Source organism: Orcinus orca, chromosome 6 (assembly GCF_937001465.1).
Source record: "Orcinus orca chromosome 6, mOrcOrc1.1, whole genome shotgun sequence".
Taxonomy (NCBI): Eukaryota; Metazoa; Chordata; class Mammalia; order Artiodactyla; family Delphinidae; genus Orcinus; species Orcinus orca.
Window position 1 is genome coordinate 84,272,865 of NC_064564.1, and position 121,896 is coordinate 84,394,760.

At 40.5% G+C, this 121,896-nt stretch overlaps 4 protein-coding genes and 1 non-coding gene across 9 annotated transcripts in view; 3 read left to right on the forward strand and 2 right to left on the reverse strand.

Moving 5' to 3' along the window:
• Window positions 1-942, reverse strand: part of LOC101280653 (olfactory receptor 2S2) — a 1,815-nt gene extending 873 nt beyond the window's left edge. Inside the window, 1 exon segment of the mRNA XM_049710839.1 lies at window positions 1-942. This exon segment is cut by the window's left edge and continues 52 nt beyond it. Within this exon segment, the coding sequence (XP_049566796.1) occupies window positions 1-572 (572 nt within the window). The 5' untranslated portion in view covers window positions 573-942.
• Window positions 943-14,084: 13,142 nt separating this feature from the next.
• Window positions 14,085-15,045, reverse strand: LOC101274429 (olfactory receptor 13C7-like). Its single transcript, XM_033431255.2, is given in 2 exon segments — window positions 14,085-14,234; window positions 14,236-15,045. Coding segments are annotated over 2 exon segments (960 nt in total).
• A 4,262-nt stretch (window positions 15,046-19,307) lies between these two features.
• Window positions 19,308-19,413, forward strand: LOC117201939 (U6 spliceosomal RNA). The gene has a single exon (XR_004484083.1). It is a non-coding gene; the product is annotated as a U6 spliceosomal RNA (small nuclear RNA).
• Window positions 19,414-37,104: 17,691 nt separating this feature from the next.
• On the forward strand, window positions 37,105-39,103 carry LOC101280903 (olfactory receptor 13C7-like). Its single transcript, XM_004271525.3, has one exon. It carries the CDS (start codon window positions 37,821-37,823, stop codon window positions 38,793-38,795), a length of 975 nt encoding a protein of 324 aa, XP_004271573.1. The 5' UTR covers window positions 37,105-37,820; the 3' UTR covers window positions 38,796-39,103.
• Window positions 39,104-48,974: 9,871 nt separating this feature from the next.
• RECK (reversion inducing cysteine rich protein with kazal motifs) lies at window positions 48,975-121,547 on the forward strand. 5 transcript variants are annotated; one of them, XM_033431102.2, is made up of 22 exons: window positions 48,975-49,143; window positions 58,836-58,894; window positions 60,062-60,136; window positions 61,057-61,093; window positions 63,873-63,958; window positions 65,527-65,574; window positions 79,597-79,630; window positions 81,378-81,467; window positions 81,826-82,023; window positions 91,350-91,617; window positions 94,460-94,639; window positions 98,863-99,075; window positions 100,740-100,876; window positions 103,651-103,791; window positions 104,949-105,137; window positions 106,649-106,771; window positions 108,823-108,994; window positions 114,685-114,877; window positions 116,138-116,348; window positions 117,544-117,617; window positions 118,687-118,842; window positions 119,674-121,547. In XM_033431102.2, exons 1-22 carry the CDS (start codon window positions 49,044-49,046, stop codon window positions 119,893-119,895), a joined length of 3,006 nt encoding a protein of 1,001 aa, XP_033286993.1. In that variant the 5' UTR covers window positions 48,975-49,043; the 3' UTR covers window positions 119,896-121,547. The 5 variants fall into 5 exon arrangements, with proteins under 5 accessions (XP_033286993.1, XP_004271471.1, XP_033286996.1 ...); XM_004271423.3 differs by lacking the exon at window positions 81,378-81,467; XM_033431105.2 differs by lacking the exons at window positions 48,975-49,143; window positions 58,836-58,894; window positions 60,062-60,136; ... (1 more) ...; window positions 63,873-63,958; window positions 81,378-81,467 and adding an exon at window positions 66,755-66,856 and having other exon boundaries at window positions 65,558-65,574.
• Window positions 121,548-121,896: the final 349 nt, after the last annotated feature.

The following is a 121,896-nucleotide window of genomic DNA, read 5'->3' on the forward strand; positions in this document are numbered from 1 at the left end:
GCACAGGCCAACTTCAGGACAGCCAAGATCTCACAGGTGAAGTGGTTGATGATGTTGTCCCCACAGAGGGCCAACTGAATTGCCAAGGATGTGTGTACCAGAGAAGCAACACCACCAATAGCCCAGAAGCTGGCAGCCATGGGCACATAGGCAGCCTTGCTCATGACCCCAGGGTATCTAAGGGGGTTGCATATGGCCACGTAGCGATCAAACGCCATCATGCTCAGGAGCACACACTCTGTCCCTGCCATGGCAAAGGAGAGGAACATCTGCACGGCACAGGTGGAGAAAGAGATGGTTTCCTGGGGGGCCAGGAAGCCATCCAGGACCAGAGAGACTGAGGAGGTTGTGTAGCAGATGTCCAGGAAGGAGAGGTTCCTCAGGAAGAAGTACATGGGCTTGTGTAGGCGGGAGTCCAGGATGGTCACCAGGATGAGGACCTCGTTGCCCAGCAGGGTCACCAGGTACATGAGCAGGATGAGCACAAAGAATGTTTCCTCCAGCCTTGGGTGGGCTGAGAGGCCCAGGAGAATGAACCCCACCAGGGGGGAGGTCTGATTAGCTTTTTCCATGTGATATCCCCTCTGTCATCAGCAAATTACAAAAGTAGCATATCAGGCTTTCTTGAAAAGAGTCCCAGGCATCTGGTATGTGGTCATTACTGCTGTGTAATAGGAGAGCATATGTGTGTTAGAGAAAAACAACTGAAAGAGACAGCAGGGTGTCCTCAGCTCTTACATGAGAGAAGGTCAGAGTTGGAGCAGAGCTTACAACGGGCCAGCATTGGGCGAGGGCCTCAAGTAGTCTAGGTGTGTGAGGGGTGTTTCCGAAGTTGCTACATCCTCTCATTGTCCATAAAAGCAACTGAGACCTCGAGAGGGAAGTGACCTGTCTGAGCCTTCTAAGTTGGTGACAGAGATAGGATTTGACCCCAGCGGACCTGATCCCCAGTCAAGGAGAGATTTTCCTCCGCATTATGACTAGTGGCTGGAAAATCCTATGAATGATTTCTCTTTAATGTAAATGTATAGACATTTCATTTAATCTGAGTTTTCTTAGATTCTCAGGGAGGAAAATCCCCAAGCTGATCCAATTCTTAGAACCAGTAAATTTTAAAGCCTCTTTAAATTTTGACTACAAAACTTGTATAAAATGTCAATCCACTTCCAGACAGAGACAAGCCCAGGTAAAGACTCAACCACACGGAGGATGACTTCTCCAGTCTGCCTACCATAAATGACACAAACTTGACGTTGTCAGCATTGGAATCTGCCTAGTTTAATACAGATTGATAGCAATATATGGGGAGCTTCCTATATGGGGAGGAACTTTATGAAGTCAACACAAGGATTGATTGGAGTGATTGAACACACACTCTGGGCTGACAACTGTGCAGCTTACTAACCAGTTAACTCAGTGATCAATAACCATATAGACTACACGTACCAGATAGTAGGCTGTACAGCATTAATTTCTAAACTCATCTCCCTGGAATATTGGTGAACTTCTTAGCCAGAGTTAACTAAGAAATGTTTTTCCTTTGTCCTTTTATGCTATATTTTATTCTTGTGTAATATTCTGGCTTTCTGACCCCATCCTTGGGTTCCGTACAAGCAACTAGCTTATAGGGAGACCTATATGCCTTTGTGTAGAGGATTTCTAGTCTCTTAGTTGCAATAGCTCAGACTCTAAATTCAGAATCCTCATTGATAATATTTCTCTAGCTCCTTTTTTTTTTTTTTAAAGAAGATGTTGGGGGTAGGGGTTTATTAATTAATTAATTAATTTTTGCCGTGTTGCGTCTTCGTTTCTGTGCAAGGGCTTTCTCTAGTTGTGGCAAGCGGGGGCCACTCTTCATTGCGGTGTGCGGGCCTCTCACTATCGCGGCCTCTCTTGTTGCGGAGCACAGGCTCCAGACACGCAGGCTCAGTAGTTGTGGCTCACGGGCCTAGTTGCTCAGCGGCATGTGGGATCCTCCCAGATCAGGGCTCGAACCCATGTCCCCTGCATTAGCAGGCAGATTCTCAACCACTGCGCCACCAGGGAAGCCCTCTAGCTCCTTCTTAATTGCAGCGGGTGTGTGTGTAGGAGTGGGGGTGTGGTGGAAGATGAGTGGTAAACATTAAGGAGCATCTACTCTGTGCCACACTGTTTGAAACACCCCAAGAAGAAGATACTGTCATTCAAGGTTTATAGATGAAGTAACCAAAGCTCAGAGGAGTGGAAGATTTTCTCTCTGGGGTTGAATGACAGATTGGGGTTGAATGATTTTCGCTCTGGGGTTGGATTGCAGGCTCCAATTCTGAGTTCTTTCCACCAAATAGTTGCCTTGATGTCTTAGTGCACAGATTTTTGAAAGCTCCTGTCTCTCCAATACCAGCTCTATATATTCTCTGATCCCTCTCTTTGTTCAGCATGCCTTTGCTTCACTCATGGTGGAAGAGTTTATGTCAGATATGTTGTCAGGCGGTTCAGCTCCTGCCCGGAATTGAATCCAGTGTTTCTCAACCTCAGCACTATTGACATTTGGGGCTGGATAATTCTTTGTTGTGAGGGGCTGTCCTGTGCATTGTAGGATGTTTAGCAGTAGCATCCCTGGCCTCCACCCACCAGTTGCTAGTAGCACCTACTCCCTGAGTTGTAACAGCTAAAAATGTCTCCAGACATTGCTAAATGTTTCTGGGAGGAGAGGGGTGTGCAGAGTTGCACCGGCAGAGAGCCATTGACCTAATCCAGGAGACGCTCCCCCATTATGCAATCACGGGTTTCATTGTATTTCCTGTGCAAGCCTATTACCGTCCCCCCGAGTCCCTCAGCACATGAGGCTGTTTCTGTTTGCTCGAGGCAGGTCCACTCTGTGTGCCCCGCCATGAACTTCTGCCCCAACTTATCCCACATTCCTCCCAGTGTCTCTCCCAGCTCTTCCAGGAAATGAAAAGTAAACATTATGGTCAGTGTCACAAACAAAATTTGATAGTGACAAGGACATGCTGTGCTGGCAGAAGCCAAGGAAAGTGGCTTCTGTTAGAGAAGCCGTCGTGTCCACTCCCAGCAGACAAATCTGTGCACACAGAAAGTCCTGCCCATGAACGATGCGGTGTGGGCGTGAGTGATACACAGGATTTGACCTTCGTGAGAGCTGCATCCATGGAAATCTTAGTGCCTGTCACATGGGAGATGCTGAATAAAAGTTGATTCAATCGGGATGAACTGAACAGCTAGGAAGACCTTGCACACCGAGACTGGAGCTGTGGGACCCGCCCCTGCCCATGACATGGGTATTCTCTGTGGCTTGAGCAAGTCCCTTCTCCTCCTGAGGTCTCAGTTTCCCCATGTGCATCCTGAGAAGGCTGAATCAGGTGCTTCCCTGGGCATCCCAACTCTGTTGTGGACTATCCCATGCTGGGAGCAGTCTTTGGTAAAGGTGGCTGCCCACTCCTTTGGGTGTGGTGTGTGCGTGTGTGTGTGTGTGTGTGTGTGTAGGGGAGATAAAGTAGGGCTGTGTCAGGCTTTGGAGGGGACTCAGGATGGAAGAAAAGAAAGAGCTCTGACTCATACAGCCCAGTGAGAGGAGGGAGATGAGGCCAGCCGGGAGAGCAGGGAGAGGAATGGAAGCTTTCACCTTTGTGGGGCTGTACGTGCAGGTGTGGCTCCTTGGCTTGTCCCGAGGACCTGGCCTGGCTAGTGGTCCCACCTCTACCTGTCTCTGGAGCCAGCAGGTAGCTGAGGAGTGGAGGTAGCTCAGTGTAGTCAAAAAGCCCCTTACACGTTCATACAGCCTTTCTGAGGAGCTGTTTGCCTAGAAAAAGTAAAAACCTGAAAAACCTGCATACCCATCACCTTAGCAATTCCACCTCTAGGAAATAATTCTACAGAATCAATGAGAGTAGAGGGCCAATGTCTCACAGTAAAGGCTTTTACGTAGCAATATTTGCAAGTGAAAATAGGAAACAAAATAACTGTCCATCAAGAAATGCCCAAGTAGGGCTTCCCCGGTGGCGCAGTGGTTGAGAGTCCGCCTGCCAATGCAGGGGACACGGGTTCGTGCCCCGGTCTGGGAAGATCCCACATGCCGCGGAGCGGCTGGGCCCGTGAGCCATGGCCGCTGAGCCTGCGCGTCCGGAGCCCGTGCTCCGCAACGGGAGAGGCCACAACAGTGAGAGGCCCACGTACTGCCAAAAAAAAAAAAAAAAAAGAAATGCCTAAGTAAATTATGCCACTTCATATAATGGAACATAACTTATATATATATATATATATATATATATTTAATATATAATTAAAGTTATATTTGTGATTTTTTACACCAGAATATTATTCCACTATAATGGTAAATGAAAAGGGAGAATACAAAATTTTACACACTGTTATGATCTCAATTAGGTAAATGATATGTGTGGATTAAAGTTACTGGAAGGAAATTATAGCAAAATCAGTAGGGGAGGGATTCCTCTTTGTACCTCTTCAGTATTACCCCATTTTCTATTAATACAGTGGGCACAAGTTACTTGGTATTCAGGGGGAAAAAATCTTAGCAATTATGAAAGGAAAGTGAGAAAAACAGAAAGAACTAGCCATAGACTGGAAACCAGTTGGACCAGGCTTGGGTCTGCTGACCCGCTGACCCTCTGACCCTGAGGAAGACCATTCTTCTGAGAAATCTCTGCAGGAGGGGGATGACAGGAATCCTATGGGCCTCCCTCCCTGGGTTCCTGTGAGGAGGGAGCAGCAAGGGCAGGGCAGGGGCTTGGAAAGTGGTGAGCCCTGGAGAGCAGGATGGACTGCCTAGCACTGCCTCTCAGCTGCTCCTCCCTGCTCCAGCATCAGCTGCGGGAAGGTTTCTCAGAGCAGAGGCAGGGGAGTGGAAAGTACATCTTTGGGAAATGCTCTGCAGAAGGCATGGCCAACCACCTCTGTCCCCGTCACAGCCCAGCTCTCCCCACCTGTGTCCTGCTTGTGGCCGCCTCTCTGAGTCTCCTGATCCCAGACACAATTCTCAACTCCTCACTGCACCCCAGGACCAGACCCTATATGCCAGGGAAAGACCCAGACACTCCCCTGCCTGACTTCCTTTACCTCTGAGACCCTCTTTCTTCTTTTTCCCCCTGAATCCTTGTGGGAACTTTAGCCTCTGGTGGGTGTTTCTCTCACGTCCTTCCTCCCAGCTGTGTTGGCTGAGCCCTGGGTATTTCAGTTACAGACTCTTCCTGTACAGGACCTGTCATCCTTGTCTGAGGCTGAGGAATCCCAAGGGTCCATTTTCCCCAGCAGTGAAGGGAGTCCTGAAGCTGTAGCCGTGGACTCCTACAAGGACACTGCTAGTCCCAGAAGCAATTTAAACTTTGGAATGTCGAGTGTGCACAGGGTGCTGGGGCTCAGCATACCTGGGGACTCCAGCGTACTCAGGGGCTCCACATCCCCGCCGTCCGTTGCAGTTAGAGGCAGTGACTGGGATATGGCCAACTGGAGATGGAGAGGCGGGCACAGCAGATGCCAGCTTCCTCCTGAGCCTTCCCCAGGGTCTCAGAGAAGCCAGTGCTCGCTTTAGGGGCCAAGCACCTTGTCCGCAAGGTGAAGGCCTAGACACCCAGGATGGGGAGGCAGACAGATATCTAACAGTAGCAGCGACTGCAGAATTAACTACGTTCATTGAGCTCCCCCATGTGCCCGTCACTGTGACAAACATTTTACACACATTATGTAAATACAGTAAAATCCAGCAATGCACGTATGTTAAGTATCTACTTCCAGTCTTCCCTGGGAGGTTGTATTTATTATCGCCCTATTTTTTTATTTGAGGGAACAGACTTTAAAAAGTTAAGCGATTTACCAAAGACCACATCTTGTGAACAGCAGAGCTGGGATTTCAATCTCAGTACATCTAATTCTCTTTATGATTATTGATATCACCATCATCATCATCATCATCATCATCATGATTATCATCACTGTTATTTAGTAGGTATTACTTGTACTTGGAACAAAATTTATAAGGTATAGGAGGTATAATAAAATTAAGCCTCTGTCTCCAGTCACCCAGTTCTTCTCCCTCGAGGCAAACAATATTAGCAATTTCTTGTATGCTTTTTCTTCAGTGGTGTTCTATGCATATTGTTAAGTAAGAAAGGCAAGATAGTAAGACATTGTGTATTTGTGCTAAATTTGTCTCCAAAATAAAGTTAGCACAAATACATACTGTCTTGCTTTTCCTCACTTAGCATATACCTTGGAGATATATACCTTGAAGAAAACATATGTAGTACTGCTTCATTCTTTTAAATGTCTGCATATATTCCATTGTAAATATAGATAATCATTTAATTAACCAGTCTGATATTGAAGGACATTTACATTTTTCAGTCCTTTCCAGTCTTATGCTATTACAATCAGTGCTACAACAAACATCCTTGCATATTTATAATTTAGCACATGTGGTAAAAATATATGTTTTATGTACATTTGTAATTTTTATGGATATTGCCAAATTTACAAGGTCTTATCAGTATATGAGAATGTCTGTTTTCTCATACGCTGTCAACATAATATGTTGGTCTTGAGACTTTTTGGTCTTTGCCAAACTGATAGTTGAGAAGTGACATCTCATTGCAGTATTTAAAACTTTTGGTATTTAAAATAATTAAAAAATGTGAAATATAGCACATATATGTAAATGCATATGAAAGTATATAAAACACATATTTTAAATTTAAAGAATAATAAAGCAATTGCCACCTAATTTAAGGAGTAGAACATTGCCACATTGCCAGCACCTTGAAATCTTCCTGGGTATTCCTTCCCACTCCCAGCCCTCTCTCTCTCTCTCTCTCTCCTCCCAGAGATAATCACACTCGTTACTTTTGTTATGATCATTTCCTTGCTTTTCTTGAATTTTATCACCCATGGATACATCTTTAAACAATGTAGTTTAGGTTTTCCTCTTTCTGAACTCTAAAAATCAAATCACTTGTAGGTGTTCTTTTTGACTTGTTTCTTCATTCAATATTATGTTTGCGAGATTCATTCATATTTATAAGTGTAGATAAATTCATTACTTTGTATTGCTACATTCCATTCTATGACCGTAGCACAGCTTATTTATACGTTCTATTTTGATGGATAATTGGGTTGCTTCCCAACTGAATGCTGCTATAAATATTTTATACTTTTCTCCTGGTACACATATGTCTTCCCAATTGTCCTAGTTGTGTTTATAGCCCATCCTTTCTCCACCAGTCTGCAGTACCATCTCTGTCGTATATCAAGTCTCCCAACATAAATGGATCTGCTTCTGGGATCTCTACTCTTTTCCATTGGTTCGTCTATTCCTGTGTCAATGCTGCACCGCCCTAATAAATATTGCTTTATTGTATGTTTTGATTTCTTGTAGGGTAAACCCCTTTATTCCCCCCCTCCAGTACTTCTAATACCTCATGCCTGTTCTTGGTCTTTTGTTCTTTCATATAAATTATTGAACCAGCTTCTTAAATTCTGGGGATTAAAATTTGGGATTACACTGAATATATAGAGATCAATTTGGGGAGAATTAACATCTCTATAATACTGAATTTTCCTACCCATGAATGAGAAGTATTTCTCTCTTTAATATCATTCAAAACATTTTATAATTTATAATTGTATGCATAAAAGTCTTGGAGCTGTTTTACTAGATTTACCCCTGTATGGTGGTATTTATATCTTAATATATAAATATCTATATTTATATTTCTCGATATCTTTAAAAATATTTCATAATCTGCTGCTGGAATATAGAAATGCAATTGGGTTTTTTTTAACATTGATTTTGTCTAGGAACCTTGCTAAACTCTCTTTTAAATACTTATATCTCTAAATTATTTTAGATTTCCTATATAGTAGGTAATAATATCTGTGAATGATGACAGTTTCTTTTTCTTCCTTCAAAAACGTTAGACTTGCAGTCTTTTTTTCTTGTCCTGCCTCCCTGGCTGGGGCTTCCAGTTCAGTGCTGAAAGTTTTTATCATGAATGAGTGTTGTTTTTTCAAAAGCTTCTTCTGTTTCACTTGGTATAATCATGTGATTTTATTCCTATTTAGCCTGTAAATATGGTAGATGCATTGACTGATCTTTGAATATTGAACCAGCCTTGTATTCCTGGGAGGAGGGGATCCTCCTTACTGCTGGGTGGGGAGTGGGAATTTCAGCTCCCTGCTAGGGCTCTGCTGATTCCCTTCTGCCTGGCAGAGGCAGGAGTGCCTAGTACTACTCCCACGACCTCCACTGACACTGTGGGAAGGGGTGGCCTCATTAGCACAGGCACAAGTCCTGACCCTTCTTTAGGCCCCCTCTGATACCACCCAAGTGGGAAGGAGAAGGAGCTTCCCATGTGGTCTCCACTGACACTGTGGGTTGGGGTGGGGACTTGTTACTGCCCAGCAGATATAAACATCCCACCTCCCTATCCAGCCTCCTCTGATACCACATTGACAGGGTAGCGGTTGGGTTGCCTTGTCATAGCCTGGTAAGAATGGAAGTCTAGGCTGTCTGCTCAACCTTTGCTGGTGGGGTAAGGGTGTTGTTTTTTTTTTTCCTGAGGTGTCTGGCTGGAGTAGAGTGGTTATTGTCAAGACATTGAATTTTTTTAAATTAATTAATTTTTGGCTGTGTTAGGTCTTGGTTGCTGCGCGTGGGCTTTCTCTAGTTGCGGCGAGTGGCGAGCAGGGGCTACTCTTTGTTGCGGTGCACGGGCTGTAGGCGCGAGGGCTTCAGTAGTTGTGGTGCATGGGCTCAGTAGTTGTGGTGCACGGGCTTAGTTGCTCTGAGGCATGTGGGATCTTCCCGGACCAGGCCTCGAACCCGTGTCCCCTGCATTGGCAGGCGGATTCTTAACCACTGAGCCACCAGGGAAGTCCCAGGACATGGAGTTTTATCAAACACTTTCTACATCTATTGAGATGATCATTTGGTTTTTCTTCTTTAATTTATTAATGTGGTAAAATTTTAATGTTCACCCTATCCATGCTTTTTTGGGATGAATGCAACTTTCTCACAGTGTATTATCTTCTAAGTATATTACTATATTTGTTTTATTGATTTTTTGTATTTTAGCATTTTGGCATCAATGTTCAGGGGGAGTGCAGGCCTGAAAAGAGTTTATTCCTTCTGTTTTATTTGAAAAAGAGCCTGGAATTTGACCAAGACTAGTTTGCAGTTTTTTGTATCTCAATTGGGAATTATCTACCATGTAAGATAAATATAGGATTGCAGTTGGAGTATGCAGTGGTCAGCAAGAGAGGGTGACTTTGTAAAGATGCTTTTGCTTTGGGCTTTGTAATTGTCAGGACTTTGTAAGTTTCTAGATAGAAAACTTACTCCAACCAGCATAATCCCAATACAAACTTTAATGCTCATACAACTGAGAAGTTCAAGGGTGGATTCAGTCTCAGGCACAGCTGGAATTAGGGACTCACCGTGTCATTAGGACTCTCTGTCTCTTCATATGGTTCTTATCTCTACTTGTCTTTTCCTGGCTTCATTTTTAGCAGACTTTCTCACGTGCTAGGGAAGAGAGCTGTCAGCAGCCTAATCCACATTTTTCTATTTGAGTCTCCAGATGAGAACTGAGCCCTGGCCAACACCTTAGACTGCAGCCTTGCAGAGGACTTGCTTGAATTCCTAACTCACAGAAATGGCAGGATTATAAATGTGTATTGTCTGAAGCTACTAAGTGGTGATCTGCTATGCAGCATAGAAAGCTAATACAGGACCCCTTTCTTCTTGCTCCAGTTGAAATATGCTGGGGAATGGTTCTGATTAGTTTGACCTAGGTCATATGCTTTCCCTTAGACTGATCGCTGTGGCCAAGCGTTGGTGTAGTACAATTGGCAGCCCCACTAGAATCACATGATAAGAGTGAGAGGGCAGTTTCCTCCCCAAACAATAGATGCACAGTGAAGATGTAAGTGACCTCTGTGACGGCATCAGTAGGAACTCCAACAATACTGTGATTTACATGTGCTTCTAGCAGAGGTCGTAAATTGCAACCCATAGCCAAAAATGGTTGAGGAACAAATTTTGTTTGGTCCTCATAATACTTATACTGTTGAAGAATTATGGGAAGCACTCAACTCTGCAAACACCAGAGATAAATGTGGAGCCTGCAGCAAAGGGAGCAGCTCTTTGCATTCCCTCCCCACCCCCTTTCTGCATTCCTGCCTGGCAGCAGTTGGCTGGAGCTGAGGAGGAAGAGGCAGTTAGCTCCTGCTTTCCCACCTGGTCCTTCCACCAGGACCTGGTCCTGGTCCTTTCCCACCTGGTCGTGTCCACAGGGGACACGTTCCCCGTCCGGCATCTGAAATGCTCTGATTCCTTAAATGCTCTGATTCCTTAAATGCAGTTTGGGTGATTATGTTCTAGACACGTTGTCTGTGATCATCTGTGATGTTTGATTAGGTCGTATTTTGTGATAACCTTCATTAGATACTATACTCTCTTGAAGATTTTAAGGATCATCCTATATTGAGAGAAATGGTCACCAGTAGTAATCAGGTAGAAATTAATTTGCACGTACGCAGAGCTCTGAAAGACTCCATTTGTCAGTGGTCTGGTTTAAACTCTTTGGTTATCTTCAAAACAAGGGCTGGAGTAGAGACTGGTTTTCTTTGCTTCTGAGAACCTTTGATGAGTGAGCCTTTGTGTTTGCCTCCAAGCCCAGGGCTTGGACCTTTTCCCAACAAATAGGATGGACCTGCTCTAGGGATGGGAAAATGGATGGAGCATGGGTCATCCCAACCTGTTAGAAAGGGGGAAAAAGGCTTTGAATGAGGGTACTTGGAGGATACTCTAGACTGCCCTGAAGTTTACATTCAGGGCTTTTCCTCCCTCCAAAATGAAAACATCTTTTTTTTTTTTTTTTTGCGGTACGCGGGCCTCTCACTGTTGTGGCCTCTCCTGCCCTGGAACACAGGCTCCGGATGAGCAGGCCCAGCGGCCATGGCTCACGGGCCCAGCCGCTCCGCGGCATGTGGGATCCTCCCGGACCGGGGCATGAACCCGTGTCCCCTGTATCGGCAGGCGGACTCTCAACCACTGCACCACCAGGGAAGCCCGAAACATCTTTTTAAAATATCTTCTGTTAATGCATGACCATTGTAAATATATGATGTACTCAAACTCCTTTATGTATTTTCCCTAGGTGTTTTAAAGTTGTGACTGGTGTGAATTATATACAACCCCCCTACTGTACTTTCTTACTAGTTGTAGTAGTTTTGCACTTGATTAAACTTTTTTCCTCAGTAAACAACATCTGTTTACTTACTGAATAGTTTTCTTCTTTTCTATATTTTGTTCCTTATTTGTTTTTCTGATCTGGTTTAATTAGCTAGAATGATGCAGACATCGAGAGCAGAGGTCCTAATCCAGACATGCATCGTAGGCATGTCGTTGGTATTCTGCCGTCAAGTATGCTGTTTGCTGTTGTTCTTCACGAAGGATGGTTTCTTCTATTCAAGTCCACTACTTTAAAAAGTCAGAAATAGATGCTAGATTTTACCAAATGACTTCTCAACATTTGTGGATGGGATTACTTTTTCTTATTTAATCTGTTAACAAAATGGTTGCAGTAATTGATCTCCTAATGTTCCTAATGTTAGAAACCTTGAAATTCCTAAAAAAAAAACCCACTGGGTAATGTGTATTATTTGTTTACTGTACAATGATTTAAATCTACTTAGGTTCAATAAATGAGTTTTTTCATTTGATGAACTTTCTTTGTTCTTTCATAATCCTCGGATTCTTTCAAAGAAAGAATTCTAATACTTGTCTACTGGTATTGACTCGTAAATTTTCAACAAGCATGTTAAGACTTTTGTTGCATTTCAGTATCAATGCAATGGATTATATTTATAAGAATCCCTTCCCACCATATCCTTTGTAAGATGAAGCCTTCAGTGGCCTTTGCTTCTCTTTCTCCATTTCCCAGCTTGATGAAGTCATCTAGAATTGTAACTGGAGCTCCATCATTGCTTTCTTGTTACTGTTTACCTCGACATGATTGCTACTAATTCCTTCATAGATTTGTCTTTGCAAATTTGGTATAAGAATTGACTAAACTTCATTGGTCTTATGCATTTCATCATTCTCCACTGTCTCTTCTATGGCATATCCATCACATCCTTTCATTTATTTATTTTTAACTGTTTGTTGGGAGAATGTTCTAAATAAATTTTTTTTCAGGAAGGGATTGCAGGGGTATGTGCTTTCTGTGTTTACACATGACAGCAAGTGTCTTTTTAACCCTCGTATCTGTGCAATGATGAGGGGTATGTAGAACTCGGGACTCACAGCCCATTTCCCTCACAACTTAGTAAACCTTGTTCCACTGATGTCTACATTTAGGGCTGCAGAACAGCTGGCCAATGGCAGTCAGATTCTCATTCCTTCTTAGGAAATATGCTTTTCTTCTGTGTAAAAGTCTATAGAACTATTTTGGTATATATAGGCATCAAAAGTTATCCTTGAATAGTTATCCTAGGTAGGTGTGTCTTTTGCTACAATTCTTATCTGGTGATTGATGAACATTTTATGAACAAAATATCTAAAACTTCTATTCAGTGAAATGTGTTTTTTTCTCTTTAGTTATTATTTGTCTTTTGTCTGCTCTGTTTTCTCTTCATGTTTTCATGATGGATCCCCCTGGTCTATCTCCCATGCCTCTCATCTTTTCTCAAATAACTTAAATCTCTTTGTTTTTCTCTGTGAAGTCTAGGAGAGGAATTTAAGTTATTTTTAATTTTAAAGTTCATTTTAAAAAATTGTGCCATCTACTTTTAAATACTTTCTACTGAATTTTCTTTGATCCAGTAAGTGGAATCTTTCCCCTAAGAAAAAGTTCTTATTTCCCAGTTATCTTTTCTCCTAGCTTCTTTTTTTATAGACTTCTCTTGTTTTATTGATTCACTACCCTCTTGAATTCTGCTGAGAAAACCACTGAGAATTTTCTTTAATGCTTTCACCATCTTCCTGCAATGACTCTGTTTCAGCAAAGGCTGATCGTTTCGATTGTTAGTTTCCTCTCTATTGGATTAAAAATTGATATCAACTGTCAGAGGTTTTCTATTCTACTCATTCTTTAACTAGATGTCTAGATTAATTACTCTAGGGAGCTGCCTTGGAATTCCTCACCAGTCATGTAGGTGATTCTTAGATGTCTCCTCCTCCCTCTGAGCATCACCTCCTCTCCCTCTGACTACTGTGTGGCTTTGGGGTTTCTTAGGTAGAAAAGCAAGCGATGGTCACCCCCTGGCTGCACACTCGGTCAAGCCAGGTCAGGTGGTTAATAGAATTCATTTGATTCTCCTCGGTACCTCTCAGTTTTGACATTACTCTGATGACCCTTGGAGGCCAAGGATATCTAGGGAAAGAAGCCAGGGATGAATAACATTTTCAAAAAAGGGAAAAGAAAAAAGGCCTGAACCTTTGACCTTTGCATCAGTTTCGCCACACCTTGCTCTCCTCTCTGCTCCAAAGATATAAATGATTTTCTGGTGGGGGACTTGGTTAAGAACAAGAGAAAGGTTAATTTTGAAGACACAGGAAGAGAATGATTCAAGAAACAGTTTTAATAATTTAAATGACAATAAGGAGAAAGAGGCAATGAGGATAAGGATAAAAATATTACTGTTATTTAATAATGGAGTAGGAAGAGTTGACATAGGTCACATAAAAATAAGAACCCTTTCATATATGTTCAAAGGGCGAGCCAAGGAGTAATTGAATTATGGCCCTACAGACTTGAGCTTTTCATGAGTTAAACAATAAATCTTGAAGGGTTACTTTTCCTTGTTATCAATTTGTTTACTATGCATCACAGATATAGAGAACTGTAAGGCTTGATCAACACAAATATACTTTTGTAGAATCGCCTATAGAATGAGGGGAAAATTCATATTAAATGCTTTCTGTTCACACAAAGCTCTTGGGTGTAATGAGATTCCGTGTAATTAGATTTACCTACGTAAACTTGCATGAAGTTAGCCCTTCATCTTATCCTCCGAGACCCTCAGGTAAGAGAAACCAGGGAACAGGAACCATCAGGACCCCTCCAGCATCACTGGGTGAAGCGTTTCCGAGTTACCAGGTTCCTCACAGCGGCCTTCGCCTCCTTATTCCTCAGGCTGTAGATGATGGGGTTGAGCAAGGGGGTCACCACTCCATAGAAGAGGGAGGTGAGCTTGTCTGCAAGGTCCTGTTTGTCTGCCTCCCAGGGGGTCCTTGGATTTAGGCTTCCCATACATGAAGAGGATGGTCCTATAGAAGATGACTACAGCTGTTTGGTGGGCAGAGCAGGTGCAGAAGGTCTTTTTCCTCCTCTCAGCTGAGGGGATCTTCAAAATGGTAGCGATGATGAACACGTAGGAGAAAAAGATGAACAGAACTGGGATGCCCAGGAAGATCACATTGGCCACAACCATACTGATTATATTGATGGAGATGTCAGCACAGGCCAACTTCAGGACAGCCAGGATCTCACAGGTGAAGTTGTTGATGACATTGTCCCCACAGAAGGGTAGTTGCATTGCTAGGGATGTCTGCATCATGACAGTGGTGCTTCCAGCTGCCCAGGAGCTGGCAGCCATGGGTGCATAGGCAGCCTTGCTCATGACCTCAGGGGACCTCAGGGGGTTGCAGATGGCCATATGGCGATCAAACGCCATCATGCCCAGAAGCACACACTCCGTGGCCCCCATGGCAAAGGAGAGGAACATCTGCACAGCACATGCTGAGAAGGGGATGGTTTTCCTGGGGGTCAGGAAGCTGTCAAGGATGAGGGGGACTGAGGAGGTTGTGTAGCAGATGTCCAGGAAGGAGAGGTTCCTCAGGAAGAAGTACATGGGCTTGTGTAGGCAGGAGTCCAGGATGGTCACCAGGATGAGGACCCCGTTGCCCAGCAGGATCACCAGGTACATGGACAGGATGAGCACAAAGAACGTTTTCTCCAGCCTTGGGTGGGCTGAGAGGCCCAGGAGAATGAACTCTGTCACAGAGGCTGTCTGGTTGGTACTTTCCATGGTCTGTCTCGTCTTTCAACTAAATAAAATACTCAGTGATCCAAACTCAACATCCTTTGTCTCATGTAGATCCAGGGCATCTGGTCTGGAGTTCCAGTCTGGCTGAGTGATTGAAAAACCATTGTGAAAGTCCACAGTCTCTATTTGTTTCCAAGAAAAAGGAGAAATAAAATTAGAAATTACTTTGGGGTCATAGAATATCAAATTTACAGTGTTTAAAGTGAAGATTCTGATTATTTAATGCATTCAATCAGAGACAAGATACATAACATATTCATTTTAGTGGTTCTGTGTCCTATATGGCAGTTCATCTCATTAAACTTGGCCAGAAAAGTGACTTTAAGTTTGCTCTGCGTTCTCCCACTTTGTGCTAGGTACTAGGGAAATCATTAGTTGTGAATACTCACTCTGTTTCTCCAGATCATTTTCACAGAAAACATACTCCTGTTGTTCCCAAGATCTCTTTTCTCATGAGCAATGCTAGCTCCAGGGCTTTCCATTCATCTGTCTGTCCAGCCACCTGTCTTGTCCGTTTGTGCATCCATCCCTCCATCCCTCCATCCCTCCATCCATCCATCCCTCCATCAATCTATTTGTCTGTGTCTGAATATCCATCCATCCATCCATCAAAACACTTGTTGATCACCCAGTGTATGGGTGTGAGAATTCCCATGAGGAACAGGGGTGACCCATGGCCCAGGCTTAAATGGGCACACAACCTGTCAGGGAGGGGAAGCAGAAGGATTCAGGAGAGGCCAGAACATCCAAAAGGACATGCATGTTGATAGAACAGGGGTCATGAAATGCTTCTTAAGTGATGTAGAATCTAGCTGGGCTTTTAAGGACAAAAGGACACTGGACATGGAGAGATACCTTGGGGAGGTCTCCAAGGTAATTTTGTGATCTGGAAATGCTGATATGTTCCTAATAGTTTGAATCTGATGTTTTATGAAGATAGACAGAGGACTGTCTCCAAAAATCCACAGTGGGTCACAGCTTCTGGAAATCTAGTTCTCTTAGATAACTAAAAGCAGTGCTTTTTTCTTTTTTTTCGGTCTTGAATATATTTGACATAAAACATGTAAATTTAAGGTGTACAATGTGTTACTTTGATACATTTACATATTGTAATATGATTGCTGTTGTGATATTTATTACATAATTATGGTACAATATTGCTGTCTATATTCACTGAACTGTGCATTAGATCACTGGGTTATTTACTACTTGTCACAAGTTTGTACTCTTAAACAACATCTATATTATGTTATGTTATTTTATTTTTTTGTTATCATTCCCTCTTGGTGAATGTCCACACAGGAATCAGTAGACATTAATAGTCCTTGAATATTTTGGCTAAGCTTCTAGGTATGTTACACAGAATTATATCATGATTATGCTTCCCCAAATAATCTAGTCCAACTCTGTCTCCCATTGTAGATCTTTTTCTGCACCACAGTGATGCATGGCTTTTCAGTTTCAGCTTGATTTCCTCTAATGATGAAGAGCCCACTACATTCCCAAACGACCTACTCCATATTTGCAGAGCTCTAGAGTATTAGAAAATTCTTTTTCACGAGAGAGAGGCATGGACATATATACACTACCAAACGTAAAGTAGATAGCTAGTGGGAAGCAGCCGCATGGCACAGGGATATCGGCTCCATGCTTTGTGACCGCCTGGAGGGGTGGGATAGGGAGGGTGGGAGGGAGGGAGACGCAAGAGGGAAGAGATATGGGAACATATGTATATGTATAACTGATTCACTTTGTTATAAAGCAGAAACTAACACACCATTGTAAAGCAATTATACCCTAATTAAAAAAAAAAAAGCACAAGAGGGCTTCCCTGGTGGCGCAGTGGTTGAGAGTCCGCCTGCCGTTGCAGGGGACCACGGGTTCATGCCCCGGTCCAGGAAGATCCCACATGCCGCAGAGCGGCTGGGCCCGTGAGCCATGGCCGCTGAGCCTGCGCATCAGGAGCCTGTGCTCCGCAACGGGAGAGGCCACAACGGTGAGAGGCCCGGGTACCGCCAAAAAAAAAAAAAAAACCCACAAGAGTTCTCATATCACATTCTTGCCAGCGTTTGGCGTTGTCAGTCTAAAATTTTACCCACTCTGGTGATGTGTAGTTGTATCTCATTGTGGTTTTCATCTGCATCATTTTCCTGATAACAAGTAACCTTGAGCACTTTTTCATGATCATTGATCATTCCTGTGTCTTTCTTTGTGAATTATCTGTTGAAACATTTTGTCCATTATTATAGTTTTCTGTTGTTTTTTTAAAAAAATATTGAGTTGTAGGAAGTTCTTATATATTTTAGATACAAGTCCTTTGTCAGATATGTGTACTGTGAATATTCTACCAGTTTGTGCCTTGCATGTTCATTTTCTTGATAGTGTCTTCTGCTGAGCAGATGTTTTAAATTTTGATGAACTCTATCATTAAAACATTTTTTTGGTTATTACTTTCCATATCCTCTCTAAGAAAATTTTGCCTACCCCCCAATCACAAAGATGTTTTTCTATGTTCTATAATAAAAGCTTTATAGTTTCTTTCAGCTTTTATGTTTAGGTCTATGGTCCATAGCGAATTAATTTTTGACTTTTTTTTGTCTAGTTCTATCAATTACTGAGAAGAGGATATGAAAATCTCCAATTCTGACTGTGGCTCTATTTCTCCCTTTAAATATGTCTGTTTTTCATTCATATTATTTTGAGGCTTGGTTACTAGGTGAATATACATTCATGATTTTATGTCTTCCTGATTATTTGACACCTTATCCTTATGAAATGTCCCTCTTTATTCTGGTAATATGCTTTGTCTTCAAATCTACTTTATCTGATACTAATATAACTCTCCAGCTGTTTGCTTGATATATTTTTCCATCCTTTTACCTTCAACCTGTATGTGTCTTTATTTTTTAAATGCTTCTTTTAGACAGAATACAGTTGAGACTTGCTTTTTTACCCAGTCTGACAGTCTCTGTATTTTAATTAGTAAGTTTGATCCATTTCTCTTTAATGTAATCACTGAATAGTTGGGTTTAGTTTACTATTTGTTGTTGTTTTCTATTGATCACATCTACTTTTTGTTCATCTGTTCCTATTTTCCTCCAGTCTCTTAGGTTAATTGAATAATTCTTAGAACTAATTCCATTTTAATTTATGTATTGGCTTTTTAGCTGTAGCTCTTCGCCTTATTTTTCTAGTGGTTGCTCTAGGGATTACTATGTACATCTGAATATTTTAGCTGTCTCAAAATTCTTGCTCAAACAAGGATACAGATATCAATTAGGCAAATGAATGAATCAGCCCCAGTGCCAGACTAATTCTACCAGAATATCCTAGGTACTTGCTACTCAAAGTGTGATCTAACACCAGCAACATCACTTGAGATCTTGTTAGAACTGCAGAATCTCCAGTCCCATTCCAGATTTACTGAACTGTAATCTGCATTTTCACAAAATTCTCAGGCGATTTATATGCATGTTAAAGTTTGAGAAGTAGTTTTCAATAATTAATTGAAATTCTAGAATTATACAGAGCAAATTTTAGACACATTAGAATCCCAACTTTGCAGTGTCCATCACGTCTTGGAATTCACCACACCATGCTCTTCTTGGGTCAACTTGGGTAGTCTTGTTTGCTCCACAGTTGTGAGCACTACTTCTAAACCAACCACAATCCCACAGCTGCCTTTTGTTGTACTATTAGTTTGTACAGATTCTTGGCTTCCTGCATTATTCTGAAACCTGATGCTCACACCTAGCCCCCTCAAAGTGGAAAATGCACAATGCCTTTTCTCCATGCAATGCCACATTCTTGTGTGTGTGTGTGTGTGTGTGTGTGTGTGTGTGTGTGTGTGAAATGCTGTCGTCTTTCTACCTCTACAGCTGTGTTCTTCTTGAAATGGAATAACTTCTGGGCTGAAATGGTGGCTCTCTTGAAAATCAGACAACCTGCTTCTGAAGCTCTGTGATATGGTCCTATTGTTAAAAACAGTGGTCATTGTTTGGGTTTCCTAGGTAATAGACTCTAAGGGATTCAGCATATGAATTTTGGTGGGACACAAAAATTCAGCCCATAATAGCCCTCCTGTTGTAAAAGCAGCCCTATCTCCTCCTCTTGAGCAGGATCAGTTATATGCCACTAGGATAGTGACTCCTTTCCTTGCCTGCTGGTCTCTTGACATAAATGTTCAACATGACTGGGGATAGCCATAGTTTAAAGTTAGCAGATATAACAGAATAGAAAGTCCAGTGCTCACTTCAGCAGCACATATACAAAAATTGGAACTATACAGAGAAGATTAGCATGGCCCCGTGCAAGGATGACACACAAATTCATGAAGCATTCCATGTTTTTTTTTTTTTTTTGGATGATATGATCCCATTTTTGTTAAAAAAAAAAAAAAACCACCACACAGGTGGGAAAATGCATAATATATAAATGAGAAAAGGCTTAAATGGTAAATGCCAAATTGGGTATGAGTACTGGGAGTTTCTACATCTTTGTAGTGTTTGATTTGTTTGTTTGTTCATTTTACAATGAATACATATTACTTTTTTCACTTAAGCATTTATTCCATCCTTCCCTCAGACAGAGAGGGATCTTTCTTGTTTTCTTTTTTTTAAAGTAATATATGTATATATAATTTATTTATTTTTGGCTACGTTGGGTCTTTGTTGCTGCGCACAGGCTTTCTCTGGTTGCAGCAAGCAGGGACTACTCTTCATTGCGGTGCATGGACTTCTCATTGGGGTAGCTTCTCTTGTTGCGGAGCATGGGCTCTAGGCGCGTGGGCTTCAGTACTTGTGGCACAAGGGCTCAGTAGTTGTGGCTCACAGGCTCTAGAGGGCAGGCTCAGTAGTTGTGGCTCACAGGCTCTAGAGGGCAGGCTCAGTAGTTGTGGTGCACGGGCTTAGTTGCTCTGCGGCATGTGGGATCTTCCCGAGCCAGGGCTCGAACCCGTGTCCCCTGCATTGGCAGGTGGATTCTTAACCACTGCGCCACCACAGAAGGCTTTACTTTTTTTTTTTTTAAAGTAGATTTAGAGCAGTGTTGTCAGTTTCTTTGACTATCTATTCCAGTGTCTCATAACTATTTCCCTTATGCTGCTGTTTTAAGCCAAGTTTCTCAGTAGAAAGCTCACCATCATGTACATGAAGGTGCATGCTTAATAATAATAGCTGTTATTTATTCGAGCAATCATTACGTCCCAGATCATCTTCTAAGCACTTAATATGTATTAACCCATGTAATTTTTAATAACCGTATTAGTAGCTGCAGTTTACAAATGGAGAAAAGAAGCATAGCGTTTAAGAAACTTTCCTAACTTGCAGACTGTACGCACATACACTTCATATAAAGAATCCTCCCTGCACTTGAGAAATACTCTTTTTTAAAAAAAAAAAAAATTATTTATTTTTTGGCTGTGTTGGGTCTTTGTTGCTGTGCGTGGGCTTTCTCTAGTTGTGGCAAGCGGGGGCTACTCTTCATTGCAGTGCGCGGGCTTCTCATTGTCGTGGCTTCTCTTGTTGCAGAGCACAGGCTCTAGGCATGCGGGCTTCAGTAGCTGTGGCACATGGGCTCAGTAGTTGTGACTTGTGGGCTCTAGAGCCTTAGCTACAAAATAGTGCCATTTTCTCTAGTCGATTTCTTTCTGTCTCTGGTTTTGTGTTTGTTTTGTTCATCATGCTTTCTAGATCCTCACACTACACTCACTACTTGAAGGCACCCTGTAAATGTCAGTTAGGAAGCCTGAAACTTTTGTTGCTTCATCAGTAGGCAGGATAAGCTTCCTGCTGCCCAGTGCTGGGGAGCTGCCAATATGACTTTAAATCTTGAAGTCTGGGAAAGTGCACATTCCATGTTTTTAAGATGACAAAAAAAAAAGGAAGTCCAGAATTTAGTCCTTATATCTCTGATCTGTTGGCTTTTAAGAAAGTTACCAAAGGGGGCTTCCCTGGTGGCGCAGTGGTTGAGAGTCCGCCTGCCGATGCAGGGGACACGGGTTCGTGCTCCGGTCTGGGAGGATCCCACATGCCGCGGAGTGGCTGGGCCCGTGAGCCATGGCTGCTGAGCCTGCGCGTCCGGAGCCTGTGCTCTGCGGTGGGAGAGGCCACAATAGTGAGAGGCCCGCGTACCGCAAAAAAAAAAAAAAAAAAGTTACCAAAGCAATCCAAAGGGGGAAAAGATAGTCTTTTCAACAGATGGTGCTGAAACAGTTGGATATTCATAAGTAAAAAATTAATGCGAACCTTGCCTCACCCATACAAAAAATTAACTCAGAATGGATCACAGACCTAAATGTAAAACCTAAAATCATACATCTTCTAGAAGAAAACATAGGAGAAAATATTTGTGACCTTGGGTTAAGTAAAGATTTCTTAAATAAGACACCAAACTTTTAAATATACTACAAAATTTAAAACTTTTGCTTTTTAAATGACACCATAAAAAATGAAGACAAAGAAAAAGGACTGAAAGTACTTGCAAATTATATATATGATAAAGGTCTTATATCTAGGCTACATAAAAGAACTCTTACATATGACATAATAAAAAGACAACCCAATTAAAATATCTTCACCAAAAGGTATGTCAGTGGCTAAAAAGCACATGAAAAGATGCTCAATATCAGTAGCCATCAGGGAAATGCAAATTAAAACTACAATGACATACTATTGTACAACCACTAGAAGAGCTGTATTGGAAAGACTAATAACACCAAGTGTTGGTGATGATGTGGAGAAATTGGAACTGTCATACATTGCTTCGTGGGTATTTAAAATGTTACAATCACTTTGGAAAAACAGTTTAGCAGTTTCTTAGAGTTAAACACATCTGTATCATATGACCCACCAATTCCACACAAAGTTGTGTATATAAATGTTAAATAGCAGCATTACCCGTAATAGCCGAAAACTGGGAACAATCCAAATGTTGATCAATGGGTGAATAGATAAGCACAATGTGGTACAACTATACAATGGAATACTATTCTATAATAAAAAGAAGCAAACTACTGATACATTTTACAACCAATGAACCTCAAAAGCATGCCAAGAGGACCTTCAAGATGGTGGAGGAGTAATACGTGGAGATCACCTTCCTCCCCACAAATACATCAAAAATACATCTACATGTGGAACAACTCCTACAGAACACCTACTCAACACTGGCAGAAGACCTCAGACTTCCCAAAAGCTGTGTGGCTGTCAGGGTCTTGGTGCTCCAGCTGGGTGTCAGACCTGAGCCTCTGAGGTGGGAGAGCCAAGTTCAGGACATTCGACCACCAGAGACATCCCAGCCCCACGTAATAGAGCTCTCAGTTGGCAAAAGCACTCCCAGAGATCTCCATCTCAATGCTAAGACCCAGCTCCACTCAACGACCAGCAAGCTCCAGTGCTGGACACCCCATGCCAAACAACTAGCAAGACAGGAACACAACCCCACCCATTAGCAGAGAGGCTGCCTAAAATCATAATAAGTTCACACACACCCCAAAACACACCACCGGGCATGGTCCTGCCCACCATAAGGACAAGATCCAGCCTCATCCACCAGAACACAGGCACCAGTCCCCTCCACCAGAAGGCCTACACAACCCACAGAACCAACCTTACCCGCTGGGGGGAGACACCAAAAACAACAGGAACTACGAACCTGCAGCCTGCGAAAAGGAGACCCCAAACACAGTAAGTTAAGCAAAATGAGAAGACAGAGAAATACACAGTAGATGAAGGAGCAAGGTAAAAAACCACCAGGCCAAACAAGTGAAGAGGAAATAGGCAGTCTACCTGAAAAAGAATTCAGAGTAATGATAGTAAAGATCCAAAATCTTGGAAATAGAATGGAGAAAATACAAGAAACGTTTAACAAGGACCTAGAAGAACTAAAGAGCAAACAATAATGAACAACACAATAAATGAAATTAAAAATTCTCTAGAAGGAATCAATAGCAGAATAACTGAGGCAGAAGAACAGATAAGTGACCTAGAAGATAAAATAGTGGAAATAACTACCACAGAGCAGAATAAAGAAAAAAGAATGAAAAGAGTTGAGGACAGTCTCAGAGACCTCTGGGACAATGTTAAGCACACCAACATTCAAATTATAGGGGTGCCAGAAGAAGAGAAAAAGAAAGGGTCTGAGAAAATATTTGAAGAGATTATAGTTGAAAACTTCCCTAATATGGGAAAGGAAATAGTCAATCAAGTCCAGGAAGCACAGAGAGTCCTATACAGGATAATGCCAAGACACATATTAATCAAAATATCAAAAATTAAATACAAAGAAAAATATTAAAAACAGCAAGGGAAAAGCAACAAATAACATACAAGAGAATCCCCATAAGGTTAACAACTGATCTCTCAGCAGAAACTCTGCAAGCCAGAAGGAAGTAGCAGGATATACTTAAAGTGATGAAAAGGAAAAACCTACAACCAAGATTACTCTACCCAGCAAGGATATCATTCAGATTCGACAGAAGAATTAAAATCTTTACAGACAAACAAAAGCTAAGAGAATTCAGCACCACCAAACCAGCTTTACAACAAATGCTAAAGGAACTTCTCCAGGCAGGAAACACAAGAGAAGGAAAAGACGTACAGTAACAAACCCAAAACAATTAAGAAAATGGTAATAGGAATATACATATTGATAATTACCTTAAATGTAAATGGATTAAATGCTCCAACCAAAAAACATAGACTGGCTATATGGATGCAAAAACAAGACCCGTATATGTGCTGTCTACAAGAGACCCACCTCAGACCTAGAGACACCTACAGACTGAAAGTGAGAGGATGGAAAAAGATACTCCATTCAAATGGAAATCAAAAGAAAGTTGGAGTAGCAATTCTAATATCAGACAAAATAGACTTTAAAATAAAGACTATTACAAGAGACAAAGAAGGACACTACATAATGATCAAGGGGTCAATCCAAGAAGAAGATATAACAATTGAAAATATTTATGCACACAACATAGGAGCACCTCAATACATAAGGCAAATGCTAACAGCCATAAAAGGGGAAATCGACAGTTACACAATAATACTAGGGGAATTTAACACCCCACTTTCACCAATGGACAGATCATCCAAAATGAAAATAAATAAGGAAACACAAGCTTTAAATGACAGATTAAACAAGATGGACTTAATTGATATTTATAAGACATTCCATCCAAAAACAACAGAATACACTTCTCAAGTGCTCATGGAACATTCTCTAGGATAGATCGTATCTTGGGTCACAAATCAAGCCTTGGTAAATTTAAGAAAATTGAAATTGTATCAAGTATCTTTTCTGATCACAACGCTATGAGACTAGATAACAATCACAGTAAAAAAAACTGTAAAAAATAGAAATACATGGAGGCTAAACAATACGCTACTAAATAATGAAGAGATCACTGAAGAAATCAAAGAGGAAATCAAAAAATACCTAGAAACAAATGACAATGAAAACACGATGACCCAAACCTATGGGATGCAACAAAAACAGTTCTAAGAGGGAAGTTTATAGCAATACAATCCTACCTCAAGAAACATGAAAAATCTCAAATAAACAACCTAACCTTACACCTAAAGCAATTAGAGAAAGAAGAACAAAAAAAACCCAAAGTTAGCAGAAGGAAAGAATCATAAAGATCAGATCAGAAATAAATGAATAAGAAATGAAGGAAACAATAACAAAGATCGATAAAACTAAAAGCTGGTTCTTTGAGAAGATAAACAAAATTGATAAACCATTAGCCAGACTCATCAAGAAAAAAAGGGAGAAGACTCAAATCAACAGAATTAGAAATGAAAAAGGAGAAGTAAAAACTGACACTGCAGAAATACAAAGGATCATGAGAGATTATTACAAGCAACTATATGCCAATAAAATGGACAACCTGGAAGAAATGGACAAATTCTTAGAAAAGCACAACCTTCTGAGACTGAACCAGGAAGAAATAGAAAATATTAACAGACCAATCACAAGCAGTGAAACTGAAACTGTGATTGAAAATCTTCCAACAAGCAAAAGCCCAGGACCAGATGGCTTCACAGGTGAATTCTGTCAAACATTTAGAGAAGAGCTAACACCTATCCTTCTCAAACTCTTCCAAAATATAGCAGAGGGAGGAACACTCCCCAACTCATTCTACGAGGCCACCATCACCCTGATACCAAAAGCAAAGATGTCACAAAGAAAGAAAACTACAGGCCAGTATCACTGATGAACATAGATGCAAAAGTCCTCAACAGAATACTAGCAAACAGAATCCAACAGCACATTAAAAGGATCATACACCATGATCAAGTGGGGTTTATCCCAGGAATGCAAGGATTCTTCAATATACAAAAATCAATCAATGTGATACACCATATTAACAAACTGAAGGAGAAAAACCATATGATAATCTCAATAGATGCAGAAAAAACCTTTGACAGAATTCAACAGCCATTTATGATAAAAACTCTCCAGAAGGTAGGCATAGAGGGAACTTACCTCAACATAATAAAGGCCAGATATGACAAACCCACAGCCAACATTGTTCTCAATAGTGAAAAACTGAAACCATTTCCTCTAAGATTAGGAATAAGACAAGGTTGTCCACTCTCACCACTGTTATTCAACATAGTTTTGGAAGTTTTAGCCACAGCAATCAGAGAAGAAAAAGAAAAGGAATCCAAATCGGAAAAGAAGAAGTAAAACTGTCACTTTGCAGATGACATGATACTATACATAGAGAATCCTAAAGATGCTACCTGAAAACTACTAGAGCTAATCAATGAATTTGGTAGAGTAGCAGGATACAAAATTAATGCACAGGAATCTCTTGCATTCCTATACATTAATGATTAAAAATCTGAAAGAGAAATTAAGGGAACTGCCATTTAACAGTAACAAAAATAATAAAATACCTAGGAATAAACCTACCTAAGGAGACAAAAGACCTGTATGCAGAAAGCTATAAGACACTGATGAAAGAAATTAAAGATGATACAAACAGATGGAGAGATTCCATGTTCTTGGATTGGAGGAATCAACATTGTGAAAATGACTATACTCCCCAAAGCAATCTACAGATTCAGTGCAATCTCTATCAAACTACCAATGGCATTTTTCACTTAACTAGAACAAAAAATTTCACAATTTGTATGGAAACACAAAAGACCCCGAATAGCCAAAGCAATCTTGAGAAAGAGAAACAGAGCTGGAGGAATCAGGCTCCTGGGCTTCAGACTAAACTACAAAGCTACAGTAATCAAGACAGTATGGTACTGGCACAAAGACAGAAATATAGATTAACGGAACAGGATAGAAAGCCCAGAAATAAACCCACACACATATGGTCACCTTATTTTTGATAAAGGAGGCAAGAATATACAATGGAGAAAAGACAGCTTCTTCAATAAGTGGTGCTGGGAAAACTGGACAGCTACATGTAAAAGAATGAAATTAGAACACTCCCTAACACCATACACAAAAATAAACTCAAAATGGATTAAAAACCTAAATGTAAGGCCATACACTATAAAACTCTTAGAGGAAAACATGGGCAGAACACTCTATGACATAAATCACAGCAAGATCCTTTTTGACCCACCTCCTAGAGAAATGGAGATAAAACAAAATAAACAAATGGGACCTAATGAAACTTAAAAGCTTTTGCACAGCAAAGGAAACCATAAACAAGCCGAAAAGACAACCATCAGAATGGGAGAAAATATTTGCAAATGAAGCAGCTGACAAAGGATTAATCTGCAGAATTTACAAGCAGCTTGTGCAGCTCAATATCAGAAAAACAAACAACCCAATCCAAAAATGGGCAGAAGACCTAAACAGACATTTCTCCAAAGAAGATATACAGGTTGCCAACAAACACGTGAAAGGATGCTCAACATGACTAATCATTAGAGAAATGCAAATCACAACTACAATGAGGTATCTCCTCACACCAGTCAGAATGACCATGATCAAAAAGTCTACAAATAATAAATGCCAGAGAGGGTGTGGAGGAAAGGGAACCCTCCTACACTGTTGGTGGGAATGTAACTTGGTACAGCCACTATGGAGAACAGTATGGAGATTCCTTAAAAAACTACAAATAGAGTTGCTATATGATCCAGTAATCTCACTCCTGGGCATAAATATGGAAAAGATGAAAACTGTAATTTGAAAAGATTCATGCACCCCAGTGTTAATAGGAGCATTATTTACAATAGCCAAGACATGGAAGCAACCCAGGTGTTCATCAACAGATGAATGGGTAAAGAAGATGTGGTACATATATAGAATGGAATATTACTCAGCCATAAAAAAGAATGAAGTATTGCCATTTGCAACAACATGGATGGACCTAGAGATTTTCATACTAAGTGAAGTATGTCAGACAGAGAAAAACAAATATTATATGATATCACTTATATGTGGAATCTAAAAATAATACAAATGAACTTATTTACAAAACAGAAACAGACTCACAGACATAGAAAACAAATTTATGGTTACCAAAGGGGAAAAGTGGGGGAGGGGGAGCGATAGATTAGGAATATGAGATTAACAGATATATACTACTATATATAAAACAGATAAATAACAAGGATTTACTTTATAGCACAGGGAACTATATTCAGTATCTTGTAATAATCTGTAACAGTAAAGAATCTGAAAAAGAATATATATATATACACATACACACATATATATTCATAGACATATATATACATATATATATATATATCTGAATCACTTTTCTATACACCTGAAACTAACACAATATTGTAAATCTATAGTTCAGTAAAAAAAAAAAAAAGAAAAAGGAGAAAAAGAATTAGAGGAAGAAATTGTAAACCAAAAAAATTGAAAATATAGTGTAAGAAAATGAAAAAAAGTTCAGATTGCTGGGTCCTACCTTTGCAGATGGTCTTAAAGATCAGTGTTTTGGTTTTCTCTTTTAAATAAATGCTCTCCGTGTACCTCTGATGTACACCAGTCTTGGGAATCACTGATGCCATTAAACCATCTCTGGTTTAAAGGTAGAGAAACTGAGGCCAAGAGAGGTTTGTGAATTGCACGTGGACCTGAAGAAGGGGTGCTTCTTTTCTACTTGGTAATGATACAGTGTCCAAAAGAGGTTATCTCAGGATGTCAGGAATTAAGGGACGCAGAATCAATTTTAGAGAAAGGTTGCTTTACTGTCAGGGAGTACAGAATTTAAAGCTTGGCAGAATCTTCAGATATTAAACCCATCAGGTCCTCTTCTCTAACCCACCTGTTGTTACAGGGGTCCTGTCTTCAGGAGGTGATTTCTTGGCTTCTGTTTGAACATTTTGAATAATGGTGGGAGTGCTCACAGCCTCCAGTGTTGTTGTCGGGAAGTCTGGGCTGTTAATTAGAGTTCTTCAGGGACCTGATATGTGCCCTTTTCTAACTTATCCCTTCCTCCACTGGTCCTAAATCAGCCTCCTGGGCTCATGCAAAACACATCTGCTCCCTTGCTACAACAGCAACCTTCAGAGCTTTTGGAAACAGTTGCCTTGTTCCCTCACCCCTCCTCCCTGCCTCCTCTATGCTCAGCCCTCTTTGCATCAGACTCTTTTTTCCTCCCAGCTGGTGAAGAACTAGCTGTAGAGGTCACCCGGCGGTACCCAGGGTCCCATATAGGCTGGGTCTGTTGCTTGCCAGTTTACCAGGGGCCAGGAGAAGTGACTGTCTTCTGGGTGTAGAGGGCTCCAAAGTGCAGCCACAGCTTGCAGTGCACAGAAGCTACAGCTACTCACAGTGTCCTTGCCTGCCCTTGGGGCTCAATGAGACAAGGAAGCGAGGGCTGACTCTCAAGGCTGAGACTCAGCCCGGTACCCCAGCCCGGAGGAGATGGCGCTGCAGGGTGGGCGGGCAAGCCTTGCCCAAGCCCTGGGCCAGTACCCCCTTCTCTGTGCTCCATACTGCTCTCCAGAAGGTCCCACGATGACTCTCTCAGGAGTTTAGAGCTGGGTTGCTTTGGGGCCAGGCCCTATCCCAGAAGCAATTTAAAGTTTGGTGAGAGGCTCAGAATTTAGACTTCACCTCATAGATCCAATTAGACAATGTTGTGAAGTCTACCCAAAACTCCCCTCTCACTAGGAATGGAAACCTCAGCTTAGAATGTTCTCTAGCCAGATAATCAGAGTTCTCCCAGGCTTTGATCACAATTGGTCCAAGAGCCAACAGTTGGCTCTGTCATTGGCCCTAAAAAGAGCCTCGAAGGGAAAAAGAGCTGGGCCTCAGTGAATTCAAACATTCCTGGGAACTTTGGACAGATTCCTGGCCACCTAGGCATCTCCTCCCCTCCACTGGGTGACCCAGGGTGCGCTCTCGCTCTCTCTCTCTCTCTCTCTCTCTCTCTTTCTCTCTCTTTCTTCCCCCCGCCTCCCTCACCCTCTCTCTCCCCCAACAGCCTGCCCTCCACTCTGAACAATCCCTATGCTACAAACATGTCATGTGTGCCAGGCCTTGTGCCAGGTACCAAAGGGTAGGGGTGAGTGGGCGACACGATGGCCAGAAGTGAGTCTTTGCCTTCAGAGAATGTCCAGCAGAGTGGGAACATCCAGAGACTGAGGCAAGACTGAGAATGTCACAAAGCTGTCCAGGGGGCTGGTCACGGGAGGAGCAGGCAGAACTAGCCCAGGGTGACAATAACAGGGATGGAGGAGAGAGTGGCCTTGGGAGATGTTTAGGAGGAAGAAATGATAGGATTTAGAGATAGATCTGGGGTGGGACATGCAGAAGACAGGAAAATGAACAATGGGTAAATTCCCAGATCTTGTGAACGGGAAGAAAAACCTGGAGGAAGTTAGGAGGAGAGCCTGTCTGGGCTGGTGGAGGTAGGGTGGCTACAGCGTTGTCTCTGACATTTCTGTGTACAGTTTCCCTACATCTTTGTGCCCAGCTCCAGGCTGGTTACTAGAAATAGAGATATGACTAAGAGACAGTTTCTGTGATTGAGGGAGTTTACGGCCAGTTTGATTTGTTGTATTTGAGATAATGGTGAGGTATTAATATTAATATGGGTTGCCATTAATTTACAACTGTTTTCTTAATCTTATCTAATGCTCCCCAAGCCCCATGAAGTAGGTATGAGGGATACTTGGATGTAAGCGGGTGGAAGGACCCTCCTTCGCTGGGCTGCAGTGACTCGTATTTGGGATGTCTAGCATCTTTGACCTCTGCTCTCTAAATGCCAGGAGCCTCCCCCTCCTTCACGCTTGGGCTTCCTCAAGGCTTAGGGGATGTCTTGGGGTTCATGGGGGACAGTGGCACAGTCGGGCCTCATGGTTGAACAGGCACTGGACTGTCAATCAGGATCTGAGTGGCTCCTGCTGGTCCCTCTGTGGCAGAACTCTCTGTCCCCCAACTCCAGGGGGGACTGCCCCGGGTGTGTCACAGGGACTGTCCCTGTGACTCAGCTTCAGCTCCCACAGGCCAGGCCTCTCCTCACTACCCGCTTTCTTTGTGTTACTCTGGTTTCTCCTTCCTGTTCTTCCTTCCTTACACCAGCTGCTGACTCTGTCCTGGTGTTTTGAGTTCAAGCTCGTAAGAGACAGAACTAAGGGGTTTGGTTACTCATCATCCAGTATCAGCCACCAGACAGCCCATATGCTGACTGCCCCTGGGACAGGGGTCCACTGGTCAGTCAGGTGAGTCCTGTGGCCAGGGCGCCTCGTGGTACAGAGCATGGAAACAATGTAAGGGACCTCAGAAAGAGACTGTGATGCTTCCTGGAACGAAGCAGCGAATCAGGCAAATACTGTCTAGACGATCCAGCGTTCAGACATGAGAAATTATACACTTACCTCTCCCCTGAGTGCTTGCTGCATGAGTGGGCTCCCCTCCATGAAGGGGCAGTGCTTTGGTCCCTCTCCCTTCCACCCCTTCCCTTCTCCCTCTTCAGGGAAGTTCTGTCTCTCTGACCTTTATAGCACCTGATTCCAGCCCTGGTATTATCTCAAAATGGTGGTGGTTCTTTTCCACCTTTACAGAGAATGTGCTGTTACTCATGACTCCCAACAGAATCTCAAAGTGTTTTGATCAGGGATCTGGTTACAGACCTTATGAATCTCGTGGGGTGTCACGTCCACATTTGTCCTTAGAAAGCCACAATAAACAGATGCCTCCCAGGAAATGCTGGGGTTGGTGGAGTTCAGACTACCCCTTTGGTCCAATTATCTATGGCAAACTCACATTTACACACATACACACAAACACACTCGTAGAAAGGAGATTTCTGACACACAAAGCTTTCTCTTGGCCGATTAAAACCCAGTATTCCCTTGGCTGGTCTGTCCGAGCCTTCCCTAGACAATGAGGAATAATGAGGAGAAGCATCTTCTGCAATACCTCAAATTTCAATGCCCTGAGACCCTACACACTGAGTTAGTAAGAAGCCTAACCCTGGGCTACTCAGTGTGACAGAGGGCAGCGTCGGCATCACCTGGGAACTTGTTAATGCAGATTCCTGGGCCTTTCCCGGGACCTACTAAATCAATCTCTGTGGGTGGGGCCCAGCAGCCTGCACATGCACCTATATGTGTGTGCGTGTGTGCCTATGTGTCTTCAGTCTGTGTTTTAACAATTCCTCTAGGTGATTCTGATGCATGCTACTGTCTGAGAAGCACTGGTCTATCTAGACTTTTCCTAGGATTGGGGTCCCAGTTATTCCTTCTAAGGAATCCAGGAGGAAGGAGGGTGTTTTTTTATGCAGGATCAGAACAGCTGCCTGTAATTCCTCTGCTCTGGAGACAACTGCTCTTCCAGTCCTTGCTTTCCCCTAACTCTTGACTTTTGACCCTTGACTGTCCACACCCCTGCTGACCTCCTCTGGGTCACTGGTCTCTGTGGCCTTACTCTCTCCTCTGCAAGCAGCGAACCTGGTTCCTATCCTCAGAATCCACTTGCTCAGAGGGTTCTCACGACAGAGTGGGTGGGTCCCTAGTGACCCAGAGGTCAAGGAAACCATGTAGATGTTATGAATTTGCATTTCAGGGGGCCCCCAACAATCTTCCGTGGCAGTACAGTTAGACTTGTATCTACAGACAGCAGAGCAGTGCTAGCATCTGCAGGGTTCCAGCCACTCTCCCTAAGTGATGGATAAGTTGATGAGTCTCCAGCTCAGACATCTCCCCCATCTCTAGCTGGAAGTTCCTCACACACACTGTACTCCAAAATGAATTCATCTTCTCCCCAAAAACCAAAAACTTGGTTGATATTCTCCACTTTGGTGGTGTCACCATCACCCAGCCATCACTTGAGCTAGAAATATTGATTCTATCCTCTTTCCCCCCTGCTATATCCAACCAAAATCTACTATTATATTTTGTACTTACCAAACCTTTCTTGAATCTCCCCATCTTCACCACGCAGTCACTCCCCAGTCAATGTTCTTATCTTTGTTTGCCTGAAGTGCTTCCCTGTCTTTTTAGACCTTGTCCTCCTGCCCCCAGTCTTGCCTCGACATTGTGCCCAGAAGGATCGATCTAAGATGCAAATTTCATCATGTCGGACCTTTACTTAAAATTTCTAAGTGCCTTCTCATCCCCTACAGGAGAAAGTCCTAACTCCTCAGGATGTCCCAAAAGATCAACTTGGGTCCAGCCCTGCCTTCCTCCCCATCAGCAGCCCCTTTGTGCTCCAGCAACACTGCACTGCTGGTCACTCCTCACTCCTGGGGCTCTTTCTCATTTGTGTCTTTGGTTATGCAGCCCCCTCTGCCTGGGATGATTACCCACTCCCCTTCATTGGGCAGATTGACATTCCTCCATTCCAGTGGTGTGCTGGTGAATATTTAATGACTGCCATCTCCAAGTCAAAAAAAGCCCTGATCTGGAGCATTTGATGATTTCTGTGATATAAACACTCCCAGGATGGCCCATTTCTTTTTTTTTTTTAACATCTTTATTGGGATATAATTGTTTTACAATGGTGTGTTAGTTTCTGCTTTATAACAAAGTGAATCAGTTATACATATGCATATGTTCCCATATCTCTTCCCTCTTGCATCTCCCTCCCTCCCACCCTCCCTATCCCACCCCTCCAGGCGGTCACAAAGCATGGAGCCGATATCCCTGTGCCATGCGGCTGCTTCCCACTAGCTATCTACCTTACATTTGTTAGTGTATATATGTCCATGCCTCTCTCTCGCCCTGTCACAGCTCAACCTTCCCCCTCCCCATATCCTCAAGTCCGTTCTCCAGTAGGTCTGTGTCTTTATTCCTGTCTTACCCCTAGGTTCTTCATGACATTTTTTTTCTTAAATTCCATATATATGTGTTAGCATACGATATTTGTCTTTTTCTTTCTGACTTACTTCACTCTGTATGACAGACTCTAGGTCTATCCACCTCATTACAAATAGCTCAATTTTGTTTCTTTTTATGGCTGAGTAATATTCCATTGTATATATGTGCCACATCTTCTTTATCCATTCATCCAATGATGGGCACTTAGGTTGTTTCCATCTCCAGGCTATTGTAAATAGAGCTGCAATGAACATTTTGGTACATGACTCTTTTTGAATTTTGGTTTTCTCAGGGTATATGCCCAGTAGTGGGATTGCTGGGTCATATGGTAGTTCTATTTGTAGTTTTTTAAGGAACCTCCATACTTTTCTCCATAGTGGCTGAACCAATTCACATTCCCACCAATAGTGCAAGAGTGTTCCCTTTTCTTCACACCCTCTCCAGCATTTATTGTTTCTAGATTTTTTGATGATGGCAGGATGGCCCATTTCAAGCTACCAACAAAGTCACTGAATCGGAGTTGGGAAGAGATGTGCACAATTGCGAGCCAGCGCCAGCACACCACGGACCTTGGCTCACCTCCTCCAGGAGGTCTGGCCCCTGCCTCCTCTGGGCTGCCACATCAGCGTGGGCATTCTCCCTGGCCTGCACTTCCTTCCTTGTTTGGTAGCTTTCTTTTCACATTCCTGTCTCTAGATCTTGGTTCTCGGCACATTTCTGCCTTCTACGTAGTACACACTTAATAATCGTTTGCTGGATAAAGGAGGGTGCCCATTTTCTGGACCCATCCCTGTTCTGGGTCACATTCTGTCCGTGACTACCGTAAGGTCTGGGAGCACGTGTGCAGATGATAGGTTGCTGAAAGGACAGTGACTTAGATGGATGCCAAGTGAGGATTCAGGAAGAACACGGCAGGTTATTTCAAGGGCCCTAATCCAACAAGTTGAAAATCCAGAGGAGAATATAGACCCCTAAAAACCACTGCGTAAGCACAGACTTGGGGTAATGAGGCTTGACTACAGCACAGGAGAAAAGACTTGGCGTCTGAGTGAGTCATGTTCTGACCAGCAGGCTGCTGGACTCTGTTAATGGGATTATGATGTTCAGAGAGAAAGAAGGGAGGGAGGGAGAAAAGGAGGGAGGGAGAAAGGAAGCAGGCAGTAAACTTCCTCCAGTGCCTTCAACACAATTGGATCTTGGAGATGCAATCCCAGAAGGATACAAAGTTTCTAAACTGAGTCAACTCACTTTCCAAACTTTAAATGACTTCAGGGACTAAAATGGTCCTGAAGAACAGACTGAAATTTAAATGATCTTCTAAGGGCGATGGCCAGTTCTTTGGAGATTGCACCCTGAACACAGGAGACAGGTGGAGGGCAGAGGACTGGCTGGACCCTTCACCTGTCACACATTCCGAGCCCTCACCCTGATGTTTCCCACTTGGTATCGCTATTTCTGACATGTGACCTCTTCCCAACTCTTAGGAAGCAGATCCTTCTTGCTCACCATGTCTCTTATAAAGGTAAGCACAGGATTTGATCACACCAAAAGTTTCGTTCATGCAGCTGCATTTTGGCCGTCAGACTTGATTGTAATGGAATGGAGTTGAAAAGGGGAGGTGGAAAGCCCTTTCACTGATATGATGTTATTCTCACAGAGTCAGATAGACCCATCAAACCTCAAATGTCTCTGAGGTCCTCTGCCCTCACCCCACTTTGTGCCGAGGGGAAAGGTCTTGCCTGGGACCCCGCAGTCCTAACCTTCTTCTCACACAGTTGTCTCTTCTTGATTGAGACTGGTGTGTGGGGTGGTGCTGTTTCTTGTTTTGTGGTTAAGAATCCAAAGTCCAGCGACAATAACGAGCCACGATTCTGGATCTCGTGGTGATGACATGGCGGGAATATCTTCTTCACAGGATCCAGGTTTTGGGGAGAGGTTGGAGGGCTGGCTGACGTAGAGTGAAACCCCAGCCTGGGACTCATTTACTGCGCCAGCACACACATCCACCTAGCAGGGCGGCATGTGAGCCATCCTCAAGCTGGGGGCCGTTGTCAGTGCTGACCAGCCTTTGTAGTCAGTTCCTGGCTGGCACATTTGCCCGTGTGAGAGATATATCTGTTTTAAGGCCCTGGGAGGAAAAGGGAGATGGACTCTTGTTTATCTTCATGCTGAAGCCAAGCTATTTCTAGACACTTGGAGGGCTGTCTGTGGAAGAGGGATTAATGTTGCAAAGGAGCAGATTTTGGCTCAGTATCAAAGGGGAACTACTTCAAAGTGCAGTGAGCCTTGCCAGGAAGTACAGCACCCCACGTCATTCAGGGAGCCAAATGCAGGCCAGAGGACTGTGAGGAATGCAGCAAGGGGCTTTGCACATTGGAAAGAGAGCAGATTGTGAAATAGATCCTAAGGCCTGTTGTCAGTAGCATCAGAGCGATCGTTTGGGTTGATAAGGATGAGGATGATATAATCACTTGTGTGTGTGACCATTTGCATGACTGTTTCCTCTACTAGATTTTGAGCTCTTTGAGGTTACGGGCTGTGACTGTCTTTGCTGTGATCCCAGCACCTAGAATTATGCCTGGCTCAGCACAGATGCTCAATAAATATGTCCACCTGAATTGAATTATTGTGGCACTGACTTGGTCACAACTACAGTGCTGAGCACTGCCAGAGGAGTGTCTCAGAGCTCCCCAGGCAGGAAGTGCCCCCGTATAGTTGAGGCAGGGGCTGGATGACTGAGAGCAGTTGAACAGATGGAGATCTGGGAAGTTCATGAATATTTTCGATACAGAGCAAATAAAACCAAATGCCCAACATCCTCAGTGTCACCTACAGTTTTTCACTGGTCCAGAATACATCCTAGTTTGGGGAGCTCTTAGAAGTCTGAGGAGAGATTCAAGCTTCCCAGAAAGAAGGCCTGACCGAGCAGGACTCAGGGCTCTGTGAACAGTCTTAGGGAGAAGCCAGGGCCTCTGGTGAGGCAGATGGAGAATGAAGAAAAGAAGGGACATTCAGTCAAACTCTCCCTCAACTTGGCCACAGTGCACAAGAGGCTCACTTGAACCCCAAATGTACAAAAGGATCAACCGGAGGTTAAGACCTTGGCGCTGTGTCTGGGTTAATTCTCTCAACAGGCAACACCAGGGAAGAGGAACTGCAGGCTCCCACCTCCCCCTAAGAGAAGAGGCTTGATTTTCTTTTTTTTCCTCTTGGTTTTCATTTATGTCATCTTGTCTCCTGTGTGCCTTATTCTTTTTCAATGTGTGCCGGATGTTGTATTTGCAAAATTACTTGTAGACATGATTTAGAGACTGGGTGATATTGCCTTCCTTCAAGGTAGATTTATGTTTGCTTCTGTCAGGTATTTGGGAGCATCAAAAATTTGGGACCATCTCAATCCAATTTCAGGGCTTGATTTGAAGCTGAGCTACAGCACTTGTAAATGCATGTTTCTTTCTGATTCACTCATTCCTGTGGTGCTGCCCTTTGGGTTCCCTACCAAAGGGAGGAGGTTTAGTTAGGAGCCATTCACAGTGGGCCTTGCACTTCAAAACCTGTTCCCACCTCCAGGAGGCTATGCGTAGTGCTTCTTGGCCTTTCAGTGGCCACCTCCAGAAGCTGCAAATGCCCTAGTTGAAACATAGCCTCAAATGCTGGATATACTTCTTTGAATTCCTTTTTTCCCCCAGAGTTATGACCCTATGATTCTTTGTTGTATTATTTACCTCACTAGTGCTTTACACAGATTTTTTTTTTTTTTTTTTTTTTTTGCGCGGTACGCGGGCCTCTCACCGTTGTGGCCTCTCCCACCGCAGAGCACAGGCTCCGGACGCGCAGGCTCAGCGGCCATGGCTCACGCGCCCAGCCGCTTCGCGGCACGTGGGATCTTCCCGGACCAGGGCACGAACCCGAGTCCCCTGCATCGGCAGGTGGACTCTCAACCACTGCGCCACCAGGGAAGCCCTACACAGATATTTTAAATCATTTGCCTGGTTTTCTGTGCTCTAGAGCCTGTGAGCCACAACTTCTGAGCCCGTGTGCCACAACTACTGAAGCCCACGCACCTAAAGCCCATGCTTCGCAAAAAGAGAAGCCACTGCAATGAGAAGCCCGTGCACCACAACAAAGAGTAACCCCCACTCGCTGCAACCAGAGGAAGCCTGCGTGCAGCAACGAAGACCCAAGGCAGCCAAAAAAAATTAAAATAAATAAATAAATAAATTTATTTTAAAAAAATCATTTGCCCAGTTTTAAAAATTGTCACCTGCAGATGAGTTAATCCACATTAACTCTTCATTCTTACTGAAAACAAGTTAAATACTGATCTCTACTATATTTTTTCTAGAACCCCTTAGACATGACAGAATTGTCAGAGCTCTTCTCCAGTTGCTCAGCAGGGTGAAGATTTTTGCCCTGCTGCCCAGGCACTTTGGGAGTCAGAGAGTGCTGAGATTGACCTCAGAGACTTCCTTCAGGTGATAGATTGGAGGCACCATGGAGAGGTCCAGTCAGACCTCCCCCCTGGTGGGGTTCATTCTCCTGGGCCTCTCAGCCCACCCAAGGCTGGAGAAAACGTTCTTTGTGCTCATCCTGCTCATGTACCTGGTGACCCTGCTGGGCAACGGGGTCCTCATCCTGGTGACCATCCTGGACTCCCGCCTACACAAGCCCATGTACTTCTTCGTGAGGAACCTCTCCTTCCTGGACATCTGCTACACAACCTCCTCAGTCCCCCTCATCCTTGACAGCTTCCTGACCCCCAGGAAAACCATCTCCTTCTCAGCTTGTTTTGGGCAAATGTTTCTCTCCTTTGCCATTGGGGCCACAGAGTGTGTGCTTCTGGGCATGACGGCGTTTGATCGCTCCGTGGCCATCTGCAACCCCCTGAGGTACTCTGTGGTCATGAGCAAGGCTGCCTACGTGCCCATGGCTGCTGGCTCCTGGGCAGCTGGTATCACCAACTCTGTAGTTCAGACATCCCAGGCTGTGAAGCTGCCCTTCTGTGGGGACAATGTCATCAACCACTTCACCTGTGAGATCCTGGCTGTCCTGAAGTTGGCCTGTGCTGACATCTCCATCAATGTGACCAGTCTGAGGATAACAGTTATTATCTTCCTGGGCATCCCAGTTCTGTTCATCTTTTTCTCCTATGTCTTCATCATTGCTACCATCCTAAGGATCCCCTCAGCAGAGGGGAGGAAAAAGACCTTCTCCACCTGCTCTGCCCACCTCACAGTTGTGATCATATTCTATGGGACCATTGTCTTTATGTATGCCAAGCCCAAGTCTAAGGACCCACTGGGGACAGATAAACAGGACCTTTCAGGCAAGCTCATCTGCCTCTTCTATGGGGTGGTGACTGCCATGCTCAACCCCATCATCTACAGCCTAAGGAACAAAGATGTAAAGGCTTCTGTGAAGACCTTTGTATGTCAGAAACACCTGAGTAATGTTGCCTTGTATATCTAGAAAAATAGTATAGATGATCTTATTTGCAAAGCAGAAATAGAGACACAGATGTAGAGAACAAACGTATGGATACCAAGGGGGAAAGGGGGGAAGGTGGGCTGAATTGGGCGATTGGGATTGACATATATACACTATTGATACCATGTATAAAATAGATAACTAATGAGAACCTACTGTATAGCACAGGGAACTCTATTCAGTGTTCTGCGGTGACCTAAATGGGAAAGAAACCCAAAAAAGAGTGGATATATGTATATGTATAGCTGATTCACTTTGCTGTACAGAAGAAACTAACACAACATTGTAAAGCAACTATACTCCAATAAAAATTAATTTTTTAAAAGAAATTTAAATTAAAAAAAAAAGAAAGAAACACCTATCTGAGTGACTGTCATGGAATTCCACGCTGCCAGAACACATGATCTCCAAACTCCTCAGTCCTCCTGGGGAAGTGGGAACCCAGTGTAGAGAAGGGAGTCTCCCAAGATTCATGTTGTGTACCATGTGAGTAAGACTAAGAAGTAAACTGGCCCTCCTCCCCTTGTTACATAGGCAATGGAATCTTCTATCTAAGAATCTAGAAGGAAAGAGCTTTGCATTTCTAGAAATGCTGGCTAGTTGTTGGCTTTGTGCATAACCACGGTGACGTCACATCATAGCTACTTTATGCCAATGAAATCTAAGATCCTCTGCAACCAGAAGCTGACACTTTGTTCTTATAACTAAAAAAACAAAACTAAATGGGTTGGGATGAAAGTTCATTTAAGAGTCAGTGGCTCATAGCTGGTCCTGGCCATAGACTCAGGGACCATCAAGATTCCCAGGGCAACCGTCTGGGGACCATGGCTTGTCCTGTTTGTTCCCAATTAAGTCTGATGCTTTGTTCCCCTGGGGGTTAAGTCCAGAACCCTCAGTATTGGGAAAAGCCCATTAACATTCCAAATTATTGTATTATTACAACAGCTGCTTCTATCACTCCCAGAGAAAACATGAGAGCTGTTCAAAGAGCAACTGGGTGGGAGAGGGCAGGGAAGGATCAGCCAGGTCAGCATAGACTGGGGCTGAACCATCCTGCCCTGTCCATCTAGAGGTGCTCTCAGCCCAGGCCAGGCAGCCAGAAACCTGCCTTCCAATTCCACCTCCAACACCATTTGCCACTGCTGAGCGCTTGGCTAAGTTTCTTTCCCTCTCTGGACCTTAATTCCTTTGTAAAGTAAGAGCTTATGGCCCATCCCTCTCACTAGACAATGAGTGTAAAAACACCTTGGGGAAAGCCCAGAGAGGAGTAGTTCATGGCTCACACCCCACAAACTGCCGCTCATTGATTAGGGATCTCCTCTGGGTTCTCTCCCCATCCTTCACAGATCATGAGCAATGGCTCCAAATTTCTAAGGCCACTTAGGGCACTATTTGAAGGAGACTTGGGTGGGCTGATTGTGGCTCTGGATACCTGTGCCTGCTGCAAACCCGCCATCTGGTGGACATTTCTGCAAACTCCTGAGATCAGTGCTTCTGGAACTTTAACGTGCTCCTGATTCACCTGGGAATGTTGTGAAAATGCCAATTCGGATTCATTGAGTCTGAGGTGAGGTTGGAGATTCTGCGTCTCTGACAAGTTCCCAGGTGATGCCATCTATGCTGCTGCCCTTCGGACCACACTTTGAGTAGCAGGCTCTGCAAGATGTGCGACTAGGGCCAAGGGTCTGAAGGGAGAGTCAGGGAAGCAACTCCGGCGTGTGCCAGGTCCTCCAGCATCGGCAACCGAGGCTGCTCTCTCCACTCTGGGGGCAGCAGTTTGCCCTGTGACCTCTCTTCTCTTACAGGTCTAAGAAGAATTTTTGGTTTATCAGTTTGTTCAGCTTTTCACTTGTTAGTACAGAGTGGTGTCTTCCAAGCTTCTTCCATGCTAGACCAGAAACCAGCCGTTCCCACTTCAAATAGCTCTCAAAGTGCAGTCAAGTGCAAGTGCAAATAGATACAACAGTGTTAAGTGCAAAATTAGAGGCATAAATATAACAGAGAAAGAAACGGATGTAAAATTTTGTGGAAAACAAAATTGTATTTCTAAAAATTAACCAGAAAAATATTATCAGTAATATGAGTTCAGAAAAGTTAAGGAGACAGAAATAACTTCTCAAAAATCAATTGTGTTCCTACATACCATCAGTATAGAACAAAACAGAAATAATTTCCTATTTGCAGTAGTAACGAGTACCGAATAATTGGGAAAAAACATAATTCCAGACATGACAGACTGTGTCAAGGAAAAAATGATGCATGTTGTTGGAGTATAAAGGAAGGCGGAGTGACTGACCAGGGGCTTGAGAGTATAAATACAAAACAATGGCCTTAATTTCTAAGGGGGAAGCTCTCAACTTGTAACAAATAGAACTTCTTTCATATGCATATTCCTGGTCTCTACCCCCCACCACAATGATTCAAATTTCACTGTGTCTGCGGTAAGGCCAATAGGAAACCTGGGCTTAGAAACAAAGTTATTTAGTGTTTTAAATTCCCCAGAAGCCAGGACTTCCTTGGTGGTCCAGTGGGTAAGACTCCGTGCTGCAACGCAGGGGGCCTGGGTTTGGTTAGGGGAACTAGGTCCCGCATGCATGCCACAACTAAAAAGTCCACATGCTGCAACTAAAGATCCCAAGTGCCGCAACGATGATCACACATGCTGAAAGACCCGGCACAGCCAAAATAAACAAACAAACAAACAATAAATAAATTCCCCAGAAGACTGTACTCAACTACATAAATTGCTAGTGAAGAATAATTGAACGGGACTTCCCTGGTGGTGCAGTGGTTAAGAACCTGCCTGCCAATGCAGGGGACTCAGGTTCGAGCCCTGGTCTGGGAAGATCCCACATGCCGTGGAGCAACTAAGCCCGTGCGCCACAACTACTGAGCCTGCACTCTAGAGCCTGCGAGCCACAACTACTGAAGCCCGCGTGCCTAGAGCCTGTGCTCCACAACAAGAGAAGCCACCGCAATGAGAAGCCTGTGCACCGCAACGGAGAGTAGCCCCTGCTCACCGCAACTAGAAAGACCGCGTGCAGCAACGAAGACCCAACGCAGCCAAAAATAATTTTGAAAATAATGATGTTAGAGTCTTCCTGCCAGATTTGAACTTATTACAAAGTAACAATTACTGAATGTTTTTAAAAGTGGCTATTTTTAAAAGTTTTGTAAAATCAGTGGTTATCAGAGATACCAGAAAATTAATTCCAACTATAAGAATCTAATACATACGTCAGGTCAAAATTAATAGCATGAAGAAGGAAGCACTTTTTAATAAATAGTGGGACAGCAGCAACATTCAATTGAATGAAGGTTTGCCTTTGATCCATACGTCACACCACACGCTACCATAAACTTAGGATGGATTAGAATTAAACATAAGACACCATCATGATTACACAAAACAAAAAGAGAACAGCATGACATATTTATTCCAGCTGGGGAAGAGGGCATGATTCACTATTCTGGAAGAGAAAGGGGGTTATCAGAATTAAAAGAGACATATTCGAACATACATCGCACAAAACTCTTGAATAATATGGTCTGATCAAACAAGAATCAAACTTCTCCCACATGGAGGTTTGTTGGGTTCTGCAAGTATTTGATTTGAGTTTCTTTTATATATATGTATATATATTCTAAATGACTTTTAATATGTAGTAAGACCATGGACACATGCAAACTTACGTTTTGAGTTTTGGCACACAAGAGGCCACTACCACAATAGCATGTGTATTGTTGAGTTGACTCCTTTGCATAGACCTCAGAATAAATCTTTTCCTGCCATCTCTTCATATTTATTTTATCTTCTTTAAATGTGTCAATTAGAAAAAGTGTAATTCTGCACTGATCTTTTCCCTAATCCAAGCCTATGCTCAACTGCTCATTTATAATTGTACCAGGGAGTACAGATGTGCACTGTTCCCAATTAAGTGTTGGGCAAGGCTCAGAATCATCTGCTTGGTACATGTTCTCATCATGGTGTCATAGCCAATTGCACAATAACAAGGGAACATGTAACTGGTCACACAGTAATAATGTCACATTATAAATAGTATTGGGATTAACCATACATTTGGGGTGTTACTTCTGACTACATTTATGATAAGGAATTTGAGCAGTTATCCAAACTTATTAGTAAATCAATATTTTTTCTTATTTTTAATGTCTAACGGGCATTTAAAAAATCAATACAGTTTGTTTTTTAGAGCAGTTTTATGTTCACAGCAAAACTGATCAGGAAGTACAGAGAGTTCCCATATACCCAGTCCCCACACACACACAACCTCTCCGACTATCAACATCCAGCAGCAGAAAGGTATCTTTGTTACAATCAGTGAATCTACATTGACACATCATCACCCAGAGTTCATAGTTTAGAGTTCACTCAGTGTACATTCTGTGGATTTGGACAAATGTGTAATGACATGTGTCCAGCATTATAGTTTTGTACAGAATGCTTTAACTGCTCTGAAAATCCTCTGTGCTCTGCCTCTTCATCCCTCCCTCCCCCTCTAACCCCTGGCAACCCCTAATCTTTTTACTGTCTCCATAATTTTGCCTTTTCCAGAATGTCACAGAGTTGGAATCATTTAGTATGTAGCCTTTTCAGATTGGCTTCTTTCACTTAGTAACATGCTTTTAAGTTTCCTCCATGTCTTTTTGTAGCTTAATAGCTCATTTCTTTTTATTGCTGAATAATCTTCCATTGTATGGATGTACCACAGTTTATTTAACCACTTACCTATTAAAGGACATCTTGGTTGCTTCCAAGTTTTGGCAGTTATGAACAAAGCTGTTATAAATATCCGTGTGCAGGTTTTGGTATGGACATGAGTGTTCATTAGTCAATATTGAAATTAAAATCTCTCAGTACTTCATTTTCAAGGTACCATCTTAATTTGAACAAAGAGTAGTCTGAGATTGCAAGGTGGGCTAGTTCAAAAACCATGACCCTTTGCAAACTACTCATCTGTATCAATCAGGATTTTCTCTTACAGCAGGCAACCAAAACAAAATACAGAAATGGAAGCCCAAACTGTGACTGCAATTATCATACATAATTCCAGATTTCAAGTTTTTGTGTTCATCAAAGTCTCATTTATCATCTTTGAATTCTCATTTATTATCTTGGAACCAGTTAATTATTATTAATTATTATAAATTTGAACTTAGAAAATAAATGTAGCACTAAAACACAGCTTTTTTCTATTCTGTATGGCAGGACTCTAAGATTTTGTTGGAAAAAGGATTCCACTGCTAAAAAATAAAAATAATATTTTTTAAGTTTGAAAATTAATGAAATAAGCAGGCAAGAAAAGTAGAGAATGGGGACAATTTCATACTCACAAGCTCATATCTTCAGAGGGCTCACTGGAGGCTGGCAGGATATTGTACCAGTATCACAGACTAAGGTCACAATGCTAAATTGTATAACGTGTTGGTGTTGGATGCCTTGGCATTAGGGCTTCTCTCCCTCCTGTGAGATCTCAATATAGGGGTCAACGGGGCTTTCAGATACACCAATTCTGCTCCAGGTCATGGGATCCTTTGTTTTCCAAGGCCATATTCACAGTTAGTAAATCAACAGAGAACACGATGGCACTTAGAAAATGTTTGCTCTGGCTGGGCAGTTGCTTCCAAGCGACAATTTCTAGAAGGGCTGCACAAATCTTTGATGGACAGCTACTTGTCTCTGCGAGTCCCCTTCCTGCTGAATGACTAAAACTTAATCTCAGTCAATTCAGTAGGATCTCAGCTTAGTCAAGGCCTCTCCCCAACCCCCTCCTGAGTTTTGAGAGGAAAATACAGAATCAAACCCACCAACTGGGACTGAGGAAGAAAGCAGGACATCTGGTCCTCAGTTGTCATCATCAATCCCTGTTGACACCTGCATTCTCACCTGGTGTCCAGTGTATAGACCATGCAAATACCAGCTACAGCCTCCTCATTCTGATCTTGAGGCGTCTTCAGGCTCTCAGCTCCTGCCTTGCCCCTCTCAAAGGGCATAGGAAACACTCAGCTCCTCTTCTGTGTCACTTTAGGTGGGGAGCGAGGAACAGTACATACCTGCAGCCATTTCTCCTCTACACTCCCATCATGCTCAGTGCAGTGGAACTTTATGAGGTGTGTCACTTCCCTGAGCTCCATGGGAAACGAGGCTCAGATCCCCTCTTATCTCACATTCTCAAGCCTTTCTGGGGTTCTGTGTCCCAGCCCACAGTAGCCTCCCTTCTCCAGTGGCTCTCCTCCTCCCCCATCAGAGGGAGTCAAGTTGTTGGGGAATGATGGGGGTGGAGGGATTGTATTGACTGACCACGGTATTCTCACAAGTCCATTGTTCAGAAAAATATTTTATACCCTCAGCCTTTTGGGCTAGGTTCTGATATCTCAAAAGCTTTTACTCTTAAAACCACTGTCTCTGGGAATTTCAGATGTCTTGTTTTTAAAACCAAAAAGCTAGGAATTATCTTCTTTGTCTACTTCTCTACTCTAATAATCATCCCTGAGGAAATGAATGCCTTGCTCTCATGTCTAGTTTTAGTAAAGAAATTACTGGGAATATACTTAAAATATATTAATATTTCAAAAAATTGGCCCACCATATATATATATATGTGTGTGTGTGTATACATATATGTATGTGTATACATATATACGTGTGTGTATACATATATATGTGTGTGTATACATATATGTGTGTATACATATATACGTGTGTGTATACATATATACGTGTGTGTATACATATATATGTGTGTGTATACATATATACGTGTGTGTATGTGTGTGTGTGTGTGTGTGTGTGTGTGTGTATATATATATATATGACTTTATAAAGTCTTAAAGAATTCAAAATGGACCTATCCCTTATCAAGATAGGTCAATTTGTGATAAGAAAATGTGTTTAGGCTAAATAAACCCAGAAAAATTATTTCCATTAAAGATTAACTTCAGGAATTTACTATGCATAAATTCCCAAAACCAATGTATGGGGTCCTAGTTAATTAAAATCAGCAAAACTTGCCATGTTCTTAATAAAAATGTTTCTCTTCCTCTAGATACTAGAGAGAAATTTTGAGCTACATAAAGGAATGAAGAGCATTAGAAATGCTTAACATGTGGGTAAATATAAAACACATTGTTGGGACTTCCCTGGTGGTGCAGTGGTTAAGAATCCACCTGCCAATGCAGGGGACATGGGTTTGAGCCCTGGTCTGGGAAGATCCCACATGTTGTGGAGCAACTAAGCCCAAGAGTCACAACTACTGAGCCCACGTGCTGCAACTACTGAAACCCACGTGCCTAGAGCCTGTGCTCCGCAACAAGAGAAGCCACTGCAATGAGAAGCCCATGCACCACAACGAAGAGTAGCCCCCGCTCGCCACAACTAGAGAGAGCTCGCGCGCAGCAACAAAGACCCAACACAGCCAATAAATAAATTTAAAACACATTGTTTCTCATTTTATAATCTCTTATTTAAATAATTGACTATTTAAAGCAAAATAATAACTGTGTGGAAGCAAAATGTATGATAACATTAGCACAAAAGATGGGAGGGGAAAATGGAAGTATATTGGTGTCACGTTCTTACATTTGACATGAAGTATTATTATTATTTTTTTTTTTTTTCCGGTACGTGAGCCTCTCACTGTTGTGGCCTCTCCCGTTGCAGAGCACAGGCTCCGGACGCGCAGGCTCACCGGCCATGGCTCACGGGCCTAGCCGCTCTGCGGCATGTGGGATCTTCCCAGACCGGGGCACGAACCCGCGTCTCCTGCATCAGCAGGCGGACTCTCAACCACTGCGCCACCAGGGAAACCCAGTGATTATTATTTGAAGGTGGAGTGTAATAAGTTAAACTGTATACTATAAACCCCAGCGCACCTACTGAAAAATAAAGCAAAGAAGTAGAGCTGATAAGCCAATAGAGGAGATAAAATGAAATCATAAAAACAACACTCCAAACACTTTATTATTATAAAAGAAGGTAGGAAAAGTGGAAAAAAGGAAAAAGGAACAAATGGAGAAAATAGAAAACAAATTGCAAGATAGATTTAAACTCACCCATATCAATAGTTGTATTAAATCAAAAGGATCTAAACATTCCAATTAAAAGACAAATTGTCAGATTAAATTAAAAAGAAAAAAAGCAACCAACTATATGATTTCTACAGGAAACTTACTTTAAATATAAAACAAATTAAAAGTAAAATGATGGGGAAATTATACTACACAAAGATGAATCAAAAGATTTGATGGGGTTTATTTATCTAAAAGATGTTTTTGAGCTCAGGACAAAATCATTGGCCAGTAACATTTTTTTAAAGTTCCATTTTAAAGATGACCTCTAAGCATTAACCTTTGTTTAGAATGAAAGATAATTACACCAGCACTGTACAACAGAACTATGTAAACGCCAGAGTGAACCACATATGTAAGTTTTCTAAAAGGCACATTAAAAAAGTAAAAAGAATAATGGTGGCTACATGTTGTTATACGTTTGTCCAAACCCACAGAATGTGTTAACACCAAGAATGAACCCTAAGGTAAATTATGGACTTTGGGTGATAATGCTGTGTCAATGCAGGTTGATCAGTTGCAACAAACGTACCACTGTGGTGTGGGATGTTGATAGTGGAGGAGTCTGTGTATATGTTGTTATGCTGAGAAAGGGGGTGTATGGGAAATCTCTGTACCTTCTGCTTAGTTTTTCTGTGAACCTAAATCTGCTCTAAAAAATAAAGCCTATGTAAAACAAAAACAAGTTAAAAAAAAAGGTGAAATTAATGTTAGTAACATTTTACATTATTGTTTTCATACTAAGTCTTCCAAATCTGGTTCCAGCACATGTCAACTTGGACTTGCCACATCTTAAGTACTCAACAGCCACATGTGGCTAGTGGCTACCATATTAGTGCAACTCTAGGATTTTTGACTCTTCTCTCCTGGGGAGGAGTGGGGAGTAAGGTGGGATGAAGTGATAAAGGTGACTGGGTCTAAATGCTGAGAACCTCTGACACCACGTCGAATAACTGTACATCATTCTATCTTGTAAGTAAAGAGGCGGCCTCTCAGAGGAGCAAGAGAATTGTTGCCACAGCAAATGTTTTAGAAAGATTATTGTAACTTATTCATGTTTTCCTTTTGTAAACCTAAAAGAGAGGGAATAGATACCTAAAAGACATACAAACCAATTTCAGTATATGGACATTGGTTGGAACTTGAAAAACTGTAAAAGGAAATTATGAGACAATAACGAAAATGTAAACTTACTGGATATTTAACATTAGGTATTTTAAAATGTAACTGTGGTTATGTTTTTTTTAAAAGGAAGGGGAATGGAAAAAGGTATTAACATAATTCACAAACGGAAAAGAGAGGGAGAGGAGGAGGGAGAGAGGGACCAGGGTGGAAAACGATTTGATAGCAAGTGAATCCTCTCAAACATACCCCACAGGAGCTGTGGGGGTAAGGGGTGGAGTGGGGACCCACCTCCAAATTGTCTTTTAAAAGTCGAAACCCAACCTGACATTCAAGGCTCTCCATATTTAGATACACAAGCATTTCTCTCCCCACATTTTCCTGATAGGAATAGGTACCTAGAACATCAAAGACACATTGAGGCTACACATGCCAAAGAGCTTTGGTGGCGAATTCGGGCCTCGGGCCCTTGTCAGGGGACCGTGTCCGCGGCAGATTCCCTCCAATTTCAGGAGTTGTCCCAGGTGGCACGCCTTCTTTGGGTGTGAGGCAGCGTCTGGCAGAAAGGATTTTAAGACCATTGAAGGTACGTGAAAGGGACAAGTCCTTTTGGTTCAGCCTTGGCTTATGCCCCAGTTCTCAGGCGAACTTGCAGTGTGACCTGGAGCAGATGGTCTCTTCTCTGAGCGTCAGTGACCACATCTGCAAACCTCGGGAGGACCAGGCGTTCCAAGGGCGGTTCCAGCTCTTACATCCTCCGACTCCCCTCTTGGAGAACGCTGGCTGCGGTACTCCGCGGCAGAAGCCGACACACAGCTGGGCCTTAACAAAGAGCCCGGGTCTCGGGCAGGTTCCCGCCCCCAGCAGGTTTTGGAAAGTCTGTGCGGCCGAGGGGCGGGGCTTCAGCACGCCGCAGCCAATCACCAAGGGCTCAGGCCGCCGGGGCGGGGCCTCCGCGAGCTGCGGCGGCGGGCAGGCTGGGTCCGAGCATCCCGCGGCTCCGGACCCCCCGGCCCGGACATGGCGACCGTCCGGGCCTCCCCGCGTGGCGCGCTACTGCTTCTCCTGGCCGTGGCAGGGGTCGCGGAGGTGGCAGGGGGCCTGGACCCGGGCAGTGCGGGTGAGTAACTGCTGGAGCAGCGGTTCGGGGCGGTTCGGAGCGGCCGCCTCAGCGCTCCAAGATGGCGCGGGGCAGGGGGCGGGGGTGCCGGCGACCCCCAGACCCGGCCCAAGTCCGGTGACCCGGGGTCTGGAGGTCCCAGCAGGCTGCAGGAGGAGCTGAGGCGGGACGAGCAGGACCCCTCTCCACGCTCGCTCTCCCCTCCCCGATCTGCTGAACTGGGAGCGGTGACCCGGGTTCGAGGCCTTATTCTGTCACCCATCGAGCAGGGGCCCCCAGCTCAGCCCTTATCCCCTCACCCGGTTCGGGTCACTGTACGAAGAGAGTGAATGCCTTTGCCCAGGATCGTCGCGAGGGTCGGATAGGATTTATGAGGTGCCGCCGCCTTACCCCCGCCCTGGCCAGTTATTGTTGCTTGTTCCTTGACCCGCGGTTCAGAAAGGCCGACCTCGGGCAGCGAGCATTGATGGGCCCTGCAGCCTGCCTGACTTCTGAAGTCTCAGAAGAGAATAGATCCAAGCCTCCTAAATCCGATTCTGCTGCCGTTCGCTGTGGGTATGCTGTGTGTCCAAGACAGCGCTGGGCTCTGGCAGGAGACAGATTAAAATTCAGTAAACTGACTCTTTGGGGGCTTACTGGCTTGAGGAAAGTTTAGTTCTTGCTCTAGAGGAATTAGACCACTAGTGGATAGCAAGCTGTTCAGTGCTTATTGAGTGTCTCTCACGTGCTGGGCTTTTAGGAGTTGTTGCCATCTCCTGCTCTCCAGCAGCTCTGGCTAGGAGGTGGGGTGCAACAAGACATGAGCAGCTCGAATTCAAGGCAGAAGGGTCCAGAGGAGATGAAGGGCTGTGAGTGCACAGAGGGAGAGAGATGATGGATGATGTCCACCTAGGGCAGGAAGAAAATTGAGTGATGCCCCAACTGCACTAGATATTAAAAGATGGCTGGGATTTATACATGCAAAAGTGGTGGAGAAGTGCATTGCTTACAGGGAGACACACCTAGAAAGAGCAAAATCAGTCTCAAGGTTATAAGGTAGCTTACAATGTTAAAGGTTTTTTTTGTTTTTTTTAAGTCAAGAGTATTTGAAGAAAGGAGAGGATTGTCAGGAACCTGGGGTTAGATAGTTAATTATAATTGGATTCTAACAAGCTGTTAATTAGACAAATCAAAGGAGAGAGAGAGAGAATGCTGTGTATTCGTGGCTAAATCAGCTTACCTTTCTGGGTCCCATTTTTCTCATTAAGTTAAAGAAATTGAACTAAAGCACTTTCAAAGTTATGGTTCATTAGAAAATTAGTCGTCCATTCTTATTCTACAACTAGTCAATTCTGTGGGAGATAGCAGGGTAGAACATAGTTAAGAATATTTGAACAAATTAGTTAGCTTTAGTCTCTTTGTGCTTTAGTATCCACATTTATTGTATACAGAAATTCTCATAGATTTTATTGTGAGAATTGAGGTAATACGTGTATAGCATTTAGAATAGCATATAGTAAGCACTGAAATGTTAGCTCTTAAGGTTGGGAAACACTGTACGCTGTACCCCTCTCTTATAAATTCACAAACACGTTAGATTCATAATAATTCGCAAGTATTCCTGTAGTAAAGAAACTTGTTGCTGGGAGAATAGAGAAATGGGGAACTGACTGCTGATGGGTATGGGGTTTCTTTTAGGGTGATGAAAATGTTCAGAATTGGAAAGTGGTGAGCACAGTTCTGTAAATGTACTAAAAACAACTGAATTGTGCACTTCAAAAGGATGAATTTTGTGGTATATGATTGTTAAAAGATAAACTGAGGCATATTAAAATGTTAAGAGTTTGAGCAAAAATTGATTTGAATTGGGCAGTGCCAAATGGGAAGTAACAGGAGCTAGGGGATTATGAAATAGGTGGAAACAAAGCAAGGAAATATTCGATTGGTTATAGCTTGAGCAGGTGCCTTATTTGGGAAAGTCCAGGTGGCTGTTTGCGATTGATTGTCCTTAGAGTTCTGATTTCTTAACCTTGGGGCACTATAGGCTTAGGTTTTGGCTTGCTTAGGTAGGCTACTGAGGCATTGAAGCTGCCTCAGTCTGATGGCCTCCTTGTTTTATTAATTTAACATGATTTATATCTCAATAAAATTATTATGCAAAGAAAGAAAGAAACTTGTTTGCTTAAAGAACTCTTTTTTTCTTCATAACACCTAATGCACACTTTAGAAAATTCTGGGCTAGATGATTTCTAAAGGCCCTACCAATTCAAAAAGTCCATGACAATATAGAGTTTGCATTGTTTGGTAAGAAGAAAAATTCCAAGTTTGATGTAAAAGTGAGATTTGTCCCTTGTACTAAATTCTTAGGCATATATTGCCTGGTTCCTTACATAAAGGACGTTGAGTAATACAATGGACAAAGGCTTCCACTGTGGATTTGTATAAACTGTGGAAAACGTTCTTCAATCCTAAACAAAAATTAAGAACACAATATTAAATTGTATTTCATTGAAGGCCTGACCTATATTCCTGCTCAGACAGTCTTCTTTCCCATCTCCTTACCCCATCCAAAGTTGGGTACTCCTGTCTCCTCAGGTATAAAGCGTTACACAAGTCTCATCCGTTCTGACTTGGAGATTTTTGTTCCTGTTGGGGGAGAGGGGGTGAGGGAAGGAATCATTTGACTTGCTCAATTATTATTTTCTCCTGTGAAGTTTGGCCACACCCTCCTCATTGGAGTAATGCCACACTTCCTATCCTGTGTACTTTCTGGTCTCCTCAACACCCCCAGCTCTCCTCCCCAGCACCTCTAGTGTTCCCTTTGGAGGATGAGATGGAACCCTATGCTGCAGTCTCAGGATCTGTGTGTCGTGGCACCTGATATTAGCTCTGTTTCTATTTAAGATATTTTCTAATAGTACAAAAGAGAGAAAGATGTAACATTAAGGGCTAGGTTTCAATAAGTTGACATTTAAGAAATTATGTAATAGCCTAGAATCCTGAAAAAGAATGTAATGAATTTTAAGTTAGAAAAAGCAACCGCCTATCTGGAGGAATGTAATAAGAAGCAGATTCTCTTCCCTAAGAACTATCTTGGCCCACACTGTACAAAGAGCTACAGTTGGTGATAGACCAGATATGACAGTTTATTCTGGTGTGCTACTAAAAGTTTCTATCTTATATCCATAGATTTAAACAGTCTTTCATTAACCATACTTTTCACCATATGCCACTTCTGGAAGAAAGTGGGACAATATCAAGGAGGTGGTTTTTATTTATTATAAATGTGTTTTTTTAAAAGAGCAAAACAGATACTACAGGGGTTTGTTTATTCAAAAAATATTTGCATGCTCAGTATATGCCAGGCACTGTTCTATATGCAGGGTTGCTGCTCTCAAGGGGCTTACTCTAGCAGAGGGGAGACAGACAATAAACAGTTAAATAAAATGATTTCTGGTAGGGTTAAATATGCTGTGAAGGAAATACATAGATGGTAGCGTAGAGCAACAGTCCCCAACCTTTTTGGCACCAGGGACCGGTTTCGTGGAAGACAGTTTTTCCACGGGGTGGGGGGCGGGGGGAGGGGGATGGTTGATTCGGTAATGCTAGCAGTGGGGGAGCAGCAGCTGAAGCTTCACTCGCTCACGCTCCACTCACCTCCTGCTGTGCGGCCCAGTTCCTAACGGGGCCGTTACTAACAGACCATGGGCTACCAGTCCATGGCCAGGGGTTGGGGACCCCTGGCGTAGAGGGGAGTGGTTCTTAACATAGTGATGACAAGAATGGCTTCTTTGAGAAGTTAAGGTTCTGAACTGAAATCTGAAGACCGAAGGTGCTGTCCTTAGAAAAGGCCCGGGTGGAGACCAGGAAGTACATAGGCCCTAAGGCAAGAAAGAACAGTAGGTCAGTATGGTTGCAACATAGTGAGCAGGAGAGTAAACCAGGGCTAGATGGTGCTGGGCCTTGCAAAAAGCCACGTAAGGACTGTGGATTTTATTCTATATGCAAATAAAAACCAATGGACTTTTAAGTAAGAGATAAGTGCTTTGATTTCTATTTTAGATCACGTGGGCTGCTGAATGAAAAAAAGTGATCGTAATAGGGTAGGAGTAAAAGCAGAGCTACTAGAAGCCCATTTAGTAGTCGAAGCAGGAGATAATGTCTTACCGTAGAGTGGTGGTGGAGATAGAAGAGGAGAGAGTCAAGATATATTGCTGTTGGATTGGATGCGGGAAGTGAGCGAAGGAGGCAGTAAAGATTATTTATAGATTTTTACCTTGAGCAACTTAGTGAAAAGTAATGCTATTTACTGAGGTTGAGAAGATGGGGAGGACCAAGTTGGAGGGTTGGCAGGTGAGTCAGGAAAAGAATCAAAATTTCCGTTTTTGTATGTGTTTAAGATGGATATTAGGAATAACTCCCCTTGGTCCATTGCTTTCTAAACTTAATTTCATGCCTGTAAGTATTCCATTCAGCAGATATTTGTTAAGGAGTTAATAGTGCCAGACACTGATAGGCACTAGGTATATAATGTGGTAAGCAAAAACAGACATGGTCTCTGCTTTCGCGGGGTTTAAGGTTTAGTGAGAACATCAGACATTAAATATCACCAAAAAGTGTATAATATCTACACTGCTAATATTTATGTGGTTATATTAGTACATATCCATTTATATTCTAAATCTGAATGTATTTGAGGAAAAATGTGATTTAGTCAAGTAACGGGTGCCGTAGAGCACATAGATTACATGAAGAAGACTTCAAGAAAAGTATTAAGAGAAACATTTTGACCATGGACTATACCATTGGGAGCCAGACATTAATGTTTTCAGATCCCTTGTTTTACAGGTGGGTGTCCTATGGCATAGAATGGGGAAGGGAATTATCTGAGAGTACTGGGTATTAGCATCTGCAGGGAGGATCTGAGGAGTCATTTGCTTTAGTTGTTTCATAATTATGAATGATAATGTGTTAAGGCTCTTCTGACCCCCAAAAGAACAGAAACCAAGGTTGCTCAGGATTAGGGAGCTAGTTATATAGCATCTAACAGGGAACATATGGAAATCCAAGCATAGGAAATTGAGCACAGCTCAACCTCAGGAACTGCTGTGGGAACTGGAAAGCTGCCAGCAACCAAGACTACTTTTAGAGACAGTCTCTCTCTACCTCTCATAGAGTCTGTCTGTACATCTCTTGCATTTCACACTCTCCACCAACCAGCTTCCTCATTTTACTCATGGTTTCTGCACACCATAAAACTTCCTCAGCCCCAGCTCATCTTGACCTTATAGTTGCAGAGCCCACCACCAACTGGCTGTATACCTCTGTGCCTGTGCATATGATTGGGTCCAGCTTATCTTCTGACCTGGGTCAAAAACTCATATGATGTTTGCTAAATCATGGCTTGGTCACCGTGTGAAATATGGTATGGCAGTGGTATAGTGGGAGAAATAAACTTTTTGTACTTTATTTTCTGATTAAAAAGGCATTGTATAAATAGGAAATTATTACTTATTAACCAATGAATAAATACAAATTTTCAAGCTGAGCACTGTGCTAAATGGGTACAAGAAGTTTCTGTTCAATCTGGAGATACCATTAGTACACACATGAAATTATTAGAGTTAAGTGTTAAAGCTTCCAGTTCTGACTGGAATCGTAAGACATTAAATAACCAAAAAACCAACATAGCCTGGAGTTGTTGGAGAAGAAAGGCTTACTAAGAGTTGAGATGAGATTTCAGCCTTGAAAGATGTTTAGGATTTATGTCAGCAGGAAAGAGGGCACTAAGCACTTCAGGCAGAAGGCTGTGTTCAAGGTAAATGTAGGCTTTCCTTGTTAAAAAGTAATAGAAGATCAGGGAAGGGGAGGTAAGAAGACGACTTGGAAAATTTAGAACTGGAATAGCAGGAAGCCACTGTAGGCCCTTAGATTAGAAGAGTGACATCATGAAAGGTCTATTTAAAAAATTAATCTGGCACTCATTGATAATAGAAGAGAATGAGCATAATTGGCTGTTGTAGCAGTGCAGTATGAGGCAAGCAATGGAGAAGGATATCCATCTGTCTAGATAAATAAAGCGGTATGACAAGATGTTAGCAGTGTTGAATCCAGGTGGTGGGTATATAAATAATCAGTTTATTGTTTGGCTCTTCCTTGGCTGATGATATATTTTATGTATATACACAAACATATATATCATTGAAGGGATAAATGTGACAATTGTAAGAATGCATTTATAAGTTAAAGTTGCAGTTGTCATTTAAATGTTTTTAAAGTGATTGTCAATTTCCAGGCCGTTATAGAAAAAAACATTTGATTAAAAGTAAGATGAGATTTTTAAAATTAATGTATCTTTTTTATTTGAAATGACTGTCTTTTTTATTTGAAATGACTGTTTTCCGCTATCAACTTGGATTTAGTTTTTTCCCCTTCAATAGTGCAGGATATATATATTCTGTTCTAGTAATTCTCTAGGAATACATTAATTAGAAGGAATCTTTATTTTCTTTAGAAAAGAAAACAAGACTGGCTTTTCATTAACCAAATTGAATTACAGCTTTTGGGAGGCTTCTGTGGCAAAATCTCTTTTAACTTCAAAAATCCTATAATTCTGTGAATATTTTAGCTTTAGATTAGGGTGTGTATTTGTTTTTTTTAAATGCTGGTTGGTCTTAGAAGTTGCATTTTTCCCTTGTGGCTGGAGCATGTGCTTCCTGCTTACTTGCCTATCTTTAGTAGACATGTGGTCCAAACCAGCAGACAAACCTTGATGTTTCTAATTATTGGATGATTCTACTCGCATATTTCTAGGTTACATTAATACCTTCTTAAACCCAATATACATGGCCTTTAGTAATCAGTTTTTGGTTTTTATTAATTTTATAATTACAGACTTTTGGAATAAGAATGCAAAATATGACGCTCTTCCTTATGTCTCTAATAAGGATAACACCTGTGCTATTTATTTTCATCCTGTCAATATCAAGTGTTATTTTGAACTAATTTACCTTTATCTGCTCAGTTCCATTTTATGAAAATAACCAGAGTTTTAAACTATTCTTGAAGAGCTAGAAACTAGGTTAGAATTAAATTATAAAAACAAAACATTTCTAGAATTCACAATGTCTTCTCTTGTATAAACCATTAGGCTTTGGAGAGTTTTTTTGCACTCTAATAGTTCAGTGACCCAATTAATCCATTTTAAAAGCTCTAAAAAAGACAGAGACCTTTAATTGCCACATTACTTGCGTTTGAATCCTCTGCCCTCATTCTTAATGAAGGCATATGACTTGATATCTATTTGTAGATATTTATTTCTTAAAAAATATGCAGTGTTTAAGCTTCTAGTAAGTTTTTGTTGTTTCAAAGAAAGAAAAATGTAACGATGACTAAGGTTAAAAATAAAGTGTGGAAAATGTGATGGAGTGTAGGTCCCCTAGCCTGTTCTAGGAGGGTGGCAGTCCTCTCAAGGGAGGAAATGCACTATTACAGAGGAATGCTTGGTTGGGAGGGGAAAGGGCATTATTACCAGAAGACTTCAGGCTGTTCTCTTTAATCCCATTTTGTCAGAAATTTCAGAAGACTTTTGGAAAGACTAGAAGGAAATATGTCAAAATGTCAACACACGTTCTGGCAGGACAGTGGGAATATTAGGTCATTTTTCTTCTTATTTTCCAAATTTTGGGGTTTCTTAATGAAAAAATGAATTATTTTAAAATTGTAACTTTGGTGGTCACTCCACTATAAATTTGACCTTCACCATTAAATAGGAAAAAAACAGGCCTTTATATTTTTAATAAAACCTTTCATTGTTATTGGAGTTTTAATTATGACATGTTTTATGTTTCTGTTCTAAATAGACCTTTGCTCCAAGAAACTTTTTTCCAAAAATCCTTAGGCCCAAGTCAGACTCTTGTCTGCCTGACTGTTTACTTCTTGCTAAGCCTGTGCTTATTGGGACCATATGTTATCCTGAGCTATCTTTGCTCTTGATCAGCTGGATTTTCTGCCCTCCTGTGACCTTTGTTGTTGGAGGATAGTAGAAAGTGGCAACAACTTGAGCACTTCAAAAGAGCACATCAGTATCACACAGGAGACTCGCCCCCTTTTTTTCCTGCCTGTCTTCTCCATTCTAATGAGGCTGGGGACATAACAGAATCTTAGAAGAGGGGGTTGGCATGGTGTGGCATGGCAGGGGAGAAGGGGTGTTGTGAGAAAGTCTCATGAGTGATTGCGCCCTCCCTCGAGTTAGTAGCTTCTAAGAAAGCAACTACAGCCTATAAACAAGGAATTTTTAAAATTTCTGAAACTTAATGGAATTTCTATATGTTTTTCAGAATTTTAAAGTCAAATGTTTAGAACTTTAAGACAGCTTTTCCCACATAGTATTAGAAAGCCAGCCCCACAATAGTCTTTTATGAAACTAAACTATAGTGATATAATGTCACTATAATATCACTATATATCACAGTAATATCATATACCCTGTCATTGTTTTATGGATTAACAGTGATTGGTTTTGAACTTAAAGGAGTTGGTAAGAGCTAAAGAGGACCTTTTTTATTCATTCATTTCTCCCCAATACTAATCCTACCTTCAATCAAAAAAGCTCTGCTTTCACGTATACTGAAATTATATAGATTTCATTTAAAGAGATTATGTTGCATATATATATATATAAAACCATTGTATTGATCTAGCTGCCTGAAATATAATATTTTTATGTCCTTGTCTCTTTTGACTTAGCAGTCTAAACAGTCACTGATCAATGTAGTATCTTTTTTTTCCAGTCAGCATCACTCTAGAATAGTAACATGCCCCTGCTGATTATCTCTATCACCAATTTGTTAATTTCTCTGGGCCCATAATACTGCTTGGCAAATGTTTCCTTTTCTCTGATATTTCTCAAATTGGCATTCTGAAATGTTAATACGTGGCATGAAAAAAAGTATTCTGTGCTCTGAGAAATCTGTCTACTTAGATCCCTTTTTAGGAGATTAATGATGCATATTAACATATTAAAGCCTACATAAAATCCTACAGAAAAGAATTCTCTTTAATTTTTTAATCCTTTGTTTCCCAATTTATTTGAACATGAAACATTTTCTCTTGAGGGATAGATATTAACAATTCATGAAACAGTGTTTCATAGAACAGAAGTTTGAGAAACATTTATAGTTGCCTTCTTTATTCTCTACGATGGCTGTTCCAGACCTCTACAACCTCACCTCAAGCCCAACGCCATCTCAATCCTTTTTGTTTTCAGACCTAATCTCTACTTCACTGAGATAATGGAGGCTTACATGTAACATGTCCAAAACAAAATTCACTATCTTTTTATCATTTAACCTTACATTATAGGTATAATAATAGAATATAGCCCATAGGGTAATAATGAGGGTTGAATGAGATAATACATAAAGCAAGCAGTAAAATTCTGGCATGTAGAAAGTACACAGTACCTAGTAACTGCTATTACAAAATGACAGTCTCCCCTATTAGGTTGTAAGCTTCTTGAAGGCAAAAACCACATTCTCCAACACAGCACCGTCCTTGACTTGAAATAGGTACTCAGCAAAGGTTTGTTGAGTTAAAATGGATAGTAATAGTAATAATTGTTGAATAAATGGTTTGTGTAACCATCTGGCTTAGCTTAATCATCATGTTTATTTAACAGTAGGCAACATCAGGTGTTTATTTTTTCTCCCTAGGTGCGCTGTGTTGTAATCATTCAAAGGATAACCAAATGTGCCGCGATGTATGTGAGCAGGTAAGCTTACATAATAATTGTAGAAGGTATTATTTAGTATAATTGTTTTGGAGAAATCTGCTGGGCAGCACTTAAAACAAGTGTTCAGAGTTCACATCACCAATAATGGAACAAATTAACGTGTGTCTGCTGACATGATGGAGCACAGTATCTTAAGTAGGATTCTTGCCCAAAATACATAACCAGAATCATGAGGAAACAATAGGGCAAACCCAGATTGAGGGATATTCCTCAAAACAACTGCCTGTACCCTTCAGAGGTATCAGTGTTATAAAAACAAAGGCTGGGCTTCCCTGGTGGCGCAGTGGTTGAGAGTCCACCTGCCGATGCAGGGGACACAGGTTCGTGCCCCGGTCCGGGAAGATCCCACATGCCGTGGAGCGGCTGGGCCTGTGAGCCATGGCTGCTGAGCCTGCACGTCCGGAGCCTGTGCTCCGCAACGGGAGAGGCCACAACAGTGAGAGGCCCGTGTATCGCAAAAAAAAAAAAAAAGAGAAAGAAAAACTAACTGGAGATAAATCCTTTTTCATTGTCGTTAGCATTCATAGACTTTACAATCTTGACTATTTGCAGGTAATAATATATGTAATGATTTAAATTTACAGAGACATCAAATTACAGTTGCATTAATTAAAGTTGTAGTTGGAAGTGAGCCAACTAGCCTGATGAGTGAACTTGTCAACCCCTCAGCAGCTTTATTTAAAAGATGGCTTTGTCTCTATTTTATGGAATTCTGTGGATAAGTTTTTGCTACAGTGCTATTCACAAAGTTGTTCTTCACCAATATAAAGGGTATGGCATAGTCTATTTTTCATTGTGGTCAGTTGACTAAAAGCAGTTTATAGGACAGTTTAGAATAGATTTATTGTTTTTTCTTTTCTGTTTTTTTTTTTTTTCTCCCCTGTACCCTAACAGGTTAACAGCTGGTTTTCTCCATTTTTGATCGTTAGACTTGCCGTATTTAGACTTTGTTGATTATTTGCCAAGCTAACCAACCTTCCAAGAAATATTACCTCACCTTAATTTAGATCTTTCCAAAGGTTTTCCGTTTATAAAGGGAAATTGGAAAATATTCTAGACAATTCATAAATCTAGAGGATAAGTTTACCTCCTCTATTTTCTTATTGAAAAAATGCCACAAAACTTTTTTTTTTTTTTGTCAAATAGATATTCTCCTCAAAAAGTGAATCCCGACTAAAACATCTGTTGCAGCGAGCCCCAGATTATTGCCCTGAAACAATGGTAGGTCTTATTTAACTGAACTATGGAAGCTTTTGTCTAATGAAGCACTCTAATGAGTTACTTTAGATTTAGCAAATCTTTCAGTGTGATTGGGGTTTGTGGTCAAAGTAAAATGTTAGATTTAACTAGGTACTTTAAAAAGATCTTCACACAAATTGCTAGATAGAATATTGTTTTTCATTGTTTATTTTATACCTATGATGTAGGTATATGACATATTCCAGTCTTTAAATTTCATTATAATAGTTTATCTGGAATTGGGAATTTTACTTATTATCATATTTTGACAATTTTATGAAAACCATAATAACTAAGTCTTACATATATTTTGATTTTTAAAAAGTTGGATTTGGGGTAAGGGAAAATGTGTGACTTCTCATTACTTCTGTCTTCCCATTTTCTGGTATATTATAGATACATTGCATGCCTGTCTGAATGTATTGCATGCATGTAACTTAAAATGCCTCTAATGCATGGGCCATCCTCAGCGTTTGGGATACTCATGAGCCAGGCTAAGAAAGTCTGAGCTGGCATGAGGGAGCCTCCTTAGATAAGGTAGCTTGGGTTAAATGGGGGGGAAGGTTGATGATCAAACAGTTCTGACTGACGTATTTTCCTTTAGTCACTCAACAGGCACTTTTATCTCTGTGCTTGGAAACAGTTATCCTAGTAAGCATCCTGAGTAACCATATTTGTCCTTAGTACTCTCAGATGGAAAGATGGGAAAGCAGCAAGCAGCATTTTTACATCTCAGTTCTGTTTTTTCTTCCCTGAATAGCTGGTTGATAGTCATATAGTTCTAGATCATTGATTGTGTAGACACAAACATAATCAAATTAGCTATACATAATTTCTGTAGAAATTTTCATATTTAGGAACTGGTTATCTACATAAAAGTCTTTTGGTGATTACAATTTTAGGTTGAAATTTGGAGTTGTATGAATTCATCTTTGCCAGGTAAGCAATAGAACTGCAACATTTAGCGCTTTATTTTTTGAAACTTATTTTGTGATTGTAAAATCTGTGTCATAGTCCTGAAACCTAATGTTTACCCTTGAATTTCTATCCTCTCCTTCCTGTAGGCACCCAAATTTTCAAATGTATAATTAATTCTCATTCACTCAGTCCTTAATGGTACTCTTGTCTCCACTACTACCATTCTATTGAAACTGGTCTTTGAAAGATCACCAGGATCTCTTGGTTCCTAGATCTTATGGCTTTTTCTCAGTACTTATTCTCTTTGACTTCCCTGTGACACTTGATATGATTGACCACTCCCTCCTTGTGACCTCACCTTGGCCTTGTGACTTTGCCCTCTCTTATCCCCACCTCCCCCACACACCGTCCCCCCCATAACTACCACAGTTATTTCTGTGTGTGGTCCTCTTCCCTTCTCTCTCCACATTCACCCTGGTAACCACATTCCTTCCCAGAACTGTTACCTAATCAGCTCTGGGAAGATAACTTTCAAATCCAAGTCATTGTTCATGACCTCTACACGTCTTTACCTGGATCTATGCATCCAGGTGGCATCTGAAGTGCCAATTCAAAACCAAACTCATCTTATAACTGCTTTCTCTTGTGAATGACACTCTAGACTGGAAGCCCTCAAGTCATTATCTCTGATAGCTTTTTCTTTTTAGCTCATTGACTCTCTTCTTGTAAAATCTTGCATCTGTCCTCACTATTCCTAGTTCAAGCCTTTATGATTACACCTTTGGGGTAGATTATTGCAATAACCTTGTAACTGGTGTTTCAATACACCATAGCTGTCCTCTCCACCCCCTTCAAAAAAAATCCCTCCGGGGATATCCACTTCCATCGGAATAAAGGTCAAACTCCCTAGCCTGGTATTCATGGTCTCCTAGGATTAAAGCTCATTTTCCAGTCCTGGTTAAAGCCAGTGCCTTGAAAAAAAGGGACTATATCTTATGTTTCTCTGAATTCTGAAGGCTCTCACACTGTGTGAAGTTTTCATTTCAAACAAAGTGGACTATTTGCTTCCTAGAATTGCCCACATCCTTGCTTGTTCTCCCAGTTATCCCTCTCCCTAGTGTCTGCAATTATATATGTGTGTATTGTTCCTATCAAATTGTAATCTCCATAAAGGGATAAATCATATATTTTATCTATCTCATAGCCCACAAAATACCTAATAGAGTGCCTTGTACATAATAGGGGTTCAGTGAATGTAAACGCTTGTTGAATAATTTAATATTTTCTAAGAGGCACTGGATATGTGAAAATAGCAGTAAAATGCATTATGGTGTAAAAGTTCACAGAGTTTATGACCTACATTGATTCCATTCAAAATTCTTTCTAAAATATGAGTGATTCTGAATAGCAAGCAGCAAAGATTGAGAGGAAGCTAACTATACTAGGCAATGGGACTAGATGGGAGTCTGTTGCCCTTTATACCATTAAAACATGTAGGGTGGGCTTCCCTGGTGGCACAGTGGTTGAGAGTCCACCTGCCGATGCAGGGGACACGGGTTCGTGCCCTGGTCCAGGAGGATCCCACATGCCGCAGAGCGGCTAGGCCCATAAGCCATGGCCGCTGGGCCAGCATGTCCGGAGCCTGTGCTCCGCAACGAGAGAGGCCACGACAGTGAGAAGCCCACATAACGCAAAAAAAAAAAAAAAAAAAAAACATGTAGGGTTATAGAAGCTTATGATATGCAGGATTTTTAGCCAGTTTTAACAATTGGGATGGTTTTATGATTATATTTTGAGAGCTTTGTCTGTCCATGGGCCATTTGTTTGCTTTGGTTTGTTTTTTAGCAGAATACTTCTATTTGTTATATTAGGTCTTAGTTTCGTGTAGAGAACTATGTTACATATTGCCTTGAATCCCTGACATTTTTAAAAAATGGAAATAATAATCTAATGTACATGTGGATTTGCAGATCTATGTATTATATGGAAGCAGCATAAAGCATTTCTTAAAAGAGATAAGAAGGAATTTGCAGGATTCCTACAAGTGAATCTTTTCTTTTTTCATAATTATTACTTATATCTCCTAATTTTATCCTAGGAGTTATTCATTGACATTTATGATTGCAAAAAGGGATCTGAAAATTGCATTAGAACACTTTGTAATTTTATCACCTTTTGGTATCACTGTAATTTGGTTGGAGAAATAGAGCTATGCATAAATTGAACCAGAATAGTCATTTTGCCCCACAATAAAGTATACCCATCAAAGTCAGTCATGGCTCACAGGAGATGTTCCTGTCTGTTTACTAAGTATCAGTTTTTAAACAGCATCATGTGTTTTATGATATTCTAGGTATTTAATATTTTGAATGTTGGAATACAATAATACTCATGCCCTTTTTTGTTTGTTGGCTTATTAAGTTAAATTGGAATCCTTTCCTCTTCTGGTTCATAGTCCAAAGGTGAAGAAAGCCTCTCATTGCTTTCCTTAGCCTGTATGTCCTCTAGAGATTCTGTTTACCTAAGAGTGAGAATGAGCTAAAGAGAGTTTAGGGTGGGCAGGGAGAAGAGGGAAAAAAACAAAGGACCTGGTAATTATGCTGTGAGGGACCCTGAGAAGACTGATAGCATTGAGAGTAAGGGTGGGAGGAGGGGCTTCATACTTTGAGACCCTGCTATCTAAGCTAGCTTTCTTATGGACACCTGCTTTGACTTGTAGTGGTATCCATGAACCAGTTTGGCACTCTATTTGTGTTTGTCACTACTTATGACCAAAACATTTGAACATTTTCTTTTTAAGGTGTGTTTAAGAAGTCTGATGGCTGGGTTGGCTTAGGCTGCTGTGAACTGGCTATTACCTTGGAGTGTCGACAGGCATGCAAGCAGGTAACACTTGGCAATCAGGCTCTTAAGCAGCGTGGAGTAAAGTTTCAGTTTCGGCTGTGTCTTGGACCTAGCCTACCTCATATCTTTGGAGAGGTGACCCATAAAAGCTGCAAATTTAGCATTTCTTACATGGACCATTTCCTTTTAGACATGCTGCCTTTTCAGTTATGGCTGCTGCATGTAAGACCCTCAGCCTTCTCTTATTCTTTCTTAACTTCTATCTGCCACACAAAGAAAGAATATGATAGGAATCAAGGCCTTTTGTATTCTGCCTATGGTCATGCTTAGTCAGTGCTGAATGACTCCAAATGGTCGTGTAAATTTCAGGCATGCTTGGATGAGAGCAGTTGACACAGTTGGCTTATTTTGCTTTCATCTTCCCTCTGTTGTTCATCATGGGTTTACTCTGAGTATGTTCTTTTATACATTCTCTGCCCCTAAGGTGAGCCTGACTCCTACAGTGAATTATGACTTCTCTTTGATTTGATATATCTCAGGTCCAATTCAAGTTAGGCCCCTGAACTCTTCCTCACTGTATATTTTTCATAGTGGTTCCTCAGAGTGCTGTGGGAAAACTGGTCTCCTGGCTCCTCATACTCCAAATGGTGGGAGTATGGAAAACTGGGAAATTTAAGTGTCCCTAAAACTAAACGGGAAAGCCTTCTCTTATTTTCTCCTTCTAGTGACTGGTCTCTAGACAGGAGTATATGAGACATGGTGATGCCTTCACTTTCATACAGACCACTGAGCCACACTCTTTGGGCAGCACATAGCCTAGCTATCTGCTGTTCTCCTCCAGGCATTGAGATGAAACTGAGTTGTAGAACATTTGAGCTATAGTACATCTAGTGGGCCACAGAATAGTTGCCAGTCCATTCTGCTTCTTGCTTTCCCTGTCCTCATCAGCTGGTCTATTCAGAATTGCATGAGCCTAGGTGATAGAACGGGAGGAAATAGAACAAGGAACCAGAGTCCATGGCTCTGGAACTCCGTCTCTAAATGAGGATTATCATCATGTGGAAGAACAGCCACCCCTCAGCAGATTTGTTTTGGCTTGTTTTTTATAGAAAGTGTATACTTAAATGTAGTAAATAACTTTCTATGTTTCTGTCTGTCAGTTTCCTCATCTGTAGAAGGAATAATATCTTCTACATAAACTTGTTAAGAAAATTACATAAAAATAACTTATTAATTGCCTGGCATTGCCTTTCACTCTTTAGTTGTCTCCTCTGTTACATATGGATCTTGGCTCATATGGGAACTTAAAACATGAAGGGTTAAAGAAAAAGCAAACTATAAATGCCCTAGCAAAGCTTCACAAGAAAATTCACTGCAGCAGAGCTTCAGAGCTTCACAAGAATATTTGCTACAGAATGGAATTCAGCTTAAAAAAAAGTTCTCTGATTTACATTTCCTTCAAAGTTATCTAGTTTCTGAAATAACAAAAGGACTGTGTCATTATGTGAGATTAAAGCCATAAAAGTGAGAGTGAAATTCTAGCATATCTGGAGCTAATGTTTGTTTAATGTGGATTAAATAAATTAATGCAGAAATTTGTTATTTTTTAGGCATCTTCAAAAAATGATATTTCCAGAGTTTGCAGAAAAGAATATGAGGTATGCATTTTATTTAACAAATTTGGATAGACTAATTAGATGTTATCAGAATTGATAAAATCACTCAAATTTTAAAAATGAATTCATCGTTAAATAAATTGCCTTTTACTTTACAGAAAATATGGCGTTGAGAAAAATGTCATTTACCTTTTTTTAGAAATGTTATAATTTTAATTAACTTGTTGAAATTAAACGTTAATTTGAAAGAAATGCCTAAATCACATATACAGAGGATTTAACCTATAATGTTTTCATAATAAAGCAACTGGTTGTATCCAAGGTTGTAAAATAGTTTTTCTTAGGTTCCATATCCTCTTTTGCCCCTTTTCCTATACCTTGATCCATCCAGGTATCCACTTTTATCAACTACCTCTAATTGGAAGAAACAAAATCACATTGCTAGTGTGAGTAGCTTCAGACTTTCCTAGCATCTTACATTTGGGGGGGAAAGGTACATACCAAATTACAAAGGCTATTAAATCTGAAGGACTCTTGTCTCCCAATGGTGGTGTTTCAAGCACTGTGGTATCTAGATTGGGTGTGGGGGGGAACAGGTTGAGGAGGGGCAGAGGTAGAGGAGGTATTTCACATCAGACAAATATGTACAAAAGATTGTCCCTAATGTGATAGAGCTCCTCACTGGGACTACTTTGTTCAGTTCCTAGAACTTCATTGTTAAGTATGACAATATTATTTTTTATAGTGTAAGACCGTGTAATTACGAATACTTAAGCACATATGCCTCATTCATCATTTGTATGTATAAACATTGAGATTCCTATTGCTTTTAATAGTCTGTATTCTCTTGGAGAAGAAAGATAGAACAACTCTCTTAACTGCTTCTAGATTATAGTTCTAATTTTTTTTTCTTTTCTCAAAGCCTGTAATTATAGCTCTCGATTAATATTTTGGAATTGGAAAAATCTTATTTATCCTTTGTTCCTTTGTACTATTGCTAAGTTATATCTGTTTCTCTGAAGACAAATTTCCAAATTAACTGCAACTCTTTTCTGTTCTTATTGAAAAGAGCCTTTCTACAAAGAAGTAAAAGATCTTTCTTTTTTTTCTTATCTCTCTACCTTTGAAATAACTAGTTTTAGTTTCTCTTGAACAAAGTGGCTAACTGTGATAATTCCTTCTTTTCTCCCACATGATGTCTGACACTGTCCATCTCCTGTAGCCTGTCCTCCATTATTTTAGTGTGCTTCCTTCTCTTGTCTGGATTTCTGCATTGCCCTAGGAAGTCTGCCAGTATGTGTTGATGAAGGACGGGACAGGAAAGGTAAGAGAGATAAACACTGTCCTATGAGAGAAATACTAAGAGTAGTTTACCTTTTCCAGTCTATCCTCCCCTATTTGGCCTAGAATTAAGCAACTATCTTCCAAAAATATACATGCCAAGAAGGTTCTTTCGCATATATATAAACGTAAAATATATATATGTAATACATATATGTAAAGTATACATGTGTTTTATATATATGTGTGTGTTTTATATATATATAAAACTGTACAAATTATTCAAGATAATTCAAGATTCAATTTGATTTTTTATGTTATTTAGAAATAAAGAGAGAGACAAGAGCACTTTAACACAGAAAGAAGTTTCTGCATTATAAGCCCCAAATAACAGTCACTCTCACTGAATTGTTAAAGTCTAGTCTAGACATAATGGCTATTTGTTATAAAGTGAATTGGGTAACATTGGTGTAGTGCAACCTATTTTAACTGGATTAGTTGCGTATCAACATTAGAATAATTTATAAAACTAGGCTTTTGGTACCTTTTTCTTAACACTGGAGTGGTCCCTGGAAGTGAACTTCCAGATGTGTAAGCTATTCCTTTAGGCTTACAACTTTAGGAGTTAACATTTACCCTGAAGGATGGTGTTGTGCAGTTTGACTAGAGATTCAGAGAATGAGCGGTTATATTTGAAGGAGCTAATGTTTATCTTTACTGATAAGCTGCTGCAGAATCCCCTTCGAGGGGATTTCCTGAGAAATTTACTTACATGAATAAAGTTTAAAATTTTTATGCCATTTAAGATTGTTTTGTTCCAACCAAGCTAAGATAAACTAGTGAAATGTAAAGCATTTTTATGTGTGGTTTTATAGTATCTGGTTTCTTTTTAGGCAAATCAACAAATATTTATTGAATAGTGAGAGGCAGTTTTATTATATTAGAAAGAAAACAAACTTTCGGGAATTCCCTGGTGGTCCAGTGGTTAGGACTCCATGCTTCCACTGCAGGGGGCATGGGTTCGTTTCCTGGTCGGGGAGCTAAGATCCCTCATAGCTGTGCAGCATGGCCAAAAATATATAAATAAAATAAAATTATCTTAAAAAAAGAAAGAAAACAAACTTTGAAGTCAGACCTATGTTAGAATTATGGTTAAGCTACATATAGCTCAACTTCAAATACTAAAGAATTATACCTGAGTCAAGATAGTTAAAATATGTACTGAACATGCAAGAACTCGAGGAAATTGGAAAGCAGACTGAGCATGTTGGGAGTTAACAGGGAAAACTTTGCAAAAGAGAGGCCTGAAAGGATTGGTATAATTTGGGTCAGAAGGCTGGATCAACAGCATGTTAGCAAAAATGCACATGACTGAGGTGGGGGGTGAAAAAGAAGATAGGCCTATTTTGGGCTGAGAATCTGCTTGGATAGACAAAGTGGGACCAGATACTGGAAAAATGATATTTTGGGGCTCAGCCCATTATTTAGTAGAGGGAGACGATAAAGATTCTGTGATAGGAGACCAACATAACAAATAAAAGTCCAATATTTTAGAAAGCTTCAAGTGTTAGGTATGTGCAGGCTAAGTTTTAGATCCCCCAAGTTCCTCTAACTTAGCTAAAAACAAATAAGGCCCACAACTAGGATGATAGCAATAAAATCGAGTATTTGGGAATAAATCAGAGATTTGAAGGTAGAGTCCGTCATTCAGGATTTGTTATAAAGGATTGAATATAGGAGATGATGTTCAGGGAAATATAAAAAACAATTAGTGAATTGGGAGATAGGACTAAAGAAGTTATATGGAAAAGCAGCACAGGATAGGCTGAAAGAGAGTTTAAGGAACATGGAGAATAGAGGAAGTATTCTAATTGGAATACTCAAAGAAGAAGAAAGAATATGGGACAGAGGCAGTGTTTAAAGAAGCCCAAGAAATCTCCAGCGGGATTTTTTTTTAAATCCATACGTTACAGACAGACCTCATAGCCACAGGTCTTAAAAGCAGTCAGGAAAAAAGACATTGTCTTCAAAGGAGGTCAACAGCTGATTTTTCAGTAGCAATAGAGGAAGCCAGGAACAGTGGAATGATACCTAAACTGTTCTGAGAGAAAATAACTATCATATCCAGCAAAAATATTTTTCAAGAAAGAAGGCAAAATTAAGGTATTTCCATACGGCCAAAACAGAGAATTGCCAGTACTGGACCCTTGCTAGAAATCCTTCTTTAAAGGAAGTTCTAAAATATCTATAATTATTTGAGATGCAAAGGAAAATGAGAACAATAAAAATACAAAGTGACTAAGTTAAAACACACACAGGTTGTATAAAACAGTAATAATTTATTATTGAGTTTAAAAAAAAGAGAGAAAATACACAGCAAAGATAGCATATACATTGGGAAGGGATTTTAAAGAAATTGAAGTATATTGTTAGGTCTTTTTAAGTGTAAAAACCCATATCTCAGAGGTAGTTAGGAATACCAGACTAAAGATGAGGAGAGATCATGCCCAAAGTCAACCATGAAGTAACCCTTGAACGTTGAGAGTGAAAGAAAGCTTTATGAAAGAAAAAATATAGAAAAAACAGAAAGCTGATTTTGAAAATCATTTTTAGGGAATGGAAAGAGAAGGAGCCATGTACTGATCTGACATTCAATGAGAATATTAGATTGAGATATTCCAAGAAAAAGAGAAATTCTTATTAGTGAAAGTGTTCAAAGCAAAGATTTACTGGATAAATACATTGTGGAGGGGATTTCTGCAATGGACAGGAGATTTGGCTCTTCTCCCATCTTTGCAGTTCTCTTATTCTGACTCATACCTATGAAAGAGTACTTCCTTCAGAAATTGAGAATACTTCTTTCAGAATCACACACATTTGGTTAGAGCTATCAAAATCAACCAGTGGCTTGATAACTCCATCACAGATGTGTTCAAGTGTCATGGGCATGCTTGGTTCTAGGTTAGCCATGCGTTTTCACAGGCTTGGTCTTGGCCCGTCTAGAAGTATTTATCAGGCCACATGCACTCATGGATGTATGATACTAGACCAGGGATGATATTTAAAATATTAAACAACTGGAATGACCGGCACCAACAATCAGAACAAATGCTGGATATAAACTAGAGCCATACTAGTTTAGCCATACTAGGGCAAATTGGCTGATTAGAACTAAAGTAAAAACTTAATCATGTTTTCCATGAGGTGTGAGACATCTAGTGTAATACTTTTTGCATAGTCTTTGTCTATAGCTGGCTGAAAACATGTTCTTCTAGCCACCAAGATGGTGGTTAAAAACAAAAATTGGTTGTTGATAGTGATTTTCTTGAATGTCAGAATAAACATCAAGATGATATGAGGCTGGTGTATTTCCAGAGACCTGGCAGTGTCTGTAACATGATGAGACAAATTTTAGTTTCAGGTTCATAAACCCATTTCATACCTTTATGTCACACCTTACCTGCCGTTCTCTAACATAATGGCCATAAATATATATACCTTTCCATTTGCTGCATGAGCCACTGAAATACAGTGTTGCAAATTTGTCCTCAGACTTTTGTGCTTTTACTTTTTTATTCCTTCTTTCACAGATCCTTCTCTGCGCTTTTCTTTATATTGTTTTCAGAAATGTGATTTTCAATTCTCTCCTTTCTTCCTAGCTTTCTTCAGTCCTGTTATTTGATGTTATTTCATTAAGGAAGTTGAGAAACTATGAAGGAAAGGCAGTAGGAGATATTTTTGTGAGGATTTGCTTTTTTTTTTTTTCTTTTTAAGCTTAATCCATTTAAGTTTTAAACTAAACTGTTGATAAAGAAAACTAAAATAATGTTCTGTCCTGGGGCTCTGGTTCTCTGAGAATGCTGAGATAAAATTAAGACTCTGAGGATATTAAAAAGAGGCTCTAAGAACCACAAAAACAAAGATGGTCAGCCTTGTGAGTGCCAGGCTCAGTTCTGTCAGCACTATCCTATCAACACACAGCTAAATGCATAAGAGTGCAGGTATGTGTTAAATTTTATTTTTTGAATATTCACATGTTCAAAATTCAAAACAGTATACAATAAAAAGTCTCTCTCCTACCTCTTATACCACAGCCACCCAGTTCCTAAGGTCACCAGAGATATTTTATGCACATAAAAGTAAATATGTATATATAGTCCTCTTCTACCCTTCTGTACACAAATGGTAGCTTACCACACACTTTGTGGTACCCGTGGATGCCAGTGTTTGGTGCATATTTATGTATGTCTGTATGGGCTGTCCAGTGTATCCTCAGGAAATGTCGCAATAAAATGTTCTGTTTTAAAGATTTCTATGTTTTAATTTTATTTTGTTGCTTTTCTCTCAAATTAACCTTGATTCTAGATTTACTACCAGAAGCATAAAGGAAAAGGGATGAAAAAATAACCCTAAAAATTTAGACCTAGGAGGGCAGGGATGTAGGACCAGCAGGATTCTCTGGACAGCTAGAGGCCTTCTGTGCCTTGGTATGATTGGATCTGTGCCGCAGTAGTTCCAGGAATAGAGCAGACCTTCTTACATGGCAGATGACAGCCTAGGCTTTGGACAGTTGGCTTGGGGATTTTAGCAAAAAGAATCATGTGGTACTTTGCCTCAGCAGAGCCTTCAGCACCTAAATGTAAAGCTTCTTTTAGTACCAAGGAAACTCCAAGAATTGTCAGAATATGGTAAGTAGAAGACTGTGAATGGGAGGCTTTGTAAATGGTAAAATGCTGTACAGGTATGCTGTATCAGACTAGATTTGAGCCGTTACCTGCAGCTGATGAGCTCCAAAAAGAGCGAAACCTATTAGGTCCTGCAGTACTGGCTTGAGATAGTATAAAACCTTGATTACGTTCCATTTGTATGTTGTTTTGTTCTGTCATACTTTGTACTGGGGAAGGGAATAGCTCCCATTTAGTCTCCTTGAGCTAGTGTATTTCCTCTGCAGTCCATTCTTCTTATAAGTCACCTGAATGAGATCATCCCAAAAGGGAAATCTGATCAAGTCTGATTAGATTGTGACCTGGTCTGATCCAAATGGCCGGGTTTTTCTCCCTAGGCAATCTCATCTACTCCCATAGCTTTAATTGCCCCAATATGATGACAACTCCAGAATCTTCTTTGCTAACCTCTTTTTCTCCTGAATCACTGCTGGATATGTGTTCTTTTGATGTTCAACTGACATTTCAAAGCAGCCAAACTGACTGTTAACCTTCCCTACCTCTTCTTCCCTCCACCCTACTGCTACACAACACCACACATACACACATCCCCAAACAAAAACTTATCATTTTTCTTGCATTTCTTGCTTGGTTGTTTAAGTACAGTCCTCCCAGACACATAAACTAAAAGCCTAAGAGGTGTTGTCTACTCTTTCTTCTTTCTCACCACCTCCCACAGAACAAAACAAAAAATAAAAAAACTGGCTATTAAGCTCTAAAGATGTGCCTCTGGAATATGTCTTAAATTGGTCTCCTTTCCAGATCCTCAGTTACTGCCTACCTCAGGCCTTTATACCACTTTGGGGGACAACTACAATAGCTGCCCAACTAGCTTTCCTGTCTCTAATTTCTCCTCTTATTTACTATCTCCACTTCTCCTAGGGTGACCTCTTTAAAGACCAAATATGGTCGTATCACTCCCTTCCTTGAAACTCTTCAGCGGCTCACCTGTAAGATACAGTTCATGTTCCTCAGCCTGATATACTTAAGCTTTTCTCGACCTAGCCCCCGACTCTTCCCTCCTTGACGCTTCAGCAGCTTACTGCTTATAACTTCCCAGATTACCATGTGTTGTATTTGTTAGTTGTAGTTGTACCACCTGTTGCCCTCCTGGAATTCCTGTTCCCTGAATCCATCCTATCATCCCCATCCATTAGTAGGCTGGAGGCAGCTCCTACCAGCTAGGGAGAACTGGTTGTTAAATATTCAGGAATTTGGCCAGCCAGCTTTTAACTTGAAAAGCAGCTGTGATGGGGGTATTTATACCACACATATCAGCAAATATTACAAATCAGAACTCCCCTTCACCCCCACCCCACCCCAGCATGCCATAACCCCTACTGAAATTCTGGCTTAGATGGTTCCTCTTTAAAACCTTTCCTGCTCAGCCCTGTACCGTCACACACACAAAATTAGTTGCTATTTATAAACACTTGAAATGCTTTATTATAGCATTGGTCACCGTATAGTGTAAGTCTTTGTTTTCAAGTCACTTTTTAATGCTAAAGTCTTGAGTTCCTAGGACAGAGTCCATTGTCTCAATTGTCTTTGCATGCATGTCATTCATTCATTCCTTCAACATTCATTGAGTTGATACACTTAATATGTATCAGGCACTGTTCTCAGAGTACAAAGATGGAAGGATTTAGCCACTGTCTGTAAGAAGTTCATAGCCTAGTCCATGGGAAGAGAGAAATTCAAATAGTCCATTACAATACAGTGAGACAAGTACGTTGCTAGAAGTCTGTGCAAGACACGTTGAAGCCTGGAGGAAAAAACCCTTCCCAGGGTAATGGGGAAGTCGTCACAGAGCAGGTAAGACTTAAAAGATGAACAAAAATTTGTTGCCTGTAAATAGGTGCTACAGTTAATATTTTTATAGATAGAATTTTTTAATAGAAAGTTTTCCCACTCTGGACAGTACATAAGGTTCTTTGTTTCAGAGTAAATAGCAGTTTTATGTGAAAACCCTGTGTAAATGTCTATGAATCAGGCATTCTTTGAATGAACAGAGAAAGCACTGAATACTGTATCTGTATTCACAATGTTGTGTAGCAAACCATCCCAAAACTCCATAGCCTAGAATTATTATTATTTAGTAATAATTTATTATTTCTCATGCATTTAGCAGGCCTAGCTGCTTCTGGCTGGGCTTACTTGTGCATCTGCAGTCAGCTGGCAAGTCAGCCAGGATCTGGCTGGTTTAGGATGCCCTTGGCTAAGTCAGCTCAGCTCTCCTCTATGTGTCTCTCCCAGCCTTCTAGCAGGCTAGCTCAGGCAGGTTCCCATGGTGGTGGCAGGGGCTCAAGAAAAGAAGTGGAAACATGCAAGTATATGTGCAGGTCTCTACTTACCTCATGCTTGCTACTGTCCACTTAACTAAAGCAAATCACATGACTAAGTCCAGAGTTAGTGTGAGAGAAATAGATACAGGGAAATGTAAAAAATTGGGGCCATTTGCCGCAGTCAATTTGCCACAAACACATACTCTGTGTAAGCTGTGTTCTAGACCTTATGTTACTCTGCAGGTATTACTTGCCAGTGAATTTGCTTCCAGCTGGTTGGATGCTCTGGGTGATAATGAGCAAACTTCTCTGAGCAGTCTGGACCTATTAATCTTATCTCAGTTTTGGGTTTCATTTTTATCCCACTATTGAAATGACATTTATTATTTGGGAGGCTGAAGAGTCATTTGTTTAGTGATATCCATGTCCTATTAAACTCCTTTACATATTCTAGTCACTTAGATTTTTTTTACTAAAAAGCCATGGTGTCCACAACAAGGAGAAAATACCTTGTGGAGGTTTAAAAAACATGTTTTTAAAGGTCAGTTATTGGGGAATTCCCTGGCGGTCCAGTGGTTAGGACTCGGTGCTTTCACTGCCATGACCTGGGTTCCATCCCTGGTCGGGGAACTAACTAAGATCCTGCAAGCTGCACGGCGTGGCCAAAAAAAGAAAAAAAAAAGGTCAATTATTTAATCTCTCCAACTTAGCATTTTTTTTTTTTTTTTTTTTTTGCAGTACGTGGGCCTCTCACTGTTGTGGCCTCTCCCATTGCGGAGCACAGGCTCCGGACACGCAGGCCCAGAGGCCATGGCTCATGGGCCCAGCTGCTCCGCGGCACGTGGGATCTTCCCAGACTGGGGCATGGACCCATGTACCCTGCATCGGCAGGCGGACTCTCAACCACTGCGCCACCAGGGAAGCCCCAACTTAGCACTTAATAAGCTAGATTCTTCACGCAAAACTTCAAACTGGGAGAACTCTCTGTTCATCTGTGAAAAGCAAACAGATTTTATTTATTGAGACCTTAGGAACAAAGCAGCCCCTTTTAACTAGTAGCCTTGGGAATAGGAAACATTAATAACAGTTCATAGAATGTACTCTTTTGGGTCTTTGTCCAGAAGTGACTAAAATATCCAAGATTCAAACCTGGTTTTGTTTGTTTTTAATAAGATTCATGTGAAATGTTTGTTTCATTTTCGTCATCCTCATCATTGGTGAGAAAGGGAAGCTGGAGGGACCAGTAGTAGTAGAAGGGCAGTGGACAGAGAAAGTATTGAGACAAGTGGACAAATGGAGAAATGCCAGAAGGGGTCACTGAAGTAGAAAAGTGAGTGGCCAGGTCAGAAAATAAATCTGCAGAGCCAAGTTCTGAGCAAGAGGTTAGAGCCGCAGAGTCTACCTCGCAGATGGACCCCAATGGCTCTTCCCCCCAGAAGGAAGGTCAGTGTGGCATAAAGGATCACATAGGGTTCCCTTGACTTTGATTTCACTCTGTATCTTAGTTTTTCTGCTAGGTGTGCCCACAGGTGGGAGGGCTTATTGCAGTTCTCAAAAACCATTTTAGGTAGGGCAGGGAACTGGCTAATGAAAGCAGCTGCCTGAGGAGAGATTTCATGATCAAATTTTTTTAAGGGAAATAATAATACTTCAAGAAAATGATTTTTTTCACAATTTAAGATGTTGATTTAAAAAATAGACTTAAAATAGGTTACTCTATGGACATAAATTCAACCTTGCATTGGCTGCATTCAGAATAATAATCCAAAGTCTTCTCACAGGATAGTGTCATGGGAGAGCACTGGCAGAGCAATCTGGGTTCTAGACCCGCCTTTGCCCTTTGCTTACTGTGTACATCTCTATCCAGCTGTATAGTGAAGGGTTTGGGACTTGAAGGTCTCTTGCTGTCAACGCTTACATACTGACATGTTCTTTGGGTCTCTGAGGTTTTTGTAGATCCTAACCTCAGTTACACTGTAATTTTGATTTATAGAGTAAGATGAGTGGGGTGAGGGAGCTGCTATATGGAGTCACATTGAGTATTAATATTGGTGGCAGAAGATCAAAAGAGGCTTGGGGGCTTCCCTGGTGGCGCAGTGGTTGAGAGTCCACCTGCAGATGCAGGGGACACGGGTTCGTGCCCCGGTCCGGGAAGATCCCACATGCCGCGGAGCGGCTGGGCCCGTGAGCCATGGCCGCTGAGCCTGCGCGTCCCGAGCCTGTGCTCCGCCACAGGAAAAAAAAAAAGAGGCTTGGTATAAACCCAACTGAGTATAAACCCTCAGTTACTGCCTACTTTTGCCACTAGATGGCGATCAGACATTTGAAAGACTTAAGAATTGACTAGCTAAGACCCTGATGGACCATCTTAAGAAATGAAGAAACTGTCAGCCAGGGCTGTAACTCATGTGTGTCTTAAGCCCTGTCAAACTAGTCAGCAGTAGTTTTAGCAGTGAAAAGGTAGAGTTACCTATAGTTTATACCTTAGGTAGAGTTACCTAAGGTTAAGAGTCTTTTATCAAAGAGGGGGATATGATAAAATCATGATGCATGTAAAGTAAGCAACAGAGAATTGATGAATTCATCAAATACCAGTATACTTGAGTGAAGGACCATTCTTTTTTAAATTTAATTTCATTTTTTACTGAAGTATAGTTGAATTACAATGTTGTGTTACTGCTGTACAGCAAAGTGACTCAGTTATACATATATATACATTCTTTTCCATTATGGTTTATCACAGGATATTGAATATAGTTCCGTGTGCTATACAATAGAACCTTGTTGTTTATCAATTCTGTATATACCAGTTTGCATGGTATATATACCATGCAACCCCAAACTCCCAATCCAACGCTCTCCCACCCACCTCCCCCTTGGCAACCGCCAGTCTATTCCCTATAAGGACCATAGTTTGAAACCTTAAAACTGGTAAAGATAAAGAAAGAGATGTAAAAATGGTGTTAACACTAGAGGTGCTGCCACGTGGAAATATAAAAGTTTTTAGTTCAACAAGTTAGAGTAACGCTATGCATGCAAGGTCTATCAGTGAACATTAAGGGAAACGAGAAATGCTTAGAGAACATCTCTGAGCTCTGGATGTGACATCAAGAGAGACAGCTGAGCCCTTCTATATCAGCGGTTAGCAAACTTTTTCTGTGAAGGGTCAGAAAGCAAATATTTTAGGCTTACCAGCCAGTTTAGGCTTACTGTCCACTCAACTCTCCTATTATAGTGTGAGGTAACCATATACAATATGTAAATGAATGGGTGTGACTGTGTTCCAATAAAACTTTACTTACAAAAACATGCAGCGGGCAAGATTTGGCCTGGGTGCCATAGTTTGCCAACCCATTTGTGGGTGAAAGCTAGGGTCCATAACTAGTTCTCCTTTCTAGGCCTCAGACTCTGGCTTCTGTCAAACGAGTTGGATTAGCTGATCTCCGACATTTTTCAGATTTTGTGTCCTTTAGTACCTCTCTCTGAAGCTAAGTGATCCACAAGGCTGACCCAGAGTGATATTTCTTTTATTTTTAAGATCAAATTAAAAAAAAAATCAAGCTTGAACAAATTTGTAAGTTTCTAGAGCAGAATTTCTCAACCTTGACACTATTGACATTTGTGGCTGGATAATCCTTTGTTGTAGGGGAGCTGTCTTATGCATTGTAGGATGTTTAACAGCATCTGTAGACTCCTCTACCTACTAGATGTCAGTTCAGTAGAACACCCCAACCCCCCCGTGTTATGACAACCAAGAATGTCTCCAGACATTGCCATATGCCCCCTGGGAAGCAAGATTACCTCCACTTGAAAACCACAGCTCTAGAGACTTTAAGAGTAACTGGAAGAATAACAAAAATGGAAATCAGGCCATGTAACCCAGGACGGCCACCAAGATAATAAACATACTTCTTTAGGAACAAGGCCAAAAAAGCCAAAACCAAGAGGAACCAAGAGGAACAAGAGGAACAAGAGGAACAACCAGCATATTAGAAAGAGAATGGCAGGGAATTCCCTGGTGGTCCAGTGGTTAAGACTCGGTGCTTTCACTGCTGAGGGCCCTGGTTCCACCAGGAAACTAGAATCCCACAAGCCTCTCAGCTCAGCCAAAAAAAGCAAAGCAAACAAAAAAAAGAAAAGAGAAGGGCAATGAGATTTTTATTCACCCAGTTAAGAGGGGCTGGAAAGTTGGTAGCAGATGACTTTTTTTTTTTTTTGGCTGCACCAGGTCTTAGTTGCCACGTGTGGGATCTTCAGTTGCTTGCAGCATGAGGGCTCTTTTAGTTGCGTCATGCGGGATCTAGTTCCCTGACCAGTGATCGAGCCCGGACCCCCTGCATTGGGAGCTTGGAGTCTTAACCATTGGACCACCAAGGAAGTCATGGTAGCAGATGACTTTTTAATATTGATTTAGATCATTTTATTGAAAGTGTTCCTGAAACCATTGAACCAAAATAGAGGGCTACCTATAATGGGTAGCTGAAAAGTCAAACTAAAACAAAGAAACATGGATGAAGAGAAATATAAAAAAGACTACTATTAAAGAATACCAAGAATATTTACTTTTCACTATTTTATATTATTTGATGAGATCTCTAACAGAAAGAATTCATACTGGGTGAATTCATTAGCCCTTATCTATGGGTCCTGGGTATTTTGTTTTGCTTTGGATAAATCAAGTGTGGTTTATTCCTACAGTAGAATATTATTTAGTAGAGAAAATGTAGTACAGCTTTATACAACTACATAGATGGATCCTTGAAGCTAGGTTTTAAGTGTCAATAAAGCTGATCCTTTAATAAGTCTAGATCACGTAGCCAGCTTGGAAGTTAGTTGCAAATAAAAGCCAAAATCATCTCTATTCATTAATAAGGGTGTACTTGTTTTCCATCTACCTTTTATTTATGCCCATATTCTTTTAAGAATTTATTCTCTTCCAAGTGTGATATTAATCATAGTCTACAAGCCCTGATTATCCAAATAGCATTGTACAAGGAAGTTTTTGTTTGTCTTGTTTTGTTTATTTTCCTTACAATGACTTTAACACAGTGTGATATTTTCCGAACAGTGATCTAAGAGATCTAAAAACATTAATTCTAGTCTCAGATTCTACTTTTGACTTGCTCTGTGACCTGGGGCAGTCTCTCCCCTGCTAAGGAAATGGTTTCTTTATCTGTAATATGGTAGAGAGATTCCCCAACTCTGGCCCCAGGATGGCTGCATAAGAATCATCTTTGAGGCCTTGTTTTAAATTTAGATTTCTGTGCTTCATTCCCAAATTCCAATTCTGTAGTCTAGGGTAAGGCCTAGGAAGCCCAGGTGTTCTAGTGCATGGCCAGGTTTGAGAACAATTAGTGGTGATCTCCAAGGTCCTTTCAACTCTAAAATGCAGTGGTTATATGAAATATGTATTTCCCTAAATAACCTTTATTATATTATTTTCTGAAAGCTTTTTTATGTTCTACAAGAAACAATTGAGATTACTACATTGTACTTTCCCCACATACACACATTGGTACAGCTTTACATAAACTTGGTTTGCTATAATGTGGTCAGCTTATGGCTTGGGTGATAATCTTGATCCCCAAAATGTATTAGAAGATGGTTTCTCTTTTCACCAGAATGCTATATCATAGTTTCTTTGTTTTTAATCTTGGATTTAGAGAAGGATTAAATAGTTTGATATCCTGATTTCCATATAACTATAAAAGTGGAATAAAATTAGAAATTCTATGTGGTTGTTAATTTCTGTTTTTTTTTCCTTTAATTTACAGAATGCTCTTTTCAGTTGCATTAGCAGAAATGAAAGTAAGTATATTGTTGATGGTTATACAAGCAATCCAAAGAGAAAAACATGGTTTACAGAATATGATTTAGCTGTTATAAATATTGCCAAAACTCTGACATTATAACTTAGGCTGTTACTAAACCGTCTGAAGGAATGTGTACAGCAGGATTCTGATAGGCTCTTTCCTCTGGAGTGTTTGGGCCATTCATGAATTCTAACAATTCCCATGTCCTAATTACAGATTTACAAAGCAGATGTCAGTGCTGGGTGTTTTAGAGGAAGATCATGCCCCACTTGGATAAACAGGAAGTTGAGCACTCCCACGTAATATAACGTAATATAATTGCAGCACTAGCTGAGGGCTGCCTCTCAGTTCATTCAGCAGATATTCACTGACTACTTGCTCTGTGCAGGGCAGATGCACACCTGTGGGAGACACAACCTGTACACAAAGAACTCTGGGACATGGTGGGTATGGGATAGAGTTACTGATAAGGTGCCGCGGGAGTTCAGAGGAAGGAGGGATCACATCTTGCAGGGGCGCTTAGAGGTGACTTCATGGAGTTGGTAGCTGAACTGGGCCTTGAAGGATGGACATGATGTGAGCAGTAGAGATTGGAGGAAGGGAATTCCAGCTGAAGGGAACAGCGAGAGCAGTTGGAGATGGGGAAACACATGTGAGGAGTAAAGAGTTGTTAGGTGAGCTTGGCAGTGGGGTGTATTAAAGTATAAGAAACATTAGCTGTCTGTACTTTATCTTCTACTCTTTCTAACTGGGGTTTAGTTCAAGATTTTCCAGATAGCCTTTAGCACATAACCCTATATCCTCCCACACTGAGGAAGCCAGCCTAATTGGGGCATCAGAAGACAGGCATCTTTGTCCTATTCTCACTTGTCTCCTCTGTCCTCAGCATCCCTCACCCCTGCCCCCAGTTTTAGCTTCATTGAGGTTGACAATGATAAATGTAGCCATTAATGATTGTTCTTTGTGATTAAAATGAACAATTCAGCATTGAACAATGTAAGTTTGTTAGTAATTTCAAATCAGAAACTTAGCTGGCACAATAGGTATGAAACAGTTTCCTTGTCCAGGAAAGAGGCTTGTCTTACTATCAGTGTAGTCCTACTTTAGTTCATTTGTATATGATTTTATCATTATCATTATTTCTGGAAGTCGCCTGAGTTCCCTGCTCATTCCTTGGTCTGTGGAATCCACCAGAAACCTGATTCTGGTTCCTCTATAACCATCCCTAATTATTATCAGAGGTTTCCTACCTGCCATTTTCTTAACCTTTTCCAGCCATACCTCTACCCTTTTGGCTCCCTTCAGCCTCCCACAGACCCCTTAGCCTCTCCTATGAGGACCTCTTGTTCTTCATTATAAATCCCACATCTGCACCCCCAGCCACTCATCCTGCTCTTCCCAGATACCTTAAATAGTCCACCTTGATTTTTAAAAATACATACGTCCAGAATCGTTTATTCCAAATGTGGGTTTTACTTTTCAGTGTTGAAGCAAGTCATATCAGTTTTGAGGTGAGCACTTTCAATTTAGGCATAGTCTTGGAGATTTTCAAACAGTATAGAACTTTAGGGATTTTGTTTCAAGATGGACAGTTATATAATTTGCAAATTTATGAAGTGGTCCTGATATCTCTTGGTTTTTACTGGTCCTATTTTATAAATGTGAGGTATTTGGGGTTTTGTTTTATTTTGATATGTTTGATTTGGTTTGCTTTGGTTTGCTTTGTTTATGAATCTCCACAGATCCAACGTGGAAGGAAGCTGTTCCAGTGGTTCTCAACATGGGTGCTATTAGCATTTTGGGAGACAGTTTCGATTATATGAGACTTTCCTGTACGTTGCACAGCCCTGACCCCCATGTGCTAAATGCCAGCAGTCATCCTTAAGTCATCATGAAAACCAGAAACACTTCCACATGCATCCAAATTCTCCCAGGGGCTGGTACTGCTCCTGCTGAGAACCACCGCATTATAGACTATAAGTTGACAAATAATGACTTTCTCAGACCAGTGAGCACCTGAATGTCCCCATGGCCATGCTTATAGTAGTGCTGACTTTAACTACGTGTCTTCTATGGCATGGTTTTATTTCTGAAATTCAAAAAGACACATATTGTTCCATCATTATTATGATGATTTAATGTTAGCAAATAGCTGATTTCATTTCAATGTAATCTTTTTTTTTCCCCTAGTGGGCTCAGTTTGTTGCAGTTATGCAGGCCATCACACAAACTGCCGAGAATACTGTCAAGCCATTTTTCGAACAGACTCTTCTCCTGGTCCTTCTCAGATCAAAGCAGTGGAAAATTATTGTGCCTCTATTAGTCCACAATTAATACACTGTGTAAACAATTATACCCAATCTTATCCAATGAGGAACCCAACAGATAGTAAGTAAAAGCCACATATTCCTCTCATTTCAATCTTTGGTAAAATAATTTGTAAAAAAAACGAAGTAAATTCTTGAAGATATCTACAGTCTGGGTCATTTGGGAAATACCAGGCTTCCTTTGGTCTTTAGATTTGGCAGACTGGACATTATCATCACAGCTAAAAGATGCCGAGAAAGACAGGGCTGTCAAGGGTATGAAGAAACAGGCACTCTCTATTCTGAAGTGGGAAAATTCACTGGTATGGATACTTTAAGAGGGAAAATTGGGTTATGCCCATGAGACTTTCAAATAATCATACCTTTTAATCTAGCAATTCTATTTCTCAGAAATTATCCTTCACAAAAACTCACAAATTTTCAAAAATACATCTATACATATAAAGGATGTTTACTACAACATTGCTGGTATAGAGAAAAATTTAAAATGACCTAAACATCCACCAATAGGATATTGATTAAAGTTGATTAAATAAATTATATATCTGTAGAATAACTACATTATACAGTCAACATACTGGAAGATGTATTATGTAAATCAGTGAAGTTAGAACACTCCCTCACACAATACACAAAAATAAACTCAAAATGGCTTAAAGACTTAATTATATGACATGATACCATAAAACTCCTAGAAGAGAACATAGGAGAAACCTTCTCTGACATAAATTTTAGCAATATTTTCTTAGATCAGTCTCCCAAGGCAAAAGAAATAGAAGCAAAACAAACAAATGAGACCTACTCAAGCTTATAAGCTTTTGCACAGCAAAGGAAACCATAAACAAAATGAAAAGACAACCTGTGGACTGGGAGAAAATATTTATAAACAACACGACCAACAAGGACTTAATTTCCAAAATATACAAACAGCTTATACAACTCAATATCAAAAAAGTAAACAACCCAATCAAAAAATGGACAGAAGACCTAAATAGACATTTCTCCAAAGAAGACATACAGATGACCAGCAGGCACATGAAAAGATGCTCAATATTGCTAATTGTTAGAGAAATGCAAATCAAAACTACAATGAGTGAGAGGGCAGACAGCAGAAGCAAGAAGAACTACAATCCTGCAGCCTATGGAACAAAAGCCACATTCACAGTAATATAGGCAAGATGAAAAGGCAGAGGGCTATGTACCAGCTGAAGGAACAAGATAAAACCCCAGAAAAACAAGTAAATGAAGTGGAGATAGGCAACCTTCCAGAAAAAGAATTCAGAATAATGATATTGAAGATGATCCAGGACCTCGGAAAAAGAATGGAGGCAAAGATCGAGAAGATGCAAGAAATGTTTAACAAATACCAGAAGAATTAAAGAACAAACAAACAGAGATGAACAACACAATAACTGAAATGAAAAATACACTAAAAGGAATCAATAGCAGAATAACTGAGGCAGAAGAACAGATAAGTGACTTGGAAGACAGAATGGTGGAATTCACTGCTGCAGAACAGAATAAAGAAAAAAGAATGAAAAGAAATGAAGACAGCCTAAGAGACCTCTGGGACAACATTAAACGCAACAACATTTGCATTATAGGGGTCCCAGAAGGAGAAGAGAGAGAGAAAGGACCCAAGAAAATATTTGAAGAGATTATAGTCGAAAACTTCCCTAACATGGGAAAGGAAATAGCCACCCAAGTCCAGTAAGTGCAGAGAGTCTCATACAGGATAAACCCAAGGAGAAACACGCCGAGACACATAGTAATCAAATTGGCAAAAATTAAAGACAAAGAAAAATTGTTGAAAGCAGCAAGGGAAAAACGACAAATAACATACAAGGGAACTCCCATAAGGTTAACAGCTGATTTCTCAGCAGAAACTCTACTAGCCAGAAGGGAGTGGCATGATATACTTAAAGTGATGAAAGGGAAGAACCGACAACCAAGATTATTCTACCCAGCACAGATCTCATTCAGATTCGATGGAGAAATCAAAAGCTTAACAGACAAGCAAAAAGTAAGAGAATTCAGCACCACCAAACCATGTCTACAACAAATGCAAAAGGAACTTCTCTAAGTGGGAAACACAAGAGAAGAAAACGACCAACAAAAACAAACTCATAACAGTTGAGAAAATGGTCATAGGAACATACATATCGATAATTACCTTAAACATGAATGGATAAAATGCTCCAACCAAAAGACACAGGCTTGCTGAATGGATACAAAAACAAGACCCATATATATGCTGTCTACAAGAGACCCACTTCAGACCTAGGGACACATATAGACTGAAAGTGAGGGGATGGAAAAAGATACTCCATGCAAATGGAAATCAAAAGAAAGCTGGAATAGCAATACTCATATCAGATAAAATAGACTTAAAATAAAGAATGTTACAAGAGACAATGTTACTAGGAAGGACACTACATAATGATCAAGGGATCAATCCAAGAAGAAGATATAACAATTATATATAATATTGTAAATATATATGGTGCACCATAGGAGCACCTCAATACATAAGGCAACTGCTAACAGCTATAAAAGAGGAAATTGACAGTAACACAGTAATAGTGGGGGACTTTAACACCTCACCTACACCAATGGACAGACCATCCAAACAGAAAATTAATAAGGAAACACAAGCTTTAACTGACACAATAGACCAGATAGATTTAATTGATATTTATAGGACATTCCATCCGAAAACAGCAGATTACACTTTCTTCTCAAGTGCGCATGGAACATTCTCCTGAATAGATCACATCTTGGTTCACAAATCAAGCCTCAGTAAATTTAAGAAAATTGAAATTGTATCAAGCATCTTTTCTGACCACAATGCTATGAGATTAGAAATCAATTACAGGGAAAAAAACGTAAAAAACACAAACACGTGGAGGCTAAACAATACGTTACTAAATAATCAAGAGATCACTGAAGAAATCAAAAGAGGAAATCAAAAAATACCTAGAGGGCTTCCCTCGTGGCACAGTGGTTAAGAATCCGCCTGCCAATGCAGGGGAAACGGGTTCAAGCCCTAGTCTGGGAAGATCCCACATGTCATGGAACAACCAAGTCCGTGTGCCACAAGTACTGAGCCTGCGCTTTAGAGCCCGTGCTCTGCAACAAGAGAAGCCACCGCAATGAGAAGCCAGTGCACCACAGCAAATAGTAGCCCCCGCTCACCTCAACTAGAGAAAAGCCCGGGTGCAGCAACAAAGACCCAGTGCAGCCAAAAATAAAATTAATTAATTTTAAAAAAATCATTAAAAAAACCCCTAGAAACAAATGACAGTGAAAACACGACAATCCAAAACTTATGGGATGCAGCAAAAGCAGTTTTAAGAAGGAAGTTTATAGCAATACAAGCCTACCTCAATAAACAAGAAAAATCTCAAATAAACAATCTAACCTTACACCTAAAGGAACTAGAGAAAGAAGAACAAACAAAACCGAAAGTTAGTAGAAGGAAAGAAATCATAAAATCAGAGCAGAAATAAATAGAAACAAAACAATAGCAAAGATCAATAAAACTAAAAGCTGGTTCTTAGAGAAGATAAACAAAATTGATAAACCATTAGCCAGACTCATCAAGAAAAAGAGGGAGAGGACTCAAATCAATAAAATTGGAAATGAAAAAGAAGTTACAACAGACACCACAGAAATACAAAACCTCCTAAGAGACTACTACAACCAACTCTATGCCAATAAAATGGACAACCTGGAAGAATTGGACAAATTCTTAGAAATGCACAACTTGCCAAGACTGAATCAGGAAAAAATAGAAAATATGAACAGACCAATCACAAGCACTGAAATTGAAACTGTGATTAAAAATCTTCCAACAAACGAAAGTCCAGGACCAGATGGCTTCACAGGTGAATTCTATCAAACATTTAGAGAAGAGCTAACACCCATCCTTCTCAAACTCTTCCAAAAAATTGCAGAGCAAGGAACACTCCCAAACTCATTCTATGAGGCCACCATCACCCTGATACCAAAACCAGACTAAGATACTACAAAAAAAGAAAATTATAGACCAATATCACTGATGAATATAGATGCAAAAATCCTCAACAAAATACTAGCAAACAGAATCCAACAACACATTAAAGGGGTCATACACCATGATCAAGTGGGATTTATCCCAGGTATGCAAGGATTCTTCAATATATGCACATCAATCAATGTGATAACCATATTAACAAACTGAAGAATAAAAACCATATGATCATCTCAATAGATGCAGAAAAAAGCTTTTGACAAAATTCAACACCCATTTATGATAAAAACTCTCCAGCAAGTGGGCATAGAGGGAACCTACATCAACAAAATAAAGGCCATATATGACAAACCCACAGCAAACATCATTCTCAGTGTTGAAAAACTGAAAACATTTCCTCTAACGTCAGGAAGAAGACAAGGATGTCCACTCTCGCCACTTTTATTAAACATAGTTTTGGAAGTCCTAGCCACGGCAATCAGAGAAGAAGAAGAAATAAAAGAATACCAATTGGAAAAGAAGAAGTAAAGCTGTCACTGTTTGCAGATGACATGATACTATACACAGAGAATCCTAAAGATGCCACCAGAAAACTACTAGAGCTAATCAATGAATTTGGTAAAGTTTCAGGATACAAAATTAATGCACATAACTAATAAGAACCTGATATATATTTTAAAAAACTCAAAAATTCAGAAAAAAGAAAAAATGCACAGAAATCTCTTGCATTCCTGTACACTAATGATGAAAAATCTGAAAGAGAAATTAAGAAAACATTCCCATTTACCATTGCAACAAAAGGAATAAAATACCTAGGAATAAACCTACCTAGGGAGACAAAAGACCTGTATGCAGAAAACTGTAAGACACTGATGAAAGAAATTAAAGATGATACCAACAGATGGATAGATATACCATGTTCTTGGATCGGAAGAATCAATATTGTGAACATGACTATACTACCCAAAGCAATCTACAGATTCAGTGCAATCCCTATCAAATTACCAATGGCATTTTTTACAGAACTAGAACAAAAAATCTTAAAATTTGTATGGAGACACAAAAGACCCCAAATAGCCAAAGTAGTACTGAGGGAAGAAAACGGATCTGGAGGAATCAGGCTCCCTGACTTCAGACTATACTACATAGCTACAGTAATCAAGACAATATGGTACTGGGACAAAAACAGAAATATAGATCAATGGAACAGAATAGAAAGCCCAGAGATAAACCCATGCACCTGTGGTCAACTAATCTATGACAAAGGAGGCAAGGATATACAATGGAGAAAAGACAGTCTCTTCAATAAGTGGTGCTGGGAAAACTGGACAGCTACATGTGAAAGAATGAAATTAGAACACTTCCTAACACCATACACAAAAATAAACTCAAAATGGATTAGAGACCTAAATGTAAGACTGGGCACTCTAAAACTCTTAGAGGAAAACATAGGAAGAACACTCTTACATAAATCACAGGAAGATCTTTTTTGATCCACCTCCTAGAGTAATGGAAATAAAAGCAAAAATAAACAAATGGGATCTAATGAAGCTTTTGCACAAAGGAAACTACAAACAAGATCAAAAAACTCTCAGAATGGGAGAAAATATTTGCAAACAAATCAACGGACAAAGGATTAATCTCCAAAATATATAAACAGCTCATGCAGCTCAATATTAAAAAAAAACTCAATCCAAAAATGGGCTAAAAACCTAAATAGACATTTCTCCAAAGAAGACATAAAGATGGCAAGGAAGCACATGAAAAGCTGCTCAGGGGCTTCCCTGGTGGCGCAGTGGTTGAGAGTCCGCCTGCCGATGCAGGGGACACGGATTCATGCCCCAGTCTGGGAGGATTCCACATGCCGCAGAGCGGCTGGGCCCGTGAGCCATGGCTGCTGAGCCTGCGCGTCCGGAGCCTGTGCTCCGCAACGAGAGAGGCCACAACAGTGAGAGGCCCACATACCGGAAAAAAAAAAAAAGAAAAAAAAGCTGCTCAACATCACTAATTATTAGAGAAATGCAAATCAAAACTATAATGAGGTATCACCTCACACTGGTTAGAATGGGCATCATCAGAAAATCTACAAACAACAAATGCTGGAGAGGGTGTGGAGAAAAGGGAACCCTCTTGCACTGTTGGTGGGAATGTAAGTTGATACAGCCACTATGGAGAACAGTATGGAGGTTCCTTAAAAAACTAAAAATAGAATTACCATATGACCCAGCAATCGCACTACTGGTCATATACCCAGAGAAAACCTTAATTCAAAAAGACACATGCACCCCAATGTTCATTGCAGCACTATTTACAATAACAAGGTCATGGAAGCAACCTAAATGCCCATCGACAGACGAATGGATAAAGAAGATGTGGTACATATATACAATGGAATATTACTCAGCCGTAAAAAGGAATGAAATTGGGTCATTTGTAGAGACATGGAGGGATCTAGAGACTGTCATACTGAGTGAAGTAAGTCAGAAAGAGAAAAACAAATATCGTATATTAACACATGTATGTGGAACCTAGCAAAATGGTACAGAAGAACTGGTTTGCAGGGCAGAAATAGAGACACAGATGTAGAGAACAAATGTATGGACACCAAGGGGGGAAAATAGCGGGGGATGGGGGATAGTGTGATGAATTAGGAGATTGGGATTGACATACATACACTATTATGTATAAAATGGATAACTAGTAAGAACCTGCTGTATAAAGAAATAAAATTCAAAAATAAATTTTAAAAATAAAAAAAGAAAACTACAATGAGAGAAGGAAAAGAACTACACCTCACACTAGTCAGAATGGCTGTCATCAAAAAGTCTACAAATAAATGCTGAAGAGGGTGTGGAGAAAAGGGAGCCCACTGACACTGTTGGCGGGAATGTAAATTGGTACAGCCACTATGGAGAACAGTATGGAGGTTCCTTAAAAAACTACAAATAAAGTTACCATATGATCCATCAATCCCACTCTTGGGTATATTTCTGGAAAAGATGAAAACTAATTTAAAAAGATACATGCACCCCAATGTTCATAGCAGCACTGTTTACAATAACCAAGGCATGGGGCTTCCCTGGTGGCACAGTGGTTAAGAATCCGCCTGACAATGCAGGGGACACAGGTTCGAGCCCTTGTCCGGGAAGATCCCACGTGCTGCAGAGCAACTAAGCCCATGTGCCACAACTACTGAGCCTGTGCTCTAGAGCCCACGAGCCACAACTGCTGAAGCCCTCGTGGCACAACTACTGAAGCCCACACACCTAGAGCCCGTGCTCAACAACAAGAGAAGCCACCACATTGAGAAGTCCGTGTACCGCAACGAAGAGTAGCCCCTGCTTGCCGCAACTAGAGAAAGCCTATGCGCAGCAACGAAGACCAAATGCAGCCAAAAATAGTTAAATAAGATTTATTTTAAAAAAAAGTAGCCAAGGAATGGAAACAACCCAAGTGTTCATCAACAGATGAATGGATAAAGAAGATGTGACATACACACACACACACACATACTCACACACACACACAATGGAATATATTACTCAGCCATAAAAAAGAATGAAATAATACCATTTGCAGTAACATGGATGGAGTGGAGATTATCATACTAAGTGAAGTAAGTCAGACAAAGACAAATACTAAATGATATCACTTATATGTGGAATCTGAAAAATAATACAAATGAACTTTTTACAAAACAGATAGACTCACAGACATGGAAAACAAACTTATGGTTACCAAGGGGGAAGGGGGGTGGGGTGAGGGATAAATTAGAAGTATGGATTAAGATGTACACTACCATATACAAAATAGGTAAACAACAAAGATTTACTGTATAGCACAGGGAGCTATATTGAATATCTTGTAACAACATATGGAAAAGAATAAAAAAACCCCAACATATATATGTATAACCGAATTACTTTGCTGTGCATGTGAAACTAACACAATATTGTAAATCAACTATACTTCAATACAAAAAAAAAAAAGATGTATGTTTACAGAAGTCCAAGATGTAATAAGCAAAAAAAAAGCAAGTTTCAGAACTAAATGTGTATAGTAAGGTACATTTTTAGTTATATACCTATTTGTTCCACATTATATGGATATACTTTTATATATATACTTTTATAATAAAAACATCAATATAAATGAGATCCTGATACTTTTAAAAAAGTAGGGCCTCCTAATGAACTTGCATGTTATGGGGTCTTCAAAATCTCAGCTTTGGAAAGCCTATAATCCACTTTGTTCATTTAGAGATGATCAGACTTTAAGAACTGACTAATTAAGCAAAACTGGCAAGAGACTTGTAAGACTCAGAAGCCAGATGCCAATGTTTTGATTTACACTGGGATATTGAACGACTTGTTTTTGTAAACTCAAAAGCAGTGCTATGTGCCTTGTTTGGCCAGAATCTAAAGCAGAACTCTAAGGCTTATGACATTTGTGTGGTTGTGTGATGAAAATCAGAGGGTGAAGCATTTGCCATAATAACCTTCATTCATTTTAAAGGCAGATCTGTCTTCACTGACATTTAGGCTATAGAGAGGTGCTGCTGAAGCAACATTGATAGATAGCAGCTCAAAAAAAAAAAAAAAAAAGGCGGAAAAATGTTTTAAGGGTAGAACAACCATCTCAAATGTCTGTGCTAATACATAGGAAATCCGGAAAAGAAAGCTACAGACAGATAACAGATATGCCTGAATAAGCTTCTTAAGAAGTCAAACTCCTAAGAAAACTACTTCAAAGAAGCCCTCTGAATCCTATAGACTGGTTGAAAGTGTTCTCTTGCTTTCTGATTTTTTATAGAAAAGTAAAGGCAGAAGCAAACTGATATCTTGTCAGAGTTTTTAATTGTATTATTTAAATTACTACTTAGATTAATTCATTTGCACAGATTTGTAAAAGCTTTATATCCCAGAATGTAATGAAATACAGTATTTGTGGTTATTGCTATTAAAATTAGTCACCTTTCTCATTATGTCAAGAACATAATCCCTTTTAGGTAGCTGTTTCTAGCATGAAATAATTCCAGTTTGATCTACAATACCCTTTCCAGGAACATAAAATGCCTTGCATGTAAGGACCTCTTAGGTGTAAGAGGACCTTTCATTTATCTAGAAATAGTGCTGGAGATCCCATGATTGGGCACAGTGGTGAATCTGGGAATAAATACCTAGTCTACCTTTAGCTTTTCACTTATTTGCTATATTGCAAAGTAATGGAGAGAGAATTTGGTAGGCTTAGTATCCTGGAGAAATTGACATGACTCAAGAGTAGTGACAGGTTCCAGTACACCACTGGGTCCTTCTGTCTGAGCAATGCATGACATAAAACCAGCTAATTAAGCCACTTATATTCTGAAAATGTAGGTTTATATTGCTGTGACAGAGCTGAAGATCATGCTTGCCAAAATGCCTGCAAGAGAATTCTGATGTCTAAGAAAACAGAAATGGAGATTGTTGATGGCCTCATCGAGGGTTGTAAGACCCAGCCTTTGCCTCAGGATCCACTTTGGCAGTGTTTTCTTGAAAGCTCACAATCTGTTCACCCTGGAGTCACTGTACACCCTCCTCCCTCTACAGGCCTTGATGGCGCTAAATTGCACTGTTGTTCTAAAGCAAACACTTCAACGTGTAGGTCAGTACCTCATTTTCCTTTATTAAAAACAGTAGAAAATAGCATTTTAATTAATGAATTTAAGTCTAGCAAATGTGTGCTATGTTCTTGCACTGTGTAGTCTTAAGAGTCTAGAAGATATAAAATCATTCTTTCATCCAGCAGATATTTATTGAGCATGATGTATATATAGAACATTGTTTTTGTACATTGAGCTAAAAGCACTGTGTTTTGCGGTGTGGAGGTTTAGCATTGGCAGGGCAATAAATATTTAAAGATGATGCAATATGAATTCTACCCTCGAGGTTATCGTCAAGTAAGCTTACAATTTAGGAGATGTTTTGACCAGACATCTAAGGGATATTCTTTTTGTTAAATTGTGAAACTTTGAACTTAATCAACTTTTTGCATGTGTTGGTGAATAACCTGGGCTGGCACTTATATCCAAAGTTAGACAGCAGTGTATTGGCATTCATTTGGATGATACACCTAGGGATAAAAAATTGGCAATACTATTTGTGTAGGTTGGAGGAAACACAATCTAGAGATAAGAATAAATGGAGATAAGGTAAAGGTTTAACACAGGTGAAACGGAAGTTTGCTTTATTAGAGATATTTTGGGTGAAAAGTTACCACATATTACTAGAATATCCTGAAATGAATATGACGTACGAGGAGTGAAACGATCTTTCCTCTGGTTTCTAAATTGGATGGACTTTAGCAAAAACTTGTGCCTAGAATAGCTCATCAGACTTTATCAAAGATATGAAAAAATCTGGAAAACATCCAAAGAAAATTAACAGAAGGGCTAAAAGAGAAGTTAAGTTGGCCCTATAATTCAGGAAATTGTATTGCTGATAGGAATTAATAAATGTACATATGGGAGGGATGCTGAGTACTTCTTTGAATGTCTACAGAAGAGTTAATGCCCTGTAGTCACTGGAGATAGGACTGGCTGTGTCATCCCAGAAGAATTTCAGTAAGAAATGTGGCACCTCTTACCTTGATGTAAGGTTTTATGGTTTACTGAATGCTTTCACTTTCATCTTGTTTCATCCTCATGAAACCTTACAAGATGACTGGTATCATCTTATGACTGATGTCAATTTGTATAATTCTTGTATATATATAGAAAACTAACTCTGAGATGTTAAACAATCTGTCCAAGGTCATTCAGAAAGTTAGGACTAAAGAAAGGACTGATTTCCAGATCAAGGTACCTAATGGATTTTTTTTTTTTTTTTTTTTTTTTTTTTAAGGCTGCGTTGGGTCTTAGTTGCTGCGTGCAGGCTTTCTCTAGTTGTGGCAAGCAGGGCTACTCTTTGTTGCGGTGCGCGGGTTTCTCATTGCTGTGGCTTCTCTTGTTGTGGAGCACAGGCTCTAGGCACAGAGGCTCAGTAGTTGTGGCACGTGGGCTCAGTAGTTGTGGCTCACGGGCTCTAGAGCACAGGCTCAGTAGTTGTGGTGTACAGGCTTAGTTGCACCGCGGCGTGTGGGATCTTCCTGGACCAGGGCTCAAACCTGTGTCCCCTGCATTGGCAGGCAGACTCTCAACCACTGCACCTCCAGCGAAGTCCCTACCTAATGGATCTTGATATCAGCTTTCTCATCCCCATCATGTGTAAGCTCAATTGAGAGCAGGGACTTTGTCTCTTTTATTCACCACTGCATTTCCAGTGCCTTCAACAGGGCCTCACACAAAACAGGCACTCAATAAATGCTGGTAGAGTGAATGAGCAAACTTATAAAAGTAAAGATACCCTCCTCATAGGGGTAATTATGAGAGTCAAAATGTGACAGGGGTGGAGAATTTCTACTTGTGATTTTGCATATTCCGGTAGTATTAAAATTTTATATTATGTGTTACTTTTTTTGACACTTTTATTACATTTATAAATGTTAAAAATTAAACTAATGAATATGATGTGTGAAAGCACTTTGGAAATGATACTGATGTTATTTTAGCTTTATATATGCACTGAAGTTGCTTTATAATCATCGAGTACTGAAATAAAAATGCATACGTACTACAATAGTATATATATATATATATAGTATATATTACTATATACAATAGTTTATAGCAGCTTTGGAATTCATAAAGCCTTTACATGTAGGCTATCTTGGTATATCTTAAGGAATATAAGTGGCTTGGGGATACTTTTTCAGGGAGAATCCAGTGAACCCTAAGTCTATAATGCTTTTTAAAAGGAGTCTGGGGCTTCCCTGGTGGCGCAGTGGTTGAGAGTCCGCCTGCCAGTGCAGGGGACGCGGGTTCGTGCCCCGGTCCAGGAAGATCCCACGTGCCGCGGAGCGGCTGGGCCCCTGAGCCATGTCCGCTGAGCCTGCGTCCGGAGCCTGTGCTCCGCAACGGGAGAGGCCACAACAGTGAGAGGCCCACGTACCGCAAAAAAAAAAAAAAAAAAGGAGTCTGAGGATCATGTCACAGTTTTGCCTCCTGTGATTGAAGTATAAATATAGTGGACTATATCTTTGTGGAGGCAACACCATATGCTTTACCTTACTTCAAGTAAAGGTGAAAGAGAGATCAGAAATATAAAGGGGAATAATTGTGCCAAGAATAAGGATGTACAATACTATAATTAAACATTAAATTTAGCACTGAGCTTTCTAGAAACCATAGCAAAAAGGAAAGAGATGGATAATAAGGCTAACTTTTTCATATAAAAGATGACTTTTTCAGGCTCTAAATTCTAGAAGATAGATCTTAGCCTTTTGGTTTTTGTACTTTTTTTTTCATTTATGTTCTAAAGTACAGTTCATGGAGTTCACGTTTTATGCAAATCAAATATTTATTCATTTGGCTCATCTGTACGTTTCTTCATTTGTTCTTTTGTTTCAGGGAACTGTGCACTAAACTTTATAGCATGAGCTGGGGCAATACACAGAGTTGGCAAGAGTTTGATCGCTTTTGTGAATATAATCCAGTGGAAGTGTCCATGTTGACCTGTTTAGCAGATGTTCGGGAACCTTGCCAGTTGGGCTGTAGAAATCTTACTTACTGTACTAATTTTAACAACAGGTAGGAGCAAATTACTATACGTGGAATAGAAGTATTTTATCATTAATTGCCTTGTTTTTAAATAAGTGAAAAGATCATTTTACTCTGATTTTGTTCCTGCTAAGTTAAAAGGAAGTAGTATACCTTTATCATTTCATCTTTAAATGCTATATTCTATCTTGTAAATCACCCCTGGGAAAGGAAGCACTGTAACAAAGTCCCTTCTAATCTCGAGATACTTCAAACTTCTAGAACTCAAAGAGTCTCCTCTGCCTTCAGTCTACCATTCTTCCCCTCTCCCTTCTGCTGCACCACCAGTGGAAATAATTCACTGCAGAATAAAACACTGTGAGCAATTTGCTCATCCAAATGCCCTCTTACGGTCAATTTGTGGTTTTTTTGTTTTTTTGTTTTTGTTTTTGTGGTACGCGGGCCTTTCACTGTTGCGGCCTCTTCCGCTGCGGAGCACAGGCTCAGGACGCGCAGGCTCAGCGGCCATGGCTCATGGGCCCAGTCGCTCGGCGGCATGTGGGATCTTCCCGGACTGGGGCACGAACCCATGTCCCCTGCAACGGCAGGCAGACTCTCAACCACTGCGCCACCAGGGAAGCCCGGACAATTTGTTTTGAAAGACCTTCAGATTGGTTGAAGTTCCCACTCAGTGAGTCCCCTATTTCATACAAAAACTTTCTTTACAGAAGCAATTTGAATAGGTGTTTCCCTGAGATATCAGTTAAGGTATGAAAAATAAGGGCCAAGAACTGAATTAATGGCTGAAGAAGCAATGAAGAAAACAGAAAAAGGGCATCCAGAAGCATAGAGAATGCCATATCAGAGAAGCCAGAGAGGGAGAGTTTCTAAAGAAAAGGGGACTGGCTGGTTTTATGAGCTGCAGCCCAGAGATCAAGAACACAAAAAGGAAGAGAATCATTCAGTTGAGGCAGAAGGAAGTTCAGAGGATACTCACCTCAAGCTAACACACATCCGATCCTCTTAAAAGTATTCAGATTATTATTTTGAGTAAGAAAATTGAGGTATCTTTACAACTAGTGTTAGCCAATAAGGACCTGGCTTAGAGGTTGAGCAAATTTGAAGTCTATGAAATGTTTCAAGTTAAATTTGCACATAGTTCTAGCTTCTGGTAATGGTGGAGCAGTTTGTATCAGACTGCCACTCCTGTCAGTACCAATTATGAGCTCTGCACAAAATATAAAAACATAATTGTTTTGAAGCCATTTGAGAGTGACCAAAAGCAGGAGGAAGTACATCTCATGAAAGATAGAAGCCACACTGAGTGGGGGCCACATTTATCCAGTTTTTTCTTCATGGGCACTCTCAGTCCCCTGGCATGGCATATAGAATTCAAGCAAAAAGCAGCAGTCTTGGGCTGAGGAGTTAAGAGATCACAGTTTGGGGCTGCCAGAGTGGCTGGATATGAAATTGGAAAATCTCAGAAAGGAGGGAACCACAAAAGGAGATGCCCCAACAATCTGCATACAAGCTCCCCTTAAATCCTTGAATTTAACAAAGTCACAGGGTACAACTTTAACATACAAAAGCCAATTGTATTTCTGTATATTAGCAACAAACAATTAGAAAATGAAATTTATAAAAAAAAATTTACACAATTGCATCAAAAATATGAAATACTTAGAGATTAACAAAAGATGTGCAAGAACTCTACACTAGGAACCAGAAAACTTTGAAGAGAGAAGTTAAATGGAGAGAAGTACCATGTTCATGGATTAGAAGACTCAATATTGTTAAGATGTTAATTCTCCTGAAACCAATCTCTAGATTCCGTGCAATCTCAATCAAAATCCCAACCAGCTTTTTAAAATAGAAAGTGCCAGACTAATTCTAAAATTCATATGAAAAGACAAATAACCTAGAAGAACTAAAACAATTTTTTTAAGGAATAAATTTGGAGAACTTACAGTACATGATTTCAAGACTTATTATAAAGCAATAGAAATTAAGTCAATGTAGCAATTCCCTGGTGGTCCAGTGGTTAGGACTCTGTGCTTTCACTGCCGAGGGCCCAGGTTCAGTCCCTGGTCAAGGAACCTAAGATCCCACAAGACGTGTGGTGCAGCCAAAAAAGAATAATAATAAATTATATAATAATAAATAAATAAAATTTTTTTAATTTTAAAAAGAAATTAAATCAATGTAATATTGGCATAAGTTTAGACAAATAGATCAATGAGAAAATAGGCAAGAATAGACCCACACATATAAATTGATTTTCAACAAAGGCAGCAAGGCAATTCAGTGCAAAAAGAAACATCTTATCAACAAATGATGCTGGAACAACTGAATATCTGTATGAAAAAAATAAAACCTTAACCTCCATCTCACACCATCCACAAAAATTAATTCAAGATGGGTCGTAGAACTAAACATAAAAGCTAAAAATAAAAGCTTCTAGAAAAAAAAAATAGGAGACTATGTTGATAGCCTTGATATAGCCAGAGATTTTGTAGGCAGGACACAAAATACACTAATTATAAAAGAAAAAAATTAATGAACTAGAGTTCAACAGTAAACATTTTTGTTCACCAAAAGACACCATTTAAAATTTGAAAAGATAAGCCACAGTCTGAGAAAAAATATTCAATATATTACACATGTACACACACACACACGTGCATTTGACAGAGGTCCTGTATCCAGAATATATAAATAACTCCCACAGCCTCATAATAAAAAGTCAAACAACCCAATTAAAAAATGGGCAAAAAATTTTCAAGGACACTTCATCAAAGAAGACATCAAAAGAGCCACTTAGTGTATGAAAAAGTGTATTACCATTAGTTATGCAAAATGCAAATAAAAACCCCAATGAGATGCCTCCTCATACCAAATAGTTAAAATTAGAAGACTGACAAGCATGTAAACCAACTAGAAGTTTCATACATTGCTGGTGAGAGTGTAAAATGGTATGACCACTTTGGAAAACAGTTTGGCAGTTTCTTAATAAGTTATGACCCAAAAATGCCATTCATAGCCAGGGGAAAGAGACATGAAAACTAGAAACAACCTTAATGTCTATAAAACAGTGAATGAATAAACCAGCATTTCTCAAAGTGTGGTCTGCGGTCCCCAAAACCCCTTGAGATCAAAACTATTTTTATAATAATACTAAGATGTTATTTGCCTATTTCACTCACATTCTTAAAAGAGTGAAGAGTGAAGTTTTCCAGCTGCTTTAAGACATGATACAGCAACAGATTGAATGTAGGAGCAGATATGAAAATGCAGCTGTCTTCTATAAAGCCAGACATTAAATAGATTTTCAAAACTATAAAACGGATCTACCCTTCTCACTAATTTTTGCTTTAACATGTAATGGGTTTATTATCATTTTAAATGAATAAGTACTTTAAAAATCTCTCAGTTTTGATTTACAGTGTGATGGGTAGGGGTGGATATAACCCACATAAACAAAAACTTTTTGAGAACTTAATAATTTCAAGAATGTAAATGAGTCATGAGATCAAAAAGTTTGGGAACCACTGAGATAAACAAATTGTAGTACATTTATTAATGGAATACTACTGAACAATAAAAAGAACAATTTATATGTATAACAACATAAGTAAATCTCAAGAAGATTATTTAGCTAAAGACACTAGACCCAAAAGAATACATATAGTATGATTCCATTTATATGGAGTTCTACAACGGGCAGAATTAATCGATGGTGATCTAAGCACAGATGGTGGTGGCCTCTGGGGTGCAGTCAGCAGGGAGGGCATTGACTGGACAGGGACACAAAGGAACTTTCTGACATGATGGAAATGCTTCTTTATTGATTTGGATATGCCTGTGTAAAGGTACATGTTTGTTAAATCACATCAAACTAACCATAAAATCTGTAAATTTTATTTTTATAAATAATACCTCAATTTTTAAAACTTGGACTTTAATATTTATTTTGTGAAATGAAAGAAATGGTATAGTTGGAGATGATAGTCCTGTCCACAGTGTTTTAAAGTTTTTAACTGCCTCACAAAAATCCATATTATAAAGAAAAATTGCAATCAGAGTCTTAATGCTAGTGTCTATGTCTACATTGAATTTTCATATATTCAAAGCTGACAATCTTTGATAGGTTGTATGTACTTTCCTTAAAAAAAAAATCAGATTTTCCTGATGCATTGGCATGTCAAGATTTTACACATTGTTTCTCTGTAGAAAGTAATTGCCTCTTGATTCCTTCTGGACTTTTTTCTCTTCAGACCAACAGAACTTTTCAGGAGTTGCAATGCTCAGTCAGATCAAGGAGCCATGAATGACATGAAGCTGTGGGAGAAAGGAAGCATAAAGATGCCATTTATCAACATACCTGTTCTTGACATTAAAAAGTGCCAGCCAGAAATGTGGAAAGCAATAGCTTGTTCACTGCAGATTAAACCTTGTCATAGTAAATCCCGGGGAAGTATTATTTGCAAGTAAGTTTCTTTCATCATAATGACTCTCTGGTTTTGGTTCAGACCTTTCATGATCTCTACCTATAGCCTATCTTTAGTTTTCTTTCCCACCACTTCCTTTTGCCCATGACCCCCACATGTTAAATGCTTTTCCTCCTCTGCTGAAAATACTCTTCCATCTCCACTCGCCCACTGCCTGTCCTTCTTAGCCCCTCTCAAATACCAGTCATTCCTATGGAATCTTCCCAGATTTCTCCAGCTGATAGTAATTTATCCTTACTACAAATTTCTGTAGACCTTTATTTGTACTTCTCTTATGGAACTTAGTTCAAGAAACATTGCATATCTTCAATGCACAATTCTATTTGTATATTTTAATTTGTGTACTTGTTTTATATTCTGTTAGACCTTGCTCTCCTTGAGGAGTTTATTCTTCTTTGTACCTCTCTTTTCTTAATCTCCTCTCTCCTCTTTTTCTCCTCTTCAGGGATTAGCATAATCCTAATATGCAATAGGTATTCCAAAAATGTTTGATGAGTGAAAGACTTAGTAAATACAGTCATTAGGGCCTGTTCCTAAAACATTTTGTGAATGGTTTGCTTAAGATCTAGGATAAAGTACAAGGACCTACTGTATAGCACAAGGAACTATACTCAGTATTTTGTAATAACCTATAAGGGAGAAGAATCTGAAAAAGAATATATATATATATAAAGAAAAAGAATATATATATATATATATAACTGAATCACTTTGCTATACCTGAAACTGACACAACATTATAAATAAAACTATACTCCAATAAAAAATAAAATTTAAAAAAAGTAAATAGGAAGATAAAAAAAAAGGATCTAAGATAAAGATGAAAGCTGCTATGGTGGGTGAAACCAAAAGCATTAACTACATAGTAATCTGTGTCAGCTGCTCTTCAAGCATCTTTTTTTCCAAAACCAAGGTAATATCCAGCCCTTAAGGTGTTGGTATGTGGCTCAGTGCTGCTGGGCACTTGATGACTGACTGCAGATTATTTCAACCTTGAATAGGGTCCGGATCTGTTCTCTGACATGACTTGAGGGTGGCCTGAGTAGGGGAGAGATGAGGGGTAACTACTGGGTGACAAGCAAGAGGCAACAAGTGGGAAATTTATAGACGCTTAGCACAGAAATTTTATAGATGTCAAATCCCTATTGAAGACAGAAAATTTTAAAGTAGTGGATTTTCCAGTTGTTATAGGCCAAACACCTTAATGTTGATAACAAAGCAGATTTTTAAAAAGAGAACGGCAGGAAGGGAGTGATAGAAGAAGAAAGGAAGAAGCAAGCATGCATAAGGTCCTGAGACAATGTATGATTTTGCAAAGAGCAAATCAGATTAGCCTAGTTTCATTTCCTTTCAAAGACAGTGAAAAGCCACACTGATGATAGTAACAGTAAGTATGAGTGTAACATTTGAGCAAGGCCTTTGATCTCAGGTCGGAGAAAGTTAGGCATGCTTTGATATGGTAATACATTACTTACTCCTCAACTTAATAAGGTCTGCTATCACTCCTATTCTCTTTTGTCATAGTTACACCTATAAAGTGTGAAACATTGTTGAGTTATGAAAACTGAAACAGAATTGATATTGGCTAGACAACGTGAGGCAGTTCCTCAAACCCTAAATTTGTGTGTGTTTTCCTTTTCAAGATCAGATTGTGTGGAGATTCTGAAGAAATGTGGGGACCAGAACAAATTCCCTGAAGACCACACAGCTGAAAGTATTTGTGAGCTTCTGTCACCTACAGATGACCTGGAGAACTGTATACCTTTGGATACATATCTCAGTAAGTACTTTGGTTTTTTTAATTTCAAAGGCTTCTCCCTTCTGTCTCTGCCCTTGTTGTTTGCTTTGGATGAGTATCATTCTGTTAAGAACATGTGGTTTAATGATACTACCTCAACTGCAGACTCTTATTTGCTTGGCCTCTTTGGCTCAGGGAAGAATTGTCATCTTTCTCTCTTTTCTTTTTTTAGTTTTTATTGGAGTCTAGGTGATTTACAACGTTGTGTTAGTTTCAGGTGTACAGCAAAGTGAATCAGTTATACATATACATATATACACTCTTTTTTAGATTCTTTTCCCATGTAGGACATTACAGAGTATTGAGTAGAGTTCCCTGTGCTATACAATAGGTCCTTATTAGTTATCTATTTTATATATAGTAGTGTGTATATGTCAATCCCCCCCATCTTAAAATATGTACAGAGAAGCAATTATTATATCAGTCTGAGGAGGTAGTGAACTGTTATCAATCAGGAATTCTAAGTGGTGAATCAGGGGCCAGCATACTCAGATAACCAGCTCTTTATCATTGCCGTCTCCTTGCCATGATTTGACCAAGAAGTGGAATTTCCCCTAGGGATTCTTCAGCTTTCTGTCGTCAGAATATCAGTGGACCTGAGCCAGGTGTTGGCTTGGACTTATCCACCAAATAGGGGGTAAGGAATGATGGTCTGGGTTAGTTTATGAAAAATGGAATTTTTCTGTGCCAAATACTCCTGCCAAGAGCTAGAAGAATAAGTTGGTATCTTCTTGAGGGATTCTGGAGCTAAGCTTCCTGGCAGGAGGTGACTATGAGTGGTGGAAACCAGGGATTAACAAGTAGAACTCATACACACCATGTAGTTAGGGTAAGGGAAGTGTTTAGGCTGCCACCAGGGGGCATTAGTGCCATGGGCTAGCTGGAAAGGCAGTGAGTTCAGCTCCTGCTAGCTTTGTTTTCCTGTGTTAGAGAGGATTAAGTTCAACTGCAAATAACAGAACAGATAGAAGCAAAAGAAAGCCCAGAAGTAAATAGTCCAGGGCTGTTATAGTGGCTCCATCATCAGGAACCTAGCCTCCTTTTTCTTTCTCCACCATCCTTAGTGCTTGGCTTCCATCATCAAGGTTACTTCATGTATTTATCATCACAACATGACTACTGTAATTCTAGCCACCATATCCTAGTGTAAGGGAAAACCACGCCTAATTGTAAGGGAAACTGGGAGAGATGTTTTTATCTGTGGGCCCATTGCCATCCTGCTATATATAGCAGAAAATGTCTGCTATATTTTCTCAAGACAAACAAACTGTGTCCCTTAGCCTTAGTGACCAGTATAGAAAAAAAGAGAGCATTAGACTAGAATCATAGGCAGATCACTTCTCTGAGTCTCAGCTTCCCTATTTATAAAATGATTGGGCTGGATGAGATAAACTCCAAGAGCCCTCTACCTCTGTTAGCCTTAGAGGGTGAGTCTGGCCTAAAATCAAGTAGGCAAAATGAATGTATTCACAATCCTGGATGCTATTAGAGCAGTCAAATATATGTGTAGAAGGAAACTTTTTCAGTGGGAGGAAACTTAAAGAAATACTTTTGTTTAAATTTCAATACTCTTTTTAAATATCACACATATAGTTGGCCCTGCGAATCCACAGGTTCCGCATTTGCAGATTGAAAAAAAAAAAAAAGAGAAGCCACCGCAATGCGAAGCCCACACACCACAACGAAGAGTAGCCCCGCTCGCCGCAACTAGAGAAAGCCTGCACACAGCAATGAAGACCCAACACAGCCAAAAATAAATAAATTAATTAATTAAATTAAAATAAATAAATAATCTAGAGATGATTTAAACTATACAGGAGAGAGTACTTAGGTTATATGCAAATATGTATGCCTTTTTTTTTTTTAATGGTTTTATTTATTTATTTTGCGGTACGTGGGCCTCTCACTGTTGTGGCCTCTCCCGTTGCGGAGCACAGGCTCCGGATTCGCAGGCTCAGCGGCCATGGCTCACGGGCCCAGCTGCTCCACAGCATGTGGGATCCTCCCGGACCGGGGCACGAACCCGCGTCCCCTGCCTCGGCAGGCGGACTCTCAACCACTGCGCCACCAGGGAAGCCCCTGTATGCCATTTTATATAAAGGACTTGAGCATCCTCAGTTTTTGGTATCCATGGAGGTCCTGGAACCAATCCCCCACAGATACTGAGGGATGACTGTATATTAAATGAGATTCTTCCTTGGTCATTGTTTAACAAGAAATATAATCATGGTATAGGGTCCATCTTACCATAATAAATTATCATCATTTATGGTGAAATGTGCTAAATTATCCCTCTTAGACATAAGCTATTTGACTACCTTATTGAAAATATACCTGTTACTTTCCATCCCCTTACACTGCTTATTATTTATTGTTATCTGACTTTTTATTTACATAGATACACACACACACACACACATACACACACACACACAGTGTCTATTTATTGTCTATTTCCTGATCAGAATGTAAACTCTATGTTAGAGATTTGTCTATTTTGTTCACTACTGTATCTCCAGTACCTAGAACCTTGCCAGGTGTATTGTAGGCACCCAATAACATTTATTTATAACAAATGAATGAATGTATGTTTATGCTAAATGCACAAATGATCAAGGAATCTGAGTATTTTAATAGCTTACTAGAATCAGTCCTCATGAGCTGTCCATTTGTTCCAGATGTCATTAACTCAGACAATTTACAGACCTCTGTTACTCTTTTGGGTTGGTTAAACTGATCTGTTTTTGTTTTTTCAGGACCAAGTACTTTGGGTAACATTGTAGAAGAAGTGACTCATCCCTGTAACCCAAATCCTTGCCCCGCTAATGAGCTCTGTGAGGTAAACCGGAAAGGGTGTCCATCTGGTGATCCCTGCCTTCCATACTCTTGTGTTCAAGGTAAGAGGTAGATGGGTGGGGTGTGGGGTGGGTATGAGTACGTGCCTCTGCTGTTTCTTCATAGGAGTTATCTTTGGAATGAGATTATTTTCTAAATTATGTTTTTCTATAATGTTCAAGGTTTTTCCAACGTGTATTATTTATGTAAGCAGAAAAAGACAAAGACAAATGTAATTTTCAATAGTCATTTTGATTGTAACCTAATTTCAATCCAAAACCAGACTCTCATAACGAGTCATAGGGTTCTTGACAACAAAAGAAGAAAGACCCTTGGGCCGGCTTTTTGTACTTTGTCTTCTATGCTGTAATGTTTGAGAAGATGTACTGCACATTGTTCATGTTTTTTCTTTTCTCTCCTTTAAAACATGGAGAAATAGCATTCTCAATCGGATGTGTAATTATCTTCATAAATTTAATGTTGTGCTGAAATGCACATGATTTTAAGGCTGAAAAATTTTTATCCCATAGAATTTTTATGGTCTTTATCTCTCTGTGGGTCCCTTTAGAATATAGTTGCTTTCTTTTATCTATTTCCCAATTGAAAATGTTTCTTTATCATGTTAGAATCAACATTTTTAAACATGTGTGAAGTAAAAAGGAACAAAAGATTAAATAAGCATGATGTCTCAAAAGACCATGTATAATATTTGTGTAATGCTATAATATATCAGCTATAGCATCATAATAAATCTTGTTAAATTTGGAAACAAATGGGTTTTCCTTAAGTCCAATCAAGTATTCAACTTTTCTTTGAATTTAAGATGTACCTGTATTCCATCACTAAAAGTTTTCTGACCAAGATTATTCTAAAACTAGTCAGTCGCCATACTCCATTTTAAAAATATCTGTGATTTTAACATACATTTGATAAGCCTAAAGAAATAAAAAACTACATATCTGATAGCATTTTTGTACAGAACTATTGCTAACTTTGAGGTACATGTCCTTTAATCACCACCATCTCACAGCACATGGAATTTTTGTTTGAGAGGATATGTTTTTGGCCAGTGAACCAAAGCAGTTCCTTAGTTTAGTGAAAGTTCTATTACATAATCTTCAGTGGCCACACAGTACCTATAAGACTTGTGTGAAGTGTATCTAATGTCATAAAACAATATCAGAGAACAATACTCTCTCAGCTAATTTTGTCTATACAGGTTGCAAATTGGGAGAAGCATCTGATTTTATTGTCCGTCAAGGGACACTGATCCAAGTGCCATCATCTGCAGGGGAAGTTGGTTGTTATAAAATTTGCTCATGCGGGCAAAGTGGACTCTTAGAAAACTGTATAGAGATGCACTGTATAGACCTTCAGAAGTCTTGTATTGTTGGAGGAAAAAGAAAAAGTGAGTCTTGAACTGTTTTTGTTTTTAACATGAGATTAGTTATATTAATTTTGTAGGGAGAACATTGGATGGGTTCTCACCAGAAAGTAAAGTCTACAAAGCAGATATTCCAGGGAAGTATTTTTCAACTCTACAGAACATGAAGACTTCTAAGGAACCCTCTTAGAAGCCTCATCAAGAAGGGAGTAATAGCTAATAATAACTAACACTTGAACTCTTAACTGTGTGCCAAGCACTATGCTAAGTCTTGGCCTGTGTTATCTCCTTAAATCCTCCCAGTTGCTCTTTGATACGGGTGCTATTGTAAAGAAGCTGATGGTAAGAGAGGTCACCCACCTAGTAAGTGACCAAAGCAGAATTCAGTCCCAGGCCTATTCGACTCCAAAGCCCTTGCCCTCCACAGGCAAGGACACAGGTCTACCCCTCCCCACCCCTTCCTCAACAGTCTCTCTCCCCTCTGCCTCTTTCCCAGAAGTAAAACTCAGAGTTTGACGTCATGCAAAGCAAACTGGGGGATGGAAACTACACTGTTGATTCGTGGTTGCGAGAGAGCACATTAAAAGGTGCCCTGCTTTATCGCCTTCTCTAAAAGTCTAAGAGTCTTGCTTTCTCACTGTTTCCTTAACCATCTTTTGCTTATAACCCTAATAACTGTTCATATCAATATATAACCTCAAAAATTGTGAAAAAATACCACTTTTGAGAATGTGTTCCCCACTACACGTGCTCATTCTGCTACCTTACCTCTATGTCTATCCCCCTACCCATCAACCAGAGTAGTTCAGCTTTCATATGCCTCTTGCTTTACTCTTCTGGGTGAGATTTTATTTTAAGAAGAGTACTCTTGGCTAAAAAGGGCTTGCAAATTTCTGCTTAGACCAGCAAGTCAGGTATTCATTGCTTAGTCCATATCCTAAAATGTAATGTATGTACCTTGAATCACAGAAAACATCTGAAGATAGACAAGTTCATTCCTTCCATAAGCTTTCACTGATTAAATGCCTGTTCTCTACAAAATAACATACTAGTGCCTTGTGGAGCTGAAACTGGGGTGAGGGATTGAGGTCATGCTTTGCATGCTAAGAAGGGAGAGAATTTGAGCCACAAAAAGGAGCAGACCAAATGTATGTACTTTAAGGAGCTAGTCATTTCTGCCAGGGCATCAGGAGAGTCTTCAACCCAAAGATGGCATCAGGACTGGTCCTGGAAAGATGAATAAAGTTCCAGAAGGAGGAAAGGAATGAGCACTTGAGGCAAAAGAGGTAGCCAGGAGCATTCTCAGAGAATAAGGAGCAGTCTGGTGAGATGAGCACATTAGGGGTTTGGAGGGGTATGGTGGGAGGTAAATACAAAACTATAAGTATTACAAATTTAACTCCCTAGTTTGTGTACTCAGAAGTCATCTTTCAAGAATTTCTATTTTAAAGCTCTTTAAACTATTACATTTTTTAATTTATGATTTATTTATAAATGCATTACATAGATCAACATTTTATTTCTCTTTCTCTCAGGTCATGGAACTTCCTTTAATATTGACTGCAATATCTGTTCTTGTTTTGCTGGTAATTTGGTGTGTTCTACCCGCCTGTGTCTCAGTGAGCACAGCTCAGAAGATGACCGTCGTACCTTCACAGGTAACCATGGTCACCCAGAAGCTGCCCTCATCCCTTTGTACTCATGTTCCCTTCAAGGCAGCTTCTCTGGTCTTGCCTTAACTGCAAATTTTCACAGTAAAATTAATACATAACCTGAGAGCAAGGTACTTTCCTCTCTGGATCTGTTGCCTCCTCTATAAATTGAAGGCATTAAACTAAGTGGTTTCTTAGGGTCCTTTTAGAGTTCCATGAATCAAAAAGAGCAGGGCCAAAAAAAAAAAAAAAAAAAAAAAAAAAAGAGCAGGGCCAGTGATTGGGATGGTTTTAGTTAAATGTAATTTTTCTACTTGCTAAAATACCCATTTACCCCTACCATTATGGTCTAAAGTGTCCATGTATTTTCTAAATTTGCTTCTGTTTTAATGTTTTTATTACCACCTTCTTTCTTGTCCTACCTTGTCTTACTGAATTCATATAGGTAGGGACCCCTATAAACAAAGCTCTAGGTAGAAAAAATAAAGAGTGTTTCTCCCAATCTACTATATAAAATCTAGAAGTTAGATGTATCAAGTCTCGCTTGGGAGATTTCTGGAATGTTGAAGGGTGATAACAAAAGCAAGACAAAGACAAAGGTTGTAAACGCCTTACATAGATTCCTTCCATTCATATCTCCTTAGGGATGGGGAAAAACAGGAAAGTAACTCAGGAAATTATTGTAATTTTGAAACTTAAGAATTTTTGTGAACAATTGGTCAAGAATATGACTTTCTTGACTTTCCTTTGCTTTATGCTGCTGGTATTATGCTCACACCAGCTGCAATAAGTGAAAAACCTAGCTCGATGGGATGCTCTTTTCTTGAGAAGAAGCTACGGTTGTCAACAGCAACAGCACAGTGGCTGGCATCTGCTGGTATCTGCTTTTTCCCAAATCTGAAATACCTTTGGTTCTGGGTGAAGAGGAACCAGGTAGCTGCCCTTACTCCATGTCTTGCTGCTGCACCAGCAGCTTGATTCTCCTTCCATGGAGTTGGTATTACACATGGAGTGGGGTAGGAAGAGAACAGAATAGGGTTTTACCAACCTTGTATCTCCAGCCCATTGGAAATAAAAAGGAGATCAGAAATAAGAAGTGAACGGCAGACTGATGAGGAAGTAGAGGGAGGACTAGCTCCACCCCATCCTCTATCCACCCTAATGAGTACCAGCCTTTGCTGCTTTATTCTTCTGTTGTTGTTGTCCTTTATTTTTATCCTTTGTCTGCTTGGTCTGATGAGGACAATTCATTCTGCTTAGAGAAACAGTTAAAATGATGTGGGGATGAAAAATGAACTAAGGACGTACACGGAAGACTTTTATTTATTTACATACATCTAAGTGTTTTGGGAAGTTGAACTTTACAACTAGCAGGATGCTTTTTCCCTGTAGTGTGTAGCCCCTCGTGTCCTGGGATAAATTACATTAATGACTATTTAGCTAGCAGACTCTAAGGAGATTTTACTGGCCACAAAGTATACCACATTTTGGGGGACTCAGAGAGTGCCCCAGTCCACACAGGACTCAGAAGGAGATGTTCATGAAAATTCTTAAGTCTCAAGTTACAATAATTTCCCAAGTTACTACCTTCTTGTTCTTCCCCCTCCCTCAGGAGATGGAAGGAACCTATGTGAGGCATTTACAGCCTTCATTATTTGTCTTGGTTTTGATATTATCCTTTAACATTCTAGAAATCCCCTAAGCCAGAATCAAACATCTAAATTTCAGATTTTATATACCAGATTGGGAGAAACATTCTTTACTTTTCCTACCTATAGCTCTGTTCGTCTCTACCCCTGGAATCAAGATCTGGAGGCCCTCAATTAGCTGGCAATAAATGGAACAAAGGAAAGTCGTTATGCAGACAAATGGCTTTTCAGAACCTTGCCGCCTTTAAAAACACTGTCAGAGATTGGAAGGATTTTTTTTCTGACTTCTTAAAATTGTATTTTAACCTGAGACCTCTGCGTGCTTGTTAGTGGTTTGCCTTAATTAGGAAACGTGAGGGGAAGGGGACCGTACAAATGCACATTGTTGAGGCACTCTCCTCCCTTCAGGTCTGCCCTGTAACTGTGCAGATCAGTTTGTCCCTGTGTGTGGGCAGAATGGACGCACTTACCCCAGTGCCTGCATTGCTCGCTGTGTGGGCCTCCAAGACCATCAGTTTGAGTTTGGATCATGCATCTCAAAGGATCCATGTACTCCTAACCCCTGCCCAAAAAACCAAAGGTAAGTCAAATGCCTCCTTATCTTTTTCAACTGAAGGTCACCACTTACTCTATACCAGACAGTGAAAATACAAAGATGAATTAAGGTGGTCTCTGCCCTGAAAAGTTGGAGTCTAGAGGGAAAGATCCAGGTAAAGCTGCTTGGTAACATGCTTTGATTGGGGGCCCAGAAGTTGAGCAGTTTACACAGCCTGGGGGAACCTGGGAAAGCCTCTAGAGCATGTGACAGTTGGCTGGAAAAACGAGGAGGAGACTGACAGCAAGGTTCACGGTGGAGGAAAGGTGGTGCTGGTGAAGGTAGAGAGAGTAACAGGAGCAAAGATCTTGGCTGCTGGAAACGAGGAGAGAGCGTGGTGTATGCCGGGAGCTAGAGCAGTTTTGTAAGACTGGAACAAAGTGTGAGGCAAGGAGAGGTGGCAGTTGAGACAAGAGAAGTAGATGCATTCTTGTTACTAGCTACTTATGCCTGATGGCAATAGGAAACATTCTACTTAAAACCTACCTCCATTGTAGGGATGGGACATGAGAAATCTCTGGAAGTGTAACTTCAGTATTTTATGAAGTTGTTTAGGGGCTCCTTTCTCTGCATTTTCCTCAGGAGCTCAGAGTGCAGTTGACCTTGCCTTAATGATGGATTTCTGCCTGTGGTGGCTGCAGGATGAGGGTCCTGATGATTCACTTAGGTTTCAAGCTTCTAGAACTGGAGTTTTCACTGACTACCTCAGAGAGCTGAGCAGGACATATCCCAGTGCCACAGTCCTTGCCTTATGAAGGTTTTGTGGAGAACAAGCAACTGCTTCTCCATCCTGAAAATCCTGGTGCAGCATGAAGGGAAGGAAAGATCTTCTCGTGTGTTAAATTTATTTTAACAAGTTTAAATTCTCTTTTAGCAAAGAGAGTTGGTCACCCATCTAGCAAAGTTTACATCATGAAAACTAAGCCCAGAGAGTTGCTATGGAAAGAAGACAGGGTGCTATACATAAAGAAACATGATAAAGAAATAAGTCAAAAGGATAATATAGTTGTGTTGGGAGGTAGAATTGAGGGTTGTTTTGGTATTTGTTTGTTTCCCTCTATTTGCTAACCTTTCTGAATAAGGTTGGCTTGCTTTTATAATAAAACAATAAAATCTCAAAGTGGAAAGGGCTGGCTGGGTATAATACAAAATCAATATAAAAGAAAAGTTTGAAAAATGCAGCTACATGAAAATGAAAATTTTCTGCATGGTAACAAACAAATGACAAACTGAGAAGAATCTCAGAGAAAGGGCTGATGTCCTTACAATATAAAGAACCCCTACCAATCAATATGAAAAAGATGAACAACCTAGTATAAAAATGGGCAAAGATCAATAACCAATAGAAAATGGACCAAGGATGTAAACATAGGAGAAGAAGTACAGATGGTTCTTAAACACTTGAAAAGATGCTTATATTAGCTGGTGGGGAGTAACTCTAGCTACTGTATACAAAATATCAGTGCTTTAACATAGTAGAAGTTCAAATACAGTCCATTTGGGTGTTCAGCAGGTGGCTTTCTACATGTGATTCAGAGACTTAGGATCCTTCCATCTAGCAACTCTGCTCCTACAGCCTCTAGTCCTCCTCTGTCCAGCAGACAAGAGAAGGGAGATGATGGAGGTTGCTCTTGAGAAGCTTTTATAGGCCAGGTTAAAAATTCATCTCTACTTCCAGCCACACTCCATTGTCTAGAACTTAGTCATTTGGCCAGAACTACTGCCAGGGAGGCTGGGAAATGTAGTCTAGATGTATGCCCAGGAAGAAAATTAAATGAATTTGATGAATGATCATCTAGCCAATCTACCACAATGCTTAACCTTTCTCATATTAAGAGAAATGTAAATTAAAGTAAAACTACAATTGTGTACCATTTTCTGTCTACCAGATTGGTAAAGGTAAAAAGTTTGATAACAAAATGTAGGGAAGTAGGCACTCCCATACAAGAGGATTTGGGGGTGAAGATTGGTACATCCTCTTTGGAGGGCAATTTGTCCAAGGCTACCAAAATTTTAAATGCACCTACTTTTTGAGTCAGCATATATAAATGCTTATTCTTACATAAAATATCTCTGGAAGAATAAATAAGAAATTGATAATAATGGTTGCCTCTGGAATTAGGTGGCCGGGACACAAGGAGTAGGAAGGAGATTTACTTTTCACTGTATATGATTTTGTGTCTTTTCACTTTCTACATGGGCTTGTATTATCTGTTCAAAAACTAATTGTTTAAAAAACAAAAAGTTGAGAATAAATAAATAAATAAAGTTATAGTCATTCATCAAGTATCTACTGATATACCAGGCATCTTTCTAAACACTAGGACACAATAGTAAGCAAGACAAAGTCCCTGCCCTGATCGTGTTTATTTTAATTTACCCCCCCGAGTCTCAGCCTTTCCTATTGATCCTCTTATTTCTGTACGTTCATATTGGTAATGTTTTTCCTTCCAAAATTACCAAATTTCTCCTGATATTCTTTGTTCTCATTCCTTCAATGTTAATAGATAGTGAAGTTCTAAATGTTCTTCTTTTTCATTATTTCTCTTCAAATGTCTTAAATTTCTGTAAAATTATTACTACATGCATTCTAATTTCTTTCTTCTAGTTTTATTGAGATAGAATTGACATATAGCACTATATAAGTTTAAGGTGTATAGCACAATTATTTGACTTACATGCATCATGAAATGATTACCACAATACGTTTAGTGAATATTCATCATCTTATATAGATACAAAATTAAAGAAATAGAAAAAAATTTTTTTCCTTGTGCTAAGAACTCTCAAGATTTATTCTGTTAACTTTCATATATAGCATTCAGCAGTGTTAATTACATTTATCATGTTGTACATTACATCTCTATATTATAACTAGAAGTTTGTATCTTTTGACTACCTTCATCTAATTCTCCCTCGCCTCACCCTTTGCCTCTGGTAACCACAAATCTGATCTTTTTCTATGAGTTTGTTTGTTAGTTTTGAAGTATAATTGACCTACAACTCTGTGTTAGTTCCTGGTATACAACATAGTGACTCAGTATTTCTATACATTTTGAAATAATAGTTTAGTTACTGTCTTTCATCATACAAGGATATTATTGTACGTAGTTATCAACTATATGCCCCATACTGTACATTTAATACCTGTGATTCCTTTCTTGTGCAACTGGAAGTTTGTACCTCTTAATCTCCCACACCAATTTCTCTCCTCTCCCCACTCTCCTCCCTCTGGCAACCACCCGTTGGTTCTCTGTATCTATGACTCTGTTTCTTTCATTATGTTTGTTCATTTGTTTTGTTTTTTAGGTTCCACATCTAAGTGAAATCATACAGTATTTGTCTTTCTCTGTCTGACTTATTTCACTAAGCATAATACCCTCTAGGTCCATCTGTGTTGTCACAAGATTTCATTCTTTTTTATGGCTGAGTAATATTCCTCTGTGTGTGTGTGTGTGTGTGTGTGTGTGTGTGTGTGTGTGTGTCTGTGTGTGTGTGTGAGCGCTCGCACACACACGAAGTTTCCCTTTCTCTACATCCTCACCAAGACTTATTTGTTGTCTTTTGGATAATAGCCATTCTGACAGGTGTGAGATGATATTTCATTGTGATTTGACTTGAATTTCCCTGATGATTAGTGATGTTGAGCATCTTTTCATGTGCCTGTTGGCCATCTTTATATCTTCTTAGGAAAATGTCTATTCAGATCCTTGGCCTATTTTTTGATTGGGTGTTTGTTTCTTTTGATGTTGAGTTGTATGAGTTCTTTGTATATTTAGGATATTAACCCCTTATCAGATATATCGTTTGCAAATATCTTCTCCCATTCAGTAGGCGGCCTTTTGATTTTGTTGATGGTTTTCTCTGCTGTGCAAGAGCTTTTTAGTTTGATGTAGTCACATTTGTTTATTTTTGCTTTTGTTTCCCTTGCCTGAGGAGACATATCTAAAAAATATTACTAAGACTAATATCTAAGAGCATACTGCCTATGTTTTCTTCTAGAAGTTTTATGGTTTCAGGTTTTACATTTAAGTCTTCAATCCATTTTGAATTTATTTTTGTGTATGGTGTGAGAAAGAGTCCAATTTGATTCTTTTACATGTAGTTGTCCAGTTTTCCCAACACCATTTATTAAAGAGGCTGTCTTTTCCCCATTGTGTATTCTTGCCTCCTTTTTCATAGATTAATTGCCCATATAAGAATGGGTTTCTTCCTGGACTTTCTATTCTGTTCCATTGATCTATGTGTCTGTTTTTGTGCAGTACCATACTGTTTTGATGACTGTGTAATATAGTTTGAAATCAGGGAGAGTGATACCTCCAGCTATGTTCTTCTTTCTCAAGATTGTTTTGGCTATTCAGGGTCTTTTGTGTTTCCTTACAAATTTTAGAATTATTTGTTCTAGTTCCATGAAAAATGCTATTGGTATTGTTATAGGGATTGCATTGAATCTATAGATTGCCTTGAGTAACATGGCCATTTTAACAATATTAGTTTTTCTAATCCATGAGCATGGCATATCTTTCCATCTTTATGTGTCGTCTTCAGTTTATTTCATCAGTGTCTTATAGTTTTCCAAGTACAGGTCTTTTACTTCCTTAGTTAAATTTATTCCTAAATATTTTATTCTTTTTGATGTGATTGTAAATGGGATTGTTTTCTTAATTTCTCTTTACGTGCATCCTAATTTTAAATCCCATCAGAAGAGGCAACCACATTAGTAGTAGTGATGGTGGTGGTGGTGATTTCAGTGCAGGAAGCTTATCTCTAAAAAGAATAGAAGCAATTTCCTTTGAAATTATATGATGCTAGCTAATACATTCTTCTCCTTTTACTTTATAGACTAATATTTGTATATCTTATTATTTCAAATACCCAGTAAAAGCTGAACATTTTCGTAGGTCTTATCTTGTTATAGAAAATTACAAATACCCTTTATAGAAATGAGGGAGGCAAAAAGAGTCTAAAGAAGAAAAGAACCATCCTCCCTAACCCCTCTGAAGAAGTTCAGGGATTGAGAATGGAGCAAGGTTCAGGTATTACTAGGAAAACCCAGCTTCAGGGGGTGGCATTCTCTCAGTGATTCACTACCAGCCAGCATCAGGTCCTCAGCCTTGTAAGCACAGAAACCTGAAATTTTCAGCACATACTGTGAAGCCTTCTCTTAAGATAGACTCATATTAGCCAAGCTGATAATTAAGCCTCTGAAAATGCTCCGTTTATTATTAACGAGAAGGCCTCCAGCATTGGGCCCCAGCCCATTTGATGGCTTCCTATGATGTCTCTTCCACCCCAAGCATACTTTGCTCCTGCTCTCGGGGTCCCCTGCCCTCTCCCCCAGCACCACAGGGTTTCAGGCATCACACCTTTGCTCTGCTGCTCCCTCAGCCTGGCAGGCCTTCATCCTCCTGGTTCTACCTCCTCCCGGTGCTTTCTCCAGGCTCCCCAGTCAGAATGACTCATTCCCACGATCACTTGGTGTGTGATTTTTCTACCTGATAGCCTGCTTTACATGCACGCTCGACTCCCCACTCTCCATAAGCTCTTGGGCACAGGGACTGTTTCTGATTGCTCTCTTACTTTCTCCTCAGCCTCCTGTGCCCCGTCAGTGCTTTGCCGGCCCCACCATGGTCCCTTACGACACTGGCTCATGGTGCTGCGTTTGTGTTTTTCAGATGCATACCCAAACCACAAGTCTGCCTGACAACTTTTGATAAATTTGGATGTAGCCAATATGAGTGTTTGCCAAGACAGCTCACCTGTGACCAGGTCCGAGATCCTGTTTGTGATACAAACCACATGGAGCACAGCAATCTCTGCACTTTGTACCAGAGGGGGAAGAGCCTCTTATACAAAGGCCCGTGCCAGGTACCACTGTTTACCTGACAAACCCAAGTACACTGAGCATGAAATCAGCTTATGATCTTTTACACATGAATCAGCAGTGAGACCCCTTCAGGGTCTGCTGTGGATCCCGTCAAATCTAGAGCACTCAGTCCTCCACCAAAAATGAGCCATCCCGAGGCTGGCTTTTCCTCCTAACACTGGAGGGCCCCCTTGCTCATGTGTGAACCTTTGCACATCTAGTGTACAGAGCAAGAAGAGGGAGGCTTCTTGCCGCCAACCATTAGGAAAAGAATTTAAAGTCTCACACCCCTGGCATTGGTCAGCAGCATCTTCACTTCCCCTAGTTCTGCGGGCCCTCATTAGAAAACAGCCCAGGAAGGATGCAAGGTAAAACAACGAAGAAAAGAGCTCTTTCCCCACTCTTCCCACTGAAGTCCCACCTGAGGTATGAAAAGTGACTGAAAATTTCTCTGAAACTTAATGTTGTCTTACATCAGTTTATCTTTCAGTCTTTGAGGGTCGTGAAATCTGTATTCATGTTAAAAATAACCCCAAGGACAACCCCACTGAGGCCTCCCACAGTACCACTGATCTATGGGCTGGGCCCTCTGCCTGGGGGAAGCCCAGCCTTGGGCCAGCACCCCCTGCCCACAGCTGGCTGACACCGGACCTGCTGGCTGCTCATTTCCTGGTCTTCATTGTCGGAAAATCCCTTCAGGTCATCCCCCTGGGCTTGTTTCCCCTCAGAGATCATGTTCCAAGTGCACTGATACCTTTACTCTGAATTCCCAGTCTTCTCCTCCTGTTGTTCCCTGTTCCTGGCTTCACGTTTTCGCTTCCATGTTCCTAACCTACCTCATGGAGCCAGTCTGTCTGCTCTCCTGATCTCTCCACTCTTCCCTCTCCTTATCCCGTACCCAGCGTGAAATGATAAGGCCTCTGAATTTGCATGAAGATTGGTCTTGTTTTCTTCTAACAGGTTCTTCTGGAATAACGGAAGTCTGGAGGGAGGGAGGATTTTTATCTCATATCAGTTCACAGAGAATGAGTACCCAAGTCCCAGAGAGGCTGAGAAAAGTAATCTCTTCAATTCATCTTGGGACAGCCCTATTGCCCCCAGCCCCACCCCATGTTTAGCAACCTCAGGAGCTTACTTCAGAGGGTCCAAGAATTTATACTGTCTTTCTTCCTTCCTGAAAATAGGGAGACCTACTCTGCACTCTTGGTTAGGAAAAGTGCACCACAGAGGTTTACAGGCTAACTGTGCTTTCTTGCCCTCAGCCCTTCTGCAGAGCCCCAGAGCCCATCTGCGGGCACAACGGGGAGACCTACAGTAGCGTGTGTGCTGCCTACTCGGACCGGGTGGCGGTCGATTACTATGGGCCCTGCCAGGCTGTCGGGGTCCTCTCTGAGCACAGTTCTGTCACTGAGTGTGCTGCTGTGAAGTGTCCTTCGCTCTCGGCGACCGAATGCAAACCCATCATCCCACCCGGTAGGCTGGCAGTATTTGGGGTGGGGCAGGGGTGGAAGTGGGAGGATTTGCGTATCTGTCTCCAGAGAGTGAGTCACTGAGAAGAGAGATGACTAGTGTGTTTAAACTTTTCAGGAAGTCTTGACTCCAGCTGATGCTGATTAGATGCATTACTCTGGGCCAACCTTAAAAAGCTGTGGATCTGCCTTAGACATCATCTGGTCTGGTGATTTTAAAACAATGTGGAAAACTTTTTTCAATCCTGCCTTAAACACCAATAGATAAACAGCAATATTTAATTGCTAGAATTATGGTTATTAGTTCAAATGCATAGTGTTTGCATATTATAAAGTTAATGAATAAGGAATTGGTTACTAATGAATGAATAATTGAAGTAGTTTTGATGAACACAAACATTTGAAATTGAGAAAAACAGAAGATGGTTGTTGTCTTAGATTGGCCTTAGCATCTAATTTAATTGTTTTTGTTGCATATAATCAAGAAAGTCTTGTTTCGTACAGGCTATTATAAGTGGTGACAGTTTTCAAACAGCTTACCTTACAGTCTCATACTCTTCGGTTAGACAGAGATGTCAGAAGAGACTTTATCGCAAGTCTGCACAGAACAGATTAACCTGGAGCCTAACAAGTTCATTCCTCTGTCCATGAACTCAGCAAATGTTTCTTGAGCTTCCACTATGTCCTAAACACCTTCTAGGCACTGGGGACACAGCAGTGAGCAGAACAAAGCCTCTTTCCTCCTGGAGACCACGATCTGACATTTTATTATGGTCTAACAGTTTAAAATAATTTTTAAAATTAAATTTGAATTAAACACTCATGGAATCCCTGAAACACTTGCTCCTGTGTTTCGCAGACAGGAAACACTTGCCCGGGATCACGCAGTGAGTTCTGAGCAGGGCAGGGTCTAGGCCCTGCCTGTCTTGAAAGGCCAGCTCTCCCTGTGCTGTATTAAACCACAGCTGCCCCACCTGAGAAGTAGCACAGGAGGAAAGCAGGGATGGAGGAAGGATTTCGGTAAATGTATAGAGTATAAGACTCCAGGTTGGTCAGGGAACATATCTAAAAGTGCAGTCATCAGGAAGGACTGCTGTGACTTTCCCAGCACAAAATGAAGGGCTGGTCATTTCACCAACTATTATGAATTCTCTTTGTTTCTAATTCTGAACACACATAAAATGGTTTCTGTTATACAGGTGCTTGTTGCCCGTTATGTGCTGGGATGTTAAGAGTTTTATTTGACAAAGAAAAACTGGATACTATTGCTAAGGTAGGTTGCTTTATGTGCTATGTACTGTTGAAACCTTATCGATAAACCTGTCAGTAGTCCTACAGACAGAATGAGTCATGTCATTTATAGATGAAGAAACTAATTTGCACGGGAGCAACTTGCCCAAGGCCGTATAGTAGCTCACAACCAGGAGAACTGGCGTTTGAACTCAAGGTGTCTGGCTCCGTCCTGTGCTCCTTCCCTCTACAGCCTGGCTGTGTGGTGACCTTGCTCTGCAATCCATCGGCCCGGGCCTTTCTCAGAAAAGGTCCCCTGCCGGCATAGTGGAGGGAGACGAGGCAGCCAGGGACTGGTCACGCCCAGATGGTCTCAAGGTTGCCAGCCCTCACATGGTCCCCATGCCGCCGGGGGCTGCGTCCAGAACCGGCCACATTCCTCTGATGGTTTTGCCTCTTTCCCTTTGCTGTATCATCACTTTTTCTGCTTGCTGTTTTAGAGACTTGTCTCTAGAAATGTAGCAGCCAACACCTGCCACTACCTAGAAAATTATGTCCATTTCTATGAAAACACCTGTATTTTTACAGGAAGGCTTTAATTATTTTCCTGTGGCGTCCAACTCAGAACTGTCCCTTAAAAAAGTGCTCCTGGGGCTTCCCTGGTGGCGCAGTGATTGAGAGTCCGCTTGCCGATGCAGGGGACACGGGTTCGTGCCCCGGTCCGGGAAGGTCCCACATGCCGCGGAGTGGCTGGGCCCGTGAGCCATGGCCGCTGAGCCTGTGCGTCCGGAGCCTGTGCCCCGCAGTGGGAGAGGCCACAGCAGTGAGAGGCCCGCGTACCGCAAAAAAAAAAAAAAAAAAAAAAAAGCTCCTCGTGAGAGTGTTTATCTCAGCCAGAAAACTCAGCAGTCAGAAAACAAAAACAACAAACCCGTTGGAATGGGCTCTGTGGATATTTTAGAATTCAGCCAGCAAGGCCCTGTTGGGGCCCCGCACTTAGGGGTTCCTTGGTTAAAAGAGCCTCTGTGGCTTAGGCAAGGTGTCAAGGCAGCTTAGGCAGTAATAAGGAATTCTTCTTTTTTTTCAGGTAATGAATTTTTTTCTCTCTCTAGGTGGCAAACAAAAAGCCAATAACCGTTCTGGAAATACTTCAGAAGATCCGCATGCATGTGTCTGTCCCACAGTGTGACGTATTTGGATACTTCAGCATCGAATCAGAAATTGTGATCCTGATCATTCCTGTGGATCATTATCCAAAAGCTTTGCAGGTGGGGTTCAGCACATGTTGTGCAAGCATCCTGTTACTTTCAAGTATGGAGGCCTTGGGAGGGGGTGAGGGCAGGAGGAAGGAAAGCATGGCAGTCTCTGAGGGGCGGAGCTGCACTAGGTTAGCAGTGGCCAACAGAACGCAAAGGAGTGGGAGATGGCAGAGGTTGAGATGCTGTGACTCAGAGCGTGCAGAGATGGAAGGCATCTGCTCATCATCCAGACGAGGAGGCGGCTGAGGCCCAGGGAAGGCAGGGACTGACACAGGTCACGCAGTAACAAAGCCAGGACCGACTCCTGTCTCCCGAGGGCTGTGCCCCCACTGGGGAGGAGGAGCACACCAGTGCTGGTCTTATGGGCCAGCTCACAATCTAGAGGTGAACTTCACTCAGGAGGCCCAAGTTTCAGTGTCAACATAGTGAGGGCTCCAGTGAAGGGGGTGAATACAGCCGTTTATAAACTGCCACAGTTAGGAAGCTCATTAAGTCTAATTGCTTTCCTCCTGATGTGTCGGTGGGCATTGAAAGGCCACTCCCTGTGACTATGTTTAAGCTTGAAAAGATAACTTCTAAGCATGGAGAAGGGGTGAACAGGATTGTGGGAAAAGAAAGGGCAGTGGCAGTGTGGGTCATGGCTTTTTTCATTTGATTTCCATTGATGCAGTTATTTTTTGTGTAATAAATTGAGACTATTAAAATGTTACTTTGGCTAAGAAAAGAAGGACAAAGAGAAAGCCTATTCCTGGTGTTAGGATATTTGTGGAATTTGTCTGACTTGACCTTTTCATGGATTCTGTGATTTTATATTAAAAGAATCTGATTATCCTCTCCCAGATTGAGGCTTGCAATAAGGAAGCAGAGAAGATCGAATCCCTTATCAACTCCGACAGCCCTACTCTGGCGGCCCACGTCCCTCTGTCCGCCCTCATCATTTCTCAGGTGCAGGTCTCCAGCAGTGTGCTTTCGGCCGCTGCCAGGGCCCAGCCTCCCTGCCACTCCCACCTCTTCCTCCTCATCCTGGGTCTCGCCTTGCACAGGGTCTGGACACACAACTGACTGCCCATGAAAAGTGCAAAATATTCCTCGATCTAATCTTTCTACTTTGGAAAAGACGTACAGGACTGCTGGTTTATAGTTGAATAGTGGCCAAGTCAAAGCACTTGTCACCTCTAACCTCTATGCACCACACAGTATTTTTCTTAATCACCAGTGTTAGTAAGGGTTTTGTTTTGTTTCTACAAATGTTACAATACGTTCTTCCAAATACTGATGAAAAGAGGATGTCTCCTTCTGGCGGATCACTGCCTTACAATTTACATTTTGCTCATTAGATGGGTCCCCCACTCTAAAACAAATTCTATATCATTGGTAAATGAGATGATCACATTGTAGAAATATAGCTCACTTTACTGTGGGCTTCGTATCACAAAAACTTCATTTCCAAGTTCTTTTTAGTATTAAAGTGCCCCTAGAGTGTGTGTTTGTTTACAGATATTCCCTACTCTGTCTAGAAGTGAGGGGTCAGAGCAAAGAGCCACTGCTATTAGAGTATGAAATAAAGATAAGGCATCTTTGGAATTATCATATAAATCATCAGGCAAATTTAATTTACAGAAATCTAATTCAGGATTCCATTTAATGTGGTAAGCAAAAGCAAGCTAAGTAAATGGCACTCATATAATATATTGTAAGTGACAGTCTCAGTGGTTCCTAATGTGTGTCTGTGACTTTTGTGAAAGGGAGAAGTTATAGCCCATCAAAGCGACTTGTATTATGCATTTTTATATTAACCAGATGTATATTCTTTGGTATCATCCAAGTTAAATTTAGAGTTTTTAAAGATCGACCTTTAAACCAATTGCTGCTACTTATGTAATTGCCAAAAAGTGAAATAATTAGTAGTTCGTGTAAATAATACATGATTTTTCTATTTTATTATGAAGAAGGTGAATAGCCATATTTGTAAAATGACAATCATGTGTGTTAACCCAGTACTTTCCGTTCATGAAGACACATTTGCTTTTTGTGATATGCACAGTGTAGATAAGTGTTCTGTTTGACTTTCTTTTTTGACATAGAATTATAAAGAATTGTGGTTTATATATTTAAAAGTGTCAATCTAAGTTTGAAAATGTTTGCATGTTGTCTAAGAAATTGAATACTTTGAATGTGTTTCACAGTTTGAAATAAGCTATTCAGTGTAATACTTCTTGTTTATATGCACCTAAGCTTAGATTTTTACATGAAGTGTTTTTTTCAGTGTTATATGTACCTTCTGAAAAATATAGGGATATGCATATTATACCAAAATGTTGTTTAAAAGTGGGCACTTAGGGCTTCCCTGGTGGCGCAATGGTTGAGAGTCCGCCTGCCGATGCAGGGGACACGGGTTTGTGCCCCGGTCCGGGAAGATCCCACATGCTGCGGAGCGGCTGGGCCCGTGAGCCATGGCCGCTGAGCCTGTGCGTCCGGAGCCTGTGCTCCGCAATGGGAGAGGCCACAATAGTGAGAGGCCCGCATACCACAAAAAAAAAAAAAAAGAAAGAAAGAAAGAAAAAAAGTGGGCACTTAAAGCTTTCAAAATTTCTCAGTGGTGATGTAGCATGTTTGTTGCAATTGCTTTTTCTATATAAATGTCTTCAATGCAATATACTGGAAAGCTTTTCTATTTTAATAAAATAATTTTATATGATTATGTGTATTTCCAAGCAATGTGCACATTTTAAATGAAACCACTGATCACTCTTGGGCAAGCTATGTCCTTTGCTTTGGAATAAGAAGTTATGGGAGTGTTATTACTCCAAACCTGGGAAAGTGGAGCAGATGGAACAGAGCTGGTCAGAGCAGACCCAGGCATGACCAGAGGCCAGGCTGTGGCAGAAAGTCAAGTACAAAGACCCCAGCTTTAGGTCTTCAGGACAGAGAGAGCTTCAGGCCCTCCAAGACCAGGAACAGACTAGGGAGTTCTGCTCCCCACTGCCTCGGCCCAATATTCCATCCCCAGGATATGTCCTGGGAAAAAGGGAACTGGTCAGCAGGCCCGAAAGGTTCTGTCAG

Bases quoted from the DNA above. Each gene is read 5' to 3' on its own strand.
- LOC101280903 (XM_004271525.3), top strand. From the start codon at position 37,821: ATGGAGAGGTCCAGTCAGACCTCCCCCCTGGTGGGGTTCATTCTCCTG.
- RECK (XM_033431102.2), top strand. From the start codon at position 49,044: ATGGCGACCGTCCGGGCCTCCCCGCGTGGCGCGCTACTGCTTCTCCTG. The intron at 116,349-117,543 runs GTAGGCTGGCAG...TCTGTTATACAG, and splicing joins CAAACCCATCATCCCACCCG to GTGCTTGTTGCCCGTTATGT. The intron at 117,618-118,686 runs GTAGGTTGCTTT...TTCTCTCTCTAG, and splicing joins AACTGGATACTATTGCTAAG to GTGGCAAACAAAAAGCCAAT.